This window comes from Drosophila gunungcola (assembly GCF_025200985.1).
Source record: "Drosophila gunungcola strain Sukarami chromosome 3L unlocalized genomic scaffold, Dgunungcola_SK_2 000002F, whole genome shotgun sequence".
Lineage (NCBI taxonomy): Eukaryota > Metazoa > Arthropoda > Insecta > Diptera > Drosophilidae > Drosophila > Drosophila gunungcola.
Genome location: NW_026453178.1, coordinates 6,070,334 through 6,196,372, shown reverse-complemented (window position 1 = coordinate 6,196,372; position 126,039 = coordinate 6,070,334). Strand labels below are relative to the sequence as shown.

The window sequence follows — 126,039 nt, the reverse complement described above, 5'->3', positions numbered from 1 at the left end:
TTTTCATTAATCAGAAGCCAATCGATCATCATTTAAGTCTTTTGTGCCTGTGCATCTACTTAATAATGGCTTGAAAACATAAATATGAAATTGATCTGATAAATATCTTTGTCTTTTCATATAAATTTATTTGGTTTAATTAATGTAAAACGAATCGATCATCGTTTAACAGTTTTGGTTTTCAAATAGGTTTGGACAAAGCCATTAAAAACGTGTTTTCATCTGAGATCTGTAACATCAAAGGTCATAGTGTGAATTTCCAAAATTATATAGAAATAGAACAGCTCCAGATAGGCCCTTGGCTTTATCTTAATTTCCTGCCTTATCTGTTTCCCACTTTCCCACAGTTCTCTGTACCTCTTCGAGAATCTAACTGGTGACGTAGATGGGCCAACAAAGCCAGTACTTTAGTGCTCGGTTGCCACTTATCGCTGCCATCGCTGCGTAATCCTCCCATCTCCTCTTTTTTCCAGCCCCCCCTCCATGCGGCTATGCAGAAAAGAGTTTAAACTTTGGAGTTATTCCGATGCACTTGCTTGTCTTGGCCTGGTCTGAACCTGAACTCCTGCAGTTACCTGTTTGGTTTGGGATCGAGCTGCGGGCAGGGCTCATTGAACCCAGCTGGGAGCAACCGACCAGGTTGCGAACTATCGGCAGATGTTTATGTAAGACCCCGACCATCCATTGCCTTTAATTTGGCCTGATGGATGGTTGATTGTTCAATTTGCTGCAAGTGTTCAAATGACAGCCAGCGATGGCCGATTTATCAGTGTCAATCATAATAAATGCAATTAAACCACCAGTTTACGAAACTATCTATGGGGAATAGGCCCATTTCGTTCTGTTCGAGCGGGGCATATACTGGTTAGGAGAGATCGATATGTAGATTGTGGCAGAGGTTTCCATTTCAATTGGGCCCGCAGCCATCGTCATAAATACAATGTGAGAAATTCAACTTTTGATTTTACACCTCAGTGCAAAATGCAGGGGTTCTATACCATGTTGCTAATTGTAAATACTTTGTAGGGTTAAATTCTTACCAATGGCACGTTTTGAAAAGTTATAGCTGCTAAAGTAGCTGTTAACATGTTTACATCTCAAACAATTTGCGTAGCGACAATGATACAACTTTTTCTCTCAAATCAAATTTAATGAATAAAAAATGCATTAGATATGCGTTGTACATTTTGTGTAATTTCTGGTTATAGGATTCATTTTAAGACTAACTTAAGAGTTAACCTATTAGCATTTTGAAGTTTCATGTACTTTAGACCATTAGTAAAACTAAGCTAAATTGTCTTCTATATTGTTTGCTTAATCATTTTTGGCAATGTATAAACAAATTGATATTTTTTTGTTGATTCAACCTTTAGCAGATCAAAGTCTTTGCTGTTCAGTGTAACAAGAATGGTAGAGCTGGCAAGAAAAAGGGGGGAGTTGCACTTTTTCTCCGCTCATAGCGTGTGGATTTTCCGGTTTTCCTGGCCACTTGCAACACGTCTTCCCTCTTCCGTCTTTGGTCTTTGGTTTTCCTACTACGTAACTGAGTTATGTATGTATATACGTGTGCTTCTTGCAAAGTATGGGTGTGCATTTGAATTGCGCAAGCGCAACTATTGCAAATTGCATACCAAGCAGCTCAGTGGCCGATGTTGCTGTTGCTGCTGTTGCTGTTGCTGCTGTTGCTGCTGTTGCCGCTGCATGCCAACATGCAACAAAACCAGACACGCGGGCAACGTGCTGACTAGACGCTGACAGCAGCAGCAGCAGCAACAGCAACAGCAACATCGCCGCACTGCAGCAGCAATGTGGCAACAAACAAGTGCAAAAGCCGCAGAAGAAAGCCCCAACAATGGCTAGAAGCGGCATTGAAAGTAAATTGCAGACTCGACCAGCAATAGATGCCGATGCCGATGGCGATGCCGATGCCAGTTGCAAGTCCAAGTTGAAGTCGAACCTGCAGTTAAGGCCTGCTGGAAAGAGCTCGGAAAAGTGGTTTTTCCACATTTCACTTTTAGCATAGAAACGATTTAGAACCTGTGCAATCTGTGGAATCTTTTATTTCACCAACAAAATGCAAAGAAGATTTCTTATTCATTTCAGAAGTTATGTTTACTTTTTTTACAAAGTTTCAAATTCAAGACATTTATTTGTTTGTTTCTATTCCCCCCAGACAACGAGTCATTTTCTGGGCTTAGTTCCCTACGGTCTCCGATTCGCTGACCAATCAGATATGTCCGTTTATTGGGTTTTGACTTTGACCTTCACATTGACAACTGAAATTCGAACTTGAAGCTCGAAATGTGTAAACAAACTGTTGGACAGACAAAAACAAAAAACTTAGCTATGACAAACGATTATAATATAAACACGTAACTGCCCACTTATATGTACCTTTTTTATGTGTATTTTTTAATTTTTAAACCTAATTCGCACTCCAAAGTGCTTAAATTATTCCAATTTTTGGGGCATGAACAGGCATGACTAAGTTTTGCTTTTATTTTTTTGTAGTTTCTTAAATCCTATTATAGAATGTTCAGTAAATTTGTAACAGCCCCGGAACAAATTAAAAACCAAATAAAACTTTTTAAGCTGCAAATCTCGGATTATAAAAATTATATTTCAATGCGATCAAGATACAATAAAAATCCCACATATGTACGGATATTTAAGCTTGTGCTTTTTGTTGTTTTAAACTGGAACAACCATGTAAAACGTCTGATTTTGGTACATATAAGTACAATATGGGGTATATGATTCATGGCAAGAAATCGGGTGTGGCTTTTTTACCGAAAAACAATGACAAAAAATTCTTAAAACATTTAAGGCAACTGTTGATATTGGAACACATGAGAAATGTGGCTGAACAATGCTCTTACTGAAAATTAAATTACGTAGATAAATGGATCAATTAAAATTGTTTAAAACATTTTTCAGAAACTAGTTTTTATTTAGGAGAAGCCATAAAAGATAAATTTCAGTTTCCATGCAATAATATTTAATATTATTTTGCTATTGCTCAGCCAATAAAAAAGCTTGGTAAATTTATTCACTTGCATGGAATTCGTATATATTACATTTTTTTGGACTGCAGTTTCTTTTTTTCTGCGCGCATTAACATGGCGAAAAAAAAACTTCCTTTTTGACGGCGCTTGTTAAAAATCTGAGAAAGGTAAGAAACACCAAAGCAAATCAAAAAACGAAACGAAAAAAAAAATTGAAGAAAAATTAACAAGCTTAAAATGGCAGCCAAGTGTGCATAAATTTTTAAAATGCCCGCAAAAGTCCAAGCCGAAACAAATTTAAAATAAAGAGAAAACAAAAACTTAATGAAATGCAATCAAAAAGGCATTTCAAGAGGACTGCATTAAGTCCGGGTTGGACTTGGAGTCCAGCCAGCGTTACCTGGTAGCCGCGCTCAATCCTCCAATTCCCCCGAATATCTCGCGTGAAGATCAGTACATGGCGCTGACGTGACGTTCTCGATGCAGCCGAAAAAAAGACATTTGTTTCCAATCTGGATTGGATATCCCTTTATAGGAATGCATATATGCAGGTACTGAATAAATGCGAGTGGATTGCTTTTTGTTTTGGCAAAAAACAGCTTACATTTGTCATTTCGCGCTGACAGTGAAACAAAATTATTTAAAAATGCGCATATCGAATATTTTACTTTACTTATTATTGTTATGAATTATTGTCCTTGTAGCTTTCTCTAATTTAATACTATTCAAATAGAAGATCCTAAGTATTTTAGTTTACCGATAAGTATGCTTTAGAGCCATTACATACAAAAAAAAACAACCTTAAAATAACCTACAGGTACCAAGCAATTAGTCACGCGTTAAATAAAAAAAAAGCTTATTTGAAGTTACGTTATTGTTTAATTTCATTTAATGTGGTTTTTTACGTGTTTAATAAACAAAGTGATCATCGAAGTTTTTTCCCATTTTTGTGTCACTTTCTACCCACTGTATGGCCAGGGCGGAGAAAAGAAAGCTTGTTTCAAAGATACAACAAAATTCTTAATTTAAAACAGAACAGAACCTTCTGTCTGATTGATTGAGCCGCTGATTTAAGCGGCTTTTGGTGGCCAGAACTGTAACTGGTGGACCATCAAGCAGCCAATTCGAATGAGGTGTTAACTTGCCTTAAATGCTCTGCGGACCGAGTGGTACCGTTATGGGGCTAATTGAACTTTTATAAATTGTTCTCTGTCTTCGGACGATGCTCCTCCTCTTCGAGATCGGCTAATTTAGCATAGTTTATTGTGGGTTCTGCATTGATTTTTTCAATTAGCGACCAATTATGCGGCACAGCTTCGTCATGCGCAAAAATTTTGGCTCATTTGCATAATACATATCAAGCAGATGATGAATAGCCATTCAATAGTCTTCTCAAGTGTTTTGGCTATTGGAGTTAGTTCACTCGAAGTGTCAAGTGGCTCCCCGACGCAAAAAAAAAAAAAAATAAAAGAGGCATAGATAGAAAGATATTACCATAGATGCGAAACCAAGAAGGCCTGCTTGTGGTACTCATTACTCATGAGTATTTGTTTATCAAAGTACTTAGCAGGCTTTTTTTTTTGCTTCTCAAAGCTCTCCCAAAAAAAAGCATTTCAATTGTTTAACGAACAAAAAAATCCCTGCATAATTTTCACTGAGTGCGTGTTCGTAATTTATTATTTATGGCGTTTGTAAATTTCCACTTGGCATTTTTGGAAGTTTCTTTCTTAACTCTCTTGGCGCCCGGCTTTTTATGGCGTTCCATTTTAAATTATTTGTTTACTTATAAAGACCTTTAAAAGCGGTTATTTTTGTGAACTTACTATTTTGTTTTGCTTGAGTTTCTGTGGTTGGTAACTGAAAGTATAAAGAAGGCAAGAGTGAGGTTAGATTTGTTGTAAATAGTTGCGTTAAATTCTTAAAACTATTTATCTTAAGCTTCTATTCTTGACAAAAGTATTCAAAGTCAAAGTTTTCTTGAAATCAGCCAATCCCAAATTTTATTACTCTTTGTTTTTTGTATTAAGTTACAAATTTTTGTTTTTGAAATTATTGCTTAACATTTTCCCTTTATATACTCCTTAATAATATTCTCTTTGTCTTTTGTTTTGTTGGTTGCTTTCGAAGCCTCTTAGTGATTGTTCTAGCTGACAAGTATTTCTAGAATTTAATGCCCATAAAATTTGTGTCATAAAATTTTACCCATAAACAACCAGCTACAATTTAAAGTACGTACACTAATGCGCATGCCGTTTAGTTGGGCCATAACAATTACAGCCAGACCGTTTAACAACAATTTTGAGCGGCTGCAATGCGTGTGAAAAAAATGCAACGAACATTATTGTTTATTAAAATGAGCGAAACCACGAGCGACAAGAAAACCCATTAAATGGGGGCAAAGTGTACAATAAATGTAAAATGCAAATCTTGTCGGCTGCAAAAATAGTTGCTGACGCCTCGGCAACAGCAAAAAAAAATTGTATAAAAATAAAAGATAAATGAGCACAATGGTCTGTCGGTGTGTCTCAGTGTGTGCATGTGTGTGTGCAGCGGGCAAGCAAAATTGCATTGAGATAGGTCAGTCACACACCACACTCACACCGACAACCGAGTGCAGCGTACTCTCTTCTGCAATCGAAGCTTTATGTGTATGTTTGATAACTGCTCTAATTAGGCACCCAGGGGTGGTATTTTTTACAATTGTAATCCCTGCCAACGGCATGACGCAAATTGCAGGGCAGGCCGTAAAAAGTAAAACAAGTTTCTTGCGTCGAATGTCCATGTAAAACTTACACAATCGCACAGCCGCTCTCTCGATTCACTTTTCTTTGTGCAATTTCAATAATTTGGCGAGAGGCCGAGAGCGGGCTGCATAAAGCTCTTCGAGGAAGAGAGGAAGTGCATCCCACGTAAAAAGAGAGGCGGAAATCTCTTCGTTTACTTGCACTTTCTGCTGCACTTTTCAGCGGAAATAGTAGTAGATTTAATAAAACATCACTTTAAGTATAAAGTTTTAATATTGTGTTGAAAAAATAATTTTAGAACGGGAATTTCTTTAAATTTAAGATTGTCAGGAACAACAATATTGGTAGTTTACTGACATAAAATGTATAAAATATAATTTTTTAATAGCAATTGTACGTTAATATCATGACTTGAAAAATATTTAAAATATTTTTTTTATAACAGATATACGGATTAAAGAAAGAATACTTAACTTTGGCAAAAAAGTCTGAAGCACTTTTGCCAAATTTTAATAACATCAATGATTATAACATCTGCCAACTAACATTTTCAGCCGGCACATCTCATTTCTCTTCCATCGCTCTCAATTACATTCCCTGTTTTCCACACCATCCCGACCTAGGTCACCGAAATTTAAATGTCTAAGGCGGTATAACCACCCAATCAAACAAGAACGCCACCCCAAAAAGCTTTATTTTTTGGCAAAACCCAAGAAAAGCTTTTTATAGAAAAAACGGTGGGAGGTAAGCCCTAGTAATACAGACAATACACAAATTATTGCGCAGTAGACGAAATAAGGGTCTTTCCTTCGTCTAGACAGGCAATTAAAGGAATGGGTCAAAATCAGAGAAACCCTTTACAATGGGAGCGGCCTTTGGTTATATGGTGACATAATTAGTGAAAGTGAATTTGAAAACAATCGTACTTGCAGAGCAATAGACAAATGCTTGGGAGGCGAAACGAAAACGAAACTCAAATTCGAAATGAAAACGAAATTATTGCAAAATCTAGGCACGCACACTGCCAGCCGACTAACGGTCGCTCTCTCGCTCTTCCTCTCTGGTTTTTCCCCCTGTACGTGTGTTTGTGAAAAGTGCATTGACTTGTCCACCTATAAGTATGGGTGCTTATTTGCCCCTCTGCGGGTGTGTGTTTATGTGTGTGCGAGTGGCATGTGGCCAAGATTGCAATGGCCAATTCCAATTTGTATTTTGTCTGATGCAGTTAGCTACTCTACTGCTTTTGTTTATGGCCAAAAGGCAAATATTACCAAATGGGCGAGCCGTTCGTGGGGTGATCATTTGTTAATCCAGGGGGAGTTTATGTCCTCTCTAAGTTGGGTGTGTCTAAAAGTGAATCACGGGTCCACAAATAGAATAGCTTAACAGTAAATGTGTTAGAGTAGCAAAAGCAGTCAAAGAGATTACAATTTTTAATAACTTAAAACTGCACCAATAAAGTCAATGAATTGTAACATGGAAAATTAAAACAAATAATTTGATTTCACTTAAGGAAATTCTATACTTATTATAATTTTGTTGATATTTTATTAAATTAAGAAACTTTTTTATTCAAAATAAATTTTACAAAATTAAACATTGAATGAGCTTGTCTATACATCAAGTATTTACTTAAAAGTTTTATTAAAACAAATTAGTTGTTTGATATTAAACAAATAAATTAGGATACTATCGAGAACTACTACCTTACAATGCCTTGTTACACATGGCGCATTGTTTATATGTGTACATTTATCGCGCATACGCCTATTTGCATAATAAGTAAATAGTCATAATAAATATAATCAAAAGCACTGCCTTTTCCAACGTCCCTCTGAGACAACCATTCGACATTGTCGCATCAATTTAATTACACCCAGAGAAAAATTACAGCACCGAGGGGTGTTGTCTTTAAATCAAAGTGTGTTAGTTTTAAATTAAATAAAAATTAAAATCTACAATTACCTATTGGATAAATATGTCAAAAACTAAATTATAATATTTTTAGTTTATTTTAAGTAAGTTTATATTTCGAATAACAATGTTAGATTCAAATATTTTAATGTTTAATTTTACTATAGGCTTTTTCTCTGGGTGTACAAATTCGCAATGTAACAAGAGTAGGATAGTGGATGCAAAACTAGTTTAGTAGGAATCTGAGAACATTCGCTTTGTACTGGCAAAGTTACGTGGCGCTTAATTGAATAAGTGCCCTGTCGCGCGGATTGGATCGGGACGAATGTGTGCTAAATTGATTGAGCTGCAACGAGTGCCATAAATTAACGGACAAACATGGAACAAGTCTGCAGCGCGGCTGCAAATCGTATAATTTCCACAAAAAAATCACAAAAACCTAAGCCAAAACGGAGACAGAAAGCGAAAACTGGGTCAACCTGATGCAGAGCGGCCTACGCAGCTCCATTCAGCCACATTCACATCCACATCCACCTCGTTGTCTATCCGGCCGCAGCCGTTACAAATATGTAACTCAAAAAGATATGCAGCTGTAGATGCGGCCCAAAAAAATAGCAAAAGAAAAAAATACAAAAGCAGAAATAAAATAAATAAAGGCAGAGGCAAATGGAAAAAAGTGTAACCCACGTTTCGCTTCATTTGCTCGCACTGGAAAAGTAAAAACGGCAGCTACACGACGCCAAATTTATGTCTGCTGGATTTCACCCACGCAGTTGCCAATAAAAACAGCAGCAACATCTCCAGCAGGAATCTCCATTGTAGAGCCAATAGCAAAAGATAACTGCTATTTTCATTATGCATTTTTTATTTACATAGGTAATAGTTTACTTATCATAGAAATGTATCCCTTTATGCAGGCCTCAAACATATCGCACATTTACAGAGAAATCTAATCATGTAAATCATTAGTTTTTACAAAGGTGCCCAGGCCTTAGTAACTTCTTAATTTATTTAAAGGCAAGTTTAAATAACTAGCACCTATTCACTGTACTTCGTGTCCACTGTACAACTGGGGGAGATGGTGAGATTGGTGCTGTCCACAAAATCGTGATTCCGCCAGTTGCCGCCGCCGCCTGCCACACAGCGTTCACTTTCAAAATCAGTGAAATGTGACCAAATAAAAGTGAATTGATGTTGCATTGTGTTCAGCTGTCTGTTTGTTAGCTATTCGCATTATTCACTTGGCTTACAAATAGAGGTTAATTTATTGTGACTTGATTGAGTCGAGCATGCGCCTAAAATATGCCAGAGAAACTGCCTCCACGAAAGGTTAGTCATTAAATTATAAAATTATTTTGGGGATTAATTATATTTTTATGTTTTTGAGAGATTTCTGACTTACCCTGCGATCGAAGACTGTATCCTTTTGTTTTTAGGAACTTTACTTTTCCGAAGAAAATGTTATAAAATATTCTTAAACACCTAAATAATCATCAAGATTGAACTTCTTGCTTTTGACACTTAATAAATAATGTTACAAAAGTCAATTGTAAATTGGTGGTATCACAATTCCTTTAAAACCTTGCGATTCCAAGTATCAGAAAGTTAAAAGGCTTTCAGTGAGTCTGCAATCTTTATCCCTGATAAGCAGTATTTATAGTTGCCCTGCTGTAAGAATGCGTGTTAAATGGCAAGTTACCGGGGTCCGAATGCGAAATGCTTGTCTCAATGTCAAGTTTTCCATGCTATTGGAATCAATTACACTGGTCCAGAACTCCACTCACACACTGGCACGAGTTTTAGTTGCAGATGCAGATGCAGTTGCAGTTGCAGATGCAGATGCAGATGCAGACACAGATACTGATACAAATGCATGCTGGCGAGGCAGATAAACATCCGAGCGAAGAAACCAGATGAAACCCGCGTTCGCTGCATCCGACAACGACCTTCGGCGCCGATCTGACATTGAACACTGGCTATAAATGGTATAAATGGAGGCATGTACTTGTACTCGTGTACATTGTGCATTGTATTGTGCGGGTTCGGTACGTGTACATGCCTCCTCGCCTTTAGTTGCTGTACATGCTGTTGACATAATTTATCCAGAGCATACACCGAAAAAAAACGTAACTTTCAAGGCACAAGAAATATATATGTTTCGCAAGTAGCCCTACTATCAATCCAGAAACATAATAGCAATTATTACAGAATATTATATTCTGTAAGGTACAAAATTATGTTTTAATTAAAAATAAGATACATAGCAAAGTTTACTGAACCGGCTTGGTTAAAAACAACTTCTTTAATAAAGAAACCAATAAAGGAATCCGGGGCTTAACCGTCATAATTGCAAGATTAAATAATTGATCTTTTAAATCTCTTAAAATGAATTTAAGAATTTTCTTTAAAATTAATTTATTTCTAAAGATTGTTTTTTTAAATATATTTTTTTTTCATTCAGTTTGTTTGCGGTGCATGCAAAGTGTGTGTTTTGCTTAGCGCTTTTCGCATTTAGCCAATTAACTCAATAGTGCCGAATTCAGTTGTCGATGGAAATGGAAATGGTGATGGAGATGGAGATGTCGGTGACGCGCGCACATTCCAATCCGCCGCGATAGCAAGACGATCCAATCCGCTCCGCGTTTCAGTCGGCACTTCATGTTGCAACAACTTGGGTTGCTGCTGCACTGCTGCACTTGACTTACTTGCCTGGCGGTGTTGCATCTGGTAACTGCCATCGCCATCGCCATCTGCGCAATGCATTTCACTTTCATTATGATGCAGTCAGTTTTTGCCACTAAAAATGGCAACGGGGCAATGCCAATGTGTGGTTTTTCCAAGCCAAAATGAAAACCAGTCGAGAGGCTGAGGCTGCAACAGCAACTGCATGCCGCTCGCACTGCAGCAACAGATAGCAATGCCAGCAACACCAGCAACAACAGCAAGAGCAACAGCAACAGCTGACAGCTGCACTCACCTGGAAACTCACCTGGACTCAACTCAACTTAACTCACCTGGCCTACCTGTGTAGGCGTCGCTTTTCGTCGGTTTTCGTCTTTTGTTTCTGCCTCGCATGGGTTTCGTTACTTGTTTTTACTTTCTTCTAATAGATCGTTAGCTGTGCCATGAACTTGCAATTGATTGCTTATTGTTAAATGAAAATGGAAAGTCATTTTCCAGGCATTGCTTTTCCTTTTTCGTGGCATTTCATTAACGACGCCTTTGCCATTTGTTTTGCATTGTTTTCTCAGCGGCGGCTGTGGCGGCGGCGGCGGCAGCGGCAGCGGCTTTCCCGAAAAATGTGCAAGGGGGTCAAGCATTTAACGTATTCTTGACTTGCGTCGACCGTTTTTATTGATTTGCCAGCTGAGCAAACGGAAAGCGAAAGTAATTACCCTTAGTCATGCCCCACACTCAGATAAACATAAGTACACACCCAAATACCGGGAGAGGAAGATATAGATGTGGTGCGACTGCCCATGAGAATTCCCCATGAAACCGAGCGATAAATGCAGCAACCCCCAATTGCATTAACAGACTTTCGTGATTGTGAGCGAGTGTGAGTGTGTTGCAGTGTGCGTATTTCGCCGCCCCTTCCTGCCCCGCCCTCTTCCCCTCTGCACACACGCAACAGAATCAATTTTTATTGGTTACACAACGACGACGCCAGCAGCGAAGGAAAAGTCCAATGACCCCGGCGACGACTCATGACTTTTAGTACTTCTCGACATACACTTCACATGGGGCATGCCCAAATTACCGGCCAACTGGCAACGAAAGATACATTTTTTGGGATTTGTTCATTATATACATTGATAACCGCCTTAAAAAAATTTCCTAAGAGTAAGAGTATACTTCATATACAATTTATAGGGATTTCAAAGTAATAATTTCTAATGTTGTTAAGGACTAATTAGGGATTTAAAAAAAAACATACTTAAATAAATCATCAAATTATATATAAATCATTAAAATACCGAAGAAAAACTATCAACTAGTGATTATCAATAAGTCAATGTGTGCAATTTTTAAACTTTACATTTATATTTTCTTAAGTTGTAACCCCTCAGCTTTCGATAAAAAAAAGTTTTTGAGTGCCCCTAAAATACAGAGATTTTTCAACATCTGAAAGTCTATAAGAGTATTTCGTAGTTCGGTCAGATAATTTGTTCGTTGGTTTCTTAATATTTCCCTCATTTCTGTTCCCTTTTGTTGTGTCTTTTCAGTTGAGTTACTTTTGAGTAAATAGCAAATGCATCGGCTACTGTTTGTTTTGGCCAGGGGCACAGATCGGTGGATCTTTGGAGGAGGATCCGTCGCTAATGGGAAAACAACAAGAGTCGCGGTAAGGAGTTTGCTTGGGTAAACACATTTATTTATTCACGTGAATCATTTTGTAACCAATTTAATACTCGTGTTCTCGCTCAGAAACGCCAGGTGCCCTGAATGCCGCCGCCGTAGTCGTTGCGATTGAAGTCGAAATTGCGGCTGGCCTGGGCGTAGGCGTCGATGCTGCCACGCCCATCGCGGCTTGAGAACAGATTGTGGTTGTACTGAATACTGGCCTCCCGGCCCACTTGGTTGTCCTTGCTGGCGGTGATGACCACGGACCCACCCTCGGGCGATCGAACTCGCCGGACCAAAGGAATCTCCTCGTGGAACTCCTCCTGTTCCACCAACTGGGATTCCTCAGGATTTGGCTGGGGATAGGCCGTCACCAGAGCCATCAGACAGCAGGCGATGAGGAGCACAATTCCGCAATTGTTGGAGGACATCTTTGCTGGTTAATCGGTTGAATAAAACTGATGCAGGGCCAAGAGTTGTTCGCGTTTTTATAGGAGCATAGCACAGCCCGATGGGATTCACCCAAGCGGGGACTTCTACTTGGCATTCCATTGTGTCTTATCAGCTTGGCACGGTGGTTTTTTTGAAAGGTTCATCCCAATCGGGGATTGTAATCAACGCCTTGTATCAACATCACATACTCTAAATTCAATTCTAATCCAATTATAAATGGTTCGCAGATTTAGAAGCCAAATCACTTTGAAAAGTATTAATACTCAGGAATGGAGTCGTATGCATAGTAAGTACTTATAGTTTCTTCCTTGAAAGATAGATTTTTTATTTGTATGCAACAACAATTTTAAATAAGCAACATAAGGATTAAAATGACTCTGAAGTTATTGTTGATTAAATAAAGGAAGAACCAATAAAATAGATATCTAAAAATAATCAATATGAACGCTAGGTATTTAGTTAAAAAAGATTATAAGTTCAAAGTTAATTATAATTATTTTAGAAAGTTAAAATTATACACATAATTACTTTTATCTTGGGAACTATCGCCTCTAAGCTCTCCACATCTAAGTTCTCCCCCTCTAAGCAGTCTCCATAGTTATGTTAAAATCTATCAATATATGTTAATTCCCAGCTGATTTGGAGTGATATCGACGCGTGTCTAATCAGCCCGAAATAGGGGCGCGCTCTGCCATAACTTTTCTTTTCTAAACGCATTGAAATCGGCCTACGCAACGGACTTTTTGAGATAACAACGACAGACGCACACGCACCGGTGGGCCCGAAAGCTCTCAATAAAAACACAAGAAATCATAGACAAAAAAACGAAAACTTATAAAGAGAATTTAGTTCAAATGAGTTCGTTGACACAGAAACGAAGAAATCAAAATTTAGTTTTCCTGTGCGGTGCGTGCGATCCACGCACGATTCATTAAAGTCTCTGTGGATTGGACGCGCTTTTCGTTTTTGTTATCAACGCAGCGTCGCTGATTAGTTCCCGAATACCCAAATACCCGAAAACCGAGTACCGGCATCGGGGAATAAATGAATGCCTAATCTCGCGAGCGAAACCCTTGCAAACCTTGCCATGAACTTGAATTCGAATGGTTGTGAAAGTACATAGTATCAAAAATTCTGCCGAGTGCCGCAGCACTCTCTTCATTCTTTTCGGCGACGAGAACTGATTTCTAATCACATTTTCGAGTGAGGTAATTAGATGTGCGTACCGCTCGCAAGCGCTCTCAATGCGAAAGTCTTTCTTTCGGCCCATAGATTACTTGCGGGTGAAAGTTTTTGCATGATGGGTACGCCTCGCTTCTGCGGCTCCATGTTTCTTTCATTTCATTTAATTTCATTTACTTTACTGGACTGTGGCCTTATCTATTGAATATCAAGTTGTGCATTTACATCTTTTGTCACCTGTGGCTATTTATCTCGCTGACTTACTCGAAGCCCACGGGGCGTATACACAATGTGAAGTAGGCACCGAAACGGGGAAAAAAGAAGCAGAGAAAAACAGATACAAAACTTCAGAGACACGTGTCGATATCTGAGAAGTTGCCGAGTCATAATTGTACATTTTTATAGATCTCCCCGAGAATTCGGCGGAGGCCGCTTGGCTAGAAAAACAATTAAGCCGAAAAATATCAAAATTCATTGAATGAAAGTCTATATGGTATATATCAGTGTGTTTGCCTTGTGGACAGCCATTTGTCTAGGCCCAAAAAGACAGACGGCACGAAATGCGTGGCGTACGCACGCTTTCAAAATAAATTATATATGCGGCGATGATACGATTTTATATAGCCAAATGCGTGTATATATTTATATTTATATATTGTATACCCGCCGGTTTCTGTATGTGTCGGTGTTTCGCTTGTTGTTTTAAAAAGATTTATTTGCCAAAAAATATGACGACGAGAAGAGCAGTAAAATACTGTGTGCTGAAATCGCAAATGGGCAACTTTTTGCGGCAGCCTCTTTTTGTGTGGTTTCTGCTCTTCAACATTGTCAACAAAGGATGGAGGAAAATGCAGATTAAAATGAGTAAGTGGAAAGATATGTTAATTTACTATAGCGAACTTTAAAGTCCCTATTCGGATGGTAGAACTCCACAAAATGTTTAAGGAGAGATATAAGAGTAAAAACTTTTTAATCATTTCCAAATCTTCAAAACGCTATTTTAAAATATTATTATAATTGTTCTTAAAACAATAAACGTAGTGTATAATACGTTATTTATTTTTTTAAAGTAATATATTTAATTATTTTTTAACTTTAGTCACGAATATCGTCATTTAATGTGTTAATAGGTTTGACATTAATAGGCTCGTTTAAAATTCAAGTTAATGGGCTTTGCTTATAAATAGTGTTTTGTCTGAAGCGTTTTTATAATTATAGCTTTGTTTAAAAACAGCTTATTTACTGCTATACTATTTATAATTAGAACTATGGCTTTCATAGTAATAATAACACATTTATATAATAATTTTTTGTGTCGGCCAAGTGGTGACAAAAATATATTTGATATTTACCAAATTAAACCGGTTTATATGTGAGCTTACTCATTTAAGAGCACTAAAGTTGTTTTGATTAATAAAACTAAAGTTTAAACCTGTTTTATTATTTTTGCATATAAAATATGTCTGGTTTTTCTTTTAACTAATTTTCTTGCCTTTCCCAACCTTAAGGACTGTTTAATATTATTTTAATTATCCATTTAGGTACTTTATCTTTTAAAATTTATAAAAAATTTGAATTTCTAAAACTCGAAATTGTTGCGTGAAATATTAATATCAATTTAATGAAATCTAAAAACGAAAGACCCCATAAAAAGGAGAGACTTTATACTTCGGAGAATGGCGAATCGAGAGTGAAGAGATGTTGTTGCTTGTGGTGTTTTTATTATTATGGTTGTTTGTGTTATGCGTTGCGTTTAAGTCAAGTTCAAGGACTGTCAATTAAATTGAAATCACTTGCTAAAGACGCGTCGCAGCGAGCAGCAAGCAAAACAAGCTTCCAGATGAGTAGAGGAGTAGAGGAAAATATGGGGTCCAAGTGGAGACGCGCATCTTGTGTATCTATGAGGCTCTGTTTTTTGCTCAGTTCTACACGCAGCTCGCTTACAATATGTTGCTGTTGTTGCGGATGCTGCGTAGTTACAGTGCGGTAATTGTCGCTGATGATCATGATTCGTCTTCCTCTTGGCCGCTCCATTCCATGGGCAGGTCATCTGCTATCTTCTAGGCCGGTCTTGAATGGCTCTTTTGTATGTCATCCCGGCTTTGAGCAAGTCAAGTGCGACTTCTGGTTCGTTAATCGTTCTCAAACTGTTGCCATCCAGTTCCCCCGATATACAAATACAAATATCTCAAGTGGGGCTTTTGTCTGTCTGTCCAAAAGAGAGGGCGTGTCGCTGGAGAATGTGGGAATTTATCTTATATATTCATGATTGGCATGGGGAATTGGGGCTTTTCGAGTGGTCTAGGGAGTGTCAAGCAAATGATTTTAAAGACAAGCTCTGCGTTTGAAAATATATTCCCCATACTTTAGATTAAATTTTTCACCATCTATCAGAATATATCATACATTATTTTTTTTAAATATTTGCTTTAAGCTTAAATTGTTCAATACTTTATATTTTTTTATGTATGTATATACAAGAAGCTTTTCCTAATTCTAGATCTGGTGTAAAATCATACAGACAGATGTTTTCGTATCTTCTTAAGTTTTTAGCATCTCGGAGCATATGCGCTAAATTTGTTTGAAATATTCAAAATGTAAATGTAAAATAAGAGCCAGTAAGCACGACCCCAAACCCAGCCCAACGACAATGAACGGCCAGGGGCAATTCCTAACTGTGTTTTTAGGCCAACTTTCAGTTTCTCGAATTGCGAATCGAGGTTTTCATATCAACTGTGGTCACAGCCAGCGGCCTGAGACGCTTAAATAAATGCATAATTAATGACGATTTGCCTGTACGAATTTGTTTCTCCAGTTGATTAACATAATGCCAAATACATACAACGCCATATAAAATTATCAGCTTGGACTTGTGAATAAGACTTTTTTTGTGTACAACTTTACACGTGCTCTAGCGAACGAAGAACGGAATATTGAGCCAGTAAAAAATCGATACGAAATGACTAAACTTCTTGAAAATTTCCTTTGTGTGAACGGTGACTAAAAACCTTTTAGTGAATGTACAGATAAATGAAATGTCAATCCATCAGCTACGAAGAGTTCAGAGAAACGGAAGTGGGGTACACCATCTATGTGGAACTGTATGTCAATATTTGGTAAATAAAAAACTTTTCGCTTCGATTCGTTAATCAATACACCAGAATTGTTGTTTTTTATTGATTTTTTCCCTTATTTGTTGTTTCTTTTTGTTATTTTTTTAATATTTTGTATGCCAAGAATTTAAATTAGTAGTAAATCTGGTTTTCTGATTTCGGGTTCGTTCTCTCGGTTCCCCCTACTTTTTCTTATTCTCCTCCTGTTTCTGCTCTCCGTTCTACTCGATTCTTGTTTTTGTCTGCCCCTTCTCATCCGATTTCTTCATTTTTCTGCGACGTTATTACAGGTGAATTTTATAGTTCTTTCCCTGTTGCTGCCGTGCTTTATTTTTCTGGACTTAGGACGCTTGGCAAAAAAGAGCGGAATCAAAAGCAAATTAAATGACTTTGGCTGAAATCGAAATGCTTTGGGCCATTGATCATTTATTGGCGGCGGCGTCGGCGATCGAGTTGAAAAGAAACCGTGGAAAAATATAGGATTGGCGAGGCAGACAAAAACGTTGTTTGAGGAAAACACCTTATAAGGTAAGAATATATTTATCTTTTTATTGCAAATTTTTGTTCTTTACTTATTTAAAAAAATCATTAGTTCTGATATATGTAATTTTATTCTAGGGCAACATATCAAAACATGAAAAACCAACATGATTTGGTAAAACAAAAATTTTGGAACAATCTCATCAGTTTTATGGAAGTTAAATTTTTATTACTATCTAAACCTAAGAACCCGTAATGTAAACATATAAATAACCTTTAAAGTTACCTATAGGCCAGAAAATAATTTAAAAACTTTATCCACTTTCTCTATAAACATCAGTTCACAAAAAAATTTGTACTTTAAGATAATGGAAACAAATATTTTCAGAAAGGTATATATATATTTAAAAGAATTTTATGGTCCTTAACATCACAATTTAAAATGCAAATAACATAAAAACACTTAAAGCATTATCTCTGTCACTTTCAGATGGGTTTTCTGCGTTTTGTTAACATCATTTTATGTGTTTAATTTTGCATTCCGAAAATAAATTGTTCTGTAAATGTGTACTCATTCAATGAGATCAACCAAATATATATAAATGGATAATAAAAATCGGTGATAACGAACCCGATGTGGGTCAGACGGAAAAGAGTGTTTCTTTCTGGTTTCTGGTCAGAACAAACACTCTTATGATTGAGGTACAAAAGTGAAACTCGGATATTCTGAGCCGATCGTTGCGGTATAAACATTTACATTTGATTAAACAGTGTTTATTGACTGTTTTCGTTTTTGCTTTGGTTCGATTTTAATGCATTTCGCTGATTTTCGGTTTTCGTTTTGCGAGGACAAAAAAGAATGCAGGAAAAAACCCAACCCAACCCAACCCCTGGTATCTGTATCTGCATCTGTGCATCTTTATCTGTGCGTATTTATTTTGGTTTTACGGCATGTAATTACCCAAGGAAAGAGGAGCCAGAAAAAAACACAGAGAAGTGGAGTGTATTTCGTATTCTTTGGTTGGCTTTTTCTCCTCGCGTCTTATCATTATTTCCCAGTGTGTATTGTGCGCTTTCTGATTGCTCTGCCCCCTTTTAACCTTCGTATTTAAGAAATTTCTTAACCCATTACGATTTCACTCAATACAGCGTATGAATTTTGTAGGCCGTCCAACAAAAAATTACATGTTTCACTTTCTCTGGCGCCTGAATAGCTCGCCTCAGAAAAAAAAATAACAAGAACGGCGTTGGAGAACGGAAAGATAAATGCTTAGACATCGTCTGCCCCTCTCTATGAAATTTCGAAAAATCTTTTTTGGGTTTCTGTTTTTGTTTTTCCCCACATCAATCAGAGAATGTTTCTTTCTTTTCATTTCTTTTGTGGCAGCATTGAAAAGGGAAATTTCTTTAGCCCAATTAAATAAAAAAAAACAAAATCAGGTTCTTCCATTGATTTCGTTTTAATTCAGGGGAATGCATGTTTGTTTGGCATTGAACGTTTTTTTTTCGAAATTTTATTTCGCCTCAAAATTTAAATTATAAAATGTTTTTTTTTTTTTAACAAAGAACTGTAATTTGTAAACTCTAAAATTTTTAGCTTTGCATTTTGTTTTGGAAAAGAATTAAAATCACAAGGAATGGTTAAAATTTGTATTTTTGTCATTATTTTGACAACGTTTAGAATTTTTAAAAAATGCATTTAAGAGTTTTTTATGTATTTTTAAAAGATTCTTTTGACGAACTTGATATTTTATTAAAATTTAAGCTATGTATTATCACTGAAAATGTAGGTTTTTGTAGGTATATACAGTCAACTTATTTATTAAAGCTGTACTTACGCTTATCGTTCCTGATTCGCTTTCTGGTTCTGTTGATTTTTTTTCATTCAGAATTTGCTACGCAATTTACGCGTCTAATTTGGTGCTGCCTCTGTTCCCCGCACTTTAATTTTATTGCTTTTCACACACAGAATTTTTTTTATTTAATTGCACACATAATTGACAAAATTAAATGCTAAATTTGTATGTTTGTGCGTTGAGAACACGCACAAAGCCAATAAAAAATTGTATATGCGGCTGGGTTTCAATAAAACAATTTTACGACCACTCACTGGAAATGGATTTTACACTTTATTTGTAATCAACTATGTTTTGGTTTTTTTTTTAAATTAAACTAAACTAGAGGGCTCCCTTACAACTTTAGGAAATCTCAAACAGTTTTTTTTTAAGAATAGAACTTTTTTGGGCACACTTATGCAGTTCTAGTTATTAAACATTTATTCAGTTATATACTGAGTTAAACTGTCTTTTTTTATCTTACAAATTAGGATAAAATTGTGTTCCTGCTAATCACATCAAAATTTGTGATATATTTTTAAATTGTAATGTTTTTAACTGGGTTCTTAAGCACAAGAATCTTTTTTAGATATTTTCCATTCGAGTGTGTGGGAATCGGAGGTATTGGAAACCGAAATCGAAACCGATTCGGAACGGAACCGAAAAAGACGAGCGACGCGTGCACTTACAGCGACGTCTGAGCGGCAAAAACTCGAGAATAAGCAAAGTGCGGCTCAATTTATACGACGAAAATCGCAGGCAAGAAGATACAGATACAGATACAGATACAGCTCTATTGGTATAGGTGTATCTTGAAGATACTTCTAAATGCCGCTCTCTTTCGCTCTCTTTGCTGTGGGGGTGGCCTCTCTTTATCGCCGCTCTCACCCACTCTCGCTCTCTCACGCGCTCTGTGTGTTTTGGTTATAAAAATGTAGTAGATTTTTGGCATTTATCTGTTGTTATTTGCATACGCTCAATATGCACGACCCACATTGTTGTTGTACTCGTTCGCAGGGTATAGAAAATATAACGTATACACATGTGTATTTATTTAAGCTGGCATGTACGCATATTCCCATATAAATAAAAACACAAAATGTACATATTATCTCTCTCGCCCCCCTCCACACACATACACCGGCCGACTCGCACTCACACGCACACGCTGCCCGTCGGAACAGTCCGCACACGGTCACAATTCGAGTACGATACGCAAAACGGACTGAAAACAGCCGAAACTTTTTCATCGCCAACAGCCGCAGCCGCAGCTGCTGCCTCTGCCTCTGCCGCAGCCGCAGTCGACGTCGACAGCGCATCTGTTTGGGGCTGTTGGGGCTCTGTTAGGACGCCAAAGATGTTAGGGCTCTGTTAGCTCAAATGCTCTCGCTGTTATCAGTGGCGTGGGCTCTTTTATCAAAATAGAGGATCAAAGAGGTCAAGCGACACCCTGGGACCCGTTATTGGGTCGTTCGATAAACGATCTAAGATAGGTAAAGAGCATTTAACATGGTTTCTCGATATTGCCCCTCGCACACTTTTTCATAGATCAGTGAGTGGTCAGAAACTGGAGCTAACTATAAGTTTTTTTTATATAAAATATTTGTATAATATAGGCGTGGGATATTTCTTTGAAGTTGTATGAGCTGGCACAGAAATCTTGTGTAACTTTTGTTCATTAGTTTAATATATTGCTTAATTTCTTAGTTGAGTTTGGTATCGAAATTCCACGATTCAATCATAGCTAAATTAAAAAAAAAATTATATTATTATCGCGTTTGGGAGGGTCAATGTGGTTTTTTTTTATAAAAGTATTGGTTAAAATTCCTTAATATAAAGTTTCCTCTAAGATTTGTCAGTTTTTTTATCCACAATTAATGTAAATATGTCATAAAAACCCGTAAGTCATAAAAACCCTCTGCGGAAACCACTGGATATTTCTTGAAAGAAAAAGTAAACAAGAGTGGTTGGTATTGCCAGTCTGTAACTGGATTGATTGATTATTCTTGTCATTCGTTACAGCTATTGCTGATTACCAGTTTATTTTATCCATAAGGACATTTTAAAAGGAGCGTAAGTTTTAAAAAACAAACAATTACTAATCAAAATATTTATTTTAATATAATTGTCGATTTAAAATGTTTTATATTACTTTCAATCAGCTTTGTGTTTACTAAGAAAGGCGTTTAAAGGGTTATCTTTTAGATTATGCATTGGTGTAATTGTAGAACAGCCAACTTACAAAGCAGATTTAATAATTAACAACAATTTTGAGAAGCGTTCAATGTTCTACATTTCAAGTGGTAATGGAATTTTGCTTGCGTAATTTTATAAGTAACTTTCGGGTCGTCTATTAATATTCATATCTGCACAGTGCATATCAATTGCATATTGGGCGCAAGGTCGTCTAGTAGTCGGGCAGATAGGCAAACTGTCAGATTCTTGCGCTCATGCATAGTCTATTTGCAATGATCAAGCAAATTGAGTGCAACAGACGCTGGCAAGCCCGTATCTATTGGATATTCTTTTGGCGAACTCCAATCGATATCGCCTCTATTCGCAGCTAGACGGTTAATTACGTGACATGTTAGACTCGAAAACAAGTTAAACACGCTCTCGTTCGATTTGTGTTATTAACTGCAGACATCAGAAATCGGACGAGCGAGCGCTCAAAAACAAATTCACCTCGAAATGTGCATTGAACTTTTGCGGTTGCTTTTCTCGTCGACTGAGTGTTGTTTTCCCTTTTTCGTAGCTCGCTTTTTGCAACAAATTCTAGTTGCACTCCGTCGCTGATAACCCACAGATGAACCCATGGGTGTGGGGGTACGGCTTTGGAAGGGGTTTTCTGGGTGGGGGTACGGAGGAAGTGGTAGTGGTAGTGGAAGTGAGCCGAGCAGCTGATCCAGTATGTGTTGATGTTTCAGCCTGTAAACAAATGGCAAGCAAATAATGACAAAGTCGGAGACGAAATTCCAAAAATGTTCGTTATTGTTTGTTGTATTGACTTCATCGCTGGGCTTATCGCTAACCGTTGTCAGATCGAATAAACATACACGTTGGTTGGTTGTAGTATATACAGTCGAACTCCTCTAAAACGAACTTCCTTTTTCCATAAGGCAAATAATTTAATTTACTTTAATTGTAGTACTAAAAATCTGCAATTAAATTGGATGCAACTAAATAAAATCGTTATATTTGGAGGTAAAAAACCGAAAATGCTACAGAAATTTTACCGTTCTCGAAAAATAGTGCGACTTTGAATAATATCGACTATTAACTTACATTCTAATGTTCAAATAGTCCCCAAGTTAGTTATAGTTTTTATTAAATATTTCTTTATTTCCTGATGGGAGTTTGAAGTGAGGGATTACGCTTCGCCTAATCTTGAGTTGAGGCAGGAAGCACGCTGATGGGTTGTTAAAGCTTGAAGCGATCATAGCGCATTGCTGGCTTTCAATGTGTGTCAATTGTGATAAGAAACTCTGGGGGGGAGGTAAAGCCATTGTATAAGATCTGAAACGACTCAGTTTGAATTCCTTGCGGAGAGTGTTTATGCCTCACGCTCATGCGTTTCGCCCACTCCATGAGTGCCTGCCATGACTAATTAAGTAACCAACAAAATAAGAAAAGAAGGCAAAAAAACTGCTCAAATTCTCAGCATTAAAACGTGCCGACAACTTTGTAAAGGCTGCCAAAAATGCACATTTTTATTTATATTCCCGTATACGGTGTAGGGACATGCTTTGGGTAGTTGAATTCAACTTGAAGGGGTAATTAAACTTACACGTGAAGCTCATAGCTTACAAAATTATTTAAGTCTTGTGAGCATGAAAGTTTTTTTTTTCCATTTAGGGTTTTTGCGAAAGCTGCAATTTTGAAACCAAAAAACTATACCATAAAACATAATATAAACAATGTTTGGTTTTCGAAAATAAAACTAATGTTAGTGTGTCATGTTTTCTAGTAATGTATCATGTAATTTAGTAATTTTTATTTGTCTTTAATAAAGAATATTTGAAATACATTTTTTATGACCACAATTTAATATTTGGAGAATTGAACGAAATCCGTAGATAGTTTAAGTTTCCTAAAAGTATGCCGTAGTGTTTTGGAAAATATTGATAAGTTTCCCACTAGAAATTGATAATTAGTGTATTTTTCAGTGTGTTATCAGAAGATAAAATTCGTGTGCCTTCCGAGTGTGTGCTGCCATATGCATTTTCGATTCCTGGACTTTTCTGCCTGTGTGAATCATGAGCATTAAGCATAAAACCGACATTTAGCTGATTGATCTTAATAAGAATTTGTGCGGCAGGGCGGAGCACTCGGGTGGAGGATTGCTAACGGATCGTTGAGACGGGTCAATAACATTGTTGGGATGTCTCCTCCGGCCTCCAAGCTTACCTCCATCTCCATCCCCATCCCCAGCTCCAGCTCCAGATCCAGCTCCAGCTCCAGCTCCATCCCCAGCTCCGAGTCCGAATCTGAGTCGCAATTTCGAGGGCGTTGCTGGGCTGCGCCTGCGCAACATAACAAACTTTGTGTTTGTTTCCCTTACTCATTTCTTGTGTGCAGTTTTTAATAACTCAGAGTAAAATTTTGGGGAATGGGCAGGAGCCGGAGTTCCCTTGTCGGAAATCGGAGCCCGACTTTGGTGAGTTATGGTTCTTGAGGGTCGTGTCTCTGATATCTCACGATATCTTTCCTTATAGTTGATACATCTGCGATTTGCACTTAACCTGGCGCAGAACGGATGTCTGTGCTCGATTGTTAATTGAAATTTGTCGCCAAAATCCCGCAGAATTTGCAAAACAAATTTCTGACCGAACTGCCGGCCCTTTTGCATAATTCATATGTTTTGAATCTTGTCTAAAGCCATAGCTTTATGCTGATTGCTCTGCAGATTTATGCGCAAGTGCTTGATCGAGGGGTGGTGGCAATGACGGGCGGAAAAACTGTGCCAAAAACTCAGCCAAAACCTTTGTCTGTAAATAATATGAAAATGCTTTGGTTAGTTTGGAATAAACACACGAACGATTTATATCTTAAACGTTTTATATATAAATACCAGCGAAACTTAACTTAGCTTTATGACAGTAAAACAACGTTTCAAGTCGATGAAAATCGTTCATCTTTGATTTATGTGAGTGAAATACTTTATATTAGACCTAAAATATTTAGTATTACAGTTTCACAAACAAACAAAAACCCCATAAATCAATTCACTTTTATTTGACTTTCCAGCTGCATTTGATTTTTGCTCTCAGGGTGACTTAGTTGCGCAATACGTATCTCCTTCGCACTTTCGACGTCTAGAAAACAAATTAAATCAAGCTGCTAAATCAAAAAATGAAATAAACAAAACCTGATTTTTATGTCTGCAATTCGAATTAAATGCAATTTAACTGAAATTGATAGAACAATTCAAGCGAAACCAGCAATTTCTGTCTGGTCTTCTGTTCCAAAAGCACTTGACAGCATCTCAATCTCCTGCCTTCGATTGCCTCCTCATCGTCCTTTGAGTATCTCAAATTTCGTCTAGCTAAAGTCTACGCTTCTGAGGGGCTTTAAAAACCCTTGCCTTGGGCTTCTGTTTTGAACTTGGGGTTCTCCCGTCTGCTCCCTGTCTGCCTTTTGTGGTCCCTTTGTGTTTGGGTTAGATGTTAGTCAAGTTCTGACCTTTTTTTTTTTGGTTGTTTGGGTTAGTCTGCCGAAATTCTGGGTCTTTGTTTTGATTTCGCATTTTGATATCATTTTTCGGCATGTGCGAAGGGAACGAGGAGTGGGTCTGTGTATTCTGTTTATATAATAAGCGGAATTTATAGAGCTGACAATGGGTAGCTTGTAAGTATATAAATAAATCAAGTATGCGAACAATCAATTTTTAGCTAATTTATTACAGATCGTACAATAATAGTAATAGGTAATGATTTTTTATTGAAACTATTTGTCTAAAAGTGTATGAAAAGTAAAATTAAAACCTTACAAGCGATATTATGTTGTGCGTCTTTATAAAAATTAAGATTAAATCAATACATTTAATGTATAGTTGTATTTTTAAATCCGTTTAAATCGAAATTTAAGAATGTAAAAGTGCCTAGATTAGTAATTTTCTTTTGTCTTATTTATTTTCTTGTATTTTTTAATTTAATTATAGAATTGGCCTAGAGATTTTCGCGCATCTCTGACAAATATTCGCTTGGAAGTTGAGGCATCATTCGTCTCCTCTCCGCCACTCTGGATCTCAATCTTTTGGCTGCCGAAAAAAGTAGCCAGACGTCTGGCTGCATGTGTTAGTGGGTATATATGGTATAGTATCTGCTGTCTGGACTTTTATTGTACGGCTGACCTTGAGTTTATGGAAATTGCATAAGTGGGAACAACTTTGTCATATTAAGAAATATACGCGCACAACAAGAGCCATAGAAAACCGAAGGCAAGTGATGGTGACATAACAGACCAGACACTGGCATTGTGTTGAAGGACTCTAAACAAAATGAAGCGAGGAAGTAGCTTGAATTATGGGACACGGGGGTATTTCAAATTTTATGAGTATGAGTATTCAGGATGTTAATATATTTTCTTTTTCGAGGGCAACATCCATCTTCCACACCCTAAAGTCCGCTTCCTGGGCCCACAATCTTAATGGGATTCCATATGCATGGCATAAACCAAAAATCACATATCACAAAGCGCTGCCAAATGAATTACAACTTGCGAGAACGACGCACAGGCAGTGGGCAAGAAAACAAATAATGATCAACCGCACATAATGCATATCCATGGGCAGATCGATAACCCTTATCAAGTGTGCGGCATCGCGAAACCGAAAAAAACAAATTATGCTTTACAAAAAATAAAAAAGAAACAAACACACAACACACAACAAAGCCACATAAAAGGTAACCGATTTTGCAATACTCTTTACCCAAATTCCAGTAGTTGAAATACAAAAAATAAATGAATTTAACTATCGAAAGAGTTTTTATTATAGGTTTCTGTTACGGGTATGTTATAAAGAAAAGCCTATAGTTTATGACTTGAATAACTTCTGAAATTATTTTCAATAAACTAATAGGGAACATAAAGTGCAAATATGTTTAAATAAATATATGTATATGTGCTTGAAGTCTCAGTTTGCGTGCTTGGATTATTGCCTCCAGTCTTCGAAGGCGTAGTGGGCGTGGCTGGTATTACCCTTACAACCGGAAAAAAACACTCACAAACTTTTACAGAAACTTAGCCCACCTTGAACCTGAGTTTATCAAATTGCAGTCATTTTGTCTTATTTGGACAGGCTCGCAAATTTTTATTAGTTTGGAATAACTGAAATTAGTTGGTGGTTACCGTGGTTGATTTTCACTTTCAACCTGATTATGTGATCTCTGAAAAAATACAATTGTTTTTAAAACGCTTAGGGAGTTTTTGTTTTTTTGAAAGATGTATGTATGTTAAAGGGTATGGAGTAGAAAATTCATATTTTTTTATGCAGAATGATTTTATAAAATAACCAACCTTACATTTAAGATTCAAATTATTATTTTAGTAAGTAATTTCTTATCATCCTTAAACGAAGTTTGCGATCATTTTTAAGTCAACTAAATAAGTGACAAAATTACAAGTAATTAGAACAAAAGTAAGGATATGCGCCAAGTCCAAAAGTTACAAAACTATTATTTGGAATGACCAGGGGCATAAGGACATCAAATGGTGGAATCCCAAGGATGCAAGGATCCAAGGATGATAATGAAAATCAACAATCTCGTGAGATAATTGATACTCGTCAAAAGAGGCAAAAAACACATTCCAAGTCATTAAGGCAACCATTACAATCAACACAAGTATCCAACCAGTATGTGAGCTCCACAAGTTTGAGGTACAGGGGAAGCCACAAGTCTGAAGAGGATTTCGGTGCGTTGATGCAGCGGGATTATAAGGCCCAGAAGCATCACACCGATCGCCAGGCCCTCGCCGATATAATCCTGATGCAGGCTCGACGCATCGAGAAACAGCAGCGGGAACTGCTTCGAATAAAGGCCCACTATGAGTGCCAAGTGTCCACCATCAAGAACAATGCCATCATGCTGGAGTCCCATCTGCAGAAAGTCCTGGCCAGTGTTCACCATCGGGATCGGGCAAAGCGGATCGGCCACCACTACCAGGACATGTGCGGTGCTGTGGAGAATTTGGAGAATTGCGGCATTAATATAAAGCCGCAGTCCGTGGCCAATCATTTGCTGATCAAGTATCTCAACTCGCACCCGGCCAGAAGCACTAATGAAAATATAAGCACCTACAGGAATATGTTGTGAATTGTGCTGTTGTGGGAAGCCCATATTTTCATCAGTTCTTCTAGTCACCAGGCTAGGAATGCTTTGCTTATATCAATAAAATACCCATTTCAAATATTGCTTTGCTTACAAATCTAAAGCGGAATTAAGAAAACAATGTGAACCAGTTAAATGGCTTACAATTTTCTTTTGTATACCTTTATTTTGGTGGGTGTGTAGATACTTAGATGTCGTCATCCAAATAATTTTTAATACAAAAATTTAATTTATTTTGGACGTGTAAATTTACAAAAAGGATTTAGTTAACAATTAAATTCTTATAAGAATGGTAAAAAATTTAATTAAAGTTTTTAATTTTTGTTCATGTTTTTCTCAAAACTTTAGGTCAAAAAAATATCAAAGAATTGTTTTTAATTTTTTCGATATTCGGTTGGCAGTTATTTCCCTTAAAAGTTCGACTGTATCTATTAGTTTTTTTAAAAGACGCAGTCCCCTTATCAAAACCATTCAAAATCACAACCCCAGTGACGAATTTCCAAAACACAGCCCTCCAAACTGTGTACTTTGGGATGTGTTTGATATTTATTTGCTGTCTGGACTGCCAAAATTCGACGGCTTATCTGTCCGGTAAAAAGAGCTGCTAAATTGTACCACAATCGATGCCACACCACGATCGGGCCAAGGCCCGGCTGGAGCACGAGGTGACCCTCCTCCGCTGCGAGGTGGCCTCGTTGCGCTCCAAGCAGGAGCAGCGGCGAAGGTCTCGCCAGGAGCAGGTGGCGCTGCAGGCGCGTCTGGAGCAGGAGATCCAGGTGCTGCAGAACGAACTGGCCGCCACGCGGTGCGATCGGGATGAGCGGGAGTGCGGCGGCGCCGAGCAGTGTTCCCTGCTGAACGAGCGGCTGGAGAAGCTGGACGGGCACGTGGTCAAGCAGGAGCGGTACATTGCCTTCCTCGAGGAGCAGATCAACAACACGCGCACCAAGTACCAAGAGCGGATGAGCGATGTCCGCCAGAACGCCGACCTGGTCGAAAAGGAGCTGAAACGAGTGCGCCGTGAGGTGAAGTCCATTGCCGAGCAGGCCGGCGAGGTGGATCGCCTAAAAAAGCAGCTGGGCTTCCTGAACGCCAAGCTGGACCGCCGCAATTCGATCATCTCCAAGTACGAGGCCCAGCACAAGGAGATGATGGCCATTGTTGGGGGTCTTCGGAAGCAGTTGGAGGAGAACGAGCGTATCAAGGGTGGCGGAAACCCAAGTGGAGGCCACCGCAGAAGGACCCATGTCAGCAGGCAGGACCAAAAAGACGCCAAATTGATGGCTCCTAAAAGTCCACTAGTTTTCAAGAATATACCCAAACCTTCCAGCTTTGTCTATCTCACCACGGCGCTGAAAAAAAAATATAATAACACTAGCCAGGATCTTCTTACCGCTGAGTACGCCATCTAACCGAGGAAATCAATGATTCACAATCAACGTTTTAGTTTGGCGCACCTTGGAAGAAAATTTCTTTTGTAATTGAATACCTTGTAGCACAACAAAATATGTATATTATGTTTGTACATAAAAATTCAATGGGTAAATGAACCAAACGGAACTTCAGTCAGCATGAATTCGATGGGCGGCGGAGTTCCCAGAACTCCCCGCTTTACAAGTTCATTGACAAGCTTGTGGATTATCCATTCAGCAGTCTTGAAGAATCGGGTTATTGATCTGGTTTAATGGATTAGTGTTTTTGTGTGTAAGTAATTGCTTTGATTGCTATTGAAGGGGCCAAACCTGATGGCGTTATGAATTTAAAAATAAACAATGACTAAATGTGGATAGGGTTATCATTTTCATGACCTGTAAGCTTTTGAGTTGGTTTTTCAAAGTCTTATGTTTACTATTTTATTGTGATTGATAAGAACAATCATTTTAAAATATACCTTTTTTTTCATTAACGAATCGTTAATTAATTATCTCTACATATAGTATTTACCATTTAAGCGAGTGTCTTACAAAGACTAAGTGATAAGATCGAAAAAAAAGTTTAAAATCGCAGTCTTTCGAGGTTTAAGGGATATATTTAGAACAGATTCTAGTTGGTAATAAAAATAGATATATATATGCGGATTTAGTTAGCAATTTAGCACAATTTAAGCAGATAACTGAATCAATGCAGAATTTAATGCAGTTCAAGGATAATCTTAATTTAGCTTTTTGTAGCATTACCACATTTTGTATGTATCATTTAACCCATGATCAAAACTAGTAAATGTGGATGAGTTATAATTTGAATAGTTAGAGCCCTGCAGCCCTGTAAGCAAGTCACGTTTGCTGGATGTTCTAATGCAATATTTCAGCATAAGAGCACGTACCGTCAACTAGCGCTAATACTGCGACCGCTGGGCAATGAGTCAATACGGGATTGCAGAATGAAGCCGGCTGAAGTCGGGCGTCTATTGAATTCTAATGCTGCACCAGGAAGTGCGTGCAGACATTGGGCAATCAGTCGCCGGTCAATTGAAATCGTTTGTGGATAGCAATTGAGATTGATTGGATATGGCTTCGCCTCCGGCAAGTGGGCCAAAAGTTCAGCTCTTCTTGGTGACAAAGCCGCCTCCGAAGCACTGGAGCACACTTGACGTATTTGAATAAGCAATCTTATCGCAAGACAGGCTGCCATGAATCACATTCGTCTAATGATGAAATTAGCCAATTTTGGTCTGGATTTTTAGCATGTTCCATGGGAGTTTTCGGGGGCAGTCAGACCAGTTCAACTGGCCTTCGAAAACAATTATAATGCGTTGGGCGTGTTTTTGTGCAAACAAACACAAACACCACCGAAATAAACCGACGACCCTGAGACTGAAACATACAAGTACTAGTACCCAAAATATTACACATATAGGTATTGCGCGTGACGTCACTGCCTCGAGGAGTGCTCCAAAAACAATAGAACTGAAACAAGATTCAAGGTGGCTTGAAGTAGTTATTATTATTAGTTCTTAGCGTACATTACATTATCATTATTGCATTAATTAGACACTATAAATCATCAATCTACGTGCCCGAAAAGCAGCGAAAATTGTTTTTTAACAGCAGGACCACGAAGAAAATGCCCACGGCAATGGATAAAAGCTGCACGTTGACCACCTTCGAATCGACCAAAGCCTGCAGCATGTTGTAGATGCTCTCGCTGCGCACTTCGTTGCCGCAGCAGTCCATTAAGTAACTAATATTCGTTAAAAACTATATAGATTTATTCTAATTGTTTTGTTTGCGAACAGCTGGTTGGGGTGCTAGAGGTGGAACTATCTTTATTCAATCATACACATATATCGTTGAAATCTCTTCCTCGAACATCTGGCAACTCTAAGCAGGTAGGTGACTCCGCTATCGTTCTCATATTACAATTTTCTCGAATCTTTAGTTTTCATTCAAAAGGATTTCAAACGGAACATATAACACAAAGGTCCTCTTCTTTGTCGACCAATATAGCATAAGAGTTCCGTTAATTCCCTCATATTTATGATTAATAATTCATTTCGTATGGAATTGCGACAACCCAAATGTAAACAATCCCAGATCAGCTGTTTCTGCCATTCACATGTCGGAGTAGCGAAGGATTTTGCTAAAGGCGCCAATGGATTCAGACACTAATATTTTTTTACTTTCCTAATAAATACAAAATTTAAGTTATAATTCAATAAAATTAAATACGCTAATCAAAAGTGCAAACTAAAACTTTCAAAGGGAGAAAATGGTAGGCTCAAAACATATAAATAAATTAGCGGCGAAAGAAAGGAAGAATTTATTGAGGCGATGTGCTCTAGCAAGGCCCAATGAAATGGAATGCGAGGACGTAGTTGTAGTAGCAGGGCCTAGCACATCAGTCGCTGTCAAACGTAAGTAAACCGAATAAAATCTAATTGAGTTAAGTTGTACATAAATTAATATATATTTTATTTATTAGAAGACGACTTTTTGATGGAAGCCTTCGCAAAGTCGGAATTCCATTTCGACCTGACCCAAGGATCCCCACCCAACGATCGGGTGGGTGAGCTGACGAAGAGGGTCCGGGCTTTGGAGGAGAAGCTGGAGGCCAACACAAAAACACTTGAAGCCAATACAAGGCAGTTGGCAGAAAGCACCCACCAGGTGTCAAAGCTAGCGGCCTTGCTGCAACTTTTTCTCAAGGGAAAGACAAAAAAAGTAGCAGTCGATGTGGCGTTCCCGGTCTCTAACGATGAGGATCTCTTAGATTTAGACCTAAAGATAAGCTCAGGGACTAAAGGAGACTATGTAAGTCATTATACTCATAGTCAAGATAGGCGTGCAATTGATTTTGATCTTTTCTTTCAGATTCAAGCCATAACTACTCTGTTGGAGCGCAACAATCTGCCAAAGGCAATTAAAAGTGTGTTGGCAGAGCCCCTGCTATGTGAATACAATATAGATGGTGTCAACGGAAAGAAGGCGTTGAAAACATTTCCGGAATTCTTTTCAGTTTTAATCGGTTTGTTTATTTGTGCAAAAAATTGCAGATATTTGAACTGATTCTATTATTTTTTGTCAACAGATAGCATCAGTTCGTTGGATTGCCAGCAGCCGGCGGAGAAGGCCCTGGCACACGCCCTATCTTGTGTTAAGAACAACGCTAATAAGAAAAAGAATAAAAAATAGATGGTATCCACCTCTTCAAAAATAAATACAAATTTTAATTGCATTTATCAGGACTTTGACTTCCGGTGACCTAAAAACATTGCTAATATTGTATGTGTATGGACATACAGACATACAGCTGTATCCTGTATATATAACATTTTGTCGCCAACACATTATTACTTCAGGTGCATTTTTCTGTTTGTCAACCAGCCCAGCTGATTAACATCAAATTACACCTTAACTTTCTATGATCAGACATGTTTTTACTGCCTTAAAAACTTTTAACTGCATATATACAACTTCTGCAAGATTATAGAAATGCCGATCGGACAGAAATCAATCTTAAGTAGGTATCACTATATCATTAGGTGGTTAACTTTGATAAAACTTTAGGTTGGAGAGCTTGTAGAGAATGCAATCTTGGGCTCAAACCAATAAACGAATACAGCTGACTGCTTAGGACAAGTAGTTCTTTAAAATGTTTAACAACCAAACTCATTTAGCTTGTTTTAACTTCAAGACCTCCTGAACACAAAGCCTTTGTGGTTTAGCCTTCCAGCAACCGAAACGCACAACTCTCTTGAACTGTGGGTTTAGTTTTATTAATTAGTTTAACATAACTATTTGCTAGCTGGGGCGATTATTCGTCGTTCGCATAGTCAGCGGGGTTCTTGCGCAGCAGGGCGGTGTGCTGGCGCTCGGTCAGATCGTAGATCAGGTAGCCCAGGATGAAGGCTGTAAAGGGTGGAAATTGGATTATTAGCGAGGACTTGAAGACATTTCTGTGGGCACTTACGTGGGGTAACGATGAAGACGTTGGAGCGGAAACGACGCACCATATTGGGCAGACCCTTGCTGATCGCTCCGGCGAAGGCGCGCTGCTCAAAGGGCGACAGTTTGTAGGTGACGATGCCGTGCACCTTGGCCAAGTTGCCAAAGTGCTGGCCATTCAGGATCGAGGACAGACGCATGGTTCAGGGGCTACGGAGGAGAAAACCACCAGATTAGCAACTGCACAGGAAGTGGACCAGGATTTGGATGAAGACGCAGATCGTTATTATAAACATTGTGGCTTATGGCACTGGCTATGGCACTGGTGCAGCAACCCCCGGAGGTTATGTAATTTTCGCACTGCTCCGCGGAAAAAGACGGCCGAGTACGTCTGACGCTGGGCGCGATCTCTGCACTTTTGGCAGCCCATAATTGTGCATATTTTTAGAGCCAGCCCCTGTCGTAGCACGAATTATGATGCCAAATTTTACCTTGAAATTCGACTTTTACGCTGCAAATTCCTCTTGACTCGTCTCAACCAGTGTGACCGTGGACGGACCGCTTGAATATGCCAAAGCGGTAGGCTTTATTTTTGAAATAATATCCTAAATATGCCACATCAAATAGGTGGTTAACCTGGATACCAACTTAGTGCAGACCAGCACCGTGAATAATAGCTTTGTAGACTTTTAGCATAGACTTAAGCCGATTTTTAGGATTGTTGATTAATCACTTGTAATCGGTATTTGAATTTTGAAATGTTTGGCATGTGATTGATTTTATATTTTTAAATCGTGTGTTTTAGTTGAACTTGCCTATAATGTTCAGTAAAATTCACCGTATCAGTAACAGCAAATTGTTATTAAGAAAACGAACAAATTTCGTTGAAGAGAGAAATATTTTTAAGGTAAAATAAAATATTCCGAAAATGACACACGAAAATGTAAAACCATTGGCTACTATTTTTACTGTTAAAGGACAAATTTGAGTTTTTTAATTGTATATATTTTATTGCGTTACAAGAATTATTTTATAAATACGATTTTTACACTTTGGTTATCGAATTATTTATATATATTTATTTCGATTTTGTATCTGGTAATATTGCTTTATTAATGATTAACATTTGTACAGCTATGAGATGATGCATCTTACAATTCAACAATTATTTGCGTGAGCAGGACTACACAAATAGACAAGATTTCACATAAAAGGCAACTAGTGTCGCTCACAAAACATAGACGAAGGTCCAGTACAAGGCGTTGAAGGCCAGGAACATCGCAGGGAAAAGGAATCGGGAGCGCCTATCGATCCACATTGCGATCTCCTGCGGAGTCATGGTGGTGAATGTGGGCGGCGTATCCTTCTTATCCTTGTCCATGTCCACAATGTGATCGTTGGTAGTCCGCTCACTGCAAATGGACACGGTGTCGGCGCACTCGGTCTTGATGATCGGTAAATTGGGCTAGGGTTAAGAACAAAAGATCACTACACCTGTCTTGGATGTGCTATATATTATATGATGATTACTTACATGAACTGTCAAGTAGTTGTTAAAGCCCTGGTTCATATTGCCATTTCCATTGCGAACACTCTCCGTGCTTGAGACAATGTTGTCCAAACTGGAACAGGATCTCGCCCTGGAATCGTTGCTCAGGCTGCCGCCAATTTGGCGACGTGCAGGCCGCGGCGTTAAAGTGGACTTGATGATGTACTTGCTGTTGACCTTCTTCAGCTCAATGTTCTCCTTGCGGCGCCAGATCGTGTTCACAAAGGCGAACTCCACCAGGCTGCCGAAGATGAAGAAGGTGCAGCCCAGGAACCACACCTCCGACACCTTTATGTAGCTCACCTTGGGCAGGGTCTTGCTCTGCGACGAGGACAGGGTGATAAACGACAGCATGGTGCTGGTTCCTGGCATGGAATATATATTATTTATATATAAAAAAGAAAGTTACTTGAGTAAAAATCAAATTTTCTTACCCAGCATTATACGCGGAGGAGAGGCATCCGCCTGCAGCCAAAAGGACACCCAAGAGATGGCCACGATCATCATGGAGGGCACATAGTAGTCCAGCAGATAGAAGCCAATTTCACGCTTCAGATTGACAGTAAAGCTCAGCGAACTGTAGTTACCCACTGTGGAGTATCAAGTATTTAGAACAAGTCCCTGAACAAACACCCTCTTATTCGCTCACTGAAAGCTCCATGGCGCAGGTTGATGCCATCCGACTCCACCACAGTGGTGTTGTGCCAATAGTTGGCCATGTTGTACTCCGTCAGTCTCATTTCCGGATCGAAGGAGATGGGTTTGACCTGCTCCCATTCCAGGACCAAGTCAGAGGTGTTGTACATCCCTGGCAAAAACGTAAAATGTCATCGAAAATCAAGTTTAAAAAGGAAAGGCAATCGAGTCACTTACAGCTCTCCAGGATCGTGGAGCAGAACTGCTGATCGAAGGGGAACTTCTTGAAGTTCATCCAGCAGTAGAGGGTCGCCTCCATGCGGGTGGAGATAATCACGTTTCCCTCGGGCGACAGCGAAGTCAGGACGTCCTTCTCATCCGTTCCCAGGATACTGGACTCTCGTTCGTTGGCGAAGAAGATGTGCGGCAGCCAGAGGCGCTCGCTCAGGTGCTTCTGGCCAAGGATATTTTCGGCGGGCGGGTCCACAAAGTCCTTGAAGGCCAGACGTTTGTCCTGGAACTGCAGCTGCAGGAGGGCGTGCATCTTGAACTGCAGCAGGTCGGAATTGAGATTCTGCAGGAAGTACACATAGATTCGCGTTTTCACCACAATGGGCAGCTTTTTGGCCGTCACTGGATCGTAAACTGGGGAGTAAAACATCGTTTAAGTGGAGTTCTTTGCTTTTCCTCAGATTAATTGCCTACCATATGGCCTCTCAAGCCGATCATAACGGCAGACATGGGTTAATCTTTGGATAAGTTGGGATTGCTGCAAGCTTGTGTTCAACAAAGGAGGACAGTCCTCGTCATCGTATGTTTCGTTAGTGGCTCTGAAAATGTACAAACAAAGTTTAGCAAATAGCAAAACAAAGTTTTGAATTTTATTCAAATTTTGTAGAAATAGTTATAATTTAAAGCTTGCACTAATATCAGTGTTCATTTCACTTCATATTCAACTTTTCTTTTCGCTCCTTATATGTACCTTAATTAAACAAGTTTTTGTGTTCGTGTTAGTATTAAAATGCCAGTTTTTTAACTAGCTGAAATAACAAACTATTTTCGTTTCACAAAAAAGTGGATACCTTAGGTTATCCCATTTATTAAGGAAATTTAAAGAAGAGACTTTAAGAAAAGGACTTGTCCAAAAGCTTCCGCCTACAAATGAATTTAATCATATTAAAGAACCTTTAAAAACTATATAAAAATATTGTAAAATATTATTAAACGTTATTTATTATTTCATCGTTATTTTTTATTAAGTTTTTGAGCATGAACAAATTTATGATCACAGTTCCAGATCACAATTAAGATGATTTTCTTGGGCTCGACCATTTTTTTTTTACAGGGGAGTTAGTCTGACTGAGCACTGAGCACCTAAGCAGCTGTGCAAGCTCATTTGCAGCTACCTTAAAATGTCAAACAGCAGAATAAATGGCTGAATAAAATAAATAATAGCAAAATATTTGTCTTCTCATGTGGCACTCATTATTTAACTCGCATTTTATTTCTTTATTTTCTCCGTATTTATTTGCTTGCGCAACAACAAATAACAATATTTCATTCAGCTAATCGAGTTGACCTGGTCCCAACTGTAAACTAATTATAATACTGTTGATAAAGAATTAGATCTTGAACTTATCCGATAAGAAATTTTCACCGTTCTGCGACCTTTTTTTGCACATCAAAGACAAAAAGCCGACTGTAAATAATTTTCGGTACTTGTTTTGCGATTTCGAGAAAATCTTAATTAAATTCTAATCTGTGGATTTATTTACGCAGATTGGTTGAGATTTATCAGGCGAACTCCTGTTGCGAAAGACTTAAAAATAAATATCCCAACTAGAATAATGTTTAAAGGCGATAAGAAGGTATGGAAATATCTACGCATGTGAAATTTCCCAGGGACAGGAAATGCTTATAAACAAAGTTACCAAATTCATTTATGCGTAACTCTTTTGTTATCATCTTCAATGTAAACATTTTCATTTGAACATCTTTTGGTTTCATTATCAGTCAACCTATTTGAAGTACCATTATCAAAATTATCAAGATGGGAATTTTTGACAAAATGTATTTAATCTGTTCTCCCATTGACTATCTATCTATTGTGTTTTTCAGTTGACTTTATTATTGTAGGCTTTGTTTTTAGTAAAAATATGTATTTTCATACATTTGTATAACAAGTTTTGTCTATTACTTTTTGTAGTCATCTTTTGCTTTATGAAGTGCAACGTTCGATACTCCGTTCTTCAATGTCAAAAAAAAAAAAAGAAATTATCTAAACATAGACAATTCTGCAATAATGTATCTTTATCAATCCACTGCTGACATATTCATTTGAATGATTTATCAGAACGTTTCTTTTCTGGGTGTTTCCCGGCAATAACTGGCTAAAACTCACCCTACTGAAGCCCGGATGCTGCAGCTGAAGATCAGCGTAATCCACAAGACTAGGTTCAGGTTCAGGATCAGGTTCCTCATATTGCAGGGATTTTTGTGTAATTAATTTTTTTTATGTGATTTGGAGCAGGTTTGCAACTTTTCCTATTGGTGTCCGTAAGCAAAGTGATTCGATTGAGTTGGCTTGTCAAATTATATGCTCATGTTTCACACGATCTCCTCGCACATTCACTTCACACATTCACTTTGCAATTAATGCAAATCCACGTCGTTGGGTGATTTTATTTTTTATTTACGAATTTCCCGCAGCTCTCTCGAGGACGAGTGCCTGTCGCTCCGGTCTCCAGTCGTCGGAGGTTTGAGATCGCGCCGCGTTTGCGCCCCCAGAAATACAGAAATACAGAATAACTGCTCTGCCTCTGCTTTCACTGCCTCTGTCGACGCCGACGCCCCAAAGCGCACTGAGTTGTAGGCGGAATGGCGCTCGGCTTTTTTTTCGGGGCTGATAAGACCAGGTAATGCTAAACTTCGGGGTTACTTCACACTCGACTTCAACTCCCAACCGAAACCGAGCCACTCAACAACAACAGCGGCAGCAGCAGCAGTAGATATTGTTAGCTGGTCAAGAGCTGGAAGGCAATAGCGCAGGGTCGATTGGGGATCGCCTCACTTATAAGCATTCTATAGACCATATACTATGTATTATCACCCGCGTGCGTTTGCCACTCGGAGAAAAAATGCATCACCGGAAAAGTGGTGATTAATTATAAAATCTACTCAAACGTGGTTTTTAGTGCAATTTACAATCCAATAGTCCTGAATACTGCTACCCAATGGAACCTCTAAGACACTCCATTTATTATAATTACTATGATTAATTCACGACTCACATATTACATGAACATAAAATATATATAGCTCATAGGAATCTTTGAACAACTCCATTTGATTTACCTAAATGTTTGGATTCTTTGGAACACATTTTTAATAACATACATGAAAATATTTGCCTTCTGGGCTTATTTAAAAAAAGTGTAAATAAATGTATCTTAAAAATGGAAATTATGAGAGAATAATAGTAGTACACCTTGATAATTATTAGCATCTAAGAATATCGTTATATAAAGTATGAACATATGAAAACAAATAACGACATGATATTGGGTTCATTTAAATTATGGTAATATAGCACCTAACATTTGGGTAAATAAAAATTGTATAACAAACAATATTATCTTTATTTATTTTTGTCTATCCACATGAGAGATAGTTTTAATTTACTTTATTATTGGTGATTGGATGATACCGATTTCAGTGCCACTATTTTGTCTTAACCAATTAGTTATAAGGTTTTTGCGGTGCATAAATCGGAAGCATCGTAGTTGCGTCTGTCAGAAAACCGGTATCGAAGTCGTACTGGAAAATGCACCGAATCAGAATTAATAATCGTAACATTTATGAAGGCACCACTGCCAGTCGCATTTCTTGTCTTACTTCCAGCCATTAGCATACACACCTCGGAGTGTGTGACGAGTGTATGAGAAGTCATACGGCTTAGCTATTTGCCCAAGTGTCTAACCACCCGCGCTTCCATTTCTAATTAAGCCTGTAATGTTTGCACACGCTCTTCGAACTATTTGCGTTCCGCTCCAGCCGTAGATGTAGATGATCAAATTCGAATCACACCCAGTGCCCAGTGCCCAATACTGGGTACTTGAGTGCTGCAGGTTCAACAAACCCCCCATTGCCCCCAAACAAAGCAAACACTATTCAATTCTTATCAGCCGAATGTTCGAGCGATCCTCCTCCTGGTTGAACGATCGGGCCAAGGGATTATGCTCTGAGGTCGGATAAGCAGCTCCACACCCTAACGCCCCATAATATCGTTAATAATAATGAGTTGACGAAGGCAAAGGCAAATTCAAAGGCGAAGCAAAAGCCGCGACGTGACACAGAATTGAGAGTGTGACAATAATTGAATATATGACAAATGGCCAATAGCGGAATGAGTTAATATCATTTTGTCAAACACAATTAGTTGTCCCAACAGACAGTAGTCTGAAACTTGAGTGGACCGTGATTGTTGCTGGTTATGTTTGAATGATTTATTCGCTATTCGCCGGAGGACTGATCTACGATCAGCTAGACTTTGGGAATTTGAGTGGTAGGCACGAGTGGCTTACGAGGGAGTACCAATTTTATTTGATTTTTACCTCTAACATTTGCTTACGCTTCGCCAAATGATTTAATTTAGTTTGTTATACGAGATACAAGATTCGTGTTTTGGAATACAGCTATTCATTTTTATTTAAGGTAGGGTCTTGGGAAAAAGATCTTTTGTGTTCGTTGTAGAAATGCAATTATTTTCTAACACTTCATTTTCCTTTGATTTATATGAAGACCCAAATTAACCCAAATTTTAAATAATTATTTAAAAATATTTATCATTCCTTTTGACAAGTAACTGATGACCGTTTTGACGTAATTTAAGTAAATTCACCACTTCCATTTAACTTTCATTTTGTATAATTTTAAAAAATTTATCCAAGGTAAGTTTTTTTTTTCGCGGAGTTTAAAAACTATATCTGAAATTCACTTGCGTCAATTTCTTACCCGACTTCTCTCATTTTCTCACCTCTTATCGGGGTTATTTTAGGAACTTTAATTAAATGAAATGCTCATGGCTGAGCAAATTTGATCTGCGAATATTTAACAAGAAGGCTTATTTAATTATTGTTCGCATTGCCAAGGCAAACAAGCACTTGTGTTCTATTCAGCCAATTTAACCAAGAAAGCGCAGAGCTTGGTCTGTGCTTATCATCGTTTTGTGCGGCCCATTTGCGCCTGTTTACCGGAGTCATTGCCACGGTAAGATCCGTGATCTGGTCGCAGCCGGAGGAGGTGTTGCTTGCCGGGACCGTTTAGAGGTTATATTGATATTTGCACCGATTTTTGTGGGTCGCTGGCAATGCGATTTCTTGTTTGCCCGCAAATATTGGCCACCCATGTGCGGCCATGAAGTCCTGGCTAGCACGTGATGGCGTGATTCGGTTCGATCTTAAAGGTTCCTCGAGATCCGCGATCTCTGGCTTTATCTCACCTGCAGATGAGTCACATAGGAGTACCGCCGGGGGCTGAGGTGGTGAGTGCTTTATCTCAAGACAACATCTGCCTCCTGGCAGGCAGTAGACAGTTGCTTGTGTTTGGGTCGTCACAGCCAATAAACAAGCGAAAAGTTTAATTAATTAAAAACATGGAAGGGGCCTATGTAAATAGCGGCCAGCGTCAGTGGCTCTAAGCAAATATCATAAATAGAGTGGCGAAATAATCAAATAATCGAAATTAAAAACGTGTAGTATTACCGGGTGAGATAATCAGGGTACAGTCGAAGTCTCAAGTGGGTGTCTAAATTTAAAGCTATGACAGCTGAACGAGCCGAGATGGTCGAGTTGGTGAGTCTATCTCTTGGTACTTTTCACTGGGCGTTTAATAATATTTGGCCTGGCTCTATGTGGCTTCTGGTAGCCAAAACGAGGCACTAAACTGTTATCAGTTGGCGGCGTACGTTCGCCTTCAGTGACGTCTTTTGAATTTTATTTGCTGCACCTCGTTAAAGTAATGTTTAATATTTGCTCTTGCCACCGGTACGTATGCGTAACGTGTTGTCATAGCGGAAGCTGCTGTAAAATGCCAACCATCCAACCTGTGCTGAGTCAGTTGAAGTCAATGCATTGCTGCCAGAGAGTTTTATCACCGATCTGTGCTGAACAAGAGTCGGCCATCTTTTCTATAGTTATTGCCAATCTCGAACATCGCATTGTTTAAAGCAATAATTTCATGTTATCAGAGACAAGACAACAAGTATAAACGAAATCGAAAACAGTGTTGTGTGTGGGACAATATCGAGATCCCTGTCTCCCTGAAAAATAAAGAAATGTATGTAGCTCATTCACGTGCTTAAAAAAGCCCATCATCGTGACAGTGTGCTCGGTTGCTTAGCTAGCCAAATATAAGATCTAAATCTGCCACAAAAACCCGGAGCGGTAGTGGAACAATAAATCAGTTTCCTACTTTTTTCGCTCGGTTTGGGGGATGTGCTGTGACAGCCGTCTTACGTGGAGACGAAAAGATCTAAATAAATTAACAGAGCAAAAAGGCAAATCAGTTGGTTATATATAGAAGCACATTTCAATGAAATAACAGGGTACTTGTATAGAGTTTTTTTAACTACACAGCCAAATATCATGTCATAAAAATATTAATGTAATTACTTTTTTAGGAGATAGTTTAGATTATAGTTTAGTCGTTTTGCTTGGAAAATATATATATAATTAAAATATTAGACATTTTAAGCAACGTTTCTGTTTGGCTTATACAATATGCCAATATAAATTTGAAATTTGTTGATATAAACAAGTTATTATTCCTCCTAATAGATAAAATCGATTTATATAATCTCAGAAACTAAGTAAAGAAAATATGCTATTGATATGTACAGAAAGAAACTGATCATTTCTGTAAAAAACATTTAAAATTGGATTTCTAGTATTTATGACATGAGTTGCTAAGCCTTGTGAATTAAGTTATCCTTAATGCATACGTTTAGTCTCAACAAGTACCAAAAAAATAACTAGTTCTAGTTTAAACTATATCTTTCTCCCGTGAAAACAAATTAAAAGATCAATGGTTTAGGGCGATCTAACCGCTTACCACGTAAATATGTTTATTTCTATCTAAACTGGAAGTTCCAGTTCGATGCGTTTCAGTACGTCGAGAACAGACCTATAGTCGCGGATCCGCAGGCGTGCGGATTGGGGAATAACGACACGTTACTACGACATTATTCAATAGGCTAACTATGAGCTAACACGAAAACAGCCTGCCATTGAAGAGCAGTTGGTTAAGTTACTTCGCCGCACTGGACTCCGGTTCGCCGGTGATCGCCGGCGACTTGGCAAAGTCCTGGAACGTGTCCTTGACCTTCTTGAGACCCCGTCCCGCGTAGCAGGGCAGCATGTGGACGAAGCGGAAGGAGCTCTTCACGCCCTCGTTGTAGTAGTGCTTGGCCAGGAAGCGCATCTCGCCGGTGTTGGGCAACTGGGGCACCTCGAACGGCAGCTGCTTCTGCACCTTCTGGACGTACGGACACAGCTCCGACTTCACGGTGTTGTAGAGCTTGTCCGTCTCGTCCGCATCCCCCCAGACTCCCACTTTGCGTGTGTAGTAGACGATTCCGGCCAGCAGACCGCCGCGCACTAGAAATCTGGAAAGGACACAAAGAGTACCCAAAAATAAGGCTTACGTAAGTCTCAAACGAAAAGAGGCTCGACTCACCCAACAACCATGTTGATTCGTTTGTTTTGGGGAAGAAAGAGTGACAGTCACTTGGGGGCTTCAATTGTATCCAAACAAGGGAAGTCTGGTCGTTTTCGTTTAGAATTTTTGTAAAATTTATTGTTTTTTACTTCATATTTTTGTCGGAGTGACCGTGGCTTCGAAACCGTTAAAATAATGAAAAGCAGTGTGCCCAAATTTGCTCTCTTCGGGGTCTCAAACCATCGACCAATCTATCTCAGACTCAAACCACAATGTACATGTCGGTGGGTACCGTCTTTTTATATCAAAGTGTACTAAGTAGTATTTTAACGTATCTTTGTGGTGTTGATTAATAATTAAGCTAGGATAAAAGATGTTGGTTTATTCTGAATTTCACTTTTGTTAAAGTCATACTAAATAAAATTAAAGAAACAAGGCTTTACCTGAATTTGTATCCAGTTATTTGTGAAAGGTCCATAGAATACATTTACCTGCATATTTAAAATTAGAGATGGAAGGTTTAATGAGAACAGTCCCTTATTATATGCTAACTTCAGAGTTTAAAATTTAATAAAAAGACAAGTCAAAATTTTAAATTTTTTATATAAACATAAAAAATATACTAAACTCTTAAATTTAAGAACATTGATTAATTTATTTTTATAACGAACATTTTAATTTTATTGCGATAGGTTTTTTCTTTATATTGATTTAGTATTTGTAAAATAAAACAGGGTAGTATATACTTTGATAGATAGCGATTTGTTTTATTGAGAGTCCAAACAATTAAGGTAATTGCAAAATTAGTCTAGTATTGTAACCTTACTGTAGGTAAGCCTATGAAATCAATTCGCAATCATTAAATTTTCTCTTGTTATCCTTACTAGGAAGTTCTGACATTACTTAATTTATTTTCCTTTCAAGTTGTCTGTCGCAACTTGTGGTATTTATATTTTAAAGTTACAAGCTACATTTTTATTATTATTTTATAAATATAAATATAATATTTGGGTTATATATTTCTTAAAAACTAAAATTTAATTTAAAATCTTAACCAATTCTCGACTATAAAAAACTAATTCACTAATTCAAATAATTTTTAAAATCGATGAAAACTTTGTATGATTGGGTTTCATGTGAAAGGCATTTGGTTGAATGCCTAGAACTGGAGAGGGGGATCCCCTGATTAACTTCATAAAGTACTGCCGTTGTTTAACTAATCACTGAAGCGGTCCGTTCTTGTTACCGGCTTATCCAAGAAGGCTTCCGCTTTTGTTCCCACTGAAATCTCATTTATTTAACTAGTCGCAAGAAAACGAGGAGTGAAAGGACCCAACTACTGGTACCCCTATGCAACCGTTTCGTTTTCCCTTAGCCTTTGTTCCAATTTTGCGACAGTCGCTGCAGTTAAGAGGATTATTGCCTGGCGAACAAAGCAGGAATTGCCAGGCTTTGTGCCAATTTATTGAAAAATCCCGATTTCAAATCGAGTGAGAATTTTAACGGGCTTCCTTTTTTTTACAGTTTTTGCTGTTTTTTTTTTTTTGGGTTCCCTTATCGTTGTTTTTACCCAATTTCGCGCCGCCTGTCGTCCTTGTGCACGTTCCAGGTCGGGCGACATTGACCCACGTGTCATCCGGGGTTGGCTACGCTTATTAATGGGCTCAGTTAATGTGTCGCACAACCCCTTCTTGCACCCGAAAATTAAATTTTCCCCACCCCTAACCTTTGTTTTTTTTTTTGGGTTAAAAAATTGGCAAGTCTTTTTTGGCGAAAAAAAAAATGAGAAAATGTAATTTATTAATTTCGCATGGACGTGTGACAGTTGGTTGCATTTTCCTGATCCTTTATTTACACAATGAGCGGCAGCTTGGGATTGACCCTTTTTACCCCCGGCGACCCAGTGCGATTTTTATTCGGAAAATGTCAAGAAATTTTTTGTTGCAAAATTCGCATTATCCATAGGAAATTGCAACTTTACAATGGGCAAGGGTTCAGGGCGACAGAGCACTTACCCCCTACCCTTTACCCTATAGCCCCTAACCCCTTTCAGTGTCATGCGAGGATTTCACATTCAGTTCGCTTCATTTGCGCTCAAAACTAATTCGGCAGTGACCCCTTTAGTTTTGGGCTAAATTTTACACATTTTGGAAAACTGTCCAACCGGGCAACCCTTTTCCATGCGCAACAATGCACGGAATTGTAAACTCTAATGAAATTTTTGGGGGCACCATACGCTTCGCACGCGTGTGGATTTCACATTTCACATACTCACATATCCGACAGGCAGCTGCCACGATTCCAGAATGGTTTTAAACACCCAAACTACCCGTGGCGCAAACACGAATACGAACACATACTCGCCAGTATCTTACGCTTTTTTATGGATCTTGTTTACTTATTCGATTTTGATACTATTGGCGCACGCGTCTGTGTTTGCCCACGGCTTAGGGGCCGCAGCCGCGGTTTTTTTTTTCCCGGGGTGTTAAAGATAAGGGAACTCTCGGGGTTTTTTTGTGTAAAAATTGACTTTTTTCAGGCGCTGTGTGTGAGTTTGGGTTGAATTTACGGTTTTTAAATCAAGACACGCGTCGTTTGGAAGTGTGTAACGTCTTTAAATGACGGCCAACTGCTTGAGAGCAATGTGTTTCCTTTTTTGGGATTTGTTCGATATTATAGGGATAGTTATGAAAAACACCAAAATAAATGAAGTCTAATTTGGGATCATTAATTTAAAGTGGTCTTACTATCGGAACTTGTGAATTGTAACGTGGGCATGACAAGAGGCATGTTATACAAACGGCTGTGCTGATAATGCTGATTAAATATAAAGATTTCATTCCACATGTGATTAACTTTTTCTCAAATACATTCATGTACTTAACGAGTAAAAATTCAAACATTTGAGGATTTTCTAGATGACTGATACTTACTTGCTTACAATAAATTTCAAGATTGGTGAAAGATTAAGTAAATGACTTACAAAAATATTTTTTTTAAGGGACAAACCTTCATATAATTCTCTTATAATGGCAATCATAATTTATACAAAAATAATTTATTTATGTTTTTTTCCACATTATATCCTATGATCAAAGCCATTCGATTGAAAAGGGGCTCAAGGAGAATTAAAGGAATTATTACCGGCACTTATCTTATCTTCGGCTCTGCAGTCGTTGATGTGTTTCTGCTACTTCTTGGCCACTTTCTGAGTTTCTGTTCTCAAACATTTTGCGAGATAAAAGTATAAAAGTCATTGGTTTGTTTTGGGGATGGGGCTGTGTGCTGCTTTATTTTTGTGTCCTTTTTTTTTTACTTGAATAATGCAAACTCCCCCTTTTGGACACACTTTCAAAGTCTGACCACACACACTGACCGCCATTTCCCCGCGCTTTTCCTTTTCCCTTATTCCTTTCGATTTCCACTTCCATTTCCCTTAAGCAGCTTACGCACTCAGCAAACGCTTGTGTGTGTGTGCGTGTGATAGTGCATAAAATTTATTGGCGCTTTGGGGGAGGTGGGAAAAACAGGATTTTCCGAAGGAATGGAGGTGGGGGGATAAGGAGGAAGCTCCACTTTCACTTCGGCCTGCGAATGGCAGTTTTCCTTGTTGCAGACATGGCTTTTATAATTTTATGCCATTTCTTTCAATATTTATTTTGTTATTATGTTTTTGTAATGAGTTCAAGTTGTTGTCAACAGGATAGGCAACAACAGCAAAAACCACAAGGAGATTGTTAGAGCTTGGCGTTGGAATTGGAAAAATTGTATCAATAGACCGCCGTCGCTGTCTGCGTATATCGCTTGTTGTGTGAGTGTGTATTGCCATGGAAAATTCCGCCTAGCAAATAAATTAATTAATTTTGTTTTTGCCTTTTTTGTTTGTTGTGTCCTACAACGAGGGGCAGGGGCTGGTAGGTCGTAGGCCTATCGAAATTTTGTTTAATGCGTAGTCCATAACATTGAACTACACAGAACAAATTTCTATAATCATGAACTTAAAAACAAAACGTAATCTAAGGCTGGCAGAAATTGATTAACTCTTACAAATTAGTGAATTTAAATTGTCCTAGAAATGTTTCTGTTCAAATATTGCATTATTAATTAATAATATTAAGTAAGACATTAATAATATTACTCATAAATTATTGTTTGGAAATGATTAGCGGTTTTTGGGACCTCGACAAAATACCTGTATATTAAATTTGATATTACATATACTCTTCTTTTAAATTGTTCGATGAATACTTCTCGGGTTTCTCTCGTATAAATTCGATGGCCTATTCATGGGAACAAGAAATAATGTTTATTACAAACTTTATTTTTTTCTGTGTAGTTCTCTTTCTATTCTCCTCCATCGCCCCATCTTGTGTGTCTTTTTTTCTGTAGTTGGCAAAGTCTAAAGTTACGTTCGTCTCTATTGATTTTCCATAATGAGGCTTATATCGGCCCAACTCCCTTGGTGGAGCCATCGAATTTCATTGCAAAATCACTGCAGGGAAAGTGGTGGCCAGGGGCGGGCTGCTGAGGGGCTTGAGGGGGAGTGGGAGGGGATGGGCAGCTTGGTGAGGCGTAGTCTTCGGTTGGGAACAAGAATTCCTGGCTGTCATGGCTGATTGGCAAACAAACAGACACGCATCCACATTCACTCACACCCAAGCGAAGCAATTTTATTGTCATCATTTGTACATAATGTGGGACATCGCTAAGGTTTCTGATATAAACATGGCATCCTTCTAATAACGTTATCCGTTAATAAGAACTAGAAAAATAAAGTGATTATAAATATCTAGTTTGTTATACGAAATATATTTATATTAAAATAGTAAAGTCTTGCGGTAAGCTAAATGGTTTAAGCTGAGAAAACTTTTTAATTTTTCCAGCTTCTTAAGCTTATTTTTCCTAACCAAAAAACGTTCCCTTAAAAATTAAATTAATTCTGAACGGTAAACTGTTTGTCACTTTTTAAAGTATTCACATAATCCAATTCTCACTGTACTTACACTAGCATTTTTTGCGAAACGCTCTCGCACAAGGACAAAGCAGGATGTTGGTATTGTTTTTGTAGCTGTCAAGTCAATCCTGACATTATGATTTCTACTCCATCAGCAGCAACCTCACCATTCTTCCCGAAACCCTCCCCCTCCAAAAAAAATACAGGCTGCTACCTTTGATAGATTTTTCAATTTGTTATCAGCTTGTCAGTCGTTTTTTCCCTCAATTTTTCCTCTTGTAATTAAGGATAGTAGTTGGGGAGCTTGTTTGTTAATATTATTGGTATAAATAATTTTGCAAGTTTTATGTGGCTCAACTTTAATTTGCAGGGCGATAAATAACAAATGGCCCCAGTCCAAAGCCAAATTCCCACTCCCTTTCCAAATTGCGGACTCTGGAATCCGGATTCTGGACACACACACACGCACATGAATCGGGGGACAGCCGTAAAATGAAAGTGAAAAGAAAAGTGGAAAAGTAGCCGGAGCAACAACTGCAAAAAGTGCTGAACGCAGACAAAGTACAAATTGCCCACAAAAATATAAAAACGAAGCCAAAAGGAGCAAATCGAGAGGCAGAGAAAGAAGAAAGTTCAATTTACTACTTTTCACTTTAGCATACATTCCACCCACCCAAAAAAAATTACACACACTCACACACACACACACACACACACACACACACACACACACGCACAGACACACACACGCACACACACACACACACCCACACACAACACACAAGAATTCAAAGGACACCCTCATTTCGGTTGGCCAGCTGGAAATTGGAGAAGCCAAAAGCCTCAGCATCCCACACACGCTTATAGAATTTTACCAAACCCCGCACCCATTATCCTGGCAACCTTATCCTTGCTCTGGCACTCCCCCAAAAAAAACTTTGCCTTTTGCGTTAAATTTTTCTTTTTATTTTGGAATTTCGTTCGATAGTCTAGCACACATATATATACATACATATGTAGGTACACATGTGCTACACACACAACACACGAGCATCTAATTTCTTTAAGGTCAAGCTGAAATGAAATACAAAAAAAGTTTTTTTTTTTTGCTTGATGAAAATTACAATTTTCGTCTTATTTTTCTCTCAACTTTCATGCCAAAAGAAAGAAATGGCTTGCCCTCTTGTTGCTTCCGCTCGTTCGCTCGTCCTTTCCCGATGTCCTTTCCCCCCAAGTAACCATACAACATGTGTGTGTGTTTGTGTCCTTCCTCCTGGCAAGTTTTATTCCTCATCAACGCCCGTTCAACCTATTCCCCCACCCACCCCATTCTCCACACAAAACCTCAAACTCAAACTCAGACTCAGCCTTAGAGTCCTGGCAGTCCTGGCTGGCATTCACATTTACGCACATGCCACTACGGCTGTGTGTATCCAATTGAAAAGGCAAGGAGCAGGACGAACGGAGCAATCTCAAAACGCAACCGAAACTGAAATAAATCCGTGTTTCGGGTGTCGATGCCTCCTTTACTTTGCTACTTTCTTTGGCTTCACATGCCTGTAAATGAGAAATGGTGAAAGGGATGCAGCCTTTTACCAAGACAGATAAGAGATCTGATTCATGTCACATGGTGTGGCAGGGTTTGATGTGTTGAGAATTTTGATTACCCCGAAATCGACTCAAAGAACTCATTAAGATTTAATTCATGATCATTATCGGGTATAAAGGATCCGGTTTGTGGAACTAATCTTCAAATTATGATTAAATATATGAAAACACATATGGGTTGATAAGTTACGTATATAAGCTACTTTACAAAAAATCAGAGTTTTATAATTTGATTTAATACGAAAGGTAATTTTTAAACAAAACTATGATGTGAATAATCTAAAATCTTGCTTAGTGCTTTCCTTCAATTTATAATACAACGAAAAATATCGAGAGAAAAATAGTATTACCCTGAAATATTCATTGTGGTTGACTATGGTTGTCCTGGATATGATCTACGCCAGACTTAACCTCTGGCTGAGGCGACGCTATCTCAGGATGATCATCCCCTTCGTGATCTTTTCTCTGGTTACCTTAGTCCCGGACATGAGCTTTTTGTTCTTCCAATGTGACCTTATCTTCTGGCGGGACTTGGTAGTGGAAATCCTGGGGGATTGTTTTCTGCTACCAGCAATCATGATTGGCATCTCGGTGGTCGTCAAGTCCTTGGTGGTGGCTACCCTTGTGGCTGGTCACTTCTTTCCCCACCAGTGGCTGCAGTCTCGTCTCGAGCGGCATAGTCGCCAGAAATTTTCAAACTTTACTGTGCGTCGCCTGCTCTTTCAACTGGAATTGGCCAAACGGCGGTTGCCCAAACCCAGAGTGCATCTCGATCTGACCGATGTGATGACCCAGCAAAATTACGAGCAGGTCCATATAGGTCGCCCATCGAGCGGTGGAGATCTTCCGGCGGGACGCTAAGGCGGTACTGGAACAGAAGTCCTCCAATTTCAGTGGGGAACAGCGCTACTTTGTGCTCGAGGAGGAGGAGCAGGCTCTCCGGCGGGATGGCTATGGCAGGATTAATTTACGGGTCACCAATCAGGTACTACAACAGCTTCTCAGTCCGCTGGAGAAAGAACCAAGTGCCAGCCAGTGGCCTAAACAATGATCACGCCCAAATTCACTGTTGCCCTTGATTCGAAACACACTTTACGGAAACCTCTAAATCGTCATTGTTGTAGTTTTATAAAACAATGTATTATATTGTACTATACTATATGATTATAAGATCAAAATAAAAAATTGAAAAATAAACAATTTTTTTTAGCTCCGGGTTTAATTTTTTTAAGCCCTTAAAGACGTCTTAAAAATTCGAAAATTGAAATAGGATGAAATGTTTTGATCATGTTTTTCTACATAAACTTTTTTTTAGTTTGGATCCAATTTAAAGAGTTTGAATATAATAAATAGAACAATTAAAAACAAAAGTCTCCTGCAAAAAAATTCTTTAAAAAGACGAGAGACCCCAAAATCGAGTTATGTGATTATAAACTATACAGGTACAAAGTACCTGGTACATATACCTACTTTTAAGATTAACGATAAAATGCTTCCATTAAAATAATTTTGTTGAAAGACTAGGGACCACAGCTTGTAAATTTAAATATATGTAAATACGACTTCCTTTTCACTTTGTAAAAGTTAAAACACCTAGTTAAAAATGGTAAATGTAATTTATGCAAAAGAAAGACCAAAACAATTTTAGTCGCGTTCTGAAAAGTCATTAGGGTAACCTACTGCCACCACTAGCCTCCCGTTCTCCTATCCACTCGTCTCTGGTGCGTGTCCTTTTGCGTCATTTATTTAAATTGCCGCATTTCCAGGACTAATGTGCATATGCCAGGGGAAAAGCAAATGAAAAACCCACCCCAGATGCCCAGCTCCCTCCGCCCCTCGCCTTTGCTATACATTTGGAAAAGGAAAAAAACGAAATAACAAATACTTACCCCCGCTCCAAAGAGCCGACAAAAATCCATAAGTTAAATTATTAAAGTTTGTAGCCGCTGTGTTGACCCAAGGTCTGGGGGTTTTTTGACACATTCCAAGGACTCGGCAAGCGGTCAATGAAACGAAGTCCCATAAAAGCCCAAAAGTGAAGGCGGAGTCTCAAATATAAATTACCCTCGTTTTTAATGTAATTGTGATTTCAATCATAAATTTCATGAAGTACTTTAATTATTTATTTAATTACTTTATAAAATATTCGATTGTCAAAACAAAAAACAAACAAGTATTTTTGTTATTATTGATGAGGATTTTTTGGAAGTGGCTTAAAAGAAAAATGTATGTCTTGCCGTAACTCTTTTTGAAGTCATCATACTTTTTGGACTTCCATTGCAAGGGGTACTGAAAATGGAAAGCGTTTCCAAAGCATATGGTGACAACAAAAATGGTTATTTGCGCCTGGCGCCGCCTAAACAATTTAATTGAGAGTTGAAATTACTCGTAAATATGTATGGCTACCCACATTCACATGGGGAATAAGTGGGTGAAGTTCTTAGGGCGGCCGTTAATGGTGTTCAATGAGTTTTTTTTAGCCTGTAATTTGTGGGCCTGCGTGTGAAGCTCTGTCAAATCGATTAAAAACTAATTTCCACACACAATCCATTCAAATAACGACGAAAACTATAATTTTATTCTGTAATTTTTTTTAGACATTGCTGTCGTTGATGGATTGGTTTAATCTAAAATTCATTAGAAAGAAGGGGTTAGTTGTCATATGCGCATTTACACTATACAAATTGTTTTTAATTTGGACTCAGGGTTACAAGCGCTAGAGCTTATTTAAACGTTGGTTAATCTCACCTTTATCTCACTGGTCTAAAATACTTGAAATTTATATATAAAATGTATTTTATAGCTTTTTAACTTCCAGCAGCTTTTAGAAGCTGGTTATGTAGCTAAGTAAGAAAAAAAAAGGCTTTGTCAACTGTACCCAAAAACTTTTCCAACTTATATAGTACCAAGCACTTAAAATACTCACCCGGGCTTTTACTTTTACCGAGAAACTATGTGGAAAACATTCTTCCCTCTTCCGTTGCCAAATTATGAACAAGTTTGTTTCCTCGTCTTTTTGGTAACAGGAAGTCTGGACAAGGGACGACAGGACGAGGGAACTATGGAGCTGTCAGGAACACGCGCCAGACGCACATCTCCAGCCCTCGATCGGAATTGATTTCGTCGCATTCCTTTCAAAAATTATTGATAAGACATTTCCACGGGCATTGTGTTTGGCCATTACAGCTACAGTTACAGCTACACTCGCTCGTGCGAGTGAGTGTCCCATGTAATACAAATATTGACATTCTTTGATTTCGCAATCCTCAATACTCGCTTGGGGTAGCAACAAGCGAAAGGAAGGACCTTCTCCGGTTTTCCTGGGGTGGAGGGTTCAGGTCCCTTATTCGCCTTTGCACGTAGAAAAATTATTTTTAAGATATTTGGAGTTTAACTTAAGTTTGGAAAGTTTTAAAGAATATTATTACAAGTGAATTACATAGATATTAGATTATTTTCATGCTTTTTATTTAAAGACTATTTATTTTTATGTTTATAACACAAACTGCATCTTGGGAACACAGGCAACAAAATTCCAGAAAAATATTTAGATTAAAAAAAAAAAAAAAGTTTAATAAGAACCATTTTTTTTTCGTTTATAAACGTTTTTGATTAGCCTTTTCTTAGTCTTGTCTACAAAGTGAAAGTAAAAATTAATTAAATTAAATATAAAATAAATAACAGTTTCAAAAATAAATGTTTTAAATAGCGTTTTTTTTTTCAAGTGCATTACGTTCATCTCTGCCTCCCTTGGAAATATTGAAAAGCTGAAAGCAAATGTCAAAACTCAGAAAAGTTGCAAAATTTCCCCATGTTTGCAGGGAGAGATGAGGGGATGGACTTGCCAGGATTTCCGTCTCAAGGGCCGCGGAATCAGCTTAGAGAAGTCCCCAGCCGACTTTGAATGGGAATCACAGGGCGATGTAAGCACTTTTTAAGCTCGAGATGATGACACTTGTGCCCGAGTGCGTTTTTGCATCAGAGAAGTCGAACTAAAGGAGCTCAGTATAAAATCGGAAGTGTATCGGAAGCCCAGCACCCACAAATCACACGGTTTTTAATTTATTTATATGTATTTGTATATATATTTAATATAATCAATTTAAAACACATACAATTTTTGATAAATGCTCACTTACAATGAAATGAAAAATGTTGGTTCTTCGACCGTTTTTGATTCTTTGCTCTTTCACATTTTACATATAATAATTTTGTCCAAGTTTTCCTTGGTTTCTTTTGATTTTTCTCACACATAGTTTTACATAATAACAAAGTAAAATTGTTTAAGTATATGTAATATATATATATACCGATATATAAGTGTATATATCTCATACATTTGCCAATTGCTAAATAAATGTTAATTTGTTGGATTTTTGTTTTATATTAAATTTAAATTTAATTTTGTTTTGATTTTTTGCTCGTGGCTTTTGATTTGCGCTCTCACGTCTTTTGTGTTGCTTTTCTCTTCTTTTTCTCCTCATTTTCCATCTTCAACATCAATTAAATTAATAATTTCTTTATGCATTTTGTTGCTCTGACTTAAGCCTACAACTAAAATATTTATTAAGAGTGTAATCATTTGTTTTTTTTTTTGCTTAGCGCTAGTAAAATTGTATCTTTGATTTTCTTGTGGTTTTTGCATATAGACCCTACCGAAGGTCATACAAAATTTTGATTTATGCTCAAGGTACTTTGCAAGTTGTTTTTGGGTTTTGTGTTGTAAAATTTATTTAGCATTAGATTTAAAAAACATGTTTTCATCATTTTTGATTTGTGCGCTCTTCTGAGAGGGGGGTTGCAGTCATGCCAAAATGTAAGGAAATAAAAATAATGTTAAACCATTGCCAAAAACCCGAGCCCATAAGGAAATAAAGAATTTGCATGGGGTTGCTGCCAAATCACCCTTGGCAATTGCAATATTTTCTTTTCATTTTATTTTTATATAAGTTGCAATTTTTCCAGTTCACTTTTAAACATGCAAATAGCGGGGAACACCCTTAAATCGATGCAAATGCACCATGGGGTAGCACACCATTTGGTCAATTGATTGCGCCCTTAAAAATTGCTGGCAGCGGATTTTCCTAAATTGCCATAAAAATTCAATAGAAAAAAATTCAGGAAAATTCGGGAAAACTCGGGAGTAATATTTATGAATTTGCCTACCATCCCTTGGTCAACCTGGGGGTTGTTGCTCAAGTCAATCTTTAATTGCTGCGCCGGCAGCCGGAAAAGTATCGAATATCTGGCCGTAATCAATGAGATGAAATTTGCATGGACACGTGACAAATAATTAACTGCCAAAACGGGCGAGATTCCGAACTCAGAGGGTGGCTGCATTTAATCAATAGCCATGGCAATATCGATTCTGATTCCGGCTTAGGAACTTTTTTTTAGAACTTCAAACAACTGCAGCTGCTGACCTGACCCTCCAACTTGACCCTCACATCCCCATGCTGGGTTTTTGTTATCGTAGTTTCTCTGTTTTTTTTTTCTCCAGCGGAGTATAGCCATTCATACAGATGTATTTTTTAATGCAAACATACTAATCAGAGGGTTGGTCAAGGCCTGACCCAAAACCGGAAACAGTTTCACTTATTATGTATTTTTTTTTCTTTTTATGAGGGTGCTGTTTCTGGTTGTATTTAAGAGAGGAAAAAAAAGAAAACCAGCTGCTTGTGAGTTTTTTAAAATGATTAAACAAGTCGCAGATATGCTCTCAAGCTATTGTTGACAAATTGAATCAAATGGCAATTTAATAATTGAAGCGGCCAAGGCGTTGGACCAGCATATAACACCCCGAAAAATGAAGGTCCCCTATGGGAACGTTTTTCAAAAAACCAAAACAAAGAAAAAGGTCTTCCCCTATCGGCGACAACTTCACAGTCAATAAGTTCAAGATACTGATTTTTTAAGACCTTGGACTCGAGTCTGGCACACTTCAATCCACTGGTAAAAAAATATAGCATGCGGTGGCTTGTAATTGGGATATCGGAAATCAACATCAAAATAATAAAAGAAACTCAAGTTTAACAAATACAAATTGCATGACATTTATTTAATACATATTACATATTTAAAGTAAGATATAAGAACTAAGGAATATGGTGAATATAAAATAAAATTACGATCTATATTTGTAGCTATATATAAAAATTTAATTTCGATTTTGAAGTTCAAATTGTTGCTGTTGTGGACTCGACGAAATATTTGCTAAAAGGCACGCAGCATTTTAAAAAACACACGTTTTTAAAAAAAGGAAATTTCGAATATAGCAAATAGTCTTCGCCGATCCATTTTAATCTGTGAGCCATCAACTCATCTTGGGCCACTCTTCTCGCAGAAGAACAAATTCCTTAAACACTACAAAATAATCTGCGAAATTCGTCAGCCAAATCTGAAGAGTTGACGACTCTGTTTGGCTTCGGTATAATATTTTAATTTATGTTTAGTATTATATGTTTGACTAGAATGTTTTGTTTGTTGTTTATGAGACTAGTTCTGGTCTTTGGAATGTTCAAACTAAGAGTGGTTAATTAAATAATAATAGGATATATATACGAATTTTGAATAAACCATAAAATGTAATTCTGTTTTGAGGTAAAGTTACTACAAAAATGTTTTTTAACTTTAAGGGTTGCTTTTGCTGCAATTTTAGGTTTATACGGTTTCGTAGAATTTCGTTATAAATTCATTTTATTTTAATTATTGTTTTCAAGTCCGTCTGAGGTAGCATTTTTGTTATCTTTTTTAACGTTTCATAATATATTTAATTTATTATTATGGTAATATTTTACTTGCGTATGCTTGTTTGGTTTCTTTAAATATGTTTGTATAAAAAAGTACTAATGGTCATTGTACTTTTGCCCTGAGTCGTTTAAATGTTCTTAATGTTTACCTTCTGGCGCTAGTTTTCTCCTCATTTGACCCCTCCTCCCCATCGAAAATCTGAACTTCTCATAGTGTCAACTTTAACAACTTTTTATGTACACGTTGTGCGCTGGAATTGTGTTTTAGTGAAGACATTTCCTTGGATATAACTTGGTTCAGATACGGTTAAGAGTGATTTCTATAGAGGACGATAATCAAAGGAAGTGTAGATTTCCAGGGGCCATCGTTCAGAACATCCTAAAAGTGTAATCTTCGCTAAAAAGATTTTGATTTTGAGCAATTTGTTTGTGCTGAAGCTTTTTGCATATCATTGTTCATATAACCTAAGCACGACCATATCTAGATGAGAAATGTATAATTATAATTTTGATTTTATGCTGCTGCTACTACGATATATATTCCTTCTAATTGGTATATATATATTATAATTCTTCCAACTTTTTGCCTCCCCTTCGCCTACACTATGTACGTATTTGGATTCTTCTCACCCTCCTTTCTCCTTCTTTTTTTTTCTGCCAACTCGTTTACGATAAATTACTATTACGCATAGGAACTTTGATAGTTAATCACTAGAGATAAATGTTATAGGTTGCTGTATGTTATGCTTTATGCTTTGTCATGCCTCTATCAAAATATATAGATCTTATTTTGATGGTTAGCCGAGTGTTGCCAGCTGAAACGGACTTGTTCTTGTTGTGTTATAGGCTATAGATCTGATTAGTGCCATGTTGGACATGGTTAACTTTTTGGGGATTTGGATTAGATATTGATCGATTGTTGTTGTCGTTATCGTTATTATGGTTCTTGTATATTTAAGTTTAATTATGAGCTCAACTAATATGCGCACTCAGTCTTTTGTAGTTCCACTATTTTGTCTTGTTCATGTTCCTAACTTCGTTTGCTTAACTATTTAGTGTGGGGGGTAGGATTGCTAGTTCGAAGTATGGGACACTCTTGCACTTAACACTATAAAAACATTTCAATTGCGAAAGGCTCAAAGAGTGTTCCAAACCACCAACCTTGTTGCTTTGGTTTCTATGGCTTGAACTTACGCTGGCAACACACTTCACCTGCTGCATGTGGCACCTGTCTAGGCTGGTGTTAGCCGGAAGCTGAGCGTGGCCGACTCCGAGGCCCGGACCCGCACGGGCAAGTAGACCAGGGCGGGGGCGAACTGCATCTCCGAGTCGGCGTCGGCGGGCTGCAGGTGGAAGGCCTGCATCTGATATGCTTCCTCGGCACGATCCGGCTGCGCATAGCTGGCCGGCTTGCCGCTTCCGTTGGCCAACTGATTGCAGGCCTCGAAGGGTGAGGTGGCCGCCGATCGAAGGCCACCATTTCCGTTTCCGCTTACGTTTCCACTTCCGTTTCCACTGCCACTGCCCAATCCATTGGGCGTGGTTGGAGGCTTCGAGGAGGATCGACGGCGTTGAATCTTGGGCGAAGCTGAGCTGGTTGCCTTGGGGGAGTTGTTGGCTGGAGCTGGAGATCCTGTGCCTGTGCCGGGAGAATGGGAATGGGCCGCCACCTTGGGTGCCGAGGTGCTGAGGTTGGTGGGCTCCAGAGGAGGCTCCGGTTCTTCGGACTTGATGGGAGAAGGTGCGGCCACTGCCTTGCTGGATTTGCTGCGGGACTTGGCCGGATTACGAGAGGGTTGCGGTGCCGGCGTCTCCAGGGGCAACTCCATGGCCTCGCCGCCGTTGTTGAGCAGGGCGTGGGAGCGCTCGTGGATGAAGAGAAAGGCGTAGTAGGGCGTGGTGAAGGGGCACAGTGAGCACTGGTACTCCTTGAACCTGGACGCCGGTTCGCCGAACATGCCCGGCAGCGGAAGTGGCGGCATCTTGGGCATCTGCTGCTGCTGTTGCATCTGGCCGAAGAGGTGCTGGGCATTGAGGTTCTGCAGGGCCTGGGCGAGATTGGGAGCGGCATTTCCAGCTCCGGAGCCCGCTGGAGTTGGGTTACCATTGCCACTGCCGTTGGGAATCTTGAGCGTGGGACTGTTGGGCTTGCTGCGCGCCGAGGATTGGCTGGTGTCCAATTCCCTCAGCCGCTCCACTCCGGCGGTTCCGTGCTCGTTCATCAGATGCGATCGCAGCCACTTGAAGCTGCGGAACTGACGCGCACAGAGTGGACACACCTCGTGATTGCTGCCGGATGACGATGTGCCGGAAGTGCCCTCCACTGTGGGCGGTGAGACATTCATGGGCTGATCCGGCTGCGATGCTGCAGCAGCTGCTGCTGCGGCGGCAGCTGCCTCGATCTTGACCCCGTTCTGACCCCTGGGCTGCGGCAGCGGGGATCCCTCCTCGATGATGCCGTGCGTGTTGTGTTTGTGCACCCGCAGGAAGTACTTGCTGCAGAGCTCCTTGTTGCAAATGTTGCACACCACTCCGCCGATTTGGGCGCCATTCTCGATCTCGATGCCGTGCATGCGCTGCATGTGCGTCTTCATGAAGTACTTGTTGCACAGCTCCTTGTTGCAGATCTCGCAGTAGCTGCTGGTGGGCGTGAGCGTGTAGGCAGAACGATTGCCGGACGGCACAGCCGGAGCACCGGTTCCGCCCGCTGGCGGCGCCACTGGGCGTTCGGGCGTGAAGAAACCCTCGCGCAGGGGACTGCCACCCAACGCGCCATTCCTGCCCATGTGCACCTCGGCGATATGTTGCTTGAATTCCTGGGGCGTGGCGAAATCCCGATCGCATTGCTGGCAGCGAAGCTCACCACCGGGCGGGGATCTGGCTCCCGGAGCCGGCGGAGTCTGCGGATTGCCCTGGGCATGGTAGAAGCCGACCATGGGATGTGCGGCCTGCTGATCCGGCAGGGGAATCGGAATGGGCATGGGCAGTTGCATCTGGCCAGCGTGCTCGGTCATGAGGTGGGCCCTCAGGGCGTACTGGTTCTCCTGCTCCTGGCCACAAAGATGACAGGGCAGTGGACGTTTGCCATTTATGTCGTTCAATTGCTGCAGCATGGACTGCAGTTTCTGGAGATTCTGCAGGCCCACCACCGAACCATTTAGCTTGTCCTCGTCGTAGCTCTCGGCTGGCGATGCTTCCTGTTCCAGTTTGATCCTCTTGCTGGGCTGTTCCGACTCCAGTTCTGCAGCTTCCGGCGCCTCGCGCTCCTCCCCTTGCTGATGATCCATGCTGGCAGCCGCTGCCTTGGCCAGCATCAAATTGAGGGGCATAAAGGGCCAGGCACTAGGCAATTGGGCCTCCTCCTTGCCTGCTCCGGCCGGCTGCGGTGCCAGCTCCTCGGGCGGCACGAACAGACCGTGGCGCTTCCATTTGTGGGTGCGCAGGAAGTACCGATTGGCGTACTCGCGGTGGCACAGCTCGCAGAAGAAGTCGGGAAAGTGGACGCCCAGGCGACGCAGCTTGTCGGGACTATAGTTGGCCTCCTTGGCCTGCTGCTGGAGATGCACCGGCAACTTACGCGGTGGCGGCACAAAGCTGAGCTCCTCCTGCTCCAGGGTGAAGTCCTCGCGGAAACCCTCGGGCAACTGATACGGCTTGGGCTCCGATTCCTGGGACATTTCCTGCTTTATCTGCAGTTGCGATGGCTCATTGGGACTGCCTCGATGGGATTGCGACGGCTGGGCGGTCTGCGAAGTGGGTGAGTCCTGGGCACCACCGGCTGGCTGAGTGTCATGCTGCTTGGCCCGATGACGACGCATGGCAAAGATATTGGTGAATCGCTTGGAACAGATGTCACAGTGCACCGAGGCCACTGGAGTGGATGCTGCACCACCTGCTGGTGTGGACTCCTGTTTGGCCACCTGAGCTGCCTCCCTCTGCAGCTGGAACATTTGACTCATGGAACTCATGCTGGGATTGGGATGACCACTATTGTTGTTGTTGCTACTGGTGATATTGTTGTTGTTATTGTTGTGGTGACTGGAAGTGTTCGAAGTGCTCGACTCGCCGACGGGATCGAATATGCCATGTTTGTTGGCCTTGTGCGTCTTGAGGAAGTACTTGTTGCAGAACTCCTTGTTGCACAGTTCGCAGTAGGCCTCGGGATTGAAGATGCGCAGCGGCGGACGATTGAGCCCATCCACACCGGGAAATCCGGACATGCCAAGCAGTGGCAGATAGCCAGCTGGACCCAAGGCTGCCTCCGGGGGAAAGGGAAAGGCCGGCGGCATTTGGGGACCATGACCGTGCGGATGATGCTGCGACTGCATGGCCTGGAACCAGTGCTCCTGCTCGCGCTCCATATCCTTGCCATGACCGTTGGTCATGAGGTCCGGCTGCATTTGCTGCTGCTCTTGCTGCGGACTGGAAACATCGGCGCGCTCCAGTTTCACCTTGATGGAGGCCAGGAAGTCTGCGGGATCCTGCTCACCGGATCTATCATCGCCATGATCCTGCAGCATGTGCACACTCAACTTGAACTCCGTTTCGAAACTCTCGCCGCACTGCTTGCAATAGGTGTGATAGGGGTTTTCGCGCTGCTTGCTCGGCTCTGATATGTCTGGCATGGCTCCCGTTTGCGCTTCCGTTTCCGTTTCCATTTCCGCTTCCGGTTCGTGCTGTTGCCGTTGATCCGTCTCTTGCGTTTGCTGCTGCAGCAATTCGAAGGTCTCCTTCAGCTGCTCAATGGACTTTGGTAGGAACATCTTGGACAGCTTGTCGTCGTAGTCCACGGTGGAGGAGTCGGCTCTCCTCTGGCCCAGTGCCACTTCACCAGTGGGACTCGCCACTCAAATTGAGGGCCTCCAAGCGACTGGGATTGTGCTGCTTGCGCCGCTTCTTGGCCGCATCGCTTAGGGCCTCCAGAAGCTGCAGCTGCATGGCTGCCGCCATTGTGGCCATGTTGGCATCGCCGTGCTCCTCCTCCTGTTCTTGCTCCTGCTCCTCCTCCTCCTCCTCCAGCGCATCCTTGCGCCCCTCCTCCAATTGGTCCGCCTCATTTGTGCCGCTTCCCGCTGGCTTGGGCTCCAGTTGCAGCTCCATTGCCTTAACCATGTGGGCCGTGGGTGAAGTGACTCCTCCTCCTTGTGCTCCCGTTCTGGATGTGGCTGTGGGTGTTGCTCCTGTGGCTTCATGTGGATTGCTGCTGTTGCCGTTGCTGTTGCTGCCGCTGGTCGTGTGGCTGTTGTGGTTGTTGTTGTTGCTGTTGCTGTTGCTGTTCCTGTTTGTGTTGAGTGTCGATGAGTTGGAGACATCGGAGAGAGCAGTGTCCTCGCTGCTCAGATCTGGCGGTGGGGTGGCATATATGGATGCAGCCATTTTGGATGATATTACTGCGAGGGGAGGGAGGGAAGAAACCGGAGAGGGAGAAACATTGTAGTATAGAACTTTTTAATTGAAGTCGAAGCCATGCTAGCGGGGGGCTTGGCAAAAGGGGATGGGATAAGGGTTATTTATATGCATGTACGTATAGTAATTTAGCCACCATATGCGGTGGCTTTCATCATAAAGGATGGAGGGCAAATCAACCACAAATGATATAACTTTTAAAATAGTCACAAACAAATAACTGTGACAAAAAAGATTATTTTAAAGCGGAGTTAATATGTAAGAATGTTAGCAAAAGGATGTTCAAGAATAAATTTTATATTTAAATTCTTATTTTAATACATTATAATATTTGAACTTTGTTTTCTATGACAACTGGCTTTGCATAAAAATATAAAAAAAAGCAACTCTCTTAAACCACACAACCAATTATATTCATAAGCCCCCTGCCCATTTTTCTCGGTGTATATAATATATGGACCGAGGCTTAGATCGCATTATTTGTGCAAAAAGGAAAACGCACAGGGAAACACAGAATATTCGACCAAGGATTCCATTCAATTTTAGTTTGGCTTCAACTGAATGCCACTCAAATATTTCTCCTTCACATACACAATCGCATAAGCCCGCACACACACGCATAATATTTGTGTCTCATTTCCGTATGTGCTTAATTTCATTTTTCTGATTCTGTCCGCCTTCTCCTGCTTCTTCTCCATCATCATTATTCCCACCCATCACCGAACCACCCAACACCCACCTCCCATACTATTTTGCTGTGGCTACACTTTTTCATTTTTGTGCAAATTCTATGAAAAATTTTTCCATTATATATGTATATATATATATATATATATATATATATATATATATGTATATATATGTATGTATAGCATACATATGGGGGAAAGGAAACTTTCTTTTTATTTGTTTCTTTTTGTTTGTTTACTGAGCGCCCCAGCTGCCACCCACTAACACACATACACACAACCCCATTGTGGCGCACACGAAAATTTATACAAAGTCATCCGATTTAAGGAATACAAATTTTGCTTATTTTCTTGTGTGTGGGTGTGTGCGGTTGTGTGGCGCACACAGAAAACTTTTTGCGCCTTCCCAGCACACACACATAGCCACTGCCCACCCACTTTCGCCCCCCGGCCGACACCATCACTTGAGTCGAGCATAAAACTTATAAAAATTTTCTTCAACATGACTTGGTAAAATAAATTTGATTCTCAAGAAAAGCAAAAAGGAAAATCAGATGGTGGAGAGGGAAACAAGGGGGAAAATGCCAGGCAACAGGGAGGCAAAAATAGGCGGAGATACACACAGGAAGAAAAGTTGTTAAGATATAATAATTCTTTTCAAATATTGATTTTAATGTGGATCAATAAATATTATTTGTAAACCGAAAAAAATGTTATCAAAGAACAAATTTGAAAGACTTAATACTTTTCCACTATGAAAGTGAAGAGTAAATTCTTTAGAAATTGAAAAATATTGTGATAATTGAACTGGGTACCCTGAGCATTAGAAGCAACCAATTGTTATTTGAAAGTGCAGTATCTATAAATAAAACAGAGTATAAATAATAATAGTTTTAATAATAACTGAGCTAAAACTTTTTTCTGTGTGGGAAAAATTTTTCGAAATAAACCGAAAATTTCTTTTCCCTATTTGAGCAGAGGCAGAAAGGAGAAAACCAAGGAAAAGCAGCCAAAGGGTAGGGGGAAATAAGTTTGTAGGGTTGGGGGCGGCAGGAAGAGAGTAGTAGGCAAAAAGAAAGAAAGAAAATATTCTCAACTATGCTGCAGACATAAATTAAGTTTCCATGGTTGGAAATTGGTTCTCCAGCTACATGTTGTCGATGTAGTTGTTGTTGACTTTGCTTTTATACAATTTCTTCAGGCCGAAACCCCCCTTTTAACCCCCGCATGACCCCGGACCTGGCACTTTGAGGAGTTAAGCAAAATGCCTGCCAGGATGTGCGCATTTCTCTTCAGTATCTTCGTGAGTTTGTGTGTGTGTGGGCGAGTGTTGCTTGTATTTTGGTTGGGATTTTTATAAAGCCTAAGGTAGTTTGATGTTATTTTATTTGATTTTTTTTGCCTGGCTGCCCGCCTTATATCCATCTCTTCGTGGCAGGAGGAAGGAGGATGCCCAAGAAAAATGTTCCAAATGAAAATGCCAACAGAGTGTAAACAAAACCATGTACTCCTTCACTACATATATATGCAGACGTTTATGTGTATATTGTATATTTTGAGATTTCACAAGAGAAGCGGCTAATTTGGCAAGCCAACATATCAAATCAGTCTGTGTTGGGGGCTGGAGGACTTGGAAAGTAATCTTGGCACTGGCCTAGAGGAAACCAATAACGTCAGATTGGTTTTGGTTCTGGCTTAGATTCTTTCTATGGTGTTTCAGAAGAATTTCGGGTAAATTAATAAGATGTTGCAAATGGAAACCTGAGCGTTACAGACGTCTACGCACTTTAACAAAAATTGATATTAAAATGGTTTTTTAATTTTTTCATTTATTATTTTTTTAATATTAAATTTTTTAAAAAAAGGTTATTTGAAAAATTACGATTTCTTGTAATCATAATATAATAAAAAAAAGTATTTAACAATCTCGGCTTTAAATTCTAAATACAATACAAAAAATTAAAAATTTATAAATTTTCAAAATAATATGTTAAAATTTCACTTGTTTTAAATTTTTAATTATTATCATAAAACAACTTTAATTAACTTTTAGAGGTTTAATTGGATTCTTAAATCTGATTTCTGATTAAATTGTCACTTCTTAAAACCATTAGTGAGTTGATTTATTTTAATTGGATGATCATGTCATTATAAGATATATATATATATATATAGGGGATCACTAAGTTCCGTGTTATTTTGTAAATATTTAAATGAATTATTATAATTAGGTAATAACCTACTCATTAAGTATGTTTTTGTGTTTATCGCGGTCCGTAATTTTTCCTTTGGTTTGCCAAGTTTTTTTTGTATAATCACTCGTTTTAAAGTTTACTAAACATTGTAAAAACTCGTTTCACCGATCAGTGATCACTTGATGATCTCGCTATGTTCGCGTTGTGCAAGTCACATTTGCGCATGCGCACTTTCTTTTTTTGTTTTTCGGCGTGTGTTGGGATCGTGTCCTGCCAAGTGGCTAGCTCGTTGTCAACTGCCGCATGACGCAGCGGAATAACAAAAAATATCGGCTATCAATTGCCGGTTGCCGGTTGAAAATCAAAACAGCAAATAGCAATGATACTAAAATCACAACGACACACCAACCCAACCTAACCCTCCATATAGTTTAATACGCGCGCACACACACACACACTGAGACCCTACCCATATCACCGAAAAAAAAACCTCAATAAAACACCCCAAAATATCAAAAATCATAGAATTTCCCTTAAAAAAAATCCATACAGCGACAACTGAGCAGCGCTGCCCGGAAAACCATTATTGCTCCGCCCCTTTTCGCTTTTCTTTTTTCCTCCTCTCTTTTATTTATTTTTTTTTTTTTGAATTTTTCAGTAACCACCACAACTACAACTACAAAAACTGGAACTACAAAAGAAAGGGACGGCGACACATGAATGAGCAACAACCGCGTAACTTGGACGGTTTTCCCCCATATTATTGCTGTCGTGCCAATTTATCATTGTTCGATAGGATTTTCAATTTGTTTTTCCTACTGCAGAAGTTCGTGTGCCGCCGTCGTTGTTATTGGTGTTTCGGCAGCGGCAGTTATATATTTGTTATTTTAATTTATGCACTACCAATGAAAAGAGTCAGAAATTCTTTGGTTTCTTTGAAGTCGCTGTCAAAAAGGCCGAAACTTCTTGACTTAAGTAGCTAGGAATTAAATAAATATTTTCGGAAAGGGTTCAGGGGTAGTTTGATGTTCCTTTGGCTAATTAAAGGGTTTCCGCGGACTCTGAGGTGTTCTGAATCCACACCCAGGTATGAAAAACCTTTTGAAAATATCTTTTAGGGATTTTCCACGGATGCTTTTTGTAATTGTCTTATAATAACATGATTATCTAGGGCTATTGTAAGAAGACCTTTAAAGAACCCCTATAGCTGGAGTATATTTTTAAGAACACAATGTGAATAGCCCTAACAAAAGGATTACGGTTTGAACAACTAAATATGTATAGGGCAGAAAATAAGTTTATCTTTTCACACTTCACTCTTTAAAAGGAAAATAAATCCAAGCGAAGTGGGTAAAGGGTTGATTAACATTATGTCTAAATTGTTTAAATTTCTTATTTAGAATACATATGGGTGTTGAGACAAATTGGTTCGATCGATTGTCGTGTTCATTTTAATTTTTATTAGTTTTAATTAATTGTTTCGTTTTCACTTTTAAATTGCATTAAAAACATTTAAGGTCCTATGCTGAAGGAATTTGAATAACATTAATGGGGTACTTTTTTTTAGTAATTTTATATTATGTCATCTGGACACAATATCGACAAATAAATTATGAAACCTAGTCCCCTGACGATTTATGAAGAATAAACTAAATGAAATGCATGAATAAAGTGCTTTGAGCTAGGGTTCAAACGAATGCCCGAAGAGATTAGGCTTTGCTTCAGTGGACATCTCCATAAATCTGAGTCATAAACTCTCCCCAGAGATGCTAGTGGCTAGTGATTGTTTGCTTTTCATGATTGACGGATTGACTTGCAGATACTTGTACCTCTAAGGACATGCCTGCTGCAAGTGCATGTGTGCGTGTGGGTCCAACCTTGGCCACCCCTTTTCCTTTCTCCATGTATACTTTTGCCACTCGGCATTCAACACACATCAGAGGCCGAAAAAGTGAAAGTGACTTCCCCGTGTCCTGCGGTCGTCCTTCTGGTCCTGCGCCTGCGCCATGAAGGTGACTCTCTTTTTTTGGAGCAGCCGGTCATTGTCATATGTGTACGAGTGTGGCTAGAAAATCGCCGGTTGAACGAACCAGGCTAGCAAAATAGTCCAACAGCAACAGTCGGAGCGGAGCAGTTGGCAACTCATTGGTCGGCAGCTGAATCGAATTGAATTGGATCGGAACCCAACCCGAACCCCGCCAAACCACCCACTCGGTCTGGTCTATTTTGACCTGGTCGCCGTCGTGGTCGTGGTCAAGGTTTTCCCATCGACTTTCACTCTCACACATGTCCACTGTGACGTTGTCGTTGCCGGCACTTTCACTTTCGCTTTCACTCGAGTGGAATAACTCGCACGCACGCACCGAAAAGAGGGGCTTCCCCCTTTCGTAGGCGCATGTCCTTGCAGTGGGCGGAATGTAAACAAACCGCAAATGTCGCGGTATAACCATTCTAAACTTGAAAGGATTTGCAATGGGAATCTGTCTTTACTTTCTTTTAATTAATATAAAAATAATAATAATTTATTTTTGTTATTTTTGTACATTACAAATGTTCTTTTTTATTTCCAAAAAATAAAAAACCTTTTAAGGGGTGTTATCTGATAAGTTTGTATAGTAACCTTTTAATATGTCAACTAAATTATTTGGAAAACTTTTTCTTTTTATGTTAAACCAAACAATATTTTGTAGACTTATTTAAATATTAAATATTTGAAAATGAATTTTAAGTTTGCTTACATGAAGTTTTCCTATATCAAAACATTACTAAAAAATGTGAATTATACATAATAATCTATAAATACACACAATGTTTTGCTATACTTTTTATGTATTAGGTACAGCATATGTGGTTAGGGCGGTCAAAAGACTAGCACCCGCCCAACTCATTGGGTACCCACATGGTAATTATTAAGTTTTAAATTCAAACTGGACCCAACCCACTTCGCACCCTTAGCCTAGCGTGTCCTGACGAAATGTCGGTTATGATTGATACGCCCCTTTCAACCCATATGCCACACTAACTCGGACACCTACAAAAGCAGCCCCTGACAGGACACCCCCCGCCCCAAATGTTGTGTGTAGATTGCAATTAATATTTCTGATGAAAATCAAATTGAAATTATGCGTGGACTCAAAAATGTAAATGGAAATGGGAATAATAATGTGTCAGGGGATTGGGAAATCAACCCTCAACTCGGGAGTAATGATCTCTGTTGGTTTTCCTTCTAGTGCGGGGGAGGAATTTTGGTGTCGTTTTTCCCCAGAAAATGTGTGCGACAAATTACTTTATTAGAAATGCACAATGTACGTGCGAATCTGCTCAGTTTTTTCATGTGCTAAAATTGGGGTGGCACTTTGAAGTCTTTTGATCAGGAATTCATTAGTTAAGGAAAAATTCTTTGCACTAATAAGAAGAACAAATTGAGGGTTATAAATAGATAATTTACTAACTATTCAGCGTGGTGATTAATCATTGTTATTATAAATATGTTTATTTCTATCAGAGAGCAACTACTTGCAATAACTAGCTTTTAGTTGGTATCAAATTTGTGTAAGTAATTCGAGAAATATAATGAGTATAATAAAATGTGGGAGACCCAATAATTGATGAAGAAAACCCCCCAGTTCTTCAGAAATCGTAATCATCTGCCTTGTTAGAAATAAGAAGTATGTCGCAACCATTTCGTAGAATTTTCTTTTCCTTTGACTTAGCAGTAAAAATCCTTTTTTACTAAGACCCTAAGCCAACGACAAAAAAAAGGAAAAAACTGCCAGTTTCTGTGTGCCCTGCTCATTAGTAAGAAATCTCATTAGAAACCAATGAACGCGCAAACAAACAAACTCATATTTGTTGGGTGAGTGGGGAGGTAAACCTTGTAATGAGAGTTTCGGAGGCCTCAAAATCGTTCACCGTTTGATATTTTTCCATCATTTTTACTTTCACATCTCCATGGCGCATGGGCCGCGAAGTGAAAAATTAATTTCCCCCAACCTTTTGTATTTTCCACTCACACACACACACAACCTATTTCCGACCAACCGAAAAGCGAAAAGCCAACAAAAAACTATTTCCATCCTTGTCGGGGGCACTAAAACTTTTTTCTATCAAATATTATTTTGTACAATAAACCAAATGCGTGTGTGTGTGCGTTCCACCCCCTGGGTGTTTATTTGTGTGTTTGTGTATGATAAAATAAAAATACGAAAATTATGAAAAAACGAGGAAAATTAATAATGGAACTCAAACCCAGAGACAAGGACAAATGCTGTGCACATAAGCCAGGCAAAGTGCGTAAGTGTGAAGGGAAATGTGGGTGAGGGGTTGTAATAATCATGTTTATAATAAGGCAAGTGCTATCCCTAGCCCTAATGAGACTCATACTATGTTGCTTATCATCTGCCTTATCAGGAAGTAAAGCCACCCTCAAAAGTATGCACCAAAATAGTTTGCAAGAGAAATCTATCGTCCAAGAACTTTTCATCCAAAACAAGAATACAAAGCAGAAAAATTCCATAAATTCTAGCTTCTTCATCTTCAAACACACACACACAAGCAGAAAGGTAGGGGGAGAAGTTTGCAATTTTATACACACATACACACACAAACAGACAGGAGAAAACCACCCCACGCCCCTTTTTTGGCCCCCGAAGCGAGTTTATGAAACCATCAAATTATTTTCTTTTCCATTTCTGACACTCAAAAGAAACGGCAAACATACAGAAGGAGGGATGAATGTGGGTGGGGCTGTGGGATTGTGTGAGGCGTGGGGTGTGGGGTTTCGGAGAAAGCAAGAAAAGAAGGAAAAAAGGGAGAAAAAATTATTATTTTCCAGTTACAGTCGGCTTGGTCTCCATGGTGGCCCTGGCACATCCTTTACATTATTTTCCTGCTGCTGCTCAAAGTTTTTGCCATGTGGCCCCCACCAAGCCCCTTCTTTTCCCTTAACCCATAATGCCTGCGGGTTACATTTTGCCCAGTTTGTGTGTGTGTGTGTGTGAGTGTGCAGCTACTTCGTCTTATTCGAGTACGAAATTTTTATGAGAAAATGCTTGCCAGTGGCTGTGTGTGTTTATGTGTAAGTTACTGGGCTGTATATCAAAATATTTAAAAGCAAATATAATATTGGGGGAGGTGGGTTGTGCTCAGGGTGCCTGTGTGTGTGTGTGTTTGTGCCTAGCTGGAATTCGGGCAAAAGGCGTAATAGAAAAACACTTAAGCCAACCCCCAACCTCTAGGCTCTGCGAAATATCAAAATGTAAAAAAAAAATTCATATATATATATACAGATATACACAGTATATACTTATATTAATAATGAGCCGCAGCGCCAGCGCAAAGAGAAAATGAGAAAAAAGAAAAATATTCGCTTTGCGGGTGTGTGTCTGTGTGGAATTTATTGATTTTCAGCGAATAAATATTGCCGGAGGAGCACATGGCAAGTGACTTAATATCAGTCGGCTGGATATTTACAATAGACACATGCAAAACGCATATCAATAGATATATTGAAATTGATTTGGCCTGCTGACGTTGCTATATGTTATCGTTGAAATTTTTATATTTTTATTGTCAGTCGCAGTCGCATTAAAAATACTTAATCTCCGACGGCCCAGTTATTGCCTCTGCCCTGTCATAAAAAGTGGGTGGTATGTGGGGCTGGCATTTTAATCATGTCCATATCGAAAATTTTACTTTATCGCAATCCCGAGCCGGCCATATTATTATTATTCTCGTTTCTGCTTTTACGTTATTAGCACCCGTAAGGGGACCTCGTGGCGTATGCTCGACGTGCGATAAAACCCGTGAGCTAATGAGACTTTTTAATAAATTGCCCCATTCCGGCTGGCCCCGTTTTTAGTACAATTTTCATTATTAATAAAACTTTATGACATCTATATATCAGACATTGTGCACTTTTGTTTCATAAAAAAGAGAGTGAGTCGCGGACAGCACACACTCACACGCCATTTATTATTCCAATTAAATTTACCAAACTTCGTTGGCCATTGTTTATGTGTGCGTGTGACTGCGTCATGGCATCTATCAAAAATTCGCATCTATCATTTCGGGCTTACTGCTTTTCAAGCCCAGAATTATACATTCTAATATGAGTAACAAAAGTTAGGCGGGACCATATTTAAATCAGTATAGCATACCTTTAAGAGAGTGTTTTGCGAAAATACTACTTTAAAACCAGCTTTTAATTACTTTGAGCTAATCATGAAGGTGAGCCCTAAAAAGTCTAGCTAAATTTCATGTTATAACTACATAGTTTAAAAGAATTGAATTTTCAAAAAATTTAAGTAAAATTTGTTTAGAAAATATGTTATAAAAAGACCTTAGTCATCACATGAGAAGCCCTAATCTTTTGGAATATTCAATGCAGAGTTTTAACAAATCTAAGTCCCATTAAATCATGTAAACAAACATTCTAATTTCAATTATTTGCTAATAATAATATAAAAATAAGTAAAATACGTAACTATTACACATAATAAGTTATTATATACATACATGCATATATTAACACAAGAAATTATTCTTTTTAGGGTACATTTTATAAGGAATAAAAGACACAGTCATTTAATTTCAACAGCTCTTTATAATGGAATGTTTTTAGATTTCATAACCATAACCACTAGAGCTGTAAAATTAGGATGACTGCAGGGAGTCTTAGTAGGAGTTTTAAGCAGTCGAAAGCATTAAGCAATTTTTTTTGTATTTGCCAATTGTGTTTAATTTCGATTCCATTTTTTCTAAGCCAATTGTAGTTTTGTTCGTTTTTTAGTGGCCAATGCAAGCGGGCACAGTTCAAAATTTCAGTTATATATATTGATTAATTTGGGTTATAGTTTTCGTAGTTTGGACTCACAATGTCTCTGGCCAGAGAGAGCATCTTTAATCCTAAGTGTAAACTTTTGCGAAAATAAACGCGCATCGAACGGAAACTCCTTGGATAAGGCATTTTTTGGGCTAGTATCAAAATTTTTAATTATTTATTACTTAATTAGTTTGTTAACGTTTAAAGCACTTTATGGGGTTTTTAGCACAGCGTTTTTGGTTATAAAAATACAAAATAATCTTGGTTATCCTTTTTTTTAATTTTTATGTGTTGCCACCACTTTTTGATTGTTATTGGCTTATACAAATTTTTGGGTTTTGTCACTCATTTCAAACACTTTGGACACTGAAATCGGCAGATTGCTCATTGCATTTGTTTGGCTTTCATTTGCTTCTCATGGATTTGGTTTGATTTTGTTACAGCTGGAAACTTACAGAACTTGTACAGGGCGTTACACTTATTTGATCATGCCGACAAGTCCAAAACGACGCTGTGGTAGCCACCCGCGGCTACTTCTGCACCACGTACGCGTTTTCTGTAGACTGATTCGGCTTTTCCGTTTTCCCAATTGCCAGCCTGCCGCCAAAGGATGCAGACACCCACACTCGTGCACTGGCACTCGAAAGAGAGCGAGAGTCCGCGAGAGAAACCACCCCCTGAGCCACCCCAAACCTCCAGCGGGCAACGCTCTGTTGCTATTTTGTTTACTTCTCGCCGCGGGGGCGTTCTACGGAAAAAAGGGAGAGATTAAACCGAAGGGATTAGTAGGGAAGGGGGTGGTACTGCTAGGCAAAACATGTGCTAGCCTTTTCCACTAACTATACATTTTTTGGCGCCCATCGTGGGACATTGAAAAAGAACATACATTTTGTTGCCTGCTTTTAAGGTTCTTTAAAATTAAAAAAGAAATATATTTTTTTGGAAAAGGAAAGAAACTCACAAGAAATAAAAAGAGTGCTAAAAAAACTTTTCCTTTAAGCAATCCTATTTTGGCGCCCAACGTTGAGCCTTCGGTCGAAATCAATTTTGTAAACTACTGTTCTCTTGCTTAAAGTTCATTTTATTTTAAAATTAAATTTTACTCTATAAACTAAATTTTATACCCATGCCATATTTATATGTATGCAGCGCGCCCACTTGATGGATTCGCAGTAAAAGCACACACCTACACAAGCTCTAATCCAACCCTCTGCTCAAAGGACATGCGTATTAGATAAGTCAAAAATAAAAATGGCACTCAGAGAATTCCTCTCCGGACCATTTTTTGTTGTTGTTGCTAAAACAGTTTATCAACACAACCGAGTCTCTGATAAAACAATCATCGTTTATGGTGCAACACGCTTCAACCGCCGCCCCCCAGCAGCATAATTGAGATATAGTCCAGTGACCAGACCAGTAACATCGGACCAGGGTGGCAAACGAATACAGTGGAGTGGAATAGAATGGCCAGGACGAGAGGCACAAGAGGTTGGAGTGGACTTGAACGTAGAGTGGTGTGGACATGTTCTGTAACCGCATGATTAGAAATCGAGTAAAGTCGATGACAAAGTGGCAGGAGAAGCCGAATAAGTCCTCAAACGGGGTGGGGAATCGAGCGCTGTGGGTGGGGTGCCAAACTAGGTTAAACTCAAACCCTTCCATTCAAATTTTCGCTTAATGATTTTTCAGCTAGTTTATGACAAACAATATCAATGCAAAGGCGTAACCTGCGTGCGAGTCGTTTAACTGCCTTTCCCGCCCTGTTCGGCCCCTACCAACCCCCTTTAGCGGCTGTTCCCCTCGGAAAATGGAGCACGCGTCGGAAATGAGAGGGCATAGTTTTCGCATTTTCTTTTAAATTACAAAACAAAACTAAAAACAAGAAAGAAAGTTTCAATCACGGTAGTCGAAAAATTTAATACCCTAGTGAAACAACTTAATTAACAAGATTTTAAAACTAAGTGTATAATTATAAAGAAAGTATCTGAAGTATAAAAAATAGTGAAACAACTTAATTAACAAGATTTTAAAACTAAGTGTATAATTATAAAAAAAGTATCTGAATTATAAAAAATATCTAATAAATTTTAAAACAAATTCAAGTTAAATTAAAGTAAACACTTTAATCTAGCTATACACAAAACAGTTACGTTTCACTAAATAATAAAAAAATAATAGTGTAGAAATATAAATAAATTGTACTTAAAATCTTAAGAAAAACCTAAGACTGAATAAAGCAAATGTATTGTTTATTCTGTAAAGAGTATGCATTGCAAGAAAAGACGAATGAGAAATCAAATATGCGCTTAGCACGATATATTCAAATTTTTTACGTCTGCTGCCGCCCCCGAGGACAACGGGTTTTTATTTGAATTTTTATATGCCATATAAACCAGACCTGTGCGTCAGTACGGGACTTTTCAATAAAAATCCCAATCCTCCTCAGTGGGTGGATTTATTTGTCGCCCTTGCTACTGCTTGAAGTTTTGCGCTGTCGGTGCTGAAGCAGCTCCTGGTATTGCTCAATGGATCCATCCTCATGCTTAGACGTAAACGAGACGGGCTGCTTTTCGGCCTCGGCCTGCTCATCGCTGGCAGCCACTTTGCTGCGCTTCGATTTCTTGAGTTTGTCGCGAACGCGTTTTCCCAGCCGCGACTCTGCCAGCACCTGGCTGACCTTGGAGCTTTTCATGTAGCGTGTGCGCCAAGACTGAAAATATCAGGGTTTTAGAGGTGATCAACTAAATTGTTATTTTTAAGAACATTCAAAAGTACCTCGGAGTCTGTCCGTTGTAACTTGTCACGTTCATCTTCGCTGGTGTCTAAAGAGATTACATCGTTGTCCATATCCTCGGGATCGGGCAGCTTCTCCTTCTTCTCATTCTTAATGCTTACTGGAAGTGGCTCGTCTTCTTTAGTCATTTCCTCAATCATTTCCAGATCACCGCCTATTGAAATGACATCGTCGTTTTGGTCTTCATCGTCTAGGGTTGCTGGTTCGGAAATAGTGGATTGCTTTGCTTCTGCTGGAGGATTATGGATAGCCAAGGAAGCTTCCTCTGAGAGCTTTTTCTTTTCTGTACATTTTTCAGGCTCATCAGACGTTTTCGGCGCTTCTTTCTTAGTTGGCTCTATGTTTTTTTCTGGTTCTTCGGGTTGAGTTAATTCTTCTGTATTGGCAGGCCCTTCTGGCTCGGCTTGCTCTTCTGACTTGGCTGGCTCTTCGGGTTCATCGCGCACTTCTCCCTCCTCCGGCTCGCTCTCAACGACTGGAGCTGGGGGCTCCACAACAACTGGCTCAGTCGTTTTTTTACTTTTTTGCTTCGTGGCCTCATCATCTGTGCTGTCGCTGATCAGCAGTGTTTCTGGCTCCATTTGAATGGTTATTACATCTGGTGAAGCAGAACGCGAATTGGAACGCGACGGCTTACTTGTATCCTTAATTGTAACTGAAGTTTCAGAAGGAGGAGGTGGAGCTGCAGCTTCTTTATCTGGCGACTTGGAGGTCTGCCGATAGTTTCGCTTGATTTTGATTTTCTTGCGTGGCGCTTGCTGTTCCTTGCTGGTACTATCCGCTTCTGCCGGGGGATGAGATGTATCCTCTCTGGTTGCTTTAGTTTCCTGCGACTTGCGCTTTCCTGACTCCTTGTTTTTGGTGCTGCGCTTTTCCTTTCGCTGAACTTTCTCCGCTGGGTTCTCATCATCATCATCCGACTTCACCTCTATCTTGGTGATTGGCTCCATGGCTAGCTGGGAGCGAATGGCCCGGGCCCGTGCCTGAAGCTCCAGAAGTTCCAGAACACTCATCTGACCGCCCGCTGTGAAATAAAGGGAATCTTAGTAACCTGAGCAACTTTAAACTCAAACAAAACAAAATGTGTTATTTAGTTTTCATACTTTCGTAAGGTTGGTACTTACACTCCTTGTTTTCATTCCCATTGTTCGTTTTTTTGGCTCGAAGCTTTTTCTTGGCTGAAAGTCAAAGATTGCATTAAAAATTTTAGGTAAAGTAAAGATCCAAATTAACTGCACGACAGAATGCCTGTGAGCCCGCAGGCGGCACCGCTGCAGCTGGACAGCCAGACTGCCGACGGTCTGGAAGGGGAAGAGGAGGAGCAGCCCGAGGACGAGAACCGTCTGGACAAGTTCACAGTGAGGATCAATGGTCAGCATGATTTGGAGCAGCGTTTGAAGGATTTCAAAGAGGCCTGTGAGGCTCACGAGAAGCATGCCAGGCGGCGAAAGCGAAGGCGATACTACCACCTGGGATTGGTGGCTAAACTGGTGACGGAGACCACCCACGATGAGCTCCGGCGCATGCTGGAGAATGGAACCTACACCTTTCACGTCGATACGGTGGCCAACAAGCCCGAGGAACTGCAGGCCATATTGGACACAATGAACATAGCCATTTCCGCGCACTCTGCGGAAAGGGAGCTCCGTCTAACCACCGGCTTGGCCCTGGAGATTAACGGCGAGTGCTGTCGCATTGGCAGACTGAGGAACAACTGCACCGTGATGCTGGCACGTGGGGCGGTGGTCACACTCACTACCGATGAGGCCTACCGCTACAAAGGCTTCAAGGAGATCCTCTTCGTGATCAATCTGTGGGCTTATCTCGCCTCTATCCAGCTGGGCGACATTGTGCTGATCGGGCGGGAAGTTAGGGGTCGCGTGGTAAAGACCTTGCGTGAGGCGCTGACCGTCATGATCTTGGATGCTGGTCTGGTGGCCTCCTACGACTTCATAGAACTTCCCAGGCAGTGCCACGCCCTGGATCCAGATGTCTACCCGGATTTGTACTTAAAGGACCTGCAGATGGTAGCGGCAAGGAATGCCAACTACGTGGTGATGCCCAAGATTCGCTGCAAGAGCTTCCTTCGTGCCGTGCGCCAGACCATAAACGCCAACTTTAATCTAAAGTTGATCGGCATGATCGACTTTGAGTATGTGCGCAGCAATATGCTGGATCTACTGGGCATCATTAAGCTGCTGGACTACATCTGGATACCGGATATGTTCAATATTAGCTGCTGCGTCTACAACTACATAATGGAAGACGTGCTGCCCATTTCGCAGTGCCAGAAGAAGCCGGTAATTGGCACTGTGCCGCTGGAGCGTTGCAGCGACTTCAAGCGGTTCGAGTTGCACGAATTCCTTTGGAAAGTCGATGCCATTCACATCCAGAAGAGTCCGTGGTGCAACAAGTATCCGCTGATTGTCAAGAAGCTTATGCCCATAAAGGATTATCGAGTTGGCGTTGTCCAAAACAGGATGGTGCTGAAGAATATCCTGACCTCTTACCAGACGATAGTGAACTTCATCATTCGCACAATTAGTTCAATTGAGTGCCAGGCCATCTTCTTGTTCACCACGTGCGAAACAGCTAGCGTAGCCCTTTCCCGCACCGAGATCTACTGCCCAGTCTATCTGATGATGCCTCTCGAGGAGACCGACGATGCGGATAACATTGCCTGTAAGGTGGAACTGTCACGAGCGCTTCATTTGCGCCGAAATATGCACCCGGTCCTTTACACCAAGGACCTCAACGAGTGCAATTACAGTCCGATAGAGTTCGGAGTGGACTTCATGCGAAAGAAGGGCTGCTTGGAGGTTGGGGACTTTGTGGTCACCATGGAAGTGGCCAAGGAGGACAAGGAGAACGTCGTCATCGGCATAGGCGAGGACGTCTGCATCCTGCGTGCCTTCTACGTGTCTCCGCTCCTTGCCTGCGAGAAGTTCAAGTACGGCGGCTAACTATTTGGCGTGTAGTTGTGCAGATAACACAGGTTTACTAGCTCAAAATTAAATGTAAAATAAGCCATACTACTCACTTCTTCGGGATTCCTGGCCTCCAATGTCGCTGTCGGAGGAAATCTCCTCCAGAGAAATGTGTTCTGCAAGGGGAGCTCTATAAGGGAATGTTTTATATAGTTATGGAGTGCCTTGACATACCCTCCTTTTGCTCCACATCAGAATCCTCAGAGCTCTCGGTGTCTGTGGGACATCGTGTGCCTTCTATAATAGCTTTCAGGCGTTTGGTGGACAGGCAGAGCAGCTCCTCCAGGCACAGTGCCTCGATCTCGTCCAGGGGGGTTTTCTGAGTAAATTTTAGCTTTAGTAATTTCTTTATAAGCAGACCAATACCAACCTTTAGAAACTCCGGCGCAAGGTTCATTATAGTCTTCGGTTTAAGTGTCCCAAATATCTGTTTCACCAACTCCAGACGATCGTCTATATAGTGGGAAATCGGATGCAGCGTGCGGTCCTCTTCCAACTTTTCCTTTTTTATGCTAATGGGCTTGGGGATCTGGTCACCCTTTCCGCCTTTTTTCGCCTTGGAGCCGCTCATTTCATCCAATTTGTTGTCAAAATAAAAACCAAACAATTTTCGGCCAGGCTGTCAGCGTTGCCACGCCAATGAATAACAGCTGCACAGTGGAAAAACATAGGAAACATGGGAACTAATGTTAAGCCCGAAAATCTCAAAACCGATATCGTTATTAAAAGTCGAACAAATAATGTTATATATTATATACAATAAATTAAATTTCGAACATTACATTTTTTCTAGTTTAGTTTTAGTTATTAATAGCGACGGTTTTTGTTACCTACGATTAGTTTTAAAAGAATAGCGAAAATGTATATGTTTGAAAACTAAAGTTATTCTTATTAGTATTTAAAAAAAACAAATGTAATCTTATAAAATAAAAAAATATTATTGATATACCGACTAAATATTAATTTTACCTCACTGTGCGCTTTTGTTAACAGTGTTGTTCTTGTTTGTACAGAACAGCTGATTCGAGCAATCTAGGCGGCGAAAATTTGTCAAGTGTTTTTTTTGGTCTAAATTAAACAAGGTAAGGACGATTAATAACTTTTTTTGTGACTGTGAGTTTTAAAAGTGGTCTGACCAGCGAAGAAAGGCATTTTTTGTGTTTAAGGTTGTTTTGCTAGGGATAAACATGGGTAGAAAGCTGGTGGGGTGGTGTTACGCGCGTTACTGATATTTACGAAGGATAAAGATTTTAGGTAAATATTAATAGTGAAGTGAATTAAAAGCTATTAAGAGCTGTTGCAATCAAAGAAAATTATTTTATTATTTTATAACAAATTCCATTTGTTATTATCTTAACATGCCGCAAGAGATTTACAGGTGACAGTTGATGGTGTTAAGTAACAGTTCTGGCATATTTAGGGTATTTTATTTGTGTAGTATATCCGGAGAGCTTCGACACGGTCACACTGAACATATGTTCCGGAAAGAATGGCTGCGATTTCGCGTCGGTAAAAATAGCAAATACTTGTTAATGTGCTGTGGGAAAGGCTCCTCCCCGGCCCCAAAGTGGCCCCGAAAAGCGTGAGCAAATGTGCGCGCTGCAAGATAGCCGCCGCGAAACAAACGATAGTGACGAAAGCGCCTAAATCAAAGTACCAGCCGTCCCGAAATTACGATGAGTGTGTCGCGCGGCAGCAACACAACGCTGGACCTGCAGCCCCTATTGGCGGACAGCGATGACAACAAGGAGCAGGAGGAGAAGAGCGGAGGTTCTGGGGGAGTAACGCTACTCAATGGCTCCGGTTCGAAAGAGCTGGGCCACCGCGAACGCGAGGATTCCGCCGTGTTCGTCAAGAAGATCGGCAGCGCCCTGTTCTACGGCATCTCCTCGTTCATGATTACGGTGGTGAACAAGACGGTGCTGACCTCCTACCACTTTCCCTCGTTCCTGTTCCTCAGCCTGGGCCAACTGACCGCCAGCATTGTGGTCCTGGGCATGGGCAAGCGCCTGAAACTGGTCTCCTTTCCGCCCCTGCAAAGGAACACCTTCGCCAAGATCTTCCCGCTGCCGCTGATCTTTCTGGGCAACATGATGTTCGGCCTGGGCGGCACCAAAACCCTGAGTCTGCCCATGTTTGCGGCCCTGCGACGCTTCTCCATCCTGATGACCATGCTGCTGGAGCTCAAGATCCTGGGCCTGAGGCCTACGACGGCGGTGCAGGTCAGCGTATACGCCATGATTGGAGGAGCCCTGCTGGCCGCCTCCGATGACTTGTCCTTCAACATGAGGGGCTACATCTACGTAATGATCACCAACGCCTTGACCGCCTCCAACGGGGTGTATGTGAAGAAAAAACTGGACACCTCGGAGATCGGGAAGTACGGCCTGATGTTCTACAACTCGCTGTTTATGTTCCTGCCTGCCCTGGCCCTGAATTATGCTACGGGGGATCTGGACCAGGCGCTGAACTTCGGGCAGTGGGACGACTCGGTGTTTGTGCTGCAGTTCCTGCTCAGCTGCGTCATGGGATTCATTCTGTCGTACAGCACCATCCTGTGCACGCAGTTCAACTCGGCGCTGACCACCACCATTGTGGGCTGCCTGAAGAACATCTGCGTGACCTATCTGGGCATGTTCATTGGCGGGGACTACGTCTTCTCGTGGCTCAACTGCATCGGAATCAACATCAGCGTGCTGGCGAGTCTACTGTACACGTACGTCACTTTTCGGAGGAAGCGGGCTCCCGATAAGCAGACCCACTTACCCAGCACCCGCGGCGAGAATGTCTAGCTTCGTCTTAGGTCAAACTCAAGCCAAAGCCATACGATATGTTTAGCGTATTCCGTTCGACGTACTTCGTTTTGCAATATGCGATCTGCGACTTCGTATTCGATTTCCTATAGCCACACAGCGCAACGTCTCTGTACATATATCTAGCGATCTATCTAATGAGTGTAATCTAGCAATTATGTAATTTTAATCACTTTGTACATTTGTCCGCATGCAACTGTTTCCCGCATCGAAAGTGTCATAAGTAATATAAATACACAGACATCCAACTCCTCCTCCGCACTGGGTGGGGCAGATAACCGATGTTTTTTTTGTTGTGTTCCATTTTGGCTCATTACCGATAAGATTGGCTCCCTTGATAAGGTCTACAACTCGGCCTTAGCTAATTAAGAAAAATTTTGCTCTCACAAGTGCTATTTCTAATTAGGTTTTTGTTTAAAATACGAAATATTTAGAGCTACGATGTGGGAATTTTAAATTACTAGTGCCTAATCGGGAGTTTATTTTTTCTGGGTAAACACGTTGGGGCCTTGAGAATTCTAGAAAACAAAGTACTGCAGTGCTGGGCAGTCCAATTCAGCAACGTTAACACTTAACATCACTACGTAAAAAACAGCCGGAAGGCTTTTTACTTGTTGGCCGGTCCCTGGTAGCTATATCAGAGTTTTTGGTTTTGTTGTATGCTGATTTAAAAAAACCTCAAAATTATCAGGCTAGAAAAAGATTGCGAGTGGCTGTAATAGAATTTTGATTAAAAGCACGCCTTTAGTTTTTGTGCATAGTTATTATCCGTTTTCATTTGTTGATTGCCAAGTAATAGACTTTTGAAAGCAATTTTTTGTTAACGAATCATTTGCTTTTTTATAAAAGTAAATAAATTTACTCAGCTGAAACTTTTCAATTTATCGTCTCCTAAACAAAGTTATGCTTTTAAGATGGCAATTTTTTTTCTAAGATCTATTTTTTTTTAACCAAGAAAGCGTGTATACTCTTAGCTGTTTAAAACTAATGACCGTATATTGCTAGATAGTTTGTAAATAATACAATTGTTTACACACTAAGCTTTTAAGAAGCAAAGACTTGTCATAGCGCACTTAAGTTAACTTTTTTCGCTTGCTTATAAATAGTGACTACCCATTTATCCAAACAGGCAACAATGACGACATTGAAATTGAGCATTAAATCCGAGAATGAGGTGCCAGTGCCCCCTGCAGCACTTTGTTTAGCTTTTATTTTGGGACCAGCAAAATTGATAGATGGCGAGTGAGGGATTCGGAGTGGGGATAGGTAATGAGGAAGACGAAACAGGTTTTTTTTTTTACATATTTATTAACCGTTGGGCGGACGGAGTGCGGCGCTTGTGCGGTGAGGTAAATTGTTAGCATCAGCCCTGTCCGCGTACCCACATTATGGACAAATTGTTTGCTCATATTCGCTGCTATTGAAAGTGGGCACGTACGGCCCGAGCGACAAGCTTTAACCGAAGACAGGTAGTCAGGGTCATGTTTATGCGCGATTAAGATGATGATGATGATGAAGCCGACGATCGTGCTGATAAGGTCACCGGGTGTACCTCCCCATGCCTCCTCTATGAATCCACAGATAATCATGATGCAACGCTGCTGGCGTCTTCCAAAGCCTTTGGCCCTGCGACGAGGTCTTACTTTGGGCCAGGTTAATAGCCAAACGGTGACCACTGAAGCGCCTGAGTCGGAGCCACTAGACTCTTTCGAGCGGCAGTATCTCAAGGATCGCATCGAGATAACGCCTTTCCAGCGGGTTATCCTTGGAGCTGGATCCTCCATTGCAGCCCTGCTGGATCCAAGACGGTAGGGTATCTAGTTTAAATCAAATTATCCTTAATATTTTACTTAGTTATATTGAAACCGGTCATATATTTTGTTTAAGCCACATTAAATCAACTAAATCCACTTTGTAGCCACGATATGATCGCATGTTTGGGCGAGACGACCGGTGAGGATGCTCTATGGAACATTTTTGATACGATGCAATCCAGTGAGGAGGGTCAGCGCATCATGGCCGACAAGCCGCGTATCCACACCAGTACAATTGACTTTAAGCTCTTGGAAACTTTGCCACCCGATACTTTTGGTGCCTCCTACGTTAAGTTTCTGAAAGACAATGTAAGTCATGTCTTGGGGTGATAAAAATGAAGGAACAAGTGTTAGTAGACACAATACGTACAAAAATCTGGTTCACAGAAATTCTTTTAGGAACTTAAATGAAAAACCAACTCAGGTATTTGTGCTGATTTATAGAAGTTCTTAAAGAAGATTAAAGTGATATATTTAAGACATTTTATTAAAGTTTTCCCTGTTCCTTTAAATTAAATTCCGTTAATTTACTTATTTGAAGTTGAAGTAACTCTTTTGAAGGTAGCAAGCCCTTTGAAAGTTTCATAAAAGTGACTTTGAAAAAAAAAGTTTATTTTGTTTTATTAAATTCGTTAGAAAATTCCAATTATTTTCTAGAAGTCATTGTGGACTATATTTTTAAAGCAAGATAGACAGAAAAAATAATTACATTTGTATTTTATAAATTAGCTTGTAATTTGGGTCACCCACTTTCAGCAAGTCACGCCGGACAGTCGCATGCCCGTGAAGTTTTTGGAGGACCCCAAGCTGGCCTATTTAATGACGCGGTACCGCGAGTGCCACGACCTAATCCACACAGTGCTGGACATGCCGACCAACATGCTCGGCGAGGTAGCTGTCAAGTGGGTGGAGGCTCTGAACACGGGTCTACCCATGTGCTACGGCGGCGCGGTGTTCGGAGCGGTGCGCCTACGTCCCAAGTGAGTTCAGTGAACTGGTCCCCCTAATTATGCCTCCATTCACACATTTGTTTATTTTTCGTCTACTCAGGCAGAGGCGTGCGTACTTGAAGCAATACTTGCCCTGGGCTCTAGAGAACGGCAAACAGACCAAGCCCTTGATGCCGGTCTACTGGGAGAAGCGCTGGGAGCAGAACATACACGAGTTGCGCTCGGAACTAGGCATTACTGTTTTAAATAAAGTTTGATGACAAGTTTTGATTTTTAAACTCAGTTTTGAATCGGGAACATATCATTACAGCTATCGATTAAGGCAATCGCGATCATAGGAAAACTATCTGGCAACTCTTGTTCTGAAGCTAGGAATTGAGAAGCGTTTCCACTGGTACCATTCTAGAATAAATTAATTAATGCAAATTAAATTCCATGTAACGTATGGAAGACAACAATTTTTGCATCCTAAAATAAATGTAGACAGTATACTTCTCACATAAAATCTCTACTTTGCAGAGTTTTCTCTCTTAAGAAACTTTAAATAAAATTTAATTAAAACGGGAGGTGTTTGATAAATACAAATAAATTAAGATGTAAAACTTAATGATTATTCGACGTAAAATAAGTACTTTAATGCGGGTCTGGTGAGAGCACCCTTTACTTCGAAATGATCGCATCGTAACTTACACCGATCTGGCAGCATCGCCCGCTCTGTTTGCTTCTGCTGATGTGTTGTGTTTTGTTTCTCCGTGGATTGTCGTTTAATGGCTAATTATCTGCAAAAACCGCACAATGACTGAGAAATTTAATGGATTTAGCCACGACGAGATCCTCAAGATTACGGGCGTGAAGGAGGGTGGCGTGGGCAAAAGGGCTGCGAATTTGGAAGCAGGTTAGATCATTATGACTGAATGAACCACGAAGCGTGTAAACAATTATCTGTTTATAATAAAAACCCCTTGCATGTGTGTGCGTGTGCAGCGAAGCAGGCGCTCCGGAATCAACCCGGCATTCGGCGGATGCCCGATAAGATCTTCCGGCAGGCAGATCAATTACGGAAACAGCAGCAACAGCAACAACCAACTAAAAAACCAGATGAGACGAAGAAGACCAAATCGGGATCGGTTACTCCCACGGAAAAGCCACAGCCACAAACTCCCACGGCGGAAGATGACGTAGCCAATGGATCGCTGAACCTAGAGCGCGCCCTTTCAGATTCATTAATGGAAGCACTCTACCATGGCCATGCTACAGCGAGAGATAACAAGCCAACTGCCACGTATGCGGATGCTGCCGCCGAGAACAGCGAGGCCACATCCACGGACGACAGTTCGATACTGAAGATCAGCAGTGGTAATAGCCAGACCACGAGCTCCACTTACGATGCCAGCATCCTGCCGAGCAGCAAGGACTCCATCTCGCAGGAGCGCCTCAACACGGACTCGCCCTTCAAGGGCATCTCGCTCAAGGACTTCGAGCAGCACCGTCGCATGATCGAAGAGCAAAACAAGCAGAAGAAGCAATTGCTCTACCAGGCCATCGAGCAGCACACTCAGAAGTCGGCGGCGGAGTCACGCAAGATCGAGGAGATACGCCATGAGCTGTCCAAGCTGGAGAGCGATCTCGCCGTGGATGTGGCCCTGCTAAGGAAGCAGATCGACAATGCCTGCATACATTTTTCCCATGTAGAGTAAGTGGGGAATTATAACCAGATTGATTCTAAATACTAAACTTAAACTATTTCTTTTACAGAAAACAATATGTAAAGATCGAGGCTCAGTTCCTGCGGGCCAAGATAGAGCTACACAATGCTTCCGAGAAAAAGGAGCTGCTCACCGAGCATCTTTGCACCGTAATTGCCCACAACGAGGATCGCAAGGCGCAGAAGCTCACTGAACTGATGCAGAAAGTGGGCCTGGCGCCAAACGATGAGCCCCCTGCCATGCCCCCCAATCCGGAAGTCTAATGTTTTTCGTTTAATTCAAATATTCAGTCCTGTTTCCCTTAATTTGACTATGGATTCAAAAGTACTGCTCGCTAAAAATATAAAATGTCTCGAATAATTAATATATGAATTCTTAATTTATTATAATTTAAATTTAAAGTCGAGCAGGGCTGATATATTTTGAGTGCTCTAATATTAATATGTAATTACTGTTCTTAGTGTGAAAGAAAAAGTGCAAATTGCAATAAAATATGTGTATATGTTATGTGTAAAAATTAAATGGAAATTATTTTGGGTCGTTAAAAATGGAATAAAAAAAAATATATAGAAGAAGGGTGTTAAATGGTGATCGTAGAAAAAGTTTTTTCTGTTATTGTTTGGATTGGACTAGGTGGCAACGCCATAAGCTGGCACAACAGCTGATCGTTCTTTGAGTTGAACAAACGTGCGCGAAAGCCAAACAACAATATAAACGATAATATTGTTATTTAAAACTGAATTAAACACAAAAAATCCGATAATGGCAGGACGTGGACGGGGTGGCAAGACAGGCACCCTCACAGCCGAGCAAATGGCCATGCTGGGCTGTACAAAGGACCTGCCGGTGCAGACCGCGCCGCCTCCTACGTTTCCACCTGTTCTGAACAGGCCTACTACAATAGAGGTGGGTTTAAATCAATTTAAATTCAATAAAATCTAATGATTTCATATTGTCAATATTCATCCGACAGACAACCGCTACACAAAATTACCAGTTGCTGTGGAAGGAGGATTTCCTGAACCGAATGCGAGATTCCCCTTATTACATCGTCTCCGCCAGCCAGGAGACACAAAATCTAGAGCACAAGGACTGGCGTGAGGTGAAAAGCCTACCGATTCATAAGTTTCAATACCTTATCCGATATTCCTATTCCCCCAGAAAGCCATAAAGAGTTTAAAGCTCAAGACCCAGCCCGAATTTAACTATAAAGCCATGCCCCAGGAACTGAACATCTCCAGTAGAAAGCGACGCGGAGCAGATATACGGCCTAAACTGCTGGCCAAGAAGACCAACATCGAGGACCGGCTGAAGGTGTTGGAGCAGAAGGAACTGAAGTCTGGCGGCAACGAGCAGGACGATATCAAGCAGGAATCCGACTCCGAGCAGGAGGAGGAGCAGGATGATCCGGAGGCGGCGATGGATGACGAAATGGACGAGGACAACGACTATGGAGCCACATACTTTGATAACGGAGAAGCCTTCAACGATGAGGACGACAATTTGGATGATGGACCCGTTTATTGAGCTAAATAAAACCATCGAACTGAATACTTTCGGATCTGTGATTTACTATGTCGCCACTTTAAGCTTATTTAACACAAATGTTGGATTAATATACACGTAGGGGGTGACTGGCTTAGTCCAGGCTCTTGGGCACGTAGTAGTTGAAGTGGATCAGACCAGAGGATTTGACCTGCAATGGGAATTTTCGTTAGAATTAAAGCGGCATTGGGAAAGGTGTGCCAGGAACTTACGAATCCAATGGTGCCGGCCAGGACGAGGATGCCAGTGATGAGCGCAGCATTGTACTTGGCGTTCTTCTGGCTGTGCTGCTCCTTCCAGTCTCCAGCGGGCACGGGCAGATCATTCATGGTGGAATGGGGACCATGGCCACCGTGGTAAGCCGCACGCGACAAGGCGCCAGCTAAAATTAAATGTAAACAGATTTTTCAATATATGTACATATTGCTTAAGAGAGCCTCGCGGAGGTTTGACTCCCACTGAGGATGTCATGATCTCATCACATTTCCAGATCGATCCTTAGCTGGTACCAAGTAGTCTTAATCGCCAGGAACTTATAACAATTGAAATATTAATAGTTTTTGAGGGAATTGGTGGTAAGTTAATTTCTTCCCCGTTCCTTGAAGTCCCTATTGGCTTCCCCACATTATGTAATTTTTAAGGTTAGCAGTTCCACTGAAAAAGGGTATTTAGCTGCTTTAACTCACCGTTCTTGAGCAGAAGCCCCTGCTTGACAATGTGTTTAACCAACATGATTGCTCGAAAGTTGCTAGAAATAGGTAAAATATGGTTTATTTTTACGGCTGAACTTTTTTCGCATAAAAACTCACCAGTAGATTACCTTGTGTCAAACAGTGTGGCCGTTTTAGTATAATAGCGAAATATCGACCTTAAATCTAGAGATGTGCTTACGAGCCGTTTTCTAAATATTACTCATGATGCGAATTATTTTGAATTTTTATGAGTGCTTTACTTTACTTATTGAAAATCAAATATGCAAAATAAATTGTATTGATTTAAATGTATGTATATAAAATAAAATATTATTTAAAATTCATGCTCTATACACATATTCATTATTTTAGTCTAGACTCACGTCACGCGAACATCCCTAAGCGATACCCTGTTGTCTGCCAGGAGTTCTGTTAAATCAGCTGTTGATGTGGAGGCGTTCTCCGATTGCTAATTGCAAGTGCAAACAATTGGCAAGTAGTTGATTGTTTGCAGGACTTATTTCGGTTCCCAGTGCCCCGCAAAACATTCCCAAACATGCTGTCCATCGGGGCCATGGCCAACATCAAGCACACGCTGCAGAAGGAGCTGTTCCTGGCCGCCGGCGAACGCCTCCTTTCCGTGGTGACGGTGGTCAAGAAGAAGGACAAGAAGCCGTGCTACCTTTGCGTGGTCACCACGGCACCCCCAGTGCCCGTGGTCACACTGTGCCTCATCAAGCAGTCGGAGCAGCGCGAGAGCGAGTACAAGCGCAAGCGGAGCTGGCAGCTGGACGAGATAAAGTGGGTGGACGGGCGGAATGAGCAGTTCGAGACACATGAGTTCGATCTGCAACTGGAGAAGCTGTACAAGTGGTACGCCCTCAATCCCCACGAGCGCCAGAACTTCCTGGCCGTCCTCAACCGCCAGATTCAAAAGAGCGTGCGTGGCCAGCGGGCGGAGTTCCGAAATGTGCCCGCTGCCTGGCTGTCGGAGAAGTCGCCGGAAAAGGTGGCTCTGGGAAGGGCGGCCCAAAAGACTCAGCACACCGACGACGAAGAGGACGAGGAGGAGGAGGAGGCCCAGGAGTTCACTGCTCTGACGGACAAGGAGGCCAATGAGCTGGGCAAACTGTTCTCCGAGTGTGACTTCGCCATCAAGGATGCCGAGCAGTTCATAGAGCAGCTGTCCCGGGAACTGCACGATCTGGATGGGGTGACTAAATCTGGATTTCTGCAGCGAAAATCCATTACTCATAATTTCTTATCTCCCAGGCCAATATGCAGAGTGTTCTGGCCTCGGAGCAGAAAGTGCTGAAGATGATGGAGCATATCGACAATGCCATCTCCGAAGCGGACAAGTTCGAGAACCGTCTGGACAGCTATGAGGATATCCTGGGGCACGTTAAGGAGACCATGGAGAAGATTGGCGGCAAGAATGCCATGATAGAGATCGCCAACAATAACAATATCAAGCTTATGAAAGAACTTAACAAAGTCATAGTGGGTTTTGGCAGTAAATCTAATTTTATTGTGGCTAATCAAAGCTTTATTTCTTCAGAGCCAACTGGACTTGCCGCACAGCCAGCAGCAGGCTCTGGATGAACCCGATCTGAAGACCGCCAATGGACGCAAAGTGGCAATAGCAGCTGCTCAGTGCCTGCAGCAGGCCATGAACAGCGACATTGATCCCGCCCTGCTTCGCTTGGAGGCGGTGCAGGATCAGCGCAAGCGCTTTGAAAAGTGGAAACAAAAGTTCTCGGCCACCGTCAGCCGTTTTATGAATAACCTGTTTATCCATCTGGGCAACGAAATAGGAGACATGCCAGTGACCAGCACCGAACTGACGCTGCCTAATCATTCCAACGTCCATCGTGAACTGACGCCCTATACGGAACTGATGCACTGGACAAAAGCCATGGATCGAAAAACCTACGATGGCCTGATGCGGGTCTACACGGCCTCGCTCAGCAAGATTTACGACAGGGATGTGAAAAACTTCTTTAACTTGGTAAGAACGTAATATTCTATAATAAAACAAGCATTAATCAATGTTTTCCTACCCCTTTTAATAGGCTAAAATTCAGGTGGCAGAGAAACTGCGAAATTCTCGGGAGGATCTGGACATGTCCACGTCCTCTCGTAAGTCGGCAGTCTATACAATACCGTATGGCACCTTGGGAATCAACAGGGACCAATGGGGACCCGGAGTCGAAAGCGCGGATAGAATTCGTTTCGATGCCCTGTTGGAAAAGGTTTTAGCTGAGCTGGAACCCATTGCCCTGCAGGAACAGCTGTTCTGCATCAATTTCTTTCAAATGGATGTGATTAGTCCAACGACGAAGAACACGCAGACCACGTTGGAAATGGAGAAGGCGGTGGACATGTCGCAGTCCATTATAGCGGGAGCTGTCTCGCCATCAGCTGATGTAGTGCCGCAGAAGCGAATTGATCGCCAAATCAACGAGGATGTGCGGAAGCTGATGATGGGTCTTTTCGGTTGCCTCGAACCCGAGCTTGTAAGCTTTATCCAGAGCTTTGAACGAGTGGACAGCTTGTAAGTAGCCATTGTCTAATGTGCGGCTTTTACTATTCATTTTATAATAATTTGGTTCTTTAACTAGCTACTCTCTGTACGTCCTGGTGCGACTCACCCAGCACGTAATGTCCGCCCAGGACACACATTCCTTTCTCAGCATGACCTTCGCCTCCGCCTTGGTGCAGGTGAAGCGCAACTTTGACCGCTTCATGCAGCAGCAACTGCAGTCCATCAGGGAGGCCAAGCTGCACAAACGCTCCAAAGCCATCCTGCCGTACGTGGAGAACTTTGAGAACTTTGCCCAAACGGCGGAGGGTATTTTCCGCAAGTCGGATCGCCGCACGGACATGGAAAAGTGGTATCTGCAGCTGGTGAATGCCATCTTTGAGGGCGTACACCTGCACTCGCAGGAGCATCCCAAGACACCTTCCCAAGTGGTGCGCATGGAGAACTATCACCACATGTACGCTTTGCTGGCCCAGCTTAAGGTTCCTGGTCTGGATGCCCTGAAAAAGGAGGCCAAGACGCGTTACAACGAGGCGCTAAAAGCGTATGTGACTCAGTACTTTGGCCGGCCGCTCGAGAAGTTGAATGTAAGTCAATGACCCCGCAAAAAAAAGGAAAACCCCACTTCTTCGATTTCCCCTTCATTTTTGCAGCAATTCTTCGAGGGCGTACAACTAAAGGTGGCGCAGGGCGTCAAAGAGACGGAGATCAGCTACCAGATGGCCTTCTCCAAGCAGGAGCTGCGCAAAGTGATCGCACAGTATCCGGCCCGCGAAGTGAAGAAGGGTCTGGAGAATCTCTACAAGAAAGTGGAAAAGCACTTGAGCGAAGAGGAGAATCTTTTGCAGGTGGTGTGGCACGCCATGCAGGAGGAGTTCATTGCCCAGTACAACTATCTGGAAGAGCGCATCCAGAAGTGCTACGCCGGAGCCATGATCAACCTGGAGTTCAACATCCAAGACATACTCGCCTTCTTCTCGGACATAGCTCGCTCCCACTGATCGAGGGTTTGGTATCTGAAAATCGGGGAGCGAATTCACCGGGTTTTATTTTTAAGTGCAATAGTATTTAAAGCGCTGTTTCTGCTGATTGGAAAATATATGGCGCAAATATTTAAACAGATGTGGATATGCAAAGGTTGAAAGCGATAGATCTAAGAGCGGGATGAAAGAGAAAGATCACAGATACGGTTCCGAAAAGTTAATTTAAGAAGAGCATCTGAAGCTGTTAGTTGTATCTTTGGAAGAAATATGGAAATTTGTTCAGTTTGATAAAGACGTTTAATGTTTTACATACATACCTAACTTAAGAAGACCTTGAGTTTTTTATACGGATCTATATTTAAGTGCGCTTTAACGGAAGTACTCTCTAAAAAAGAAATTAAAAGTGTTGGTATCCTATGCCTCTTACACAAAAATGTAAAACCCTAATTTCCATTTGAGTACTCACTTACTTACTTCAGCTGATCGTAAAAAATATAACGCGCATTTTTGAACAGCGACGAGAGGTGAAAGAGAGCTGTTCAAGATCCGAAGAGGTAGTAGAGACCCGAAGAGATATTACAAAGAGCTCCGTAGCTTAAAGTGTGAGCTTTTCGGGGTGACTTTTCAGCCGTGAACAGTTGGAGTTCTGGGTCCAGCTCCCAGTCAAGTCTCGCGCCTCTTTCCGATCGGTTGTCGCTCGTCCCCGCGTCGTTGCCCCCTCTGCATTTTATAAGCATTTTATTCCGTGCATTTTAAATTGTTCTACCCGTACGTGTTTCCGTGTGTGCCCATGTGCAGTGTTGATAACTCCGTGAAATGCAAATGGTAATTGCAAAAAGCCGCAGCGCATGCGACTGAATGTGGTGCATATATTAAAAGCCTCGCCAGGGAGAACAAAAAAAGAAAGAGTTAGACGCCCGCCGAACCGAACTGATCCTCCCTCCTGCTCCTGTCTGGGCTGTCCCATTAATATGGCCACTATAGCGACCCGTCCGACCAGTTTCGTGCTGCGGTTGTCGCTCCTGACTCGATTCTCCTCACCTTTCCTCATCCCACAACCCCCATCTCCCGCTGTCTTTGACTACCTTTCCTTGCCCTCCGTCTTTGCATTTCTCATGCACGCACGTTCCTCGTTTTTTGTGCTTTTCGTGCGCTCCCGAGCTGAAGTTCTTCCATTTTTTCGGCTCCCTGTACTACAGTGAATACCGGTTAACTGATATTCCGGTTAGGAGGAACTTTGCATTTATATTTATTTATGAAAACCTGATCGGATACGACAAATATAAAGGAACTAATCTTTTTTTCTTCTTATACAACCAATATGGACTATTTTCTGAACTCATTTCTAAAATTTAAACAATTTCAAACTAACATAAAATTGCCTAACAAGATTGTCAATAAAAGAAATGTTAATCTAAAATTATATGATTTTTAAAAAATGTTAGGAAGTAAACTTATGAAATTTATGGTTCGAATTCCCTAATATGTGCATTTTTCAAGTTATCCCCAAACCGTTTTCCAGTGTTTCTTCTTTTCTTACCATTCTTCTTTAACAACTTCGCCTTAACTGGCGGTCATCACACAGTTGCTGTTGCCGTACATTTTAACGAAGTTTCGCTGAAACCTGGCCCACCTTGATAAGCCCCTGGAAAGTCAGTCAATCGCGAATGCTTCTCCGATCGTCTCAGCAAGTTCAATGCTACGATACGTAAAATTGGCGGTGCATTTTCGACTTCCGCTATAATTAGCTAGTTCAGACCGTATTAAACTCGTTGGTCCTTCGCCTACAAAACCCACTGTACTTGCTCTCAAAGAAACGGATAAAGTGCGATAAGACTCCAACTATGTTCAGTGCAAGAGTTATCTATACCATCAGTAAACATTGTAATCACTCAGTTGATCTTGAGTCATTAAAAGACCAGCGATGAACTGGCCTCAGTGACTTAGCTGCTTGAACTTGTTTGTTATTATAAATATATATATGTGTTTTATGTTGCATTGACTAAAAAAGTTGTAGGTTAAACCGTTCTTTGATATTTTTTTATTTGTACAAAAAATAAAATCCCAAATGATTCTTTTAAAAATGCCCGTATCTGATTACTCCAATGCCACCTTTAAAAATATAAACATATATTTGCAAATTTGTATATGTGACAGTGTGTGCAAACTTCATTCACTCATTGTTTGTATAAATGATATAGTCTCGGATGTCATCACCGTACCTTGGTTAATTTGCGGCAATATCAAAGTTCTCATTTGTGCTATATGTACATTATTTAATTTCCCTGATTGCCACCATTGAAATGTTTATTTGCTCAATTTTAATTACCGTTCCATTTTATTATTTGCATGTTGAGAAAATATATTTTAGCTCTTGATAAGCGTAGCGAACTAATGGTCCACACATACATAATTTACTCTCTTCACACTTGGAAAAAACTTCAATTAAAAACTTCATTAGAAGTATACACTTTTGGTTTTCTATAACAAATATTTCTAAAGGACTACCTTTTATATATATTTACAACCTATAATGTTAAAAATACCCTGTTTTTGGTTTCGAATTTAATAAATTAAAAATATTTGACATAGAAGTAGAAATATGTGAGACATTTTTAAGATTTCTGGATGTTTTCGAGTTCTAAAGGTTTTTGTTTTTTTGTTTTATCTGTGCTCCTATCTTTATATGCGTATTTCTTAGCACTTGATATCTCCAAAGTAGTACCTTGAATTAATAGTAAACATCTAGAGTCACTCTTGTTTTCGTTCTAAATTGAGTGTTTACTTATTTGCTTGGCACATTTAGAATAATTACAAAGGAAATGGCACATGGCATCGTAATATCCGGTGTAGAATGCATTGCTTAGTAAATATTTGCACTCGTCCATTATCTTTGTTTTAATATAAACTTAGTGCAGTGTAGGGAAAAGAGGAAGGTGCTCCCACTCCCCACACTTTCGGCCAATTTCCCCAAAGGGGGAAAACATAAACATTGTGCTTCGTGACTGAGTCATCAGGTTTTTTTCTCTATCTCTTCGGTTTTAACCTGAACCAGAACCCAAGTTTACTTGAGGTTAGCAGCCAGAGTCAGTATTTTCCCTACCCATTTCTGTCTTCTTACCTTTCGTTCTTTCATTATTTTTGCTTCATTCTTTTTTTTTTGTTTGGCAATGCACTGTGGGCCGCACATTTCTTGCCTCGCATTTTCATTTTTGCCCACCCAACTGACCGTTATTTTCGCGAGCGGAGTCTAGACCTAGACTAATTAAGTCAAAATTTTTCAGGTCTGCTGTCATCAGCAGAACCGTCAGCCGGTGTGTACTTGGCTCCTAATCTCCGCCATACGTGCTCAAATTTTTTATTAATATTTTCGGGGTGTTTGGCAATTGGAAAAGCTTAAACAATAAGCGCCGTAAGTGTACTATGTGCATATGAAAACACCTATATGCAGGTGCTCGTATAGTTATGTGCTTGTTTTATAATGCATGTGGAAAAAAGAGTGTGCGGTGCACATTGTTCGGAACAATGGAACGTTATACGATAAAAAGTGTATAAATAACCCGAAACGGGGGTTGCATGTCACCGGCTCAGCCTTAGATCGCTCGTCGCAGCCCTGAGAAAATGAAGTCACTCTTAAATAAATAAAATTAAAGGCGAGAAGAGCCAAGTGCTAACTGCTATTGTAGTATGCAAGCCAGTCAGCCACATAATACCAGTCGGTGAATCTTTATTTATTGTTGTCGTGTTCTCAAAATCCATGAGCCATGTGAACTGTGTGAACCCATAAAACCGCTGTAACTTAATCAAAAGCGGCAGATGACTTTAAAAGTGTAGAAGCTGGGCGGGTGGAAGTATATTTTAGCCTTTGCATTTATTTAAAAAGGGGAAAAGTAAATCCCTTATGGGATTGGAAAGTAACAAATTTCCTTGTTAATTTAATCATTAATCAAAGGCATTCATTGCTAAACATGCAATGGTTATTTTCTTATTAGCTGTAAGTTATAAAGCCCCTGCTAGCTAAAACTGTTTTTTATCTCATCTTTCGGTTAATGAAAATAAAGCCTTTACTTCATTATATAATTTCTACACAAGTTATGAACATTTGAAACTATAAAAAGCTAAGTATAATTTCCCTCTAAGCTTACAACTGCTGTTCAGATTAAGTTTTTTTTAACCATTCTTGGCTTTAAGCTAGTTTTCTCTAAGAAAATTCAAGAGACATTTGCGATATCTCCTCCAGTTGGCTCTTAGAAACGATGACAGAAATATACGCTTGAGCACGTCATATTCGATTGGGGGTAGAGTTGCAGATTTAGCAGCTCGATTGCTTCACGCAGCAGAGGTGGATAGCAACGCTAGATTCTCGGGAACACACACTACACACAGAGAACTCACATTCGTGGAGAGGGAGAGGCCCTCTTTGGACCTAGAGCACATAACTCCATAACTCTGGGCACTGGCGGACCATTTATGGTGTCAGTAAGGTACACTGCAGCCGGTAATGGCCATGATAATGATGCCTCTTGGCCGACTCGCCACCAGAACGCCGCAAAGTGGTGCAATTTGCTCGGCGGTTCTTGGAGTTGGTGTCTTACAGTCTGCCGCTAGAAAGTGGCCAAAAGGCGGCTGGGAATAGCAAAACAAAAAGCGTAATCTAAAGCAGAGTAAAGCATGCTGCTGAAAATGGCTGTGCACTCATTTTAGTAACTGACAGGTTACTTGGCAAGCCGACTCGGCTATCGTCCCCTTTTTTTTGAGAGTCTGCTCGTCTGGTTTAGTTTGTTTTCACCATGCAAACGTGATCGTGGAAGTGGACGAACTCGTGTCTTACATTATATATAGACTAGTTTCCTCATTTTGATGTTTTGTGCCCGGTTCTAATGCGGTTCCAAGCATTATCCTCTCCCCTCTTTCCCCATGCATGAAGCCCAACTGCCTTGAGGTCTTTAAGACAAGAGGTTTTACCTGGGAAGCTCAGGTGTGACGAAATTGTCTACATAAATCAGCTTAGCATAGGAATATGGAATTATCAAATTAAAAGAATAATTCAGCTATTTTTGAAAAAGAAAAACTAAATGTCTCTGTTTCCGTTCTAATCCAATTATTGCTTATAAGGGCAACATAAGAATGTATTTTTTTAAATTTAATGACTTTAGTAAGAATAAAACTACATTATCATCAACATTGTTGGCTAAAACTTTGTTGATTGTAAAGCAGACATAACTGTAAAATATAGTAATATAAATAAAAGTTTAATCTAAAGTTTAAAAAAAATTTGTGAATTAAAGCTTTTATAAATATAATAAATATATGTAGGTAAACAAAAATACGACCATTACCATCAGGATAGTTAAAGTCGTAAAACTTTTAAGATTTCTAGAGGTTTTAATAATTATACAAATTGGATTTTTGTTAGTGATAATGTTCAATTAATAAATAATTTTTCTAATGAAAGAACTCATTAGTAAGAAAAAAATGTCTGCGGATTATATAAAGAAAATAAGCTTCCAAGAAAATAAAATAAGTGGAGAACAATAAATCAGAATTTAGATTAAGTGCCAACAATATTGTTCGTTTTTTTTTTTGCTGTGAAGATGGTTTCCTTAACTCATCAACTTTTGAATAGAACAAAAAAAAGAAAACAAGACAAAACACTCGCACGTTTCTCGTATCAAAAGGTGCTTAATGCCTCTAGCTCATGATCAACGTCAATAATGCGCAAATGTTCTGGGGCCATGAAATATTTGCTGGATGCATGCTAAATTAATATTAAAAATAATTGTTGAGTTGTCTGATTTATAATTAGAAATGAGCCGGAAACCGGTAACTCTGCCTTCTTTGAAAGTGGCAACATCTCCAATTGTAATTAGTTATTGGCAAAGAATCTTTGGGCCCGCCATTGAATCATCGTTAAGAAAAACTCAAACTAGGAACTCATTAGCATTATGCCTGTAGCGTCGCACTGCCTGGGAACCTTTTTTTTGCGATCGCCTTTATGTTGCGTTGTGCGAACAATCGAAAAGTCAAAATAAACAGAATTCAATTACACGCAGCAAGCGAATGAAGTTGTAAATACCTGAGCGACCTTGGCAAATGGGAATTTACTTAAACCTCACCTTGCCCTTACACTCGAATTCTCACTTCCTCACAACCTCGTCCTTTTCCCGCCGGCAGGAACCTAAGCCAGATATATCCCATCTTACCTGAGGGTCTGGGAATGGAAATGGGAATCGGAGTATATTATACACACACTCGAGTGATTAATTTCCTGTTTATGAGCATTTCGTTTGCCTTATTCTTTGTTGTGCGGCTTCTTTGCCGATCGTTTCGAAGGTTTCCCTCCCTCAATGGAACTCGCTTTTGGGATTCGTATATTTGTTCCTATGTGCTGGATACACAGAAGAAATTTATGTATTTGTTGTTAGGTTGATTCAATAAAAAACAAATGAATTTGAATAAAAGTCATTTAAGTCATTTGATTTGAGTAAAGATAGAGTCCATCGAAAAAAGTGTTTGCAATTTTGACATAACGAAATAAAAAAAAGCTTATGTTTAAACTTACTTATTCATATCATTTTTTATTTGTGGTGAGTTTTTAAAATGTTAATTAATGTCTAAAATTTTATTTAACAAGTTGACATTTTGATAAAAGGAGATTATCGTACATATGTTTATTTTTAAAACAGAAGTGATATTCGAATGTTACATAAATGTACCTTTTTTCAAAAAATATTTTGTTGGAACAATCTTTGCTTCTTGTTATATATGTATATATATTAAACCCGTAGTTGCGAATTAAATGTTCTATAAAAAAATATTTTAATATTATGCAATACAACATAATGTATGTACTTTTTAGGTAAATATTTCTTCAGCCTGCTGACCTTGAAATATGTTATTTTTCGATATATTGTTCGATCTTCTTCCTGTGCAGGATATGGTAAAAAAGAGAGCCTACCTCTGGCTTTGATAACAAATGTAGTAGAGCAATTCAGTATTGATTGATGATAGCTTTTAATTTATAAAATTTTTTCCTGCGCATGATATGGTAAAACAGAGAGCCTCTCTCCGGAGTTATCTTAAAACGGTTTGCGTGTTTTGCTGATATAACCGCAGTTACCAGACGCCTGATCGGATGGGCTAGGAGTCGTGTATCTGGCAGATACATTTAGCTGTTACACGTGTTGTACCGCTCCGCTCCGTCGCTACCTGTCGGGTATTTTATCCACAGTCCCGCTCAACTCAGCTCAGTTCAGCTCAGCTCGGCTCATCGCAGTTCCGCTCTCGGCCTGTAGTCAGTCAGTACCGCCGAACCTGTTGTCGTCGTCGCTTAGTTTTTTCTGTTACCGCAAAACGCTTTGTTATTTGTATTTTCAATGTTTTTCACTGTTTTGTTTTCATTTTTTTCGCGTGTGTGAGAACGTAATTTCCATGAATTTTGTTTCGCTATTGAATCGAAATTGATGACGGTTCCAGTGCCTGAATGATTGCCATTTCGCCGTGTGGCAATCGCTCTTTATGGAGCATTCAAATGAGCTATTTGGAGCAGAGTTACGTCTCTGATTACCAGCAGTTCCAGTTTCGCTTGTTGCCCCGAAAAAAGTAGAAGCCAACTTGAATACAAATTAAAAAATTATCTACTTCCTAACAAGTGATGAATGAATGTCGGCTCAACCTTAGGCTGGCCATAAAAACGGGAAATAAGTTCATTGAAATTCTTAAAGAAAAAAATACATATATTCAAAAATATTTGCAACCTAAAAACTATAATTTATGTGTATGTGAGTGGAGTGTACGTGATCGAAGTAGAACTGTATTATTTTGTGGAATTCTACGGTAATTAATAATTTTTTTTTTGAACGACACCTTTTATTAGATTAAAATGTGAAAAAAAACAAGGAAATATATAATGTTAGCATTTGGTTCAACTAAGAAGTATTTAGTTTTAACATATTTAAGCAGTTATTAGGAATAGAATCAGATTTATGTAATTTTCATTTTTACTAATATTATAATATATAATATATTTAGTGGAATTATTTTCTAATTATTTCTGTAAAAAAAAAAATTTTCTCTTTCTTCGCCTGACGGCTAGTTTCTGTTGCTTAGTAAAATTTAGATAACTACCAGGAACACATTAAAGCCAACTGAAAAACCAAACCAAGTGAAACTTGCACCTGTCCTACTATGAAAAAACTTCTATTAAAAATCTCTTTTAAAGCCAAAACGAGTTATCACCTAAAAAACATAACATCGTACATTTGGCATTAGTAATGTTTTAACAATTGAAATTATTCCGGTAGCATCCCGCCATTTTCATTGCCACTTTAACTATTTCTGTTTGCTTGAATCGATTGCGAAAGCGGCAAATCTAATGTCAATAAGGGGGGCAGGTGGAGCCCATTCAGTTGCTAATGATTCTGATAATTGCCATTGTGCGAAACCAAAGGCGAAACTTTGGTTGTGCAACTAGAGGGGGTAATGAGGGTAGGGAAGGGAAGGAGGGTCTCTAGGTACCAACGTTTAGTAGAGTTTTGTTTTGAGTACCGATTATGATTGCCAGCGGCTTGATGCTGATGCAATTAACGAGCCGCAAGGGCAGCAAGCAGCACGAAGCATTTATATTTATGCAAATCATGGGCTAACACGGTCCTGAGCAACAATTCAATCGAGTTTGCGGTTGAAGCCTGCTGGCTGGTGTATCTTTTTTATGCTCTTGACCCAGTGACAAACAAGTGTCAAACTGGGCAATTTCTTGGCAAATCTCTACGCGCAAAACAGGTCCAATAAAAAAAGTAAAAAGTGTCCACTTGGCATGCCTTGATGTCTGGATAAGTGTTATTACCACGAGCTAAATGCAATTTGCAGAGCCATAATGGCCGAACAAGTTTTTGGATCGCATCTCCAGTGTTTTCGCCCCACTAACACAAAAACGGAACTCGAATTGCCATCGCAGATGTGACAATTTGTTGAGAAAACACCGCTAAAAATTCGATTTGAATGGGAATCAGTCAAGCGATCGAGGGGCGTGGCATGGCGAGATTTTGCAGTGGTCCGTGTCCCCAGAGCGGACAGCATTAATTGCTATCGATTGGAATTGGACAATCAATAAAAGGCAATCAGTGCGATACAGACACGCGCGGATGCCGAGATACAGATACTTTTACTTGTGTCGCCTCAGTTTCAATATAATTTGCACATAATTTTACATAATCTTCCCCTTTTGAGAAACTGTGTCAGTTAGCCAAGTATGTATCTTGGCATTGTTGTTTTTACTTTCGTTGGTGCTGCTGTGATCGGTGAGCCGTCAGAAGTAGAAAGAAGAAAGAGGAGAAATAAACAGACCCATCTAAATAGTTTTTACTTTCCTTTTACGCCAAACCGAGCGCAGACTTTCAATTACACGAATGCAGATTGAGATACAGATACGGCTATTAAAGATTAAGATATGGCCCACAGCCGACTGCACCATGCTAATTGCGATTATTCGCGAGCTTCGGCAAATGAATTGTTGCCGCAAGATTTAATTTGATTAGATTTGGTCTCCGCGGATGATATTCTAATTAGCCACACAGTTGGACACTAATTGGTGCTGGCTGTTTATAAACGAAAATACTCTGTTGTTTGTCCGCCACTTGTGACATTTCTGCTTCGCGTTCAGGTTCAGCCTTTTAATGGGCGTTCGAAATGCTGGCGGTTCGGACTTTCGCCCTGTCAAAGGTCAACCACGTGTGCTCGTTACAATTGGGTTCGAAATTAATCATAGTGCGCCGTTTAATTGACGGTAATCCGCTGGGAATGTTATTATAGTTAAAGGTTGCAGCACAGCGAAAAAAAAAACAGGGAAAAAACGATTCTGATTTCATTTTGTCATATCATTTCATTCTTATCATGAACATTTTTTTTTAATCTTTAAAAATGTGTATAGTTCTTTAATATTTGTATTCTGTTGGAATATTTTATATTTTGTGTTATCTTTATTCCAATGTCATACACAATCAAATATCTATTAAAATTTATTTGAATATATCATACTCATTTGTTTGTCACAAAACCCATTAACTGCTTTGACCTTCAAAAACTGATTGATCTTGAGGTTCTTTGTTTTGTAAGTTTCTCATAAGAAAACCTTTTTGTGATATGTCCGATTCAGCCAACCATTTGCTTTTCCATTAAATGTAATGACTGCCAGAGCAGTTGATTCTTGAGGTTTCCTTGGAAGTGAACCCTTGATAATTTCATCTAAAAAACTTTATTACCAAAGGTGGAATGATCGTCTGAGGTTCTGTGCGGTTTGTTTGAGTTCTCGGGCCATAAGTACAGCCTAAATGGCAAGTTAATGTTCGCGTTCTTTGGTCAGTGGCCGTTGTCTTGCGCTGTGGTTACGCCCGGCTGAATTCTATGGTGGAGGTGATGATGTTGCTGCTGGCACCACCGGCATTTCTATATATAGTACTCTGTATATGCTGCCTTTGGCTTTGGCAGAACCTTTATCAAGTGTCATACTTTTCCAATCCCCAACATGCCGCACTTGTCGCCGTTCGGTTTGAGTGCACAAAGAAAAGCAGGCACGGATATGTATGTGGCACATCTGCATGTACGGGTATAGAGTATGTCTGCTTTCCTGGGCAACACTTGTACTCGCACTCGTACCTGTTAATAACTTGTAACTTGATGCATCGCCGGATCGCGTCCCTTGGCTTCGTCCCGCTGGACTGGGTTTCACAGTCTTTTTGCCAACGGTCGAGCGATCCCGCTTTTAGTTCCGCCCCGTCTCCTCCCAAATTGTATCTGTGTCTGCGATCAGTGTGTGAGTGGGCCCGACACTCGGCCACCAAAGTATCCGACGGCATTCACATCTCTCCGTATCTGTATCTTTATCTGCAACATGCAAATGCAAATCCCTGCCGCTACGGCGCCACATTTGTTTGCAAAATGCTCAATAATAAACAAACGGAGACGCCACCGTCATCCACTTTGGTGCTTTCATTTCGGCGAAGACGCAGTAAACACATCGATACCCGGTACTCATTAATGCCTGTTTGTGGATAAACATCGGCAGGGTGAAGTAATTTGATCAGAAAAAAAAGGAATTTTGAGGGACAACACAGTTTTAAGGGACTGAGTTGTGTTTTTGAGTTTGGGTTAGGTTCATGTATTTGTAGTTATAGTTGTTATTTATATGAAATCATTTTAAAAAAAATAACGAATCCTTTATTAATTTATTTATTTTAATTATCTTGTTAGTCTCTTTAAAAAGCGGCTCACATTTATTTATTATAGTTTTGAAACCAAAATTTTGAATCTTAGTTTGTATGCTGCTCCAGAGTAAAGAAATTGTAGATTACCATTTTTTTCCATAGAGAGTTAATAAATCTCTTTATGTTCACAAATAGATTGCATTACAGGATATCCCTTGAGTCGATTGTTTTTATTGTTAAGACTTGGCGGCCTGAACCGCAGTAAATGAACGAAAATTTGTATAAATACTCGGGTAAAATTGAGATTCGGCCTCTTTTTGGCTGTTTTACTGGTCACCGAACTCAATCGCATGTTAAAAGTTGATTTTGTTTGCTTCTCTCGCTTTTTTTTTTTTTTCACCGAACCTTTTTGGCTCATTTATGCAAGCATGCATAATTATTTGTAAATATGCATTTCAAGTGATTGTGATAAGAGGCTGCTGCTGCTGCTGCTATTGGCAAGATAAATTTGTGTTATTGTGCCGATAAGATGAGAGCAGTCATTAATATAATGACACAACCTTAATAATCGAAATGTTATGTTCGAGTTGAGGTTGAGTCATCGTGCCATTTGAATTGTTTCCAGCGGTGCTAAATATATAAACACCATTCGTCAAACATATTCGTGCACTTGGCTTAATTAATGATTATTAACCGCATATATTTGATTAATTTTCGTCGCCAAGGCTCGAAGACGGTAGCTGGCAAAGTTTGCGAACGTATTTAGGTCTTTTCTTTATCTTTCTTTTAAAAATAAATTTGCAGATTTATTGAATTCCAAATTCGGATACCTATACCTATAAAATTAACATTAATGGGTTAGCCTTTTTGGAAGTTTATATCAGTTTTATCAGTAATGTATTAAACTATTCAAATTCGAATTTAAACTATTATAATTGAGAACTGAACAACTCATATTCTTGTCGATTGAATTTTATGCGTATTTTGGGCTGTTTCATTTAAAAACAAATTAAACATTTTATTTGAATGGTTAAAAGAGAGTGATTTTATAATGTTTGTTTATTGGTTTACTTGGTCCGACCTTAATTAGAAATCTATTGTTTTATAACTTTGTTACCGAGTAAAACCAATTCATTATTCAATGAAAATGAATAAATTTTTTATCCACAAAAATGATGCTACCAATAAAGAAATAGTTATTAAATTGCAACTTTATAAGTTATCTGTCCATTTGGAATTTTAAAAATATAAACTTATCACGCAATGGGTTAACACAATGGCAATGGAACTCTAAAAATATTTCCAGCACAAGAAACTCATTTTCAGGTCAATAAAATAAGTTGGGAAACAGAAAGGCAAGCAACTGGTATCGCTGTGTGTCTTTCGATTCATTTTATTTTGTTTTCATGCATTTTTGTTTTATTTTACCATGTTCATATTGGAACAGTTGTTTTTGCGACTTTGTTTAAGCTCTCATTGTTGACAACTTTCTGTCGAGATGTTTTCTCTGCCAGTATCTGATAAAAATAACCATTCAAGTGAAATTTTAGCAGAAATAAAATAATTTGCTCTGATTTGTGTTGATTTGTATGACAAAGGGCGAATGCAGAATCTTTGGGAACAATGTCATAATCCATAGCATAATATGGCAATCAGTGTGCGGTAGAATGGCCAAAAGGGCTTTCACTTTCGCAGAGCTGCGAATAGTGGCTACTTTTCACTTTCCGTTCAACGGTCTGACATTGTTCTCTCTCGCATGCAAATCCGTTGTCCAAGCAGGCCCAAAACAAAACCCCAACGAATCTCCCATATGAATCATTTCGTTAGAAAAACCACAGCGCATATAATCGTATCTTTAATATGATTTTGTGGCTTCGTGTGAACTCCTCAGGCGGAGTTCAGCTTTGAAGTTATTCTGATATTTCCACGAATTTTACTCACCTTCTCAAAACAAAAAGTTGTCAGTTTTGTTTTACATTGTTTTTTAAAAAATTTGTAAACTAACTTTTTCTTTCTTAAAATTTTTATTAAAAGTAATACCTAGGTTGATTTTAGTAATAAGAGTTCAAAATAAATGTCCGTATTATTCTAAACCTTAAATATTTTTTTGGCAGTTAAGTAGAAAATTAGTATTGTTTTACCTTCGTAATAAAATTCTAAAAAATCCTAATACCGGACCTAAAGTGTTTAATGATTTTGCTTATACTTTCAGTGTTAAACCAAAAATACTTATTATCATAAATTGATCCCTTGACTCAACCCGAAATATTTCACCCCTTTCTTTTTTCGGATGAAATTTAACTTTAAAAGATTTAAGAGCACTCCTATACAAAAGGTTTTTGATCCCCAATTTGTGTGTTATTCATCTGAAAAAAAGATTTTGAATGACAAATTTAGCTGACGTCTTTCTTTTGTTATCGCTATCCGGCAGATCTGATCGATGAGCAGCAGCTACAAGCACCGCAGTAGCGACGAGGCCCTCGCCGAGCAGCTTAGCTTAGCCCGTGCCGGAAGTGGCACCCAGCCCCCGGCCACGCCCACCTACCGCCAGACAGCCGGCGCTATGGCAACCCTGCCGCGCCATGATAACAACCAAAATCACAATGACAACTCCAACCGCCTGCGCACCGATTCAACGGCGACGTCGAGAACCTGCGTCTATATTGGTGGAGCGTCAACGGGAGGAGGAACCGGAAATGGTCAGATTTCCGTGACCTTGGACCGTCGTCAGCCGCAGCGAATGTCCTGGCTGAATATGCGACGGGGCAAGGCCAATGAGGCGGACCTGCCCACCGTCACGCCTTCGCCACAGACCACCCGCAGCTGCATCTCCACGGTGTCCAGTGTGGTGGACAGCGGGGGCGGTCGTACCACCGCCACTTCCGGTCGCATCAGCTCCAGCGGCATCGTCACCCTGAGCGGCAGCAACAACACACTGAGCGAAATCCAGGGCGGCTACCACGACATGGACCACGACGCGGTGTCCAAGAACTTCTCCGTGTCGGCCTCCGCCCACTCCGCCCACAACATCACAACGGCCAGCAATGCCAAGCTGCTGCCCGCCGTCGAGGATGAGGCCAACAAACAGGTGAGTTGTGTCTGAAATCTATTGGAAATTGTATTGTGGTTAAACGGTGGGAAAATTAAGAGGTAATGGGGAAATTAAATGCACTCTACGAGTTGATTGATTTTTTTAGTGGTTAACGGCCAACTTCATTAAATTCAAAATTAATTAAAACAGATAACAGTTAAATGGGAGCTTACTATACAATAACCTTCACTGGATAAATTTTATCACACATTTTATTTTACAGAATGTAGGACGGTTTATTATTATAATTAATGACAGCTTTTGTTTTGTCATAATAAAATTACTTACTGACAAATAATAGAATTAAATAAAATCCCAGAAATATCTTCCAACCAAGTTTCAGCACATTTTGATTTATTTGACTTTGAGATATACAAGTTCAGTCCGTGCCCAACTTATCTAAATATATACACCAAACTAAAAAAATAATCAAAATATACTCTTCTTTGATTTAATGAACCTAATCTCATATCTTCCACACGCCTTTTATTTCGTGGCCTAGCCAAAGCAATTAAAGTGTATGTTTATTAGCATGTTTGAGATTCATTTAGCATTCCTATAGATTAAACTTTCAAAAAAGTAGTTCATCTTCGAAGCCGGAGCTCGTGTATGCAATTTATTTGGACTCCAAGCCGAGTGGTCGTCTTACCTGTTTTGGTTGTTTAGAAGCTATCAGCCAAGATCTCTCAAGTTCAACCCCTTTTGTTCAATGTTACGGGTTAGCCAGAAGCAATTTGATTCATCTTCCTCTTTAAATTTTGTGCGAATAAATAAGAATGAATGTGAATAAGAATAATGTTGGGTTTATTCTCGACTGCCTGGTACTTATAATCAGGTGGGGTGAGTATTCTGAATGAAGCTTCGGCGATTCCGGCTATCGATTACTCACGAGTCGCTTTAAATTTTATTTCTCTGCTTAATAATGCTGAAAATATTCGGACAGACTTTGTGTACGTGTCTCAGGTCTCTAGAGAATATCCACATGTTTGTTTGTCATTCCCCAATCGATCGATTTGTCTAAGCCGATGCAATCGTCTGGTAGTGATATATGTATGTGCAATACTTCCGTACACCAAAAAAATAGTTTAGCTTATGATAGGTAGCATTTTAATTAAAATTCCTTTTATTAATTATGCTATTAATTTTTTTCAATCGCCTAATATTTTCTGAAAACAATTTATATTTTCAATGAAACAAAGATCTGTAATTTTCTATTAGGAAAAATTATATTTTCAAATTTGTCATTACAAAGGCATTTATTGAATTTGATTTCATTTTTATCCTTATTAGTATTTGAATTGTCTTGAAAATATTTCCTTAATAATTTTTCAAAACATGAATGCATTTTTTGGAGTATCTTTTCTTGGATATTTTTGTTGTGTATAGCGGCAGACTTTTACAGCTCACTGTTATATCTTCTTGAGTTAAAACGTGTTATTTTTCGCGCAATTTGTTTGCTTTCCTCCTTTGTTTGCTGATCTTGGATTTGAGGTGTTTGAATAGTTTTCAAGATGAATATTACCTAAGACGACACAGAATGGGTTGCAGCAGAGGGCGCGGCAATGGCAACCTTCAAACACCTGAAGCTCTTTTGTATGGGAATGCAGGTCTTCCAAACAATCCATCCTTGTGTATTGGTCTAATAGTCATTGTTTATTGGGTTTGGCGGGCAGCGGCAACATCATAAACACGATAATAAAACTAGTTTCGGCATCTGTGAGCTCGTATTTGTCTCCTATTTGGGTTAGTAAGGCAGCGGGCACCGGACTGGATCGGAGTGGACCGGATAGGGCACAGCTGGTCGCTGGCCATTGTCTTTCGCATCTACCTCTGCCATTGTTTCCCGCAATTTTCACCCATTCAGGCCAGGTTCCCCAGCCGAGTGGAAGTGCAAGTGCCAAGTGCAATATGAAATGCGTCGTACAGATGCTAATTGCCTTTATTAGGAATACAAACACTAGTACGCCGACTGTTGTGCGTACAGTTAATTTAATAAAAAAACTTATAGGTTTATATTTGAGAGCAAGAACAAAAGTGGGAGAGTCATTTCGTTTTATCGGTGGATGGTTTGTTTTTGTATTTAAAAATTAGTACATATTAGCAACAGGTAAAGGTAAAATTCCCCCGAAATGCTAACTTAATAATGGAAGTTTAGACAGTAAATTGTTCTGTTAATGTACTATTAAACCAAAAACATTTTTCATGACAATACTTTTAAATACGTTACAAAGCCTAATAAACTCTATATAATAATATATACCATAATTATTGGAACGCAAATGTTCCAAGTAAAAGTATCGACAGGGGAAAGGGTATTTAACAGATGAGGCACTCGATTAAAGCGTTCCTTTTGGTTTCTACATGAACTTGACATGCTTGCAACTCGTTTTCTACACTACTTGACATAAATAGAGTAATTTTTATCCGTAGGGTATGCTATGCTTTTTAAACCAAGACCAAAGGAAGTTCAACTGTGGTAAAGTATTGCATAGTCTTCGGGGCAACGAGTTTGTGCCCTGAGTCTTTTGTTATAGCAAAGCAAAGAGTGTATGCACACATATTAGCAAGTCCTAAATATAAAACTGTCAAATTATTTTAAGTTAATCGATCCTATACGGTCTTTGATGTACAAATTAGTATTATATTATAAACTTAAAACATACTTTATTTAAATTAATAAATAAATTTATTTTTACATTTGGCCGATGCATTTAGGAAGTTTTTTCCTTATTCATTAAATATATATTAACTTGGAAATAATAAGTAAACATTTAAACTATAAACAGCTTAAAAATCAATTACTGTCTATTTTTTTGCTGGCAACATTATCCATTCAAAAGTACAATTTATTGACCAATTTCATGGTCCCGCAACTTAAACTGTATTTGCAGCTGAGTTCGGCTAAATCGTTGTCTGTTTGCTTATTTTTACTTTTAACTTGGACTTTTGGAATGTGCAATTTGCTTACCACAATCGATGGCCCCTCGTTGTTGCTGCCACCGCCGCCACTTCCCTTCCATTTTTTTTGCGGCTCATGCGAGTGGCCAAAACCCAAAACCCAAGACCCAAAAGCGAAAACCTCTGCCCATATGCATGTTTCTCGAGCTGTTCAGTTACTTCATCTCTTATGTTATTTCGTTTCCAATTCGCTGATTAACAAGTTCAACAATACACAGTGGCAGCAACTACAATGTGTGCAGATACTTTCGGTGCAAATTCGGCAGTGGCACGTCGCACGTTTCGGCCATAAAAAGAAATGAAAATCAGAGATGACGTCAGGGCTTTTAGAATTGCATCGGCAAATCAAGAAAATCGCATCCAGTGAAAGTGGGCAACGGGACGGAATCGGGCAGAATTGCCTTGAATTGGCAGATACACAATCCCACTGCACGGTACACTGCGCTACCGGGTTTTGGGTGTAACCGAGACCATTTGACGAGTTAACGATATCACACACAGCTGCATGGCTTCATGACTTCTCCTTTCACTGGCCACTGATTAGAGCCCACGAGACGCAATCCAAGTCGTAAAACAATAGCCCAGATGCGAGTACCATAACTACAACCTACAACTCCCCGGGTATACTTGTCCATGCTCCGGTGCCCAGATCCGTTCAGTCAAAGAGATTGTCGAGGCATCGCTTATTCAACAGAAAACTCAGCACTCACAATAGCCTTATTTCGGACACCTTTTGTGACCAGCTCCATTGTGGGGACATTTTCACACTCCAGTTTCAGGTGTCGGCAGACTGAAGGTAATTATTGTGCAGCCTACGAGACCTTTCCATTCTGATACAATTGCGGAATCAATTCTCGATAGAAGAAACCCAAGAGAAACCTTGGCGGGTATTTTTAGGTTAAGTTTCTCAATTAATTGGCCGCAGCCCACGCTTTTACTTTTGGCTTTTCATATTTCTCATATTTGTTATACCACTTAAAAGCTCATTCGATATGCGAGACACAAACGAAACCGTCAAAATGCCAAAATCAAGCAATTATTTATGCTAAATGTGTGGAAGTTCTTGATGTGATCATCGTCAAACCTTTAGCGTTCCGATTTTATTAGCATTTCATACGAACTTCCGCTTAATATGGCAGAACTTTGATGCCAAATATAAATCCTAACTAGTAATAATATTTTTATTTTCCATTAGCGCCCATTCAATCCACCTATTTTGCTCGGCGCTACTTCGATCATTTTTTTCTCATTCCGCCTCTTTTTTTTTTGATCGCACAGTGAGTGCTGTTAATTACGCGCCCAGTGCCAGTTTCGCTCGCATGCTTACATAATAATTAGAAAAAGCCTCGCTCTTCTCTCTTTCTGCGCCAAAAGAACGTGTTAAAATGATATTTAATTTTAGTATGAGAAGCGGCTCAAAGAGCCAATACTAATAGACGGTTTCTGCTCTTTGTGGTGGCCACTTCCTGCTGTGCAGAAGACAGGTTAATTATGCAGATGGATCTCGAGACATGGGAACGCGGTCTAAGGGCATCATTAAGCAATATAAACATAATCTCATTCAGCCAGCATCTTTGTATTCCCTGCTCTTTTTTTCAATTAACCCACGTGGGCGAGCTGAGAACGTTGAAGAGCTTTAATAAACCTGTGACGATTTAATTCTCTCAGAAAAGTTAAGTGCACTCAGCAAAAAAGGGGAACACGTGAAATGGACGTTAAGTGTAGTGATTGTAACTCAAGAGCTAATAACTTTTAACTTAACTTCAAAGTAAAAATATACTAAAATAATTTAATTGACAAACATTATTTTACAACTTTTTTCCCTTGAATAATATAGTAGATTAATTATATTGATATTTTCAAAAATGTTGTGTAAAAACTTATATTAATTTAGTATTCCATGGCTATGTAAACTAGGCTTTTATTTTTCTATCAGTTTTTTATTACAAATAATTTAATCATTAATACATACCTATTTTTTGAATAATAAAATAAATAATGATTTAAAAAATTGCTTGCAATTTAAGGTAAAAAGGATAGACCGCAGTATGTATTTTTTTTCGTGTGCCTGTAAGAAGCATGCATAAATTTCCAAAGAAACCCAGTGAGGCATGAGCTTGGATCCGTGCTTTCAGCAGGCGCGCGGAGGCGTGCGCTGACTTTGCGCAGCCACTGTGCATAGAAAGCCACGCTTTGGTGCCGTCGCTGCTTTGAGCCGCTGCTGGAAGTGCTGTTTTTATTTTGCTGCCGCCGGCACTACGTCAGTCGTCAGTTCTGCATTAATGAGAGAGCAGTTAGGTACGCTCGCTCGCACGCTCCGTGTGGGCCACAAACAACTTCTGGGCTTCATCAGATGAAAAGTCTGCCAGAGGAAAAATCAAGCGGAGAGAGATCCCAAATAAAAGTTTACCCCGAATGGGGGAAAACTTGTTTGGCCATCATCATCTCTCGGTCGCCCCTTTCTCCTCGGGCAGTCGAATTCGGATTCGATTCCATTTTCCCCCCAATCAAAACCATCGTCTGCGCAGTCGCAGCTCGACGCTGCAGCGGTGATGAGTGCACGCGCTCAACTTACTAGCTTTGAAAGGCGAAAAAAAAATAGAAAATAAAAATAAAAATAAACATAAAACCATCTAAGATAAAAAGGAAACGCAGTGCAATCGGGGAAAATGCAAACGTGTGAAGTGAATCGCCTCACCAATGAGTTCTGTGCAATAAAATGTAATTGAATTCCAGGCAATCCGCAACCACAAGCCACTATATTGTTGTATATGGAAGGAGCTGCTTGAGTACTATAATTCCATAACAACTGTCATGGATATGCGTTGGCGATTTGTGTGAAATGTGGAAAAAAAAGAATACAAATACCTTGTATGAAATAAAAACAAAACAAGACAGCGAGACATTCAATAAGCGGTTCAGGGCCAGGCTCTGAAGGTGTTGCCAATTTATTTTAAAAGTCTGCGCTTTTTGTTGGCTCGCTGTCGTCACGTGATAACTTGTTCCACTTGCATAAAAATATTGTTATTTTCTTGACACAAATGCCACAAGTCGAGGCTTTAATTAGCATGATGTTTAAAAAATAAATACGAAATACTTAAAAATCCACACGAGTGCGCCCGCTAATTGTAATTTATTTATTTTCGAGTGCAGTGCAATTAAAATTACAGTTCTAAAGGAAACAAACCTCGCCGTTTACCTACACACACAAAAAAAGCCAAACGAACAAATCCAAACCATAACAGTGCGAAACCAGATTTGTATGTAACAACAAACAAATGCAAGAAAATGACAAGTTCTTTGAAACCTACAAGCAATACAAAGTCTGTCCCAAGATGGATATACCAACGACAAAGTATTTAGCCGACTATCTGTACGTTGTGCACGAGGACGTTCCCTTCCGATACTATCGAAAAGTAAGTGATAGGGCTTCGGGGGTTTTGCGGGGGCCATCATGCATGAAATGGAATATGATTTATATGATACTCGTATGCCTATATAACGCTCGTCATCTGCACGCTCATAAACTCCAAATGCCGCTTGGCTGGGCGATTTTTTTTTGTTTACATTTTCACTGTGCGGTTTTCGCCTTATTAACTGCGTTTACCTGGGCGTCGCGTTGTTACCGCTCTACCTTTGTATGCTGTTGTTGCCCCTGTTGGCAGTTCGTTTGTAAAAGACTAAGAAACACTTCAAAAATTGATAGCTGTTTTTTTGAAGTTTCTGAATTTATTTTAAATGTTTATGCCGTTATGTTATACATATACTAGTTCAAGTGCTAAACAAACATACATTAAATATTTAAAAGAACAAAATTCAACAGGTTTTGGGATTTAAATATATTTTATATATTTCAAAATGACTTATATTTGCTTTTGCAAGGTATTCTTCAGTTGGTATGCACGGTTTTGTACTGTATTTTTTGTGTTGGGCTTTGAAAGTAACCAAAGTGAGGATTGCTGTTAGTTGCTGGCTGATGTTTTTGCGCGCGCACACCTAATGGGCTTATGCTGTACATTTTGCAGATGACTTATGAGAGCCATGAGCGAATTTCGGTCGCCGCCTAATAAGATCCCCTATGACACCCTGCTGTGGCGGGCACTTTCTTTTGCCGCTCACTGTGCAAACACAAAGAACTAAGGCAGCTCGGATTGCCGAGCAGTGGGGGAATTCGAGAAAAATGAGTCGTAAGACAAATAAACAGAAAGCAAAATTGTGTAATTAATGAAAATAAAGCGAAGCATAGCGAAATTACACAAGTCGAAAGCGGAAGTACCGGAAATGACGATGACGCTCTGTAGGAGTATATTTTTGTTTTTGTTTAATGTCGCCGGATGCGGCAACTGTGACTGTGACTGCTGCTATTTGTCTGGGCTACCTGCAAAATAAGCAAACCCAAATGGGCTTGCATATGACAGCAATTTGTGGTTTTGTATTTCTCATCAGCTGTGCAAATTTTTCTAAAAGCTTATTATAAACTCTTACTTTCTTTGAGCGAGGTTCAGGGTTGAATCTATTTACAAAAATATTTTGTGTCTTTAAACCTGCTAAGCTTTTCAATTACCGACTGTCTTTTTTGGTTCCACAATTTTTGGATCTATCAATTCATGTTTCAAATGTATTTAACAATTGTTTTAGAAAACGGTTGGTCCTATATTGTATTTGTCCTTAACTATTAAGCTTTAAAGGGGCGCTTTCTTTTATCTACTTATCTATCTATCTTTAAATAATTAATAGTTTTGTATTAAAATTTTTTAAAATTTAAAAATTTTGAGGTTTATAGAGATATTATTAGGAAGTGTAATTTTAACAATAAGATATTAGAAGTACATCATACCAAAAACGTTCTAAATAAATAAATTGTAATATTAACGAAACAAATCAAGCCTCTCAAACATATTCTTCATATTCATTGCCGAATAACAAATAAGACTTAGTTAAATAGTTTTAATAAAAATTTTAAAAAAGTCATTTAAGCAAATATTTATTTGTTTTTTATTTTTTAATGCACAATAATGTTAAACATTTTATTGCTTTCACAGATAGAAAGTGTTCTTAACATTTCATTTTAAATAAAAGATCTTTTAATGTAGATATGAATTTTATACCTATTAAGGGTATAAAAAATACATGTACTATAGAAGCTTTTACATAGTGGGTGTCCTAGTAGTTGTAGTTTAGGTGGGTGTCTAGTCAATAAATTTTAGGTCAATGTTTAACCCATGCCGTCAAAGCTAATGTAAATATTTGCTCTATTTCTCTTTTATTGCAGACGAAATGCTCGGTGTTCCGTGGGCTCGTGCTGTGCTTGTGCCTGAACCTGAGCTACGCGAACGTGGTCCGCTTCCCACGCGAGTTGGACCGCTACGGGTCGGCGTACCTGCTGCCGTATGTGGTGCTGCTGTTCCTAGTCGGCCTGCCCATGATTTTGCTGGAGATCTCTGTGGGCCAGTTCCTGGGCCAGGGGGCGGCGCACACCTGGCGCGCCTCGCCCATTTTCAAAGGTGAGTGAAACAGGGGTTGCATACTTTTCGGCCGTCAACAGGTGCTCAGAAACGGAAGCATCCATCGCGTTTTGGTGGGAGGGCGATATGGATTTGGGGGTCGAAGCTAAAGCACATGCAGCTGCAGCTTTTTGCATCCCCAATGCAGAGGACGAAGCTTCTGGGGGAAAGCTTTGCAGTTGCAGCGTTTGTAATTCCCAAGTTGGAATTCCGAGGCCAGTTGCTTAAATAGTCGCATCGCAAGGACCTCCAGCGGGCGGTCGTGCATTCCGCAGCAACGACGGTTGGGCACATCCCGTCTCATCCCCACTCTCTCGAATTGTGTCCGTTGGTAGCCGAAGTTACGATTGCAAAACTTTCGTCATCTCTCTCTCACTCTCTGAAGCAAAAACCAAGGCCGAAGCGGGCGCATGTTTTCCTCCCCCCAAAGGATGCAAAAATGCAAACGCAAAAGCGCAGGAGCACAGGAGCAAACTAAATAAACAAGAAAGCAAAATCAACAACCGCAAAAGTCTAAGACATATATATGTATGTATCACGAATCGAAAATGATAATGACAAAATGAGAAAAAAGCTAAATATCAGACCAAAGTTATATCAATGCAAACAAAAAAATCTAAAAAAATACACATAAAATACACTAAAAAAGAGAAGACTTACTTAAATGTGACCTAGTAGATAAAATCATCATCGTGTTATCAGGACAACCGCAAAAAATCTCTGAAAAAATCGTACAAAAAAAATATTAAAACCTCAAAATGCATTGGTGTGTGTGTCCCGTTCGTGTAATCGCTGGCGCGCCACGCCCCCGCGCTTATCGCCCGCCCACTGTCGGCCCGCTCGCCCCCCTCGCCGCGCCCACACTTGCTGCCGCCCCCCCAGAAGCGGGTAGACTGGCGGCCCACAAGGACATTTAGTACTAAAGCCTAAAACAACATCCAAATCAGTATGCCGCCCGCCCCGCCCCCTCTGCCAGGGAGCCACGTGCTTGGGCGGGAACGGAAACGGGAGCGAAAACTAAGCCGGAAACGGAAGCCGGCGAGCGAAAAAGGAAGATGGCGCCGTGGAGCGGTATAGTGCGGGCAAAGCGGTGGCGCGTCCACAAAAAATAACCATAGAGACGTTTAAGGCAAATTCTAAATGAACAAAAGTATAAACCAAAAACAATTATAACGAGAAACAAACGAATTCAAAAATGAGCAATATGAGCAACAACTAATAATGGCAAAAAGCAAAAACGACAACTGCAAATTACGACACAACACCTTCGAAAAGACCTCAGTAATAATAAAAACACCAACAAAAACACGTGAATGCTTGGTGGCTGCAAAGGAATGCCTTCGTTGTATCGCCCTTTTTTGTAGATCATGAATATAAATTCGAAAATACTAATTCCTAAATACTAATTTATAAATGGGTTTATATTATGTTATTTGTGTATTCCTGACATTTATAAAAGGGCCCGCGCGTAAGAAGCTCGCGCTTGGATTCGTTGGGCCAATTTATTGTACTGTTTATACTGCATCGACGTTCCACAATAAATATTATTATATTTTAATAGATAGATGATAGAATAAAAAAACTATTTAAACCAGAAAACATTAAAATTAAATAACTTAAATAACAAGATATAGCAACAGTGCGTATGAGCAATTTTTTATTACTAGTTTATTCGATTTTTAATAATTTCATGCATTAAAAAATAATAATCAACAAAGGCAGACTTACATTTGAGTAGAGAACTAAAGCATCACTGCCTATAAAATCCATTTTATTGACAATTAAAATAACAAAAAAGTCTATTTAAAAAACACTCTAAAATGTATAGTTTTTGTTATACGAATTTAAAATTATCTTTGTTTTTGCGTTAAAGTAAACATTTTGGCAAAGAAAAAACTGTTTTGCTGGAAAAATCCAAAGAATCATCATTAAAGCTTATCCTTGATGAGCCATTAACTTCTTATATGACTTATAAAACTCATAAAAGGCTGAAGGCAACACTTAAAATTGTTAAAGCCAACGACGTTGCCTTTAATGTGCCCATTTCATAGTGAAATCAGCGAGCTCATTGAATGGAGCGCTTCATGAGTGAGTGGTTCGCAACCTATAATTACGATAAATGTGGCAAACGATTCTCGGCACGTGCCGATTGCGTATCCGAATGATTGAAGAATACAATCAATACTTCAGATGAGAAGTGAGTTTCATACTGCCATATAGCCAATAAAAAACAATGTTAACGGAATCGTCCAACGTAATACAATGTGGCTATATGAATAAAGAGGAAGTGTGTAATAACCAAGGAAATACAGTTGCGGTCACTATAACAGACAATGCTAATCAAAATATTTTATTGATGTTAATCGAGCTGCAGAGCCAAGCCCTAAAATCTTTGAAAACTAAATCATTATTATATTTTCAAATAATTTTCAATGTCGTGTTATGGTAGTCCCCAAGCCAATTTACAATACATATATTTATTAACCGCTTTGGGTGTGTTTTAAGGTCAAATTTATCTGGTTTGGCGAATAGGTTTTCAGTCGCTGCAGAATACGTTATAAATGTAAATGTAAAGATATAAAAAATCTCGTTCTCATTCATAACTAGTTTTCACTTGAGCTCTTTTCAAACGATTGGTTTTTCTTTTATGAATTTCGCCATTTAAATGACAAAAGTAATTTAATTAACTGCGTTCCTCCTCTTCCGCTCTTTTGTAGTTCGTCGTTAGCAAGGTGAGATTTTTCGTACTTTGAACGGTTTATGTGTCTAATTCGGGACGCCAATACAGGGTTAAGCCCTGAATCCTACTAAATAAATTCTATTAGAGAAGTTTATATACTAATTGAAAAGTATGAGGACTATCTAGCTTTTAAGAAAAAAGAAACATTGCCACTACATTTTCTATACAATACTTTCTCACTGAATTTAATGTATAAGCGATACTAATCGAAGTTCCCATTCTCAGGGGCCAGCATCATCAGTCGCTTTGCCTCTTGGCTTTCGGCCATTTGGGTGTCCTTGCAGGCCGTGCTGGCACTGGCCTACATCGGGATGTTCGCCTCCAATGACCTGCCATTCCGCGAGTGCGCCGGACCTGTAAAACTGCGAATGGTAACTTATAGCTAATCCTTTAAAGGATCCCAGTCTCATGTATCTTACTCTTCAGAGTGGCTACCTCCTGACGGGAACCAGTGGACAGGAGTGCCTGCAGCAGACCTTTCTCACGCCCTTCTGGCGTAATCCCATGTTCTTTGGTCTGCTAGCAGCTGGGCTTATAGGCCTCTGGATAGTAATAATGCTGTGGTAAGACTAAACCCTCTTATATATATTTATTTGATTAAGGTTCTAACACCTGTTTTTTATTTAACCAACAGCACCCACAACGCGAAGATCCTGCGTCGCAGCATATTCGTCTATGGACTGACTGGTCTGGCCCTGCTTTGCACCCTCACTGGTTGGGAGGTCCGCAACTCCTTCAGTCGTCACTACTTCCCGGAACTGTGGGGCTTCGATACCAGCTTGCTGGCGGAGAGCAACATCTGGTTCAATGCCCTGATGCAGGTCCTCTTCTCGGTTAACTGTGGCTTCGGAGCTCTGCCCATGGTCACGGGGAAGTTCCTGTACAAAGGTGACGCTGTGAGAACCTCGGTGGTTTACCTCTGCTTCAACCTGCTGATCAACGCCATTGCCGTCACATTGTTTATGGTCCAGTTCGATCTGTCGGCCAATGGCTACCAGAATATGGAGGAGCTGAAGCCCCTCACCGCAATCTACGATCGGGTGCTGAATGGCTCCCGGGAGGGCGATAGCCACCTGCTTCAGCACCTGGTTCCGTCGCTCATCTACGTCCTGATCATCCTCTCGGCCATGGTCTCCATCACGGTGGCGGTGTACACCTCCACGCGTCTCGTGCCAAGACGCCCCAACTATGTGATCTGCCTGATTGGACTGGTGGTGGCGGTCATATCGTTTGCGGCGCCAAAGTTCCTCATCGCCCGCGTTCTTGACTCGCGACTGGTGGGCACCATGGTGGTGACTGCCTTGGTCTTCGAGCTGATTGCCATAACTTGGATCTACGGAGCCAAGAACATCTACACCGACCTGGAGTTCTCCATCGGACGTCCCATCTTCCGGATCTGGATGTGGCTGTGGGTCATCTGCCCGGCCATTCTCACGGGAATCCTGGTTTGGTGGTGTGCGGACGATGATCAGTACGATGTGCTGGCCGAGTATCTGCCACGTTGGGCGCCAATTCTTTTCGTGCTGGCCGTGATTGTGATCATTGCCTGTGTGCAGATCTTCAGGCAGGTGGAGTACAACTTCTTCGGCATGATCTGCGAGGCCTCCAAGCCGGCGAAGGAATGGGGTCCGGCGGATCCACTAGCTCGGCACTCCTGGAAGCAGTGGCGTTCCGTAGTGCCAGGACACAGGACGCAGGGACTTCACCCTGCGGCGGAGGGGAACCCGGGACTACACGCACTCCATCAAGAAGGGCCAGTACTCGAGTGCCCCAAAGTACGGCGTTCAGAATGGGGGACAAGCCCAGACGACCATGCATCAGCAGCACTGGAAGTCCTCCACCCCGGGAAATAGTTCGCCCAACTACAGCGGCTCCATGTTCGGGGACTCAGCCATTGAGGAGGACATCAGCGTGGACAAGTTCCCCGGAATCACGCAGCAGCAGTATGTGCCCTTCCAGGCGAGCGACTCGAAGCCCACGAGGTATTCCCAGCGGATGAGGCAGACCGCTCAGCCGCAGACCCAAACGCAGATGCGTCCGCCCAGGGAATCGGTGGAGAAGCATCGCGAGGTGGTCTACATACGCCGGCTCTCCGATGGGGGAAGTGGCACGGGGCATGCCACACGCATAGAGATATCGCCCTCGAACGAATCCATCACCTATGGCAACGGGAAGAGCAACAACAACTCCGCCTCGGCCATGTCCCGCAATCCGCTGGGCCGCTCCACGGGTTGTCTGGCCGCTCCAGTCCAACCACCCCCGCCCAGCGTCCATGTGAAGCGTTCGGCCAGCTCGGTGGTCAATGTCAACTCCCACAAGTTGCCACCGCTCGCGACTTCCGGTGGAGCGGCGGATCACATCTGCTGGCGCAAGTTCAATGTCAATCCGGAAGAGTATTCCACGGAGCTGTGAAGCCAGGGGATAACTAGAAGTAGGAAACGAAGCATTCACATTCAAAAAGACTTGTTGCATCCAAAACAAACGTATCTGTATCTGTAATCCGGAATCCGTAATACGTGAAGCGTATTGCACCTACGGCAGATCTAACTATAAGCTGCGAGAAAGTGTATCTTCTAGTTGCGAGCTGTAAATATCCCTAGATATAGTTCTAGTTCTAGATTAAGTCTAGTTCCTTAGATTAAGTCGAGGAAATTCCGTTGTCATTGCTCGCCGTCTGGAAATCTGAAGCAGGAAGAGAATAAGGAGTATGCCCATCGGGGTTGACATTTAGTCCTAAGCACATTGAACTGTCATGGATTCGAGTGCCTGAAACACAAAAAACACTTGAAATAACTGAATTAACACTAAGTTTATTCAGTTCTTAGTTAGTCCGTAGGCCTATGACCCCATAACTAAGCATCCATTGTAAAGTTACACAAACAAAAAACACAACGATTTCGAAAACGATCTTATGTAATAAATAGTACGATTAGTAAATTATGATTGCCCTTGTGTTCTGCTCGTCGAAATTTTATGGTTATTAAATATCAAAGTTCGGGTGTTTATCAAGTCGGGTGCTAAATTTGTTTCCTAATCACAAAACTTTTACTTAAATATCTCATCCATGGATATTCAAGTTCGAGAACCAGAATTTCAATTAGCATACATGCTCGAACATGATCGGTGGATGGTGTCGTCTGCTTCTGTCGCTGCTAACTACCAAAATCCAGCTTAGAATACATATGTATATATTCTGCTATTCTGAGCTATAAATTTTTGCTACAAATTTGCACAGAATGGTTTCGGGAACGAGATTTTTGGGCAAGTGCGGATCCCAAGATGGCAATTAAAATTTGTTGCAGAATTCATTTGTTTTTAGCCGCAGAGCAAGTTATGCTGACGCAAACACCAACGAAATCGAAAGCTTATAAAGTCAGTAAATTATTTATCGATTGTGTACCGTTACCTGAAACGGAACTGTGTGGGATTCTTTGGTTTATAGAATTCGATTTGATCTGGATTATATATATATATATATATATATGTTGACGTCTGCTTTAAAAATAGTTATCTACAGTTTTAATATCATTTTTAATATTCTGTTTTTAAATTGCTCATTGTTTCTTTAACAATGGTCAAAGCAATGAATGTTTTCCAGTTTTGTTATTCCAAGTAAATATATGTATATATGTATTTAAAGTGAGCAGATTTTTATTATATTTCAAAAAGGTAAGGTGTTGGTTAAAAAACATAAAAGAGCTTGAAAAATATAGTGCGTCTCAACAAGATCTTCTTTATTCTCACTTGATGATCAATGGCATTACCGTTAAAATATTCTTCTAGTATATTTTTGTAAATAACACCATAAATCTAAAGCTTTTTTAAAGGCGTTTTTATCAAAATGAGTTAGTTGTTATTAAACCGTTTTATTACTATTTTTTGAAAGGTCAAACATAAAAGTAATAAATAAAAAGTCATTCTTTTGATGGCTGCTAATGCAAAGCCAATACTTTTATTACAACACAGTAATGAGGTTTGAAAATGTAAAGAGCTATGAAAAACAAAATTGAGCAATTATAAAATGCGACTGGTTCTTGGCTTTGCGGCGCAATTAATACCGCTAAAGAAGTGCAAAGTTGGCTCATTAGTGGTCAATCAAGAGATGTTTTGGCCACTTCTGAGCTGATTCGAACTCTTGTTTGGATCGCCGAGGGGGGCCTTGACTGGGGTATATCGAATGGATGGAACAAGCGTGTGATGTATTGCTTGAGTTAATCGATTCCACATAAAAATATAGTTTAGCCACGCAGAACTGCATTGAGATTGGCTCCCATGGCGGCGTATCATCATTAAGGCAGCCACTAAAATGCTAATCGATCCGAGCTTAACAGGTACAAATATATCTATATACGATACTTTGTATATGTTGGACGTGGTCTTCTTCCTCTTCTTTGCATAATGCCCACATACACACTATTTTATAAAGCTAACCACAGACTTCGAATCTTGTATTACCAGCTGACGTATTTGCTAACTGATGAATTTTATACAAATTTGATACACTCGAGGTGAACTTGATTTTGTTTGGCGGTGTTGCTTTTTTTTTGTCTTTTTATGTTTTCGTATAGAAGCATCTATGTCTAAATGTATCTCCGTGCAGAAGCAGCGCCTCAACGAGTTTTGTTCGCGGTTTTATTTTATATGAAAATTCAAATTAAAGCTAATAAATACTTAGGCGTTCATTGTGGCTCTGGCCCGAGCCGAACTTTATCTGAAATTCATTAGAAAACTGGTCCATCTAACCTTCGCGTCGAGAAGATGCCACCGAGAGCGGGGACTGGACAGGGAACCTCACACTGATTGACGTCTTTGGATTGCATAATCCAATTAAGTAGGCGCTAATCGCCTGAAAAGCGATGTCAAGACGAGTAGATGTCACGAGACATGGAAGGATAAATCAGGACCAAAGCTACATAGCTACTTAAAGAGCGTGTCCAAGTCAAGGCCCTGGTAATACGGAAGACATCGGTTAACTCCCAAAATTCTGTGGATGAATGTGTGGTCTTGGACCCCGGCCAACAAATCATAACTGCCACAACTGAAATTTATGGCCGGGTAGAAGCTTTGTGGCCTTTTTGGTGCCGTCACAAGTGCAGAACGGTGTTCGTGTCTGCCATTACGATCAGACACTTCGCAGGCCTCCGATCGTCCAGACTTCGATAAATTATATATTTGGGACTCGCGAATTGCGTCAATGTGTGATACCTTATGGAGCTACTTTTAATCAATATTAAGTGACCAAATGGAACGCAAAGTCGACAGGGGTTTACCCTTTATTTCATTTTTTATCAAAATTATTTAATGATATTGATTAGTTCAATTAGGAACCTCCAAACTGCTAATACAAATTTTACAAACAAATTTTACAAGTTAATTGTTAAATACGATATAACATAAGAAGCTTTTTTTCTTTGGCAATAAAAGTTTTTAATTTCAGAGTATAACTCAACTTTTCAACATTTGCCTAACAAAATGTAAAACTTTAAAATCGGGGTAGACAATATGTTTATAATTTAAATCTATAACTCATTGTTACCATCGCTACAAAAAAAAAAAAAAACCGATGTATTGTCTAAGAACATGCTAAAGTGTATAAGTCTTTAGAAAAATCACTAATTCTCCTGTAAATCAAAGGGAGTGTTCGACGACAGAAATAAAAGACTGAACAATTTGCATGTCTGACTTTTAATTTGGATTTTGGGGCGTAGAATCGTCGCCTGTCAAAAGTGGTCTGCCTACAAGATATAAGTAAATGGCAATATATTATGTACTGGGACCAACCAGTTGGCTATTAAAATGAGGCAAAATAACCAGTTGGCCAGTTCCCAGTCCGAAACAAATGAATTTTATTCGAATTTAATTTTTGGCTTGTTGTTTTTATTTGGCCAATCCGTGTAGAATTTATACATCCACGGCGAGGGCTCAAGCCTGATCTGTAGCTCCAATTCATACATTATATTTATCTCATTTGTGTATATTTAATTTTGAATTTAATTTTGGCCTTAAGCAGCCTTGTGGCCGTGGACGCGTGTGAGCCGAACTGCTCCAATTTCTGTTTTTATTTGCACTCAAAAGTTTTTCTGTTTCTGTTTCTGCCTCTAACGAGTGCTTGTATCCGATTGTTGGTGTTGTAGGTGTTGTATGTGTTGTGTATCTCGGTCCCAAATGGGCTAATTTGCCAGCCGAGATGGCAGGGGTGAAGTGCACTCTCGAGATGGCCATTAATCAGGTCTTGATGTGAGCCATCAGCTTAAGTTCCATTTCGGGCACCTTCCGTTTTTCTGACCCACCATGCATGGGGTCTCGAGCTTTGAGTTGAACTTGAGACGGGGTGTCGCCTTAAGTGAATGATAGGCTCGATTCCGATTCAGATCTCCAACGGTCGTAGCCTGATTAATGATTTCGCATGGATTGTCTTGTAAATTCTGGTTAAGCTCGGCACTTTCGTTTTAAAAGGCCAGGCGAGTTGGTTAAACTTTCAAGGGTCACTCGGTTATGTAATGGCTCGAGCCCAGATTCGATTCTGTGTAACCGGTTTCCATGGGCTACCTGTCCCATAGTTCCCAGCGCGATGATGGTGACCCTCGGCGGTTCCCAAAAATTGTCTGGGTGTTTCATTTAGCGCGACAAGGATTCCAATGGCAATGGCCCGCAATTGTGGCCCATAAATTGCTGGCCAAAAAACTGGTTAACGCTCGCCTGCCGGTGTCCTTGATAAGGCTTATTTATATTTTTGTTGTTTCTGGGTCTTTTTTAGCGGGGGAAACATGTTTTTTTCTCGCCACACCGCCTTTAATTTGGCAGAAAGCTGCAGGTTTTTGTTTCAAGTAAATTTCACAGATTTTAAATGAATTTCAAACGCCATTTATTCAACGACTTGGAATATCCATTAACTAAATGCCGTTAACAAGTTGTTTATGCGGTTTGCCGATCGCGACTATTAACAATTATTCAATCGCATTGCAAACATTGTACATTTTGCCAAATCATATTCATAAATTAACGGTCGGGATATCACCTAACTGTACTTTTTATTGTTTGAACAAATTCGAGCGAAATCTTGTTGAAAGAATATATTTAGTCTCAATCAATTTAAGGTGAATGTTTCACAGATCTTTTGCTCGATAAGTCAACATTTTTTTATTGTTATGCAGTCCAACGATATATGGTTAAAAGTCTTAATCCATAATGAAATTCATTGTGTTAGTCTGATTAATTAAGCCGATGAATGAAATATTGATTTTACTCAAGGACATTCACTGAAATTCAGTTCAATATTATACTGAAAAAAGATCATTTATGTAGTGAAATGATTATAACCTTTCTAACCTTTTTGTGAACATGAACATAGAAAATACTTTATTTATTTAAAATTTCAAATTGGTTTATATTCTTAAAGAACATTTAAATCTGCAAGATCAAAAGCCAACAAAAATTATGCGACTTTGTCTTGCGTTTAGTTTTTATTATAACATAAATGTATTGGCTTAAAGGCATAAAACTTCCTTGAACCTTAATAAACACAATCAAACTAAAATATTGATTGATAAAGTCTGTTTTGACTTTGAGCAGTAAGCAGATAAAGTGTCAAATTTGTCTTTCCCAAAAACTTTCTATTTTAAAGTTTATCATGTTGTAAAGCCGAGCTCGAGCCTTTAATAAAACTTTTAATGTTTCCACTTCCTAGACCAGAATTCCAAGCCAAAATTTGAGCTTAGCGAAAAAAAGCGATACAAAGTGGGAAACTAGTTAGTCCGGGTCGGGCGTTTGTTTGGTTGGCAGATTTACATAAATATAAATCTTAAGCAGAAAACAATATAGTCCGCCTTGACTGAAGCCATGTAGAATTTATCAGAGAGACGCGGACAAATGCGTTATGTATAGGGATAAATTTGCATAAATCATAAGCACAATTAACGATGTTTCGGCGGTTTGTTCTCTACCAAACGCTGACGCAGGTGACGTGACATTTGACTCGGAAATTTATATGATACCCTCCAAGACAAGATCCGCGAAATTTGAATATCCACGCACTCCAAGACGCGGCTTTATTCATTCAAAGATGCGTGAATCTTCTGGGTGGGTAGAGAGTCATCGGCCTGCTTATAAATATTCAGTGGCGACATCTTGCTTTGTGGTTTTTGTTCTAAGGCGAACACTTTTCATTAGGCGATTTGCGGTCGAATATTTCGTGTGGCTTGCCAAGAGACTTAATTTCAATTTTAATGGCCAGTGCGTGAGGGTATTTAATTTTCTCTAGGATAAGATAAGCCATATTAATTGTCTACCTGAATGGGTACACTTTTAATAACCGAGCTCAATAAATCTTAAGGTTTGTAAAATATGGATGGCTTAAAAAAGATTGTCAATTAAAATTCTATGCCTAATAAAATTAATTGGTTTGAAAAGCACACATTAAAAATATTACCAATATTGTTTAATATTTATAGACGTTTGTTTTGGTAAGCTACTCTTTTACAATTTGTTATAACATTTACAACATTTTTAGTGCCCTCACGCAATATTTTGTAGCTACAATTTAGCTGTTAAAATTTTGTTTATGAAGCGGCTTAGCCAGAAGTTTTTGTGGGGTGTACCAGAAAAAAAACCCAGTTAACGTTATGATTTAAGATTTGTTTACCTTGTTTCATGGTTTTTTCTATGATTTAGTTCGAGCTACTTCAAGACAAAGATTTAAAAAGATCATACCAACAGGAGAATGTTTGCAGCACCATTCGGAAATAACTTCAAGACAAGATCTCTGTGCTGATAAAGCATAATGAAAAACTAGATCTCATGATTTCCGCACCTGAAGACAAAAGGCAATAAACACAAAAGCTGAAACTCCCCTAGATTAGCAACGTTATTTTTAATTAATCTGAATAGCAACCTGTCGAGAATGCGGTTTAGAACAAACACATGTCATGGACTTGTTTAATTTGGCACCCGTGATTCCTAAACGTCCTTCGGCGAGGTCTAAAAATCGAGACTGTGAATTCTCAGCTCCTTCGGAATGCTCATGGAAAACGTTGAAAAACTTGCCGTCTGTTGCAATGTCCGATGATGCGACAAAATAATGCTTTTCCTCTAGCGATCAAGAGTTGAAACGAATAATAAAAACAACTCAGTCGCTTCAGTTATCCGCAATGACAAATTTGAAATGTCAGCAGTCGTCGTCAAGTGTCATTGCCTTTCGTGGGGATGTGCGAAGCAAGTTATGACCCGAATAGTTAGCCAGCAATTATGCAATAAAAGTTAAGAATTAATTGTGGCTCTAAGTGCCGCGTAATGGCCAAAGGGGTGACTTCCGTCTGGCTGCACTTCCTCTGGGTGTTTGGCGGGCCTCGCAGACCCTGACTAGGTGACCACGCACCTTTGGGCCGAAAGATTTCAAAGTCATTTCTATTTTTGGCCGCCACATGAATGCGCGCGCGACTAGTGGGTGTCTCTCTGATTGGTTCATTAAAAGCCAGACGTGACTGTTTGCAAATTAATAAATTCTAGTTATTAAATTTACTTGAGTATGTGCTAAAAAAAAACATTGAAACTATGATTATTTGCAGCTCAATTATTAGATAGTTATTTATATATTTTTATTATTTCTATGGGAGCTATATGCTATAGACGTCCGATTTTGATAAAATTTATACCATAATTCTGAAATAATTAAACATTGCTATATGTCGAAGAACTAAACAAAAAATTAAAAAACAGAAAAGTTATAATTTTTTTCATTTATTTTTCCGATTGTTCCTATGGGAGCTATATGCTATAGTCGTTCCGATTTTGATGAAATTGAAACCGTAATTCTGAAATATTAAACCATTACTATATCTCGAAGAACTAAACAAAAAATTAAAAAACAGCAAAGTTATAATTTTTTTTCATTTATTTTTCCGATTGTTCCTATGGGAGCTATATGCTATAGTCGTCCGATTTTGATGAAATTTAAATCGTAAATCGAAAATATTTTACCATTACTATATGTCGAAGAACTAAACAAAAAATTAAAAAACAGCAAAGTTAAGGCGAAATGCAGGCGATGACAAATGCTGAAACGGGTTTGGGAGTCGCTCGAAGAATGCAGCACTGATCGCTGATCGCCGATCGGAGATCTTCGAGTGTGCGTTTAAAGGTCACTCAGTTGGAGTCAGAGTTGAGCTGAGCTGAGCTGAGCCTACCTTAACATTCAACTCCGGCTGCCATCTGCTGACCCCCGGGCGTACGCATTTTTGGCCAAGTCAACCGGTTCATGTTCGCCAGCCAATCGACAACTGCATTTAGGCCTGCTTCGCCGGGCAAGTGTAATTGTAGTTGCCATTAGCCAACGCCTGATCTTCTCGGCCTTATTTGCCTTGGCGAGCTCAAGCTCCGATGGGAGCCTTGACTTGACTCGGCGAGCCAACTTGTCTCATCGATTGATGAAATTCGGTGGCTCGATGGCTCGATGGCTCGGACCCATTTACCAAATTAAACGCTGCACGACAACGTGTTTAACACTCGCCCAAAGACTTCTGCCAAAATGTACGAGTGTATTTGCCCGCAATCGGAGCTGGCTAAATAGAAATGCCAACAAGAGCAGGTATTTTGTGTGGCTACCTTAGTTGCTC

General features: G+C 39.9%; 17 protein-coding genes across 18 annotated transcripts; 9 read left to right on the top strand and 8 right to left on the bottom strand.

Moving 5' to 3' along the window:
- Positions 1–12,016: 12,016 nt before the first annotated feature.
- Positions 12,017–12,473, bottom strand: LOC128257420 (uncharacterized). Its single transcript, XM_052988429.1, has one exon. It carries the CDS (start codon positions 12,436–12,438, stop codon positions 12,088–12,090), a length of 351 nt encoding a protein of 116 aa, XP_052844389.1. The 5' UTR covers positions 12,439–12,473; the 3' UTR covers positions 12,017–12,087.
- Positions 12,474–26,644: 14,171 nt separating this feature from the next.
- On the top strand, positions 26,645–27,485 carry LOC128257417 (uncharacterized). Its single transcript, XM_052988427.1, has one exon. It carries the CDS (start codon positions 26,756–26,758, stop codon positions 27,383–27,385), a length of 630 nt encoding a protein of 209 aa, XP_052844387.1. The 5' UTR covers positions 26,645–26,755; the 3' UTR covers positions 27,386–27,485.
- Positions 27,486–27,836: 351 nt separating this feature from the next.
- On the top strand, positions 27,837–28,960 carry LOC128257414 (uncharacterized). Its single transcript, XM_052988424.1, has one exon. The coding sequence runs from the start codon at positions 28,024–28,026 to the stop codon at positions 28,810–28,812; it is 789 nt and encodes a 262-aa protein (XP_052844384.1). The 5' UTR covers positions 27,837–28,023; the 3' UTR covers positions 28,813–28,960.
- A 1,357-nt stretch (positions 28,961–30,317) lies between these two features.
- Positions 30,318–30,677, bottom strand: LOC128257423 (uncharacterized). The gene has a single exon (XM_052988434.1). It carries the CDS (start codon positions 30,571–30,573, stop codon positions 30,409–30,411), a length of 165 nt encoding a protein of 54 aa, XP_052844394.1. The 5' UTR covers positions 30,574–30,677; the 3' UTR covers positions 30,318–30,408.
- A 275-nt stretch (positions 30,678–30,952) lies between these two features.
- On the top strand, positions 30,953–32,074 carry LOC128257415 (uncharacterized). Its single transcript, XM_052988425.1, has 4 exons — positions 30,953–31,253; positions 31,322–31,650; positions 31,711–31,864; positions 31,928–32,074. Exons 1-4 carry the CDS (start codon positions 31,109–31,111, stop codon positions 32,029–32,031), a joined length of 732 nt encoding a protein of 243 aa, XP_052844385.1. The 5' UTR covers positions 30,953–31,108; the 3' UTR covers positions 32,032–32,074.
- A 515-nt stretch (positions 32,075–32,589) lies between these two features.
- Positions 32,590–33,436, bottom strand: LOC128257422 (cytochrome b-c1 complex subunit 8). Its single transcript, XM_052988433.1, has 3 exons — positions 33,276–33,436; positions 32,810–32,994; positions 32,590–32,748 (listed from the first exon to the last, which is right to left on the bottom strand). Exons 2-3 carry the CDS (start codon positions 32,982–32,984, stop codon positions 32,654–32,656), a joined length of 270 nt encoding a protein of 89 aa, XP_052844393.1. The 5' UTR covers positions 32,985–32,994; positions 33,276–33,436; the 3' UTR covers positions 32,590–32,653.
- A 387-nt stretch (positions 33,437–33,823) lies between these two features.
- On the bottom strand, positions 33,824–38,027 carry LOC128257412 (pH-sensitive chloride channel 2). Its single transcript, XM_052988422.1, has 7 exons — positions 37,371–38,027; positions 35,675–35,799; positions 35,207–35,614; positions 34,983–35,141; positions 34,768–34,923; positions 34,319–34,698; positions 33,824–34,249 (listed from the first exon to the last, which is right to left on the bottom strand). The coding sequence occupies exons 1-7, from the start codon at positions 37,448–37,450 to the stop codon at positions 34,013–34,015; spliced, it is 1,545 nt and encodes a 514-aa protein (XP_052844382.1). The 5' UTR covers positions 37,451–38,027; the 3' UTR covers positions 33,824–34,012.
- A 4,029-nt stretch (positions 38,028–42,056) lies between these two features.
- Positions 42,057–42,889, bottom strand: LOC128257418 (MICOS complex subunit MIC13 homolog QIL1). The gene is made up of 2 exons (XM_052988428.1): positions 42,704–42,889; positions 42,057–42,632 (listed from the first exon to the last, which is right to left on the bottom strand). Exons 1-2 carry the CDS (start codon positions 42,712–42,714, stop codon positions 42,275–42,277), a joined length of 369 nt encoding a protein of 122 aa, XP_052844388.1. The 5' UTR covers positions 42,715–42,889; the 3' UTR covers positions 42,057–42,274.
- Positions 42,890–53,380: 10,491 nt separating this feature from the next.
- Positions 53,381–71,851, bottom strand: LOC128257404 (uncharacterized). Its single transcript, XM_052988413.1, is given in 3 exon segments — positions 53,381–60,834; positions 60,836–61,386; positions 71,565–71,851. Coding segments are annotated over 2 exon segments (4,143 nt in total). The 5' UTR covers positions 61,373–61,386; positions 71,565–71,851; the 3' UTR covers positions 53,381–57,228.
- Positions 71,852–73,396: 1,545 nt separating this feature from the next.
- On the bottom strand, positions 73,397–77,534 carry LOC128257409 (neurofilament medium polypeptide). Its single transcript, XM_052988418.1, has 6 exons — positions 77,261–77,534; positions 77,065–77,209; positions 76,944–77,006; positions 75,028–75,081; positions 73,885–74,927; positions 73,397–73,819 (listed from the first exon to the last, which is right to left on the bottom strand). The coding sequence occupies exons 1-6, from the start codon at positions 77,459–77,461 to the stop codon at positions 73,565–73,567; spliced, it is 1,761 nt and encodes a 586-aa protein (XP_052844378.1). The 5' UTR covers positions 77,462–77,534; the 3' UTR covers positions 73,397–73,564.
- On the top strand, positions 74,960–76,935 carry LOC128257410 (uncharacterized). Its single transcript, XM_052988419.1, has one exon. It carries the CDS (start codon positions 75,148–75,150, stop codon positions 76,864–76,866), a length of 1,719 nt encoding a protein of 572 aa, XP_052844379.1. The 5' UTR covers positions 74,960–75,147; the 3' UTR covers positions 76,867–76,935.
- Positions 77,535–78,313: 779 nt separating the features above from the next.
- Positions 78,314–82,745, top strand: LOC128257171 (UDP-sugar transporter UST74c-like). The gene is given in 6 exon segments (XM_052988040.1): positions 78,314–79,676; positions 81,131–81,213; positions 81,215–81,511; positions 81,622–81,826; positions 82,274–82,497; positions 82,568–82,745. Coding segments are annotated over 6 exon segments (2,076 nt in total). The 5' UTR covers positions 78,314–78,566; the 3' UTR covers positions 82,725–82,745.
- A 417-nt stretch (positions 82,746–83,162) lies between these two features.
- Positions 83,163–84,525, top strand: LOC128257413 (RAB6-interacting golgin). The gene is made up of 3 exons (XM_052988423.1): positions 83,163–83,362; positions 83,452–84,160; positions 84,223–84,525. The coding sequence occupies exons 1-3, from the start codon at positions 83,263–83,265 to the stop codon at positions 84,434–84,436; spliced, it is 1,023 nt and encodes a 340-aa protein (XP_052844383.1). The 5' UTR covers positions 83,163–83,262; the 3' UTR covers positions 84,437–84,525.
- A 307-nt stretch (positions 84,526–84,832) lies between these two features.
- On the top strand, positions 84,833–85,726 carry LOC128257416 (DNA-directed RNA polymerase III subunit RPC7). The gene is made up of 3 exons (XM_052988426.1): positions 84,833–85,079; positions 85,147–85,275; positions 85,335–85,726. The coding sequence occupies exons 1-3, from the start codon at positions 84,936–84,938 to the stop codon at positions 85,698–85,700; spliced, it is 639 nt and encodes a 212-aa protein (XP_052844386.1). The 5' UTR covers positions 84,833–84,935; the 3' UTR covers positions 85,701–85,726.
- LOC128257421 (uncharacterized) lies at positions 85,725–86,615 on the bottom strand. Of its 2 annotated transcripts, none has more exons than XM_052988430.1 (4): positions 86,528–86,615; positions 86,405–86,466; positions 85,931–86,100; positions 85,725–85,869 (listed from the first exon to the last, which is right to left on the bottom strand). In XM_052988430.1, exons 2-4 carry the CDS (start codon positions 86,448–86,450, stop codon positions 85,813–85,815), a joined length of 273 nt encoding a protein of 90 aa, XP_052844390.1. In that variant the 5' UTR covers positions 86,451–86,466; positions 86,528–86,615; the 3' UTR covers positions 85,725–85,812. The 2 variants fall into 2 exon arrangements, with proteins under 2 accessions (XP_052844390.1, XP_052844391.1); XM_052988431.1 differs by having other exon boundaries at positions 86,539–86,592.
- A 204-nt stretch (positions 86,616–86,819) lies between these two features.
- LOC128257406 (exocyst complex component 1) lies at positions 86,820–90,070 on the top strand. Its single transcript, XM_052988415.1, has 6 exons — positions 86,820–87,623; positions 87,683–87,910; positions 87,969–88,418; positions 88,483–88,964; positions 89,032–89,539; positions 89,606–90,070. Exons 1-6 carry the CDS (start codon positions 86,967–86,969, stop codon positions 89,951–89,953), a joined length of 2,673 nt encoding a protein of 890 aa, XP_052844375.1. The 5' UTR covers positions 86,820–86,966; the 3' UTR covers positions 89,954–90,070.
- Positions 90,071–90,560: 490 nt separating this feature from the next.
- LOC128257405 (sodium-dependent nutrient amino acid transporter 1) lies at positions 90,561–118,372 on the top strand. The gene is given in 7 exon segments (XM_052988414.1): positions 90,561–90,760; positions 103,568–104,224; positions 112,458–112,689; positions 115,655–115,800; positions 115,856–115,992; positions 116,064–117,105; positions 117,107–118,372. Coding segments are annotated over 6 exon segments (2,940 nt in total). The 5' UTR covers positions 90,561–90,760; positions 103,568–103,576; the 3' UTR covers positions 117,842–118,372.
- The last annotated feature ends 7,667 nt before the right edge of the window (positions 118,373–126,039 follow it).

Coding starts and splice junctions, on each gene's coding strand:
- LOC128257420 (XM_052988429.1), bottom strand. CDS start 12,438: ATGTCCTCCAACAATTGCGGAATTGTGCTCCTCATCGCCTGCTGTCTG.
- LOC128257417 (XM_052988427.1), top strand. CDS start 26,756: ATGACCAGGGGCATAAGGACATCAAATGGTGGAATCCCAAGGATGCAA.
- LOC128257414 (XM_052988424.1), top strand. CDS start 28,024: ATGCCACACCACGATCGGGCCAAGGCCCGGCTGGAGCACGAGGTGACC.
- LOC128257423 (XM_052988434.1), bottom strand. CDS start 30,573: ATGGACTGCTGCGGCAACGAAGTGCGCAGCGAGAGCATCTACAACATG.
- LOC128257415 (XM_052988425.1), top strand. CDS start 31,109: ATGGTAGGCTCAAAACATATAAATAAATTAGCGGCGAAAGAAAGGAAG. Junction 31,254..31,321: donor CACATCAGTCGCTGTCAAAC/GTAAGTAAACCG, acceptor TTTATTTATTAG/AAGACGACTTTTTGATGGAA. Junction 31,865..31,927: donor ATTCTTTTCAGTTTTAATCG/GTTTGTTTATTT, acceptor TTTTGTCAACAG/ATAGCATCAGTTCGTTGGAT.
- LOC128257422 (XM_052988433.1), bottom strand. CDS start 32,984: ATGCGTCTGTCCTCGATCCTGAATGGCCAGCACTTTGGCAACTTGGCC. Junction 32,749..32,809: donor CGTCTTCATCGTTACCCCAC/GTAAGTGCCCAC, acceptor CACCCTTTACAG/CCTTCATCCTGGGCTACCTG.
- LOC128257412 (XM_052988422.1), bottom strand. CDS start 37,450: ATGAGGAACCTGATCCTGAACCTGAACCTAGTCTTGTGGATTACGCTG. Junction 34,924..34,982: donor CCTGCGCCATGGAGCTTTCA/GTGAGCGAATAA, acceptor GATACTCCACAG/TGGGTAACTACAGTTCGCTG. Junction 34,250..34,318: donor ACAACTACTTGACAGTTCAT/GTAAGTAATCAT, acceptor TCTTAACCCTAG/CCCAATTTACCGATCATCAA.
- LOC128257410 (XM_052988419.1), top strand. CDS start 75,148: ATGCCTGTGAGCCCGCAGGCGGCACCGCTGCAGCTGGACAGCCAGACT.
- LOC128257409 (XM_052988418.1), bottom strand. CDS start 77,461: ATGAGCGGCTCCAAGGCGAAAAAAGGCGGAAAGGGTGACCAGATCCCC. Junction 75,082..76,943: donor AGGCCAGGAATCCCGAAGAA/GTGAGTAGTATG, acceptor TTTGACTTTCAG/CCAAGAAAAAGCTTCGAGCC. Junction 73,820..73,884: donor TACAACGGACAGACTCCGAG/GTACTTTTGAAT, acceptor TGATATTTTCAG/TCTTGGCGCACACGCTACAT.
- LOC128257413 (XM_052988423.1), top strand. CDS start 83,263: ATGACTGAGAAATTTAATGGATTTAGCCACGACGAGATCCTCAAGATT. Junction 83,363..83,451: donor GGCTGCGAATTTGGAAGCAG/GTTAGATCATTA, acceptor GTGCGTGTGCAG/CGAAGCAGGCGCTCCGGAAT. Junction 84,161..84,222: donor ATACATTTTTCCCATGTAGA/GTAAGTGGGGAA, acceptor TTTCTTTTACAG/AAAACAATATGTAAAGATCG.
- LOC128257416 (XM_052988426.1), top strand. CDS start 84,936: ATGGCAGGACGTGGACGGGGTGGCAAGACAGGCACCCTCACAGCCGAG. Junction 85,080..85,146: donor ACAGGCCTACTACAATAGAG/GTGGGTTTAAAT, acceptor TTCATCCGACAG/ACAACCGCTACACAAAATTA. Junction 85,276..85,334: donor AGCACAAGGACTGGCGTGAG/GTGAAAAGCCTA, acceptor CTATTCCCCCAG/AAAGCCATAAAGAGTTTAAA.
- LOC128257421 (XM_052988430.1), bottom strand. CDS start 86,450: ATGTTGGTTAAACACATTGTCAAGCAGGGGCTTCTGCTCAAGAACG. Junction 86,101..86,404: donor GGGGCTTCTGCTCAAGAACG/GTGAGTTAAAGC, acceptor ATTTAATTTTAG/CTGGCGCCTTGTCGCGTGCG. Junction 85,870..85,930: donor TGGCCGGCACCATTGGATTC/GTAAGTTCCTGG, acceptor TTCCCATTGCAG/GTCAAATCCTCTGGTCTGAT.
- LOC128257406 (XM_052988415.1), top strand. CDS start 86,967: ATGCTGTCCATCGGGGCCATGGCCAACATCAAGCACACGCTGCAGAAG. Junction 88,419..88,482: donor TGAAAAACTTCTTTAACTTG/GTAAGAACGTAA, acceptor CCCTTTTAATAG/GCTAAAATTCAGGTGGCAGA. Junction 89,540..89,605: donor GGCCGCTCGAGAAGTTGAAT/GTAAGTCAATGA, acceptor TCATTTTTGCAG/CAATTCTTCGAGGGCGTACA.